General features: G+C 42.2%; 3 protein-coding genes across 13 annotated transcripts; 1 reads left to right on the top strand and 2 right to left on the bottom strand.

Annotated features, from left to right (window-relative positions):
* Window positions 1–10,141: 10,141 nt before the first annotated feature.
* Window positions 10,142–84,773, top strand: LOC118221741 (trinucleotide repeat-containing gene 18 protein-like). 10 transcript variants are annotated; one of them, XM_035407087.1, is made up of 31 exons: window positions 10,142–10,209; window positions 12,037–12,366; window positions 33,513–33,686; window positions 39,079–39,114; window positions 42,245–42,373; window positions 43,357–45,243; window positions 47,439–47,541; window positions 50,008–50,213; window positions 51,067–51,213; window positions 51,310–51,497; window positions 52,223–52,649; window positions 53,227–54,192; window positions 54,487–54,638; window positions 55,574–55,710; window positions 56,268–56,390; window positions 56,498–56,675; window positions 56,882–57,260; window positions 57,894–58,166; window positions 62,365–62,598; window positions 64,811–65,238; window positions 65,761–65,910; window positions 66,686–66,830; window positions 67,490–67,607; window positions 72,804–72,879; window positions 73,227–73,335; window positions 76,378–76,494; window positions 77,269–77,427; window positions 77,710–79,004; window positions 79,196–79,432; window positions 79,696–79,770; window positions 79,877–84,773. In XM_035407087.1, the coding sequence occupies exons 2-31, from the start codon at window positions 12,156–12,158 to the stop codon at window positions 80,081–80,083; spliced, it is 9,066 nt and encodes a 3,021-aa protein (XP_035262978.1). In that variant the 5' UTR covers window positions 10,142–10,209; window positions 12,037–12,155; the 3' UTR covers window positions 80,084–84,773. The 10 variants fall into 10 exon arrangements, with proteins under 10 accessions (XP_035262978.1, XP_035262981.1, XP_035262976.1 ...); XM_035407090.1 differs by having other exon boundaries at window positions 10,152–10,509; window positions 51,313–51,497; XM_035407085.1 differs by having other exon boundaries at window positions 10,152–10,509.
* A 9,975-nt stretch (window positions 84,774–94,748) lies between these two features.
* Window positions 94,749–111,891, bottom strand: fbxl18 (F-box and leucine-rich repeat protein 18). 2 transcript variants are annotated; one of them, XM_035406403.1, is made up of 5 exons: window positions 111,713–111,891; window positions 109,761–109,958; window positions 107,450–108,957; window positions 105,591–105,809; window positions 94,749–95,673 (listed from the first exon to the last, which is right to left on the bottom strand). In XM_035406403.1, exons 1-5 carry the CDS (start codon window positions 111,731–111,733, stop codon window positions 95,517–95,519), a joined length of 2,103 nt encoding a protein of 700 aa, XP_035262294.1. In that variant the 5' UTR covers window positions 111,734–111,891; the 3' UTR covers window positions 94,749–95,516. The 2 variants fall into 2 exon arrangements, with proteins under 2 accessions (XP_035262294.1, XP_035262295.1); XM_035406404.1 differs by lacking the exon at window positions 94,749–95,673 and having other exon boundaries at window positions 105,769–105,872.
* A 3,003-nt stretch (window positions 111,892–114,894) lies between these two features.
* Window positions 114,895–118,905, bottom strand: LOC118220678 (actin, cytoplasmic 1). Its single transcript, XM_035404741.1, has 6 exons — window positions 118,771–118,905; window positions 117,227–117,356; window positions 116,883–117,122; window positions 116,076–116,514; window positions 115,697–115,878; window positions 114,895–115,614 (listed from the first exon to the last, which is right to left on the bottom strand). Exons 2-6 carry the CDS (start codon window positions 117,347–117,349, stop codon window positions 115,471–115,473), a joined length of 1,128 nt encoding a protein of 375 aa, XP_035260632.1. The 5' UTR covers window positions 117,350–117,356; window positions 118,771–118,905; the 3' UTR covers window positions 114,895–115,470.
* Window positions 118,906–123,382: the final 4,477 nt, after the last annotated feature.

Here is a 123,382-nt window from a genome sequence, read left to right as displayed (position 1 = left end):
ACGATGGATGTGGATATCATAAGGCACCTTTGTATGAATGTATATTTTTGCTTTACCAGACAAACCACTTAATAGCCTCGCTGAAAGAAAAACAAACTTACATGGATCTTGAAAACAAAATTACTAACAGGGCTTTCAAAACACACTTGTGTTGTACCATTCACATACCATCTCTAACATGTATACCAACCCGTTACACAAAAGCTCAAATGAAAGATGGCTACTAGATAGATGAGGTTGCTAAGTTCAGTATTCATGTATAGGAAAGTGTTTAGGCTTGGTACCCATTCACCAGTTTAGACTGTAGGTGCATGGTTTTCCCCCATTGACATAGCAATCAGAAGAGGGGGTGCAGATTTGCTGTTGCTTGATATTGGAGCATTTTGCCATGTCAACATGAAAATTGTATTTTTTAAAAGGAGCTTAATAACATATTTACTCCGGTGTGTTTTCTCATTTCTGATGGAATACTGCAGTGTAAGACGAGGGGCACTCTGTATTCATTGTGGAATGTGTTCTGCTTGCTTCATCAATGCAAATGTATTGTTGCCGCAAAAAAAGACAAGGAAATGTTCAAGATTGTTAATTTAGTATGACTTTCCATATGAGATATTTAGATTGCAAATATAAACAGTGATATGCTTTATGAATCCATAACTCCGAAGAAACTGAAAAATTACAGATCTCCTGCATTTCTGTAAGGCATCTTTCATTTGGCTGTGTAGAGTGGAGGCCAAAACACAATCTATCATTGTCCTTATCTGAATTACACAGCAATTACATGCTCTAAGGTCACATTCACAATTGATTGGGAAAAATCCCCAAAACAGAAGATCCTTTCCAAGGTGAGCTCAAAGGGATCCAAACCTTTTAGAACGACAAGTTGGAGCAGATCCTCCATCAACTGGCAGCAAAACACAGAGAAGTCAAGTTACTTTACTACATGAAACAACTGAGTCAGGAAATCATGGAAACCATTGTGATTGTCATCCAGCTCAAGATAACTTTGCCATGTGTATTATCCCACATGGCATTTTAATAAATACTTGCATTTGATCATATTCACTTATCTAATCCCTTGCAGCATTGTGGAGAAAATAAAAATTTAAATGAATGGCAAGAACTCCTTTATTTGCTTTGAAAATTATCTTAACCAGTCTGTCTAATTTAGCATAGATGTTTACACATTATTCATTCACACAGCTGGAGATTCGCAAAACCTATTCAGGTTAAGCACTTTGCTCAAGGGTACAACCGCTTTGTCAGAAGTCCAGCCACCCAACACTCCATACAGCTCAATACATATTATGTTATTGTAAAATTTACAAATTATATTATTTCTGACCATTACCTATTTTTTAACCTATTAAAAGCCAGGCCTGTGTGGTTCAATTTTCCTCTCTCATTTCTTACTTTATGGTCTCTCTTTAGTGTGGTCCATGTTTGCTTCCATGTGTTAAAAAGCAGCCCTGAGAAAATTTGCGATAATTTAAAGTTCTAAATTATGGAATTGTATTCACATTGCCATTCTTAAGGGGATAGTCCAACTTTTTTGGGAAACTAGGTTTTTGGCTGACTTACCACTAAGCAATAAGTTTGATATCAATTTCATCCCTGTGGGTCCAGTACAAAAATGTTAGACAATATCTACGGGCTGCATGCTAACTGCGCTACCTCTACGAATGGCTGCAAACGAAAACACCGTTAGATTTGCTAACTAGTGATGGATATACATCTTCCAACTGCTCCAAAAGCTCAGTTATTGCACCTTGCATGTTTAAAACAAGCAAAAATAAAAACTGAAAAACAAGACCTTAGTTGTTTTGGAGGCAGCTAAATTCAGAACTATAATTGTAAAATAACCATGTATCCATCCATTGGGTGCAGTAGTTGTGCAGTTATGCTCAAAGTGTTAGTGTGGTGTTGCCAGGTATGCAGTACCATGGGCTGCAGTGGGAGCGGCAGTGGGAGCACATGTTTACAGTCAGTGACATGTCTATTTGGCAACCCCCAACTCACACTTGTATTTCCATCTCTTCACTTAGCAAGCTAACATTGCTTTCATCTGCAGCCATTCATGGAAGTTACACAGTTAGCATGCAGCATGTAGATATTGTCTAATACTTTTGTACTGGATGCACAGGGATGGAAATGGTATTGATCGTATCATCTAATGATGGGTAAGCTAGCCAAAAAGAGAATCTCCTGAAACTATCCCAAATGGGATAGTTGGACTATCCCAAATGAAAGCTTTTACTTTATACTGAGCTTCATCTGCAGCAGCTATGACTCCCAAGCAGGAATGTAGTGAGTGTGACACTAAGCTTGACTGTGGCTCACATTTGAGTGAATGTGTCTTGAAAATAGATAGAAATTGATAAACACACTGGTGATGTTGTTCACAGGTTACATCAAAATGACTACAGTCCTACACACGGTGCATGGAAAAAAAGGAAAGATGCGAACTACCCACAGCATAAAGTATCACAGCCCTCAAGTAAACGTACGTGTCAAGCAGTGGATATCAGTAACACTGAATACGTTACTGATTTATCATTGATACAGCATTTTGGTAAACAAGCTCCTTCAGCAGACATAGCTGTGGCTTGAGTGATGCCGATTGCGTTCCCCAATCCAAAATCTCTTTTTACCCCCTCCAGCCTGAATTTTACACCGCGTGTCTGGGTCTATCAATAGAAACTTGATTCTCCCCCTCTGCCCCCAAGGGGAAGGGTGCACTGCTCTCCGTTCTTTCTCCTGCAACAAGCTGTCTGTTAATTGACAAGGCACTTTGTGGCCAGAGGAGATGGGTTTTCAACTGTGGTGATGTCAGGCCTTGGTGTCAGCTTCCCATGAGAAGCTTATTAAATTGGGGTTGTAATGAAGTCCGCAAAATTTGGAAAGGTGCTCTAACTTTTCTCTTACTCTTCTGGGTGGAATTATTTTTGCATATTTTGGTTATCAGTGGCATTTCCATTTGTGTAATTGAATTACTCAAATTTTTAATGAACATGTTGAAGACAATCTTTTAGTCCTGGACATTTTCCCATTGGATAAATTACCATTGAATAAATACACAGTAAACACAGGGAGACATACAATTACAAAACAACAAAGGTGAGGAATTCCGCCAAAACTTAAAAGAGATGGATAATAATAATAATAATAATAGTAATAATAATAATAATAATAATAACTCTTCCCTTTCTGTAACACTATAGCAATTAAATGCCCTATGACATAAATGTGCATGAGACATTTATATGGAAGTGAATCATTTTTCCAGTGTATTTATCTACAGCATCACATGCTTAGTGATGTTAGTGAAGCAATTAAAGGCGACTTTAATAAAAAGAAACAGTACATTAAATAAGCATGCTTCCATTTTGTTATATGACTATGGTGTAAGCGTTTTATATCAGGATTTTGTGTAGATCAACTAAATTCTCAACTTCGAGACTTTAAAGCTAAATTTGACATGACCACATTCGGTATTAACACTACGCGCTCCTATGGATCGTTATAACGTGGCATACGCAGAACGTTGCTCAATGAACGTTAAATATCTTTGAAAATCTCTAAAAAAGGGTCGCTTATATTTGGTGCAGATAAATTAATTGCACTGAAGAGCAAACAACGTGGGGATTCATTCGTTCTATTCGGTCTACTGCTTTGTTCTGCATCTATCTGAGATTTGTGTCTTCTTCGTTTTCCAGGTTTCCCCAGTAGCCTACATGTTGTAACTACCCAACATAAATGACAAAGCTACTGGCATCTTGGCTTGTAGGAATGAGCACGGTGTGTTAATTTGGGTTTGAGATTCTGCGTTCCTGTTTGCCAGACGCTTTTCGCATCCGTTTAAACGTGATCCGATCCCGAAGTAGCCTGTTTTCAGTGCAACAACATAGATCGCCCAAAATCGATCTGTCTGGATAACACAAAAGAGTTTTTACCCGTGGTGCTGTAGTCCAATAATATCGCAATTAAAATATAACGCGTCGCGTACGGGACAAAATAATTAGAGCCCCCAAATATTTAATATTTTGGCGTAAAATCTTCCAGAACGCCTTATTTCCTAGAAAAAAATAATATTAACCGTGGACATTCTAACTGTTGATTTCCCGTGTTTGTGCTTTAAAAAAATAAATAAATAAAAATAAAATTTATATTTGAGACACACACTTCGTTGGGATTTGCGATCCCTCTCGACAAAGAAATCGATAAATATTACACAGGTTACCGGTTCTAACAAAAATGCGTTATATTTTTGGCTTTGATTAGACAGTACTAAAAGAAAATAAAAGGTTGATGAGACCTGGAAAGACGTGTGATGATAACTGATAGATTTTTGTGTGTAATATGGGGCTTAACTTTTATTTCAGGAAGCATCTCTCTGGTAGAACAATTGCAAGTAACCTCATATGCAGTAATACATCTACAATTTTGTCATCAAGAAACCATGAATTCACACAGCACTGACTAAATTATGTGGTGTAGACTATATAAACAAAATACAAGAACGTTCTGACCAGTATATGTAGACCTAATCTAAGGAGAACGTGACATTGAAAATTGTAGCCTATTATTTAAAATGCCAGTAAGAGAATGCGTTGTATTATTTTTATTATAGGCTAATATGCTGAATACTTAGAATAACAAAAACAGGCTTTTGAAATTGGACTGTGCGTTAGGGAAATGGATATGAGATGATCATTGCCGGTTTTGATTTTACTCATATTCTGTGTAGCCTAAATCTTGGGGCTTTTTATTCTTTTGATCACTGTAGACATACAGTTGTCACTTATCTTTTTGGAAGATGCTTTTCTACATCTAAAACCATAAAATAAAATGCAGTTCTCGAACTGATCATCAAATACAAACAATGAAGCAAAACCTTCGCGGGACTCATCATATGACAGTGTACAAGAACTTTCTCCTGGAGATCATAAAATCGTGCATTTATTCTCGCATAAGTCAGGTGATGTCTTAAGGCCTGCAGGGTAAATTAACAGATCGACCATGCACGAGGTAAATAGATCAATTTGAATTAGTAAATATAGGCTATTCCACACCATCAGTACATTCATGTGGACATGACAGGCTTTTGAAGTTCACTGCGTGGTCATAACTCATGTCATTGTTTCTTTCGAAATGCAATATATAGGCCGTATACCGAACATACATATATTATTCGCATAGACTAATCTATTCCGTTAAACCTAACATAGCATGAAAGTTACTAGTATTACCTGTATATTATAAAACTTATTTTCTACTGAATTAAACAGCATTGCATCCAAGCAGAAAGAATTTTAGCGTCAAAAAAATAGAACAGACATGCCTCATTCTGCGATAATAATCACAACCTGTCGGCTGCAAATTCATGATTCTAAGGCTGTGACTTTTTAGTCGCAGACATTTTTTTTTATCTTGTATGTAACTTGGATGCTTAGGATCGCCTACTAAATAAGCGATTTCGGGGAGACTGACGCGACATGGACGACTACTTGTAGTGAGAGAGAGTTTTGAGTTCATTTTATTTGTCGGATGGACGCAAGTGGGTGGTTTCCACCATCTGAAGAGACATTTAAACATTTTCACGGGTGCGTGTATATCAAGCGCCAAAAAATGAAGACTATTCTCAGTTGATTTGTACCCACACAGAACATATAGGCATACATGTAGGCTAGTTTAAAAAAATTCTCCTCACACTTTCACTGAATGTTTTACGCAAATCGGAATAAGATTAGATTATGTCAGTTCAGCGAAAATTGAGTAAAAAGTTTCATCAATTGAGTGTTAAACTAAAACAATAATGCCATTCAGTTCTGTGCAGCCTATTTAATTTGTTAGACGAATTAGGCTCAGTAGGCTAGTTACGATGTATCTAACCTATTAGCCCATTGAACTAGGAAATAGTTTGTTAGGTTATTTAAACCTTGTGAAACACGTGTGTTTATATGTTTTGAGATCATGTGTATCGCTATATCGTATTTGTTGCTGAAGAGGTTATTTTCACCAGTATTTGCAAAAAAAAAATTAAAAAAAATAGGGGAATAGGGACGCTCAATTGGAGCAGAATTTCATAAATTAGCCATATAATTATCTGAAGATTACCCTGTATTTTATGGATAGAAACTGATAATCCTGTGTGAAATTGTGTCGTGCTAGTCGTGGGTCAGGGTGATGATTGGAAAATGCGTCAGGATGCCTTATAGATCTGACGTCGACATTTCCATGGCAGGCACTGATGGGGGACTTTTAGCACTGTAAATACATTTCAGTGGTTTGCCTTTTGAAACTCAAACTCTAGCTCTTGTGTTTTCCTTTGTGTTCTACAAGTTTATTAGAAACGGGTTCAACTTATTTTGGAGACCCGGGATGCGTACGCATTTTGGACCACGACAGACTAACCTATATAATATTACTTTTTCAAAGTTTTTGATCAGTTGTAACCTTTTACATTGCAGTCACACGTGTATCGCCCAGGAAGACTTGACTAAAACAAGTGACATGGTGATAATTGCATATGACATATCACAAGTTCTACGCATATCGTATAGACTGGAAGTAGTCGGCAAATAGCCTATGCACACGCCAATATTCCATTACACCAGAAATATCCAACTCTTCTGAGTGCTATAAATGGACTGAAATATCACTGTGAAAAGGCGAAAACAGACATTTTATTCATTTGGAGGAAATCGATGGGGAACAAGTGAAATCAGGAAATGAACAAGCCACACAAAAATTTTAGACCAAACAAGTAATTCCCAGTTTTGATGACACAGGCTATTGATTTTGCCTATATTATCATATTCAACCTAGTTGGATTTTTCTGATATAATCCAACATTGCGCAGGGACATTTCGAAGACTCTTATACTCTACACAATATACTACCTGAGAAAATGCATGGTAAATTTTTGGGCACTCCAAAATGCATGTTACCTTGTTATTTAGCATTTTACGGTGATCACAACAGCAGTTTACATACCCTTTTGCACGTGTTGTATTTTAAAATAGCTTACATGCATCACGATGTGTTAATTATTATCATCGGCCGAATTCGTAATTATACCTCTATTAAAACAAATTGTGAATATTTAGCAATATTCTGACACCAAATCGTGGACGGTTCTCCGCCTTTGAACGAGTAGCCTATGCGCATTCGGACATGTCAGCTTTTTTCGAGTTAGGCTTTGCAACATATTTTTCCCTAATCACTTGATGTAGGATATGTCCGCGTTTATTTGCGTAATATTCCCTTAGGAAGCAATACTGTTAGTAGCCATATTCTTGGATACAGTTTACAAAGTACGCTACAAACCAAGCAGACTAGCCTATAGATTAAATTGAGACAGGTTAAACAACTGTATAAATATTAATGTTCCGACTTGTCCTCATACTCTGTGCTTTGCTTTACACCACACCCCAAAATGGCCCCAGGTCAATTTTGTGTAATTGTTTAATTTCATACATAGGTACTATAATTTTAATCGTGTATTGGCTACAGCCTACTTATTGACTGCCGGTAGCAAACCCGTTATAAAACAGTTTTTGAGAAACGACGGTGGTTTCATATTGGTACCGTAGCCTGACAAGCGGTTTTTAAAAATTGCAAGTATAATATATATTTGAATAGTCTATGTTACGAGCGATAAGAATACACACACTCTAGAATTGCGCTCCAAGAAAAAATGTAATCGTCAAAAAGTTCCTCGACCAAACTGGCAAATAATTGCAATGGGTTTACGCCATTAAACTACCGTTATACAGGAAAAGCACCTAGCCTACTCGTCGTCGACAAAGCGTGAACAAATCAGTGTAAGCATAGCCTACTATAAGTACATGATTTGGTGAATATCTCCAGTAGATTTCAACAAAGAAAAAGTAGGCCTTGTTTGATGTTTGGTAATTTATTAGTAGCGAAATCGGTATTGCATTCAATACATACCCATCTTAATGTTCGGGTTCTCGAGTCATCCAGAAATAACAATTGCATGTGGCAAAAGACGATTGTATGTGGCAATTATGTTTTCTGAAATACAAGAAAAATCTGAATCCCTCTCTGACATCTCATTAGGTTCAGGCGGCTGTAGGAAAGGGAACGCGTCGAATCACAGCCGATTGTGTTTACAATAAAGTGCATTTCATTGCGTTCGCTTAGAGACGAAACAGACTACAGAAGAAAATACACTTAAAGGGCGGTTGTCATTCACTGCTACTCCATTGATAATTCAGAATCTCTCGGCATTCTGTCCGGGCAGCCATAAGCTTCGCTGTTGCATTAATTTTCCTCGCCATAACAACCCTCCCCCATTCTCAAATTTTCCCCTTTCTTCCTGCTGGTCCTTTGGCCAATTTGGGAGCAATCCAGTGTTGAGTCCTCCAAAAGTTGCTTTCCTTTCATTGGGGTTGAAATGGTGCCGGGGTGATATTTAAATGAGATCTCCCTTTGCTATAACGTTCAGACATTGCTTTTCCCCTTGACTCATTACTATTTTAGTGTTTTCCCCCCTCTGCTTTCCAAAATGGGGGATCCTTGAAACCGCAACATCAGGGCTTGGCAAAGGGGGTATTTTGAAACCGTCCATAGACTCTTTTATTAACTGTTTTGTGCAACATCCAAAATGTAATACTATGACGCTAACGTTCCTATATCCACTTTCACGTCCACGCGCGCACGCAAGCATATAGCTATGAACCGAGCTGGTGGATCTTTGTCAAATTTAAGGGGAAAGCATCGCTGCATTGACGGGGCACAAAAATATTCATTCCATTTGACCCATGCACGACAGAGAGGATATCTATAGCTACCCTTAAAATGCTTTGCGCTTATAATATAACTGGACTAGATCTATATACTATAGACCAAATATAAATCAAAATAATTAAAGCTAATAGAAAAGTGTAAGACTTTAGTCCTTTAAAAAACGTTTATTTTGCCAATTGACACCAGGTCGTTAGCAGGCTACATCTCAAAACAAGTCTACTAACAACTATTTAAAGCGAAATTTCGCGTGAATGTGTTTTCAAATTTCATGTTTTACTAGGCCACAATAAAAATGTGCCAATTTTTACTCAAATCTAATGTTGGATTATTATCTTGATCCATATCTCCCGGACAGAAACACAAGAATATTTAGTTGAAATGAATGTCAAGAGACTGTAGCCTAATTGTTGGCAGAGCAATTGTAATTAAGTTAAATGATCATTCATGTCATCTAGATCTGGCGACATATCCACATATTAAGAGTTATGAAAACAGATTTGTAGGCTTTATTGTGTGTGAACAACTAGAACTCAATTTCTTGTCTATTTCTACCTTATACAATAGCCTATAGTGTGTTGTCTGGGCGCATAGAGTAGCCTGCAGGCACATCGCTTGAAACATGATCATTTTGAACAATGCTTCATTTAAAACAAGAAGATAAAATTATAGGCTAATTCATATAATTTAAAGGACGCTACACTATGGTCCGTGCAGCTGCGGGTAACGAAGTGGCTAAAAGAGACGACGTTATAATTTCTTCTTGTTTATTAACCAAAGTAGGTTTGTCGACTTCACGCCTATGTAGCCACATACGCCTATATACATACACATCACTATAATTTGATTTTCCCCAATGCAAAAATGTTTAGATTGTAGAATTTGTGGATTAAACGCTTGACTTTTTTTGTGTCGCATGATGTTAGAATACGGGCTACCCTGCAAATAAAAGACCAAAGCAGGACAGACGGAAATATGTTATTATAGACCTAAAATCTAATTTATGCTAGTGGATATAAACGCACAATCTGAAGTATATTTCAGAAAAAAATCTTGAGATAAGAATGAACTGAACCTCGTCCACTAGCCTACCAGGTCCGTATTCCACTATTTAGATTACTGAAGCCAGAGTGGAAGAGCTGCCTTGAAACGGCTCTCCTAAAAATTCACACTGCTTGTTTTGATCACTCAGTCTTGAAGTAAGGGGGCCTAGAAACCGCACAACCTCCTTGGTTCATAATTGGTTTTATAGGACTGGCGAAGAGCCAAAGTGTTTACACTGAAGTGATCGACATTGGAATCAACCAATTGTAGACATAGCTGTAGAATTCTGCTGGATGAGTTGAAGGGGGCGGGGTTTGTAAAACAATGCTTGTTTCATTGCTAGAGTTTTCTGAGATCTACAGAGAAGGACTTACTAGGGACTTCCCCCCCAAGGTTAGTTTACAGTGTATCTACGGATGGACTGTATATTATGGAGCATTTGAAATGTTTCTACAAACTTCTGGATTAATGGATTTTTTTAGTGGGACTCCATCGCCAGTAAGGACTGTTTTTTAGTAGGGGAGTTCATTTGTGAAGGATTATATGAACAATTGAACAGCAAACCTATATTTATAAACCTACTTCAGAAAGTTTCTCAGATAGAAGTCATGCTGTGTAAAACGGAATTTCTGAAGCGGGTTTCCTAAACCCTAAATCCAGCATTCTTTCGATCCGAAGATTGTTAAAAGCATTGTAAGTTTTTTAAGTGTTGTAAGAAAAGTTTGAAACCAGTCGTGCCAGGTGACGCATTTTAAGGAACGATAGTCTGTCTAATCTAAACTCTTTTATTCATTTTGTTTTCGTTCCCTTGCTGTAGGCTGTATTGAGTTTAAACTGGCCCATCTCACTTTCTCTATATGCTGCAGTGTTATAAGAATAACGAAGTAAAATCAGTCTGTGGAACAGCCTTGAGGCTCTTTATAATTAGATACAATTTACGACTATTTCTGTCTAAAATAATTTAGCAGCAATGGTCTTTGTGATTGTGTGGTTATCGATACCGTTTTAATAGAATATAATGGTATAGGAATTTGTGGAAAATCCCAAAGCAGTGCGGAAAGATCAAACATAACAAACCACATCCAAACGTGTCCTGTTCTCTAACGAGGAACCGTAAAAGCAGTAAGAACTGAGGACTAATCATATTGAAACTGTTAACGAGTGATTCGCTCTTTCAACTATTTTACCGAAACGACTTTTATCGACGCTATAATGTTTAGCCTATATGAACAAACATTTCTGAAACGTGGCTGCATTTCTGTTACAAGTAGGCTAGGCTACCGAAAGAATGAGCTTTTATCCGAGTGCAGCACATTTAATCGGCACTTCCACAATGCGAGTCCGTACAGTGAGTCTGCGGGGCGGCATTAAAGTGAGTTGAATACATTTTGTATATATTATTTAAGAAGCTGTGTGTGTCGTACACTACGCCTCTTGCTAGGTACAATCAGTATTCCTTTCGCGTTTTCTTTACTAACACGGAATTTCAGTACTGAGATTTGAGTGAAGGACTGAACTGCTTTCTTTCAAGATGATTAAAGCAGAAAAATCTGTTTTTAGATAGTAAGCCAGGTGTAGCATGACCCATAAGTCATTATTGCAGGCTATGTATTTAAGATAACATACCATTTTTAATGATAGCCTGTTTTGGTCAAAGATATAGTTGTATGATAATAAATTTAATTGCTAAAAGAATCACCAAATCAAATTTAATTTCCATGTGAATAATTCGTAATATGAAATGTTTATAGCCTACATTTGTAAACGGGGACTCAAAGCAAGTATTTTTGTATAAACTCATCTCAGACCATGCCGTGACCGACAAGAAAATGTGCACGTTATGCGTAAAGCTAAAAGACACAGGTTTAACTAAAATGTGCTCAAAACTGATATAACTGTTTGGTATTGAATATTGACATTTAATTACCATTTAAACACCTAGTTTTAACGCATATATTTCACTACTACGAACGTAGCTATGAAAAAACCCTTGCACTGCTTTCCCCGAGTGCAAGACATGAGCATAGGCTACACACACTAAAAGGCCGAATTGCAAAAAGAAAAGCAACGTCTAAGAAAATGTTGTTTTTTACCAATACCAGTGTGTTTGGTGAATACATCGTTAAGTCTATTGATATATATTTGAATTTATAAACCGAACATTAGTTTTGTTGACGTGATAAAACTGAGCACTCAAAAGTTTTTCTTTTCCATTTATAGGTCAGCAGAATGACTGATAAGGATGCAGATTTCCACGGAAAAATAAGGACTGTTTAATAGACTGGCTATCTTGGAATTTCTGGTCGGACAGTTTCTTATATCAATTTTATCCGTTTTGGATGATGGATGGCCGAGATTTCGGCCCCCCCAGATCCGTTCATGTACCCTCGCCTTTGCTGTCGGGGCTGGCTATGGAGCCACACCGACTCGGAGCAGCCGCTGCTGCCGGGAGAATACCTCCATCCCCAGGCCATGTGGGTACGGGGCACCCGGCACCGCTCCATACTGGAAAATATTTGTCATCGGCCATGAATCTCCACTCTCATCACGGTGAGTGATTTATTTTTATTTATTTTTACAAATATCTTTTCCATGTGCACCAGAGTGACTGATAATATAAGGGCAATGCCTGGTTACACCGATTTGAAAAGTTCCAAAATATTCGATTACTACGGTAGTAGTGGCCACGCTGAATTACTGGGCTAGATACCAGATTTTTTTATTCAGCTATTTCAGATGGTTTAGTTAGTAGCTTATTTTGTAGCCTTGTATGCTGCATGAACATCGGTGTCGTAGCGAATTTAATTTGGCCGTGGAGCCACCCAAAATAAACTCTGGAGGAATAGTTTACTCAAGACCTTTTCCGGCAGCATAATGTCACGCAAACCGCGGAACTGCTGCATAAAGCGCGACACACAAGCACGTGCATATAGGCCTGTATTAATATGACTGAATCCGAACAAGTTAAATAATAATAAATAAGCACTCAAAACACGTTTGCATTATCATACACAGACGTGTGTGGGGAGATTTCTGAATTATCTTTATCTTTAATTTCGAACATCGTCAATAGCCCAAATTAGATTTAGGCTGTAGGAATTCAGTTCATACTGCCAAGCTAATTAAAATGTATGCTACAACGTTGAGTCTTCAACTCAAGTGGAACAATAATCACAGTTCTCCAGCCTGGTAATGTGCTTTTTATTTCGGAACAAGCTTATGGTTTGGAATAATCTGAAAATTTTAGTTCGAGGCATCATGAACCGCACATGTATGTCAATATATGACTCCTAGTTATTTTGTTGATTCTTGAGTAGGGTATTTCTTCGCTGGCGAAACAGGACGAGTAAGGATTTAGACATAATTGAATCCAATTTCTGGGAATCTGTCAAACTGAGTGTAAAAACGCTTTTGGTATAGAACATTGAAAAACTAATTAACTTTAAAATTTGTATGCAAACGGTTATTTCAAAACGAAATTTTAAAATAGCAACAAAAAAAATCGTTTTTCTGATACACGTTAGGCTGTAAGCAGCCTTAAGACAACGAAATGAAACTGAGTGCGAATATCAATTGTAATGGAAGGGTAAGACTTCGTTGAGTTAAAGTAAATAACTAACTTGGTCGGCAATAACAAAATGCCCTTTGCAAACAGCAATCAATTTAAAACAAAATAACCCCCCCCCCCCCTTTTCAAATGAATGCAATAATACAATTCAGAGTATATATGTAAATTTGAAAGTATTCACATTATGCCTTCAGATTTTTTCAAATTACTTTTCACTTTTACGTCTATGAAGAGAGATCCTACCTACGTGAACAACTGATGGAATTTACACTACCTTCACATTTGAGGAAGTTGTGCCTTCACATTTTTTCCTCATAAATTTTGAGTGGATGAACAAGTATTCATTCTCAAAGTATTTTGGTGTGGGTGCTGTACAGTGTGCACAGTCTGATGTAGTAGGGTTGGAACTTGGACTGCAGATTTATTCAGTGGCATTGTTTGTCCAGGGTGCTGGTAATGTGAACTTGTGCTTATGCACTGTTGGCACTATATCTGTCTTTGACTGGTATGTTTGTATGTTGATGTCTTCAATATGAATCAGATTTATTTTAGAGAAAACATTTTATTGGTTATTTTTGCTCTACGCACATACACACACACACACACCAGTAATCATCATGATATTTCAACAAAGTTATTACTATCTCTGTTTCACTGGTGCTAGTTCAAAGAAGATTTATTAAAATGGCTGTTTCAACACTGCAAGATGGAAACATTTGGATTAAAACATTTTTATTTGATCATTCAATCAATATTGATGTTTCACAGCCCAATGCTGCTTGTCATGTCATAGCCAAATTGTTATTCTTGCAGTGTTGTGGTTATGTATTTTAAAAAATATTCAGCGGGAATATGTGGATTTACCCATTCCACAGAAGCTGGAACAGAGTGGAAAAAATATATTACCTGGGAATGTACATCATTTTAGAATGCACGAAGTATTAACATGTATTGTCAGTGGCTTACTCGAAAGAAAATAAGTCCTTAATCTGCCCTCATGGGACATACACATTTCCACTGAGGAAAAAGCTTTCAAAAAAGGGAATGTTTTAATTGGCATTGAATGATTTGGATGTTGCTTTGTTCTGTTATGTTTTGTTAGGCTGTGAAATAATTTTTATGCTTTGATACATTGGAGAGAATCCACCTCAGTTTGGAAAACAAAGTTGCGATGATGGAGTTCTTTTCCCAAAAATAGGTTTTGTCCAGTGTTTGTAAATGGTTTCTGAATGTGAGCAGATATAGATTTTAATTATTGAGGATTTGTTGCAACATGTTGCATATCAACAGAAATGTTGTGCTTTTGTACATCTTTTCTTTGTTTATAGCTTAAATGAAGCACTCCTTAAAACATCTTTTCTCAGTAATAAGCCTCTGTTGTCTTTGGTAGATCAAGTATTGCCTGTGTATTGCTAAGTTCATTTGTATCACTGAAGACATACAATGTCATACTGTCATAAAGGTGAATCCATTCATAAAATTCCCAGTAACCCAAGATCTTTTTTTCTCTTTCAGTAAAACTTCAAAAATATACTTCTGAAGTCAAAAAGTTTTCCACAGCTTATGAAAAGGACTTAAATATCTAGGTTTTGCAAGCCTAAATTTGAGAGCGGGGCTCCTACAGTTATAGAAGACTAGTGTCTTCAATAGCTCTGCAAAGGTATTGCAGTATAGAAAAGTACTGTACCTTATATCTCTGTTTGGTGTGATCTCGGTGGGTTGTGAATTTTAGATGCCTCTGCAGGCTTGTGTGAGTCCAGAAAACTATTTATAGCCCAAGAGGAGCAGTATTCAATAGAGCTCAATAGAGCTTCTGCTTAGTTGGATGTATTGCTGAACCATGCCATTCCTGCTCTGTGCTATTCATATATATTTCTGAAGAAAGTTTTTCAACTGAAGGGGTTTTGTGTCTTGTACAGGAGATATTTTTCAATTGATGTTCTTCAAGGCTAGATTTCAGTCAGGAAGGCAGAACTCATTGCAAAATCTGCTCAGTATGGTTGGCAATATGGAAAATATTATCTTGTCTCATAGACTAGAAACTGTCAAAGGTTTTCCATTTTGTCATAGTCTTCCACATCTGTAATAAAATAACTGTGCAGTATATGCTTGAAATGTACTGTTTGATTGTAATTGCTTTTAATGGTCTGTCGCATAGAGCACCCAAATCAACTTAAAAACCATGTGTGATAAATAATAAATTAAATTTTAGCAGATTTTAAAAAATCTAATCTATTAACTATGTATGATCACTTGCTCTAAGAACAGTAATATCTTAAAATAAATTTGCCTTTTGTTGTATGTTTCAGAGGGAATTGTAAGCCAGACTCTTTTGGATGTCACAAAATGTAATTTAACATAGAAACCTAAGTGTCATGAGTTCCTTCATAAGTCAGAGGACTCTGGAATTCAGATTTAGCTGTATATTAACTGGCGGAACAGATCCCAGGGCTCTTGTCCAGCCTGTCATTAAAATATGGAATTGGGTACCTTGGCACAGTGGCACTGCCTTGTTCCAGTGCTCTGCTTGTTCCTCCAGGTGATGAAAGAAGGGTGACTGGTGTTTACCTTTCAGAGAAATCCTTTTTTGTGACCACCTGCTTGAGAAAAATGCCGCAGAGTGCGTTGAGAGGTGGAACCACTCGGTGTCCTCTAGGGCCTGCAAAGGATGGTAGAGAATGAGGAAACCGTGTTCTTTCCTTTGCAGCTTGTGGTCAATTTGGCAAAGTAGAATGGAGAGAGGAGGCTTGGGATGCACAAGTGCCCTTTAATGGTCCTAGCATTTGTCTCTTTTGAGAAAAGCTTGCCTGTCAATTGATGTAGAGAAAGGTTTCCAACCTACAGGAAAACTGGAAACAATGATAAAAGGACCTTGCGTAACGTTAAAGGCTTGTTTCGTTTAAAAAAATAAAATAAATAATCCAAATGACCTTTTCCCACCAAAAGCAAATTTAAAAGGAAGAAAAGTTGGATAGCTTCACGGCTGTCATCTCGGAGTGTTCCGACTTTAACAGAAGTGTTGTAAACATACAGTATATATGTACTTTATCTCTGAGTGTCTTATTTCATAACCATTCTGCCCTGTAGCCACATTTTTTCACTATCCACTTTAGCCACCTGCGTGATATTTATGGTAATAAAGACAACTTCCCTGTGTAGTCTTCACATCCATGAATGACAAGGTTCTTAGATTGTTAATGTTTGACCTGGAAAATTTAGTTTAGTTTCTGAAACAGCCTAAGATGGTTAAAATGCTAATATTGCCATTGTGCAGTTGCAGCCCTCAAGTAGGTCTGTTGCCAATAATGGTTATCTGAGTGAACATGATTTATCGTAAGATTTTTTCTTGTTAAGCAGGGAAGGTCTAATGCATATTTACATAATTTAGATGAGTGCATTCTATATTTGCATTTATTTTGTGCCTCTGCTTGCAGACATTACTGGCTGTGCTTCAGGTGAATCCACTATAAGCATGTTTCTGTATTTAAAAGTATTCATTGCTAAAATTATATGAGCTTCATCATCCTAAGGAAATAACATTTTATTTTGCTCCATGTAAAGACTCCTACCTGGTATTGGACATTTTAACAATTTAAATGTGTAAATCATTATTTTCCTTTGAGCTTTTGAATTGAGATGCCAGACCACATTGAATACTTTATAGTTCTGGCTGAATTTCTTCAATAACATTCCATATGTACTGTGAAATCAGAGTACAGCCACTCATTTAAGTAAGTCCCAACAGTACAGAACATACTCCAGCCACAGTCGGTAAGGGGGTTGTGCATGAAATCGAGGTGATGTCATCACAATGGGTTATTAAAGAATGAATTAATATGTAATTGTTTTATTTTATATACTTGCATTGTTGGCTGAGGCTCTATAGACTAAAAGAACATTTCACAATTCTAAACGGTTTGTGTTCGAACGATATGGTTTGGGGCAATGCCTTTGTTTAGTTTCTGCAGTCAATGTAGGGTAATTGTCTTTGGCAAATGACATTTGCTTAACTATGGAAGATCATATGAGAGGAAGCTTATTTGATTTTGAGCAATCTGTTCACTTCTGTTTTGAATGAACAAGTGCATTTTCATGACTGGTCTACTGCACTCGAATCTGCCTGCAACATGTGGACCAAACATGCTGAAGAGGTGATTTCTTAGTTGGAAGAGTGTCAAACTGTTGCATCCAGAAAGTTGCTGTTAGTCAGAACTTACTGAAGGGGACCTATGCTGACAAAACCAGATTTTTATACAAGGTGTATTTCAGAAAACTTTTTTTAGCACCACCACTTCATCACCTTTAATACATCTGCCCCTCTTTTTTAAGTGAAGATGATACTCATTTGTTCCCATCAGCATGATCAACATTCTGTCTTTAGAGCGTACATTTAAATATGCACATTCTGAAAATCAGAAATTGTGTTGCTCGCCTAAAATCCAGGTGGATGTTGTCATGTCCTCATATTTGCATTTTCTCAGTAAGTTTCTAATTTTGTGTTAGTTTTAGGCTGGATAAATCTCCAGAGCTGGCTTTGACAAAATATGTATTTGTGGAATATAAGTCAATAATTAAATTAAATGAACTTTGCCACCTAGGTTGGTTTTCTTCCTTGTTGGGACGGAAAGTTGGTGTCAGCTGCAGTGGTCAATGCCTCAGTGTTGCATGGCTCTCGTTCTCAGAGCCAAGTGGAGCGAAGTGGCAGATGACCTGATTAAAGCACAACTCTCGGAGCTTACCAAATCCAGAGCCTTGTTCCCTCTTCATCAGAATCATTTTTTTTCTGGTTAACTCAGGCACATTTTTTGAAGGAATTTATAAAAGTAATCTTTTTAAGTAATGGCCCCCTGACTATGGTTGTGTAGTGGCCTTGATATTGTTGACTGGTGCAGATTTTCTCAATCTCTATTCTCAGCCGAATAGCTCTAACTATTGGTCTCCCAGTGGTTTCATTCACCTGTTTTCAGCTTGTTCTGTTGCCGGTTGCTGATTTTTAAGGGATGGCCTTTTCTTTGTTGGGTATTACATTGCAGGTTCTTCTTCATTATCGAGCCAAAAGTAGTGCTGGGATATACAAGCCTTTAGATTTTTTTGTTGCTCTTTCCTAATATGTGCAGAGGGGCAGGGTTTGATAGAGCCTGCTAGTGGTCAGGTGGACTAAACTACGATAACGGCCCCTCTGTGGTGGGTGACCCGTGCTGGACTTGAACCCTGGCACACGTGGTAAGGTCTGAAATGCATGCGGGCGAAGCACATGGACCAGGTTTTTCAGGCCCAGAGATGAAAGGCTGTGCAGCTGCTCGTCAGTATTTGGCCTTCTGGCATTTAGCTTGTGCCTGTCTTTTTATTGAGTGCAAAATTGTACTCGGGCTCCGACGATGAGCGTTCCTTCTGTTAATACCAGGAGCAGGGAAGCAGAGTGGGAAAAGCACTTCCAAGCAACATGGTCCCTCTGTTTCCTATTGTTTATTTTTATTTGTAGTTTTTTTTTTTTTTTTTTGCAGTTTACATTTTTCCCTGATTTTTCTCAGCAAAAACATTTTTCTTTCACATATGGTAGGTTTTGATGTTTAAGTTCTGCATGAATAATATTTGAGAATTGTAAATGTAAACTTAAAAATAGGCCCATAAAGAAGGCAAATTGATTTTGGATGTTACTCTCGGACAACGAAGTGCCACACCCTTTCTGCTTTTTTCCACCTTGTCCAAACCAAAGTTCACTTGCAACAAATTATTTTTGACTGCCGCATTATGCACTAGAACTGAAAGTTCATTGTATTTTCAGATAGGTCCATGGGTAAGTCTGTGTGGCAACTGAAGATATACGCATCCTTGGGTAATGATAGAAAAGCTGTGCAACAAAACACTAGTTTCAGTGGTGTAGAAGATATTAACAACAAAGCAATTAAATTTTTAATATAGGTTTTTTTTTTTAATTCACTGTATGTGGAAGCAGCATTAATGACTGATCCAGTGCCTTTTTTAGGCAGATCTTTGCGTCATATTTTCCAAGTGATGCATTTGTTAAACTGTGGCCTCATGACTGCTTGGAAATAGAATACATTACCTTGACTTGTTTAAAGGAAAACTGGGAGTGTTCAGTAAAGAAAGCAGACCTTCCTGTCACAAGGGGATATTCCCTCTTTCAAAAAGGAATAAATCGATGACAGGCATAGAGATTGTAAACTGACAATGGGTTTATTAGGGTCTGGGAGTTTCTTTGCCTAAATCCCCTTTTTGATATTGCTTTAAGCCCCACTAATTTCTTTCCTTATTCTGACCAACAGCGACACGCTCACATTAATAATGCATGAGAGCCTTATTTAAATATTGAGCAGATTAATATGTTTTTCTCATGTGTGCGTGTGTGTGAGAGAAATATCGGGGGAGGGTACGGGGATATTTGTCTACTGCTTAACCTTTTTGATGGAAATGAATAGTGAACATACGCCTGGTTTGACAGGAGTCTTGGATGAAAGGGCCTTTACTGATTGACCTCCAAGCCAAACCAACGGTTACCATTTGAAATGATTACTTACTCGCTCTGCACTGAGATGAATGTATCACAACAAGAAGCCCTGTGCTCAACCCTTCGCTCTCCCTTAAAAATGATCCCACTTTCAGGGTAATGTGTGCAGAGGTCTCAGGCGGACACAAAGATCTGTTTCATTCTCCGAAAGCCTTTGTGTCATTGACAGTGGCAATGTTTGAAAAGTAACATTGCGACTAAACAAATTATGTTAGAATTTTTTTTGAAAACTATTTCTTTGATGTATCTGTTTTGGGGGTAAGAGAAAATCAGAGAGATCTTCTGCTGTCCATGGGAAGAAATAATCATGCTGAAATAGAACTATTAAGAGGAGAGGTATTTATAACAAGAGCTTCGTGTTTTTCCATTGTGATGCTGTAAGAGGGACCACTCTTATACACATACTATTTAATAGATGCCTACTCACCCTTGTACTTTTTAGTGTCTAAACTAAGGGTGAATATTTGCTTTTTTTCTCTGTTGGCCAGTGCAACAGTGTTTTTCAGAGTATTCCATTTCCGGGGATAAGTATTATACAGCTTATACATATGTGGCAACATCTCTTTAACATTATAATTATCACGAATACAGAAGTTATGGTTAGTGTTATGTTTAATTCTGTGAAGTAATGCCTGCTGGTGAATTGTGCTGCTATTTTGTAAATTTTAGTTTTTTTAGTTGTATTAAAATGTATTTTCTTATCATTTACAACCTCCATTTCATCTGATTTTAATTGAAAAGAATGGCATATTGCATTGTTATTTTAAATAATATTGTCCGTTATAAGGGTGTTCAGTACGGACAGGGGCAATATTGATCTTGTTGCAGTCTTTGTTAATACACTGTGGACATGGATATTTATCACTCCAGCTATTGCAGCAGCAGTTGCCAGCACATTTCACTATTTTCTTGTGTCAAAGGAATGAAGTAGATGTGTTCCACTTCAGATGTGTTACTGTTACTTTAACCCAAAGTGGTGTAACTGATGCTGGAATAAAGCATAGAACTGCAGGATGCATTTATAGATGTATCCAAAACAGTCATTTTCACCCACAGTTATTCTTTTTTGATGTGTGATTAACTTAGTTTAAGGTCTGTAAACCTTACTAATGTCCAACGGAGCATAATAATTGGCTTTCGACTGTGTGTGTGTGTGTGTGTGCGTGTGCGTCCCGATGGCATCAGTTTTTCTGTAAAACTGATTTTTTATGTGAAATACAAGACAGGAATGTACATGAATGAGAGCAGCAACAAAAATGCTCTTATTGTTATTAATTAATGTTTTTTTTCTTGGTTGAGTAGTTTTTCTTTTAAGCTTCTAATTTCAGAGTAATAATGAAAAGTTTTATAAAGGCTGCCTATTCCTCCCCAACTGTATTCCAGATCACAGTTCAAGTTTGCTCATTGACCGCAAGGTTTGTGACATGAACTCCAATGGCCTTTTCTTTCCTTTGGTGATCTTCTTCTACTTTTCTCATCGAGGGTGTTTGGTTAGAGCTACAGCTAGTCAACAGGCAGGACATTGGGTCATGTATGAGGAGAAGGATGCACCATTCTCAAGCACTTTAGAAATTTTTCTCAAAAACGCTTTTTTTTTTTTTTTTTAATAAATTGGCCATCAGCAGTGTTGAATTTCTAGTCACGGGGGTGTAAGCAGAAAAGAAAAGTGAGGCTTTGCAGCATTTAGAATTCTCCAGCATTTAGCACAGTGGCTTACACTTTCAATTTCTGGTGAAGTCTATTAATCTGCTGGGGGATCATATGGCTTTCTTCCCTGAGAAAATTATTCCGTAGCGCAGTTAGCCTGAACTTGCTGGCCAATGCTCTTTTCAGTCTTCAGCCATCAGCCAGGGTTGAGTAGGTTTGCACAATCCCTGCTTACCTTGTAAGGCTTGTTTCTATTGTTTGCTAAATGAATGGCACCTTAATTGCAATGCTTGTTTATTAAGTGCATTGGTTCAGTCAGCCTCTTTTTAGCAGCATTCCTGAAGGAGCAGCAAGGGATGATGAAAACAGAATTCGGTCCTCTTCTGAATACAGGTGGGAAGGAAGCCATACACTTTCAATCGCATTCTAAATCAAGTGGAGAAATGAAGTGATATCGGGAAATGTTAATCCAGGCTTGGGTTATCTATTTGAAGCAGAGTCCCTGTGGGTGGGACCAATTGATCAGTTTTTATCAGGAGAGGCAAAGGTCTCTGGAACCTCGGCCCTGTCAGAGGTATATTAGCTGTTTTTAATGCAATGACCCTGGTGTTTGGCCTGCAGGAGAGGCGTGTCTGCAGAGAGCCCACTCTCTGCTATTTCATGAAGACACTACTATTGATTCTGTAGTTCTCTTCTTTTTTTTTTTGCTGCTGAACGGGTTATTTGTTCATTAACCACAGCTGAATCCATTTTGCTATTACTCCAAATCGCTGTTCTAATTTTATTGCTGCGTGACCTTTGTGACTCGCGGTGTTTGAAAAGATTTTTGCCTTCATGGTTTTCTGTGCAGTTTTTTCAGTCCCGTTCAAAGGAATAGCTTGTTGCGTGTCAGAGGCGGGTGGGTCCCAGCGCAGAGCAAAGCTAGTGCTGAGTCTCAGTGCTAAAATGGAAGCGTCCTCTCCCTCTGAAAGGGCTCACTGATACGTGGCCGGTGGAGGACAGCCCTGCCTGCTAGTCACAGTGCGGTGCAGTTCCTCCCCAGGTCCCCACAAAGACCCCCGGACAGTAAGGGTCTCTAGCCTGGGCAGTGAAGAACCAACCTTAAAGAAGTCCAAATTACCAGTGACTCCAAATAAGCGGTCTGTGACACCCGGACAGTGCTGTTCTGAGCTGCTTCAATAACACACCATTTCTGCTGAGGCGCCTCGAAGCAGGACTTGTCTGCTCCTCTGTGCATATTAGCATAGATTATGAGCTGCAGATATTCCTCTGGCCGCCGTTACAATGAATACTAATGAGCTCAGCCGCTTGTAGTGGAGCCATAGCGTTGATAAAAGGTTCACGGGCTTGATAAGGTGGATTGCTGATGTTTGAGGTTTTCCTTTCTTATTTGGTTTTATTATGCCAGCCTTTGATGGCAGCCACAAGAAAGACCGCTTGCCTGGATCGGGTATACTTTGGAAAATGAAGAAAGGCATGAAATGCACACAAAAAGGCTTGAGGGATTGGTAACTGCGTCAGCTGTCCAAGCGTAGCTATTTTGTGACTGTATTGAAGATCTTAATTTTTTCCTCAGGTCTGCAGTGATCTACTGATACTGGTTCTACAGTGCAAACAGTAGAGCGCTATGCTTCTCGAGGCGCAGAGGCGATTAGAAATCTTTCAAAAGGAAGATAATTAAGGCCCCAGCAATTGTTGGGGCTCTAATCTAAAGTGGAGGGTGTGACAAGGCTGCAGTAGATACCAGTGGAGACTAGTCCTTTGAGCCAGGATCTGGCTCTCGCTGCAGTTTTGGGCCCTGTGGACCCCAGGCCTGCCCTGCTGGCTGGACAAGCTGCAGAGCGTGAGAGCTGTCTGTCACAGTGATCCGCCCTGACTGGGTGAGAAGACGGGGATAAAAGAGGGATGCAAAGAGGCAGATGTCTCGGAGAGAGCCCCCATTGTATCTGTGAGCCGCGAACCACTGGTACACAACACAGGGCCCGCTTTGATGGAGCATCCAAAGCTAGCGGGAGGGCAGGCTGTATACATACCCAAATTGTCTTTGACTTCTCCCTTGAATATACATAAAGCATCACACAAATCACATTCTTACATCTTTTAGACTGCTTGCTGGTTTTTTGTTCTTTTTATTTTGTGATAAATGAAATGTATGGATAGCCAGTCATTTGCCATGCATGCAAATGTATTGTAAGCCCAAACGCAATGCCAGTGGAAGAGCCATCTGCTATAATGTAGTATTAACTATGTAGTCATGTTTACTTCAGTGTTCCTGTTTATCCCTCACAAACAGCAATAAATGAAGAGAGCAGAAAACTTTCAACAATTTTTTTATACCTGTAAGAATAGCCTATGTAAAAAGATTTTATACGTTGTTTTTATTAACTATTTTTACTCTGGGTTATTAAACAATCACAGTTAAAACAAAAGATCTATATATCCTTGCTCTTACAGTGTTTAAGATGCCCATCACTAAAATGGAGCATACTATCTGGTGAATGAGTTTCAATTGCTGTTTTTACTTCCTAATCCCTGTCAATTATATGCAAATTTTCTACTTTTATATGTCATATGGTATCGCAGAATTATGCTCAATGCATTGGAAAAGGCTTATCCAGAATGGCGAGGAGATTCAAAAAGCAAGGGATAAATCCTTCATTTAACATCTGTTTAGAAGTGGCAGTAGGAGAGGCTTATTAAATTGTAATTTGGTGATAAGTGATTTGAAAGCAGATGAGATCGAGTTTCTCAGTTGTAGAGCTCAGTGGCCTTGAGAACCTGAACCAAGCTGCTGCTTAATTTCATCTGGCAGTTTGGATCTATAAACAGAGAAATTTAATCTGCATCTTCGTAATACTGTTTGATTTTTTCTTAATTTTTTGTTCTGGTTACGGTTATATTTTTGCTGTTAAATGTTGGTGGGCTCCATGTAATTATTTGGCCACTCACCGTAGCCGTGGTGGAGTGGTAATAGAATGTTTATTTTGTTTTTCATGATCAGAATTTATTTCATAATTAGTGATGACTAAAATACTGTCAGGGTAAACCAAGTCAGACTTGTAAACTGCATGCTGTGCTACTATGTCTTTTTAGATTTTGAATTGTGTTTGAAGGGCACCTTGGGCTATTTTTATGGTAATATAATTATTTTGCCTTGCAATTATATTTTAATATTGATGTCTTACTGGAGCTTGAAATTACAGTGTCTACTATAAATGGTTGGAAATTAATCCTAGTGGGAGTGTTTAGTTGGACATACTCAGCACACACAAAGTGGGCATATCTATAATGTTTGTCCTGCACATCCAAACACATCCATGGGTTGTATTTTGTCACATAACAGCCCCAGTTTGTTTATTAGAGGAATTGGATTATCATAACAGTTAATCTGTTCATCTGGATGCAGGGCATTTGTGTCCTGCAACTTGCATCTCCTCCTCCTACCCAACCCCCCCCTCCCCCCTTCCCCCCCACTGCCACCTCCACCCCGCAACGCACGCACACGCACGCACACACACACACACGCACACACACACACCCACCACTGCTCCTATCCAGCCAGCACAGGGAAGGTGTGAGACAGTCCTGTCAACAAACACTCTGGGCTCTCCAGACCAAGAGAGGAACCAAAGCTGCCTGCTTTCATTGCATGGGGACAGAGATGGGAGGATATGGAAGCGATCAGATAATAAGGCTCCTATTTTTATCTTTTTTTTGTAGATATAGATTGGCGGTTTGGATAAAGCCTGACTGCTAAAACACCTGAAAATAATATCTGCGGTGGAAGAAGAAAAATGTTGGGGCCTTGGCCACATACTTACTCTAGCTTCTTTTTCACTTGTTCAAAAACTGGGATGAAATGCTGCCGTCATTCACATTTGAGTATTTTTTTTGCTGTTCAAACCATTTTTTGTGTTTTCAACTGTTGTGTTATCTTTTACATTGTTATAGACAGTTTATACCAGGAACTATTTCAGTGATGGAGGGAACAAATGTTGATTATCCAAAATTTAACGAGTATTAGCATGTTCAGATAGGCATATGGATCGCAGTCAGATAGTCAGATGAGGGTTTTTTCAAGTTGGTTTTGGTTTGTATAGGCTTGAACATAGTCATTTACTGATCTCTTTACTAATTATCTGTTACCCATAGCTGTGTTTTTTTCTATTCTGACCTCATCCCTGGAGGTTGAACATGAAAATAGTCATTTTATGTAAAACTATGCTGTGAGGGCAGCAGTTAAAATAATTTCAAGAAGCACCTCTTGGAAAAAAAAATCCCACTGAGTATTAAACCATTTATAATAATGTATTGTGAGAATCTCTGTGTAATTTTAAATGGCTATTTATTAGTCGTCAGGGAACATAACTTGTGACCTTAAGCAGTATAGAAAATTATTTTAACATTTCCGTAGTTCTGATTCCCTAAATTGTGGTTTTGATGATGACCATGAGTTTCACTTAGTAGAAAATGGTGTGTACTTTTCTTAGCCAATTCCCTGGGTTTTTTTTTCAGTTTCTAAAGAATTGCCCTTGTCCTCCACCAATGAATATATAGCTTTATGTGAGTGTTTTTTTTTTCTTTGGGTGGGGGTGGGGGGTGATTTTGAAACCTGGGATTAGATTTAGTAAACATCTGCCACTTTGAGTCTCTCACTGCCCTCCCTGATGTAAACGTCTGTATATAAATAATGGAAGGCTTGCCCAAGGAAATGGCACAGAACTGCCTGAAACATTACTGGACAAATCGGTGTGCCTGGCGGGGAACATGTGTGTGTGCAAAATGGTACCAACTGGAGTCCTCCACAGTAAACAATGGTGAATCCGCTCTGGCGGCCAAGTCTGGCTGTATTGTTAGAAATGTACACACTGAGCTGTGCAGAGCCTTGCAGTTGCACAGTGTTGCCTAAGAGTGGAAAAGTGGGAATAGTTTGTCTGGGATTAGAGATCATGTGCTCTCTGTATGCCCATTTCAGCCTCTCTGTGTTGTGAGCTCCCGCCAGTTCTCGCACTTTGACAGACCTATGAAATAAAACCATGTTGCTACATTATTGTATCGCTGGTGATCCCCTTGCACCTTATCAAGGGGCAGGTCCTATTTTGCGGCCAGCAGCTTTGTTTTGTTTCCCCTTTAGAAAGGAGAACCATATGATGGGAGGCAAAACATTACTCAATTGCCCTGGCCTTCAAATGTAAATTACTGCAGGCTCACAATCCATATTCATAATTCTGTATATGCATATGGAAATTCCTTAACTATATGCTGAAGCAAAATTTAGCCACAATCAGTCGCATGAAAAATACATGAGGAAAAAAAAAGAATGATTGCATCTTGGCTGCAATACATATTTAAATGGCAGTGGAAAGAAACAAGGTGAACCTATAAGAATCACACTCATGGCTGTTATTGGCCCAGTCCTGCCTGGTGCCTGGTGGTCATGTGATTAATTGATTCTGTTCTCGTGGTGCATAAAACCAAGAAGGAATCATTGTTTACACTCATGTGCAGTTTCATTCAGTGTCTGAATTGAAGTTCTTGGTTTGCCATAAGCACTCATGAAAGATTCATATTTTTGCTAAGCTTCCATGAAACGTCATTATGAGTAAACATGGTGTAGGCCTTGTTTAACCATGAGTCACCTGATATGTACATGTTGGAGATGGAGGGGGGGGGGGCATTTTCTTCTTATGTACCTTTGAATTGGCTCTTGCTGCATTTACTTACTAGAATGGAAATTTGTTTGGAATGCAGAATGTTAATGTTAAAGTGTCCTTCGGCACCAGTGTACAGGCCAACACAAGCTGTTGCATGCACGCCTATTTATTATCAGGCATTGAAGAGCATTTTCAGCAGCACATGGACTCTGAGGCTACAGAAGGCCCAGATGTCTGGTGTATCACTGTTAGGCTGTGATAATGGTGACGTGTGGCTGGTGCTGTAGAGAGAGGCTGAACTCAGGCATGTGTCTGGTTCATGAGTGCCTGTGCTAACGGCAGCGCTGGCCATGCGCTGTGCCCTGCCGCTCTTGCTAGAAATGTTTGTCTACACGATTGAAATGAATTAATTAATAATGAAACTGTTGTGCCATATAAATCTAGTCAGCTCCATTCCCGCTCTCTACAATCCTTTCTCCTTGCACTGTGTGTGTGTGTGTGTTTCTGTGTGCGCGCCTGTGTGTCTGTGTTTGTGTGCCTGTGTGTTTGCGTGTGCGTGTGCGTGTGCGTGTGCGTGTGCGTGTGTGTGTGTGTGTGTGTGTGTGTGTCTGTGTCTGTGCGTGTGCGTGTGTCTGTGCGTGTGCGCGTCTGTGTGTGCGTGTGTGTGTGTATGTGTGCCTGTGTGTGTGTGTGTGTGTGTATATGTGTGTCTGTGCCTGTGTGTGTGTGTCTGTGCTTGTGTGTGTGTGCGTGCGTGTATATGTGTGCCTGTGCCTGTGTGTGTATATGTGTGTCTGTGTCTGTGTGCGTGCGTGCGTGTATATGTGTGTCTGTGTCTGTGCCTGTGTGTGTGTATATGTGTGTCTGTGTCTGTGTGTGTGCGTGCGTGTGTGTGTGTGTGTGTGTATGTGTGTGTGTGCGTACGTGTATGTCTCTCTGGAGCCCTGTGCTGCACATCATTAGGCTTGGTCACGTAATTGCAATCCAGTTCAGAAAATTGCAGTGGTGCCCCGTCTGCACTCTGTGGGTCACTCGCATTATTTAAACAGAGCCTGGCGGCCCGTAAAACACCAGCCCAACATAAATACATCAGCCGGGATTTGGAAAGGCAAAGGCATGTAACAAATGTTACTTGTTTAATGTACACCGAGACATTGTGCCTTCGCAAGAGAGGTTTATGCTGATGTCTGCAGATGTGTTTGACCTTTTAAGTGAGCTCTCTCTCTCTCGCATTCTCTGTAGTCTTGTTCTCTCCAACCTCCTTTTACTCCCCCCACGCTTTCTCCCACTCACCTTTGTTCCCTATGCAACAAACTAGCTGCTGGGTGGAGCTAAAAATATGAAATCCAAGAATAAAACAATGAAGTCCTTACTAAGAAAAGGCTGAGTTGAAAACTGGGTGGAGAAAAGAGATGTGTGAACAAATTTCTCCTTTCTGCTTGTGCTCTCACCCCTTTTGGTACATCGTTTTTTGTTGTTGTGAACAATGCAAGTGTGTATTTCTCCTGAGTGCAAAATTAGAATATAATTATAACACAAAGGGTGGCCCAGTCGCTTTGAGGTCAGATACTGGAGATGATGAATCAACCTTAGCTTTTCAAATCATTTATGGCTTGCCTCAGAAACATCTACATAGACTGGTTTTTCACTACATAGTCCCACCGCACAGTGAAGGTCAAATTTGGTTCTCAGCAGTGGGAAGATGCTTGGCAGGGAGAGAATGCACACGGCCTGGAGCTGAACAGTAAATGATGTGTGTAGATGCACATCTCTGAAGGAGAGGTCACGCCCACACACAGGACTTTACTCTGCAATTACTGTGCAACTCCCACCTGTGGAAACGACTGAAGGACAAACAGGATTTGTGAGCTTCATGCCTCCCTGGTTTGAGCCCTGCAGTGCTGGCAGTATGCGGGAATTCTGCTTTCTTAGCCACGTCCTAGTCAACTTGTCAGTGCAAGCTGCTTGGCTATTGTATATGCCTCCTATTGTAGTAAAGGTATTGTCCTCAAATGTCAAACAGCCTGTTTTTTATTAATATTTTTAAATATGAGCCTTGAGAGATCTCTTCCCTTTAATTGGACACAATTTTACGCTGATATTGAACAAATGCTTTAGGGTAGAGTGAAATGATTACTACAGATACTAAACTAGACTTACTTTCTGTTATACTTGTGCAATTTCCTCATCCTCTGAAATAGTGTCCTATTTCAAATAGCAGATTTGCTGGTCAGCAGTGCTGGTGAAGAAATTATACTTCAGGAACATCTGGTGTTGATTTTTTTTTTTTTTTTTTTTTTTACACAACCTTACTTGCACAAACAAGCTTCTTACCCACAGTCCTTTCCTGCCATTGTCATGTGGACATGGGAAGGATCCTCCTTCAGCAAATTGTAATCTTCAAGTAATAAAAACATAAACCAGCCACAACAGCTGAGGAGCGCAGTTAAAATAACTCCCAGAGTAAGCAAATGGAAACTCCTACTTCCTACATAATAGACATCTGACATAAACAGACACTTACTGGGCTGCAGAAAATGGCTGCATCATTTTGTACCGCTGTTTGTGTTGAAAGAGGATCTTGGAGACCTCGTATGGGAAGGTTATAACATATTGATAACCATGTAAGATTTCCTTCATGCAATGGAAATCTCATTAACCACATGGAATTATGAATGTTCCATTCCTAATATATATATATATATATGATGTCTACAGCAACCTGTAAGTGGACTTGTATTCATTTCTCTTTGAACATGTATTTGTATTTCACACACATTGGCTCTTACACATTAGGTCTAATCAAATTTCTGATTTAATTTGCTGTTTTAATATTTTGCAGTTTATGCAGCTCATGTCTATGAAAAGAAACACGATCTAGCCTGGCCTAGTAGCAAAATTTAACTGAAGCAATATCTACTGAGAGACCTGCATATATTGCATAAATTGGCAAATGAGTTTGTTTCCCACAGTGCACAAATTTTGTATTTAGGCCTACTTTTCACATAACAGTTTTTGTGGTCCTTATTCTATCCATATTCAGCATGTGTAAATGGCTCTTGTTATGTATTATCCAGAGTCTTTTTAAGCTCACAAAATGTGCGTAGTTAATGGATTTGAGTGAAACTGGACTATGTTATGCGTGCTTAAATAAAGATTACATACTGTATTGTCAAAGGTCTTTTTCAGAGTAAGATGTAAGAGGATCTTTATATTTAGGCTGGCAGAAGGGGAGCTTTTGTGGGATAGGTGCAGACAGGGTGCTTGAGTGTTTTAATGGCCTCATTTTTCTTTGGTTTGTTGAAGGCCTTGAATTCTAATTTGCACCCCCCCCCCCCAGCCCAATTTACAACTGCTCTTTCTGAAGTGTGTTCTGTAGTGGTCTGTGTTTAATTATGGGGGTGTTGGGAAAGCTCAGTTCTGGGCCTCCGGATTGCCATTGAGCTGAGCGGTGTTAACAATTAGGAAATTCTTTACTTTTTTGCCATCCAGTTTGTCTGTGATTGTGACCTGTGGTCAGACTGGGGGAGGAACCTCAAGAAAGAGCACGTTCCGCACTAAACTGTACCTGACCTGCTGAACTCCACAATTTCCACACTGGCTTTAGAAAAATCTGTGCGTGTTCAATTAGAATGATTGAAAACATTTGCATTTCGCTAGAACTGGCCATTCTCCATTGCTTTTCATTTATAAGTGTTAGCCAGTTGCATGGCTAATGGGATATTTGTATTAAAGAGAATTGTATTGTATTGATAGTTTCAGTTTAGAAGATTCAGAGATGTTTCTTTTTCAGAATGTATGCCACATTTCTGGTGAAACACATTTGCTATCCGATAACCCAATTCAAAAGTTCTTTTTCTCAGTACCACTAGGCCTACATTTCTCACCTAGAAATGTGCCATCAGATGTGCTGTACGGCAATGTCTGTTTTATGGTTCTTTGTGGTTAAGTCAGTAGACTTCTGATTTGAGGGTTTAGGTTTAAAATATCACTGTGGAACACTGATGTTACCTCAGCATCAGGTCAGTTAACTTACTTCAGTAAAGAAGTATGTTAAAACATAGTAATTAAATAGACAATTTTAGTAAGGCCGGGAGGTTCAGACTACATGTTTGAAAACTGAGCATTTTTCAGGAAGCAATCTTTCATTTACCTGCCCATATGGCTTATAATTTTGGCTGCTAGACATTGACACATGTAAATACTGCTAATTTCAACATGTTATTTTGTCTCTTAGTGAGTATTGGCCCATGCCATTCTGTTAAAATAACTTTTTTTCTGTTTGATTGCATAACAAAGGGTTTTCACAGTCATGGCTGCCAATTCCTCTTTCTTATCATTCAGAGCTTTGTGCTTTTTTCAGCTAAGGATATGGTGCAGTGAATGTGTAACTTGTCATTGTGGAAGTTTGAATGGTAACCCCCCCACCACTAATACTCATTATTTGTTCCCCAAATGTCCCTCACATTCCCATTGGCTGACGTATGCTTAACAAGTGTTTAGTTCACTTTAACCTAGACTATTACATTAACCGGCCCCATTGCTTTAGATTGTCATGTCCCAGGGACACACGCGAGGCTAGCCTACTCAATGTAATATGGTTTTAGGACGAAGGCATGCTCTCGCTTTTCCACACAGGAGAGGGGTTTGAGAGAGAGTGGTGTGTTTGGGCAAACTTGTGTAAATCGCTGTGGATGAGAGTCTCTGCTAAATGCCAGTGAGGTATGCCCTGAGCAGGTGGGTTAGGCTGTGCTTGTTTCAGCCATGAGCTGAGTCAGCCTGTTTGTGTAAACATTGGCTTTTGTCCCTGCATTGAAGGTGTTATTTCTAGCCTCACATAAACATGCGGCCTGAGAAATGCCAGCCGCCTTGCGTAATGCTTTAGATCATCTGCTCCTACAAGGGAATGTATGTGGGCCGTTCCCTATAATCTACAGAAAATGGTGACGACATGCTGTGAATGCTATGAAATCGCAAGCCTCGCATATCGTGGCGGTATAATTATCTGCTCTTTCCGGCCCCAGGCTGTTGTTGTTGTTTTCAGCATATTACATAATGTTAATTTTAGAATTTTGGCATTGTAGTTCTTTTTAGCACCTGACAGAATTTGCTCTTGTGTAAATGTTTAGATTCAGCCGGAATCCTTGAATGTTTGACATTCATAACTTAAGTCTTAATGATCCCCCCTCTGTTGTTCCTCACATGGGCACGCCCCACTAGGTCTAACTATATGTTAACCTCCTACACAAAGGCTCAGTTGTCTGTGGATGGCTTGTTGTTTCTCCGATTGTTGTGTTAATTCTGTGTTTGCATATGCAAAGACGGCTCTATTGATTAAGAGAGCGCCTGAGAACGCTCAGGAAATATGGCCGAGAAGTGCGAAAGGCTAAATAATTAGGACTGCTCCCCCACCCCCCTTCACGGGAGGAGACGCAAGATGGCAGGCAAGATAACATGGGGAGAAATGCATTTATCTGGGAAAGTACTCATGCATACAGGATGTTGGAAGTGGTCAAAGGGGTAGCCTGATTGATGGGTTGTTGCCCTTGGGTTTGCATTGTAAATCGCTCGGGGTTATGAGCGTCTGCTAAATGGCAGTGAAGTACAGTAAAATATGATTGCCTTATTAAATGAAAGTATTTAGTTGTCCCTCACAGAGTCCATGCACAGGTTGTTTTGGGGATTTAATATATGTGCATGTTTCGTGTGCCAAAGGAATCAGGAAATGTTTGTCAAAGGGTTCCCTCCCAACCCTGTGCCATTCATGTAGCTATGTCTCAACGGTATGCCCTGTGTGTAGCATAGCACTGCTGCCACAATCACTGCTGCTTTTACAAGGGCGATCTGGAAACCGTAGAGAGGAATTCCATGCCATGCCTTCCCTTGCTTCTTTCCATGGATGTCAAGGTTGGTATGTGAGGGGACTGTTTTGTTTATAGACATTTCTGCTCTTGAACTCTGCACATCTGCTGGCTGTTTTAACAATGGTTAACAATGTTTAGGCTGAGAAATAATGATTCATGACATTTGTTTACAAGCATGAGTGCTGTCCATGTGAATGCGCTGCCTTTTTGCCCTTTTGGTAAATGTTCTACTTGGAAGAAAATAGGGGGGTGTTTTGTCATTGAAACAGGTCAGAGGTTGTGGGTAAAATCCTAAAACAAATAGTTTGGGTGTGTTGAGTAAGCAATTTATTGTGATCGGTCTATATTCTAAAAGAAATGTCCGCTTTACGGATGCCCTCATGTTTGTACAAGGGTTGTGTAAATGCCTTTTATTTCTCTCCTGTCCTCTGCAGGTGATGCCTTCCCAGGTGGCTCCAGTCCATTTCTCAGCAGTTATGTGAGCGGTGGGCTTGCCAGCTCCGCCCCTCACGGCAGCCCCGCCCCCATGGCCTCCGACCCCTCCTTCAGAACCCCCACCCCCTCAAACCTGCAGATGGCGCAGCTCTGGGCATCCCATCCACATGAGGGTAATGACCTGCTCCAGCTTATCTCTTTCCACATGCCGTGCATATCGAGCCGCAGTGAGGTGTCCGTTCAGAACAATGTAGAGCGCTCCCAGATGCTTGAACCTATTGAATTTAATGGTCAGGTTTATTGTTTGCAGAATGGCCGGCCAAAACAAAGGAAGGATGTGGTGGCTTGTGAAACACAAGCCTGGTTTAGATTTGAGCAGTGAAATTAATACCAGCTTTTTGTCATTAAAATGGGGTATTGAGGTTTCCTGACAAAGATTTTATATTAGATTAAGGACCCAGGAGAAAAATGTATTTTGTTTTTTTATGTTGTCAATTGAGGCTGGAAAATTGGTGCAATCAAAATGCTTTCATGGAGGAAAAAGTCTCACTATTTTAAGTAGTGGGTTTATGTATTTTCTCAAAATCAACAACTGAAAAAAATGTTTGGGTAGATCTCCAGAAAGCACAATTGTTTTCATATTTCAAACTTTTAAATTTGGAGGGGTTATCTAATTTTTACTGTCTTGTCTAACAAAAATGGCCACTTATTTGAGCCTTTCAAGAAATCGTGAGGATTGAGTGCAGATTGAGAGGGCAAAGCACCGACTGATTTTGATTCCTAGTGATTTGTCACTAGACATGCTATCAAGCCCAACCTACAGGTGGTAAACATAGAGGTCTAGTAAGTAGGCTAACCACTGATTTACCATGATGCTTGACCCATAAACAATTACATGGAGAGTTTAGAGTTGACATAATGAAGTGTACAAGTGCAATGTGGCATATGACTTGCTGTTGTGGTGTGTATTCAGCTACTGCATTATAAACCATTTGAAATTGAATAATGTATATTACTTGCTCATCTCGATCGTGCTATTAGATAATACTGGCTTTTCAACTTTTCCTTGGTGCATGAGCTGATGGAGGTAAATATAGGACAATAAATATTGCATTAATAAAAAAAATGCTACCTTTACGTACATATCACAACTGTAGTTGCAGGCTTCTGTAGTTCAGACTTTTAAATGTCTTTCTACTTTAGAAATGGCCAGTTGTATTGCTGGGGCCACAGAACAGGGTGCAACACAAATTTAATCTCCTTCAAAGTTTGTGGAAAAGGGCGTCAGTTAACAGTTTCTCCCAGAAAATATATCAGCCAGTCAAGCTTGCCTGCATGAAAGAGAAACATAATCGAGTAGGTACAGCCTCAGCAGTATACACATCACATGGCTAAATAATATGGTGGCGCAACCATGTTGGTTTTATGGTCATCCTTCATTTTGGTGCTGTGAAAATCAGTGGTCAGCGACACCAATTGGGCTAATAGCTCCTGGGGCCTATGTATCGCCCGCCATCTCCCAGCCCTGTAACTCAGCAGTGCTGTAATTATAGAGCGGCCGGTCTCTTGGCGTCTGCTTGTGAAGGGGCTTGCGCTGCTGCTGACGGATGATCTGGGGGGGGGGGGGGGGAGGAGTGCGAGGGCCGCAGCTTTCTCTGGGCGTGGCACTATCCACATACAGCCTTTTTCTCTGCCTTCTAACTCTCTGTCTTAAAGAAACTGCTTAACAAACCAGAAGTATGGGCAATTTTTTCAGTCCGGTATAAATTGGAGGCTGCAGAATTGCTTGAGTATAAAACCAAATGAAGCCCTTGTATCAGACTGAACATTGGATGTATTATTCATCTCATTTGCTTGTTGGGGGCCTGGTACACACAGGGCCTTTGTTGCTGTTGCTAAAGTGAGTGATTGGGGTGAATTCCTGACAGATTTCCCTGTCATAGTTTTCAAAGCTGTTTTTCAGCTCTAGCAGTACAGAAATGTGATGGATCCCTGCCATTGAGGTGTACTCTGTCTCCGTTGCCTGTGAAAATATTTGAACACGTATGTTTTTTCTCAAGGACGCATCTGGTTCTGATAAAATTTAAAAAAAGATTATGATAAATATATATAACGGGAAGAACACAGTGTGGGGTTTTGCTATTTTTAACAGAAGTGTAAAACAATTGAATCCATAGTTTATAGAATTTCATTTGAGCATCTGGCGTCTTGTTATTAGGAAGAATACAGGGTGCTGACATTATTCAAGTATTCCTTTGTTTTTGTGTTAATCCTGCATTCTAGTTGGAAATTACTTGAGTGAATGTCAAAACGCTGTTTTTCATGCTTTTGTGTGACTGTAACACTCCAGGAATACTTGGGTTTGAAATAACTGTTCTGTGTGCATGTTAATGAACACGGTTTTTTTTTTCTCCAAGCACAACAGACCGCATCACTATTTATTTTTTCCTGGCCTGTCAGTCTAGAAAGATTTCTGTTGGAATATAAAGAACTGTCACAAGAGTTCACGTTCCCTATATCTTTACTTGTATAGAGCCACTGAATAGAGTGAAAAGCAGCCATTGGTGGGTTGAAAGTCCTTTATTCAGATCTATTAATGGTCTGTGACACTCACCTTCGGCCCCTGCAGTTTGGCAGTGAGCGTAATATGCTCCCACCGCCTGCACACCCCCAGGCGTGTGATTGATGTGGAGTTGCACGTTACCATCCACACTTCTGCACGCTCCTCTGCCAACTGCTCTTGTTGCACATATGTTTCCAATCAGAGGGGAAAGTTCAGCCTAACATTTTAAAGGCTTTGTTGATAGGTTGGAAGGCATGCAGCTGGGGGTGTTGTTAAAAGTGGGGAGTGGGGTAAAAATATAGGACTGCATTCATTGCCTTGGTGTAACTGTAGAAATGACAGTAAAAATAGAAGTGCAGGCCTTTAATGAATCCTATATTTCTCGATTTTGAGGACCAGTAGAGGAGAGTTGATTGATGTGAGGCGTTCCTCTCTGTGGTCTGCCAGCTGGGCACTGACTCCCTGGGTCCTGTGTTTAGAGGGGTACGGTGAAGGAAAGGAGACAAGATGGGTCTCTGCCAATCTCCGGGGGGTTGCGGCCATCTTCCCTCCCGTGATTATTTGACAAGGCACGGCGAGGGCAAGAGCTAATGATCTGTGACATGTCAAGCTCCCAGCCCTGCCCTCTTACCAGGGCTCACCCCTAGATCCCTCCCCCCACGCGTGACCTTTCCCAACAAAGACGGCAAAGAATTCCCCTCTGCCTGTGTCAAAGTTCTGAAGCCTCCAACCTTGGAGAAGGAGATTGTTAAGTCCCGTTGGTGGAGGGGTCATGGGGGAAGTTTTGTACGTTAGTCATGGTTCACTATCATTTCCAGTGCACACAGTGATGTTATGTAAAATATATTCCAAACGTCCTGCTCTTTGAATGTTAATTGCCCCATTCAGATAGTTCCACTCTGAAAAGTTAACTGTGAAATTACCCTTTTCAAAGCACAGATTTCTATACTATCTGCATCGCTTTACTGTAACCTTATCCCGTCCTCAGTAATGGCTCCCTGGAGAATTGGTAGGTTAAATCATTCTTGTGTGCTCAGTGAGGCAGGCCTGTATATCTTCTCAATTCACAGTCACACTGGCTTAAACCCTTAATCTGTTTGGTGGATTATATTCTTTCTTTTTTGCCCTCCTCTTTTTCCACTCATCATAGCCTTGCGATGGTTTTTATCAGGTATCGTGAATGGGCCTCAACATTTCTTCACATAGAGGCTATCTCAAAAGGCTGGTGAGGTCAGTGGGCAGCTAAAACTAATTACCCTCTGGAAATAGCTGAAGTTGGCATTTACTTACTTAATTGCATAAGAGAAACTGAGATTAGCTGTGATTAGATGTTCTTCTCATTTAGAAAGCAGCTTCTGCCTGCAAACAAATATTCTTCTCCAAGCTCATCCTGAAGGCAGGTTTCCACCTCCATGAATCAGTGGCTACAGTGCAGCGTTAAAACACATTTCTACATTTAGTTTGAATTATATAAGCTTCTCTCTTTAATGTTGCAATGGCATTCACATAAAAGTTAACATACTTTTATGTCGGCTGCTAATGCCAACTGCCAGCAAAGACAAAATGGTTGCATTGATAATCTGCTGTTGGATGTTATTTGTGCATGCCATAAAAACTTGATAAGACGTCCTTGTGTAATAGTCAATCAACCTTATGATTTGGGAATAGTCAAGTTTTCAGTAAGTAAAATTCACATGCTATCATCTCAATATATGCGTTTGTTGTTTGGATTTCTGTGTTTCAAGCAGTGTGTACACAATAGATCTTTATGACAATATGAGTGTCTTTTTCAAAACCTAACTCTGTTTTGCTGCTGCATACGTACATCCTGTCAATACACACCAACAACCAATTACCAATATCCACAGCCAAATATTTTGGTGATCTGCAGTGCCATTTATTGGAAGTAATTGAATCAAGGTGTGCAACAAATAGTGCCAAATGTGCTTCAGTCTTTGGAGGTGTTGCCATTGTTGTGCATGTTTAAAGGTACAACTGAACTAAAGAAAGGTTGCAGATTTGAATATGTGTTTCACTTGGAAGAAAAGTAACTATATTATATTAAATGTTTTAAAGTAAATTTTTCCTTTAATTGCTGTGATATTTTCCTGCCTAAAATGGTTTAAATATTTTCAATCAATACCTATTGGAAATGTGAAAATGCACTGTGAGCTCTTTTAGAATTCTAGCTCCTCAGATAAAAACTGTTTTTTTAAAAAAAATTAAATGTTTCCTCCAAGCATTTTGTTTCTCTGGGCGGCCTCAGACTTTTACACCACTGCATCTGTTCCTTTCCATCCCCTCAAAAAACTTTATAGTTGAAGCTGCTGAACAACTTTATCGCCAAATAAATACCTCTAGATGTGGTGAATGTTGTGGAGAGTCCTCTTGTTCCTGAGAGATTAGCCCTGAGGGATTCCTGACACTTACGGAGAGTTCCATGGAATCATATGTCATAGTGCAGTCAATAGTGCAGTGCTCACGTCTCGTGTATCTATACAGAGCAACATAAGGATTTCATAGGTGAGCCATTAATGACTTGCTGTCTAAAAATTCTTATGCTACATCTGTATCTATCCTCAGACCAAAACAAGGACCTCCACTGGCTATAAAGTGTTTTCTAAAATTATTGTCATTGAGCCAATGTTTTCTGAGTAGATTCGTTCTCCTGTATCCATTTTTTTAAAATTAAGCCAATAACAGAAATGGCCCCATGTATTATGGTAACTTGATGAGACAAAGATTGGGACATAGAAAATACATTGAACCGGGCTGCATATACTGGCCAATGTGAGGAATAAAGATAATTTTCCAGGATCATGTAAATGGCTGTCCTGGGACTCAAAGGGTTAAAGAATTTTTCCATTTGCTCCCTTTTAAGCACTGTGTGTTTGTATTGTGCATGGTTTTATATTGGTTATATGCATAAGCCTCTATGAATGGTTTGTCCTGGAGATATTGTAGCAACTGAAAATAACTGCTGTTTTTTTTTAATGTTTCAGACCTCCTTCAGCAAAGCATTTACAAATCATCTCAATGTGAGTTTACTTTGTGATTGTATTTTAATTTTCTTTTTTCTTTATTTGTTTTCTTGAGCAATGGTAAGCTATCCCTTTGACCTCTGGTAACACTCATTAAGATGCTCTGACCTATAGCCTTTTGCCCTCCTAGGTCCTTCCTTAACACTGTGTAAAGATCTCTCTTGTCACTGGCCCTTCACATGCCTTCCATTCCCACAAATACATTTCTGTTTAATTTGTGGGGAGCACTATTAGCATTCCCCCATCGGGCCTTATGCACAGTTTCAGCCCTGGCAGAATGCGGTTACTATCGTATCTATTCAAATCCTCATGTTGTGTCATTGGTAGACATGTCCTTTTAGAAGCAACACAGTGGCTGTTTTAGACATGAATATTTGTATTCTTTTGCCACTTTGAAACAATCTGTTGCTGCTCAGGCAACATCATTTGACAAAATACATATAAAATAATGTTTGAATTGATAAATGTGAATTTGAAGCATTATTGTAACATGTTAAGGAGGACTGGAGACACGGGCTATTTTTTTTTAATGACAGAAGCTTGAGTGCTCGCTCATGTTTACCACAACGGCAGTGCGCTCAAGGAAAAACCAATTGAAACAAATGGAAATGATGTGATTTATATAATGAAATTGCACTATGATATGTTGTGACTGAATTGCATATCCACCCTGTACCATGGGTCCACATTTATCACGACTATAAAACTGTTAAATTACAGCTCATGATTACTGCAACTGTGAGGTGATATGCTCATGCTAGCTTCTCCATGTGCAGCTTCAACTTGGCAAGTCAGAGGGTTAGAGTGCATGCAAATAAAGAAAAGTGATAGCTTTCTCATGTATAAAAATATGAAGGTATTAAACAAGAGCAGCATTTTTGCCGGACCCTGAGGGCCAGCCAAGAACAGTGAATGTCTTTTACTGAGGGGCTGGCTGACTTGCTGACTCACTGAGTCGTGGACTCCCCATTATTGAAACGTGCACGATAGGTGGTGTGCAGTAGGTGGTGCTATTCTTTTTTAAAACGTGTGCAAATGGAGGTGGTGTGCAGTCTGTGACAGTATTAATGTTAACTAGTGTGTCCAGGTCATTGCAATAATTTAACAAAAAACCCGAGCTACTCTGGACATGAAATGGTTTCGTGTTGCAAGTAGGTAGCTAGCAAGTATGTTAATAGCCGATAGCACATTGTATATTTGTTGGCTGAGTTCAAAGCACCCAAAAACGTTAACTAGTTTGCTGGCTAACTGTCTAGTTTCAGTATTATAGCTCAAGGGCTGGTTACAAGTAGTTAATATTTAATGGTGTGCTAAAAAGCTTACCCCGATGGCTTACTAGCTACTTAGCTAATATACATTTAATAGTGAAGTTAGCTTAGTTAGATATGGCAAAGTATGGCGCTCACCATACCTTGGATTCATAGATTACTGATTAATAGGAATAAAAAGTGATATAATTCAGACTTTATATAAAGAGGAAGTATCTTCTGGAACCTATGTGAAAAGAGGCTGTAGTACCATTTATGGACAAAAAGTCACGGGTCGAAGGTTCCAGTTTCTGACAGACAGCGTTCTCCACATGCTGTATCCAGGGTCCGGCTGAACTAGGCTTGCCTGGTCTTGTTGATTTTGTGTGTTTTCACTGTTCTGAAAGCTAATGTCAGACCTTGTTTTTTGTTTGGCCTTTTTCTTTTTACTCTAAAGGCATGGAATTTCTTTGACTGGTATGTTTACGGGGAATCAGATGTGATGAGCGCTTGACCTTTTCTTGTTAAGTCCTGCCTTTGATTTGGCTGTTCATAGTTCCTGGACTAAGATACCCAATAACATTGAGATCTCAGTGCCAGTGGTGTTCAGTGTCTGTTGGTCACTCATCTTTTAATGTGGTTGTTTTAGTAGCCATCATGACAGCTCAGTGACCTTCTCAAACCTGCTGAGCCTGTCTGATTTACGCACATGTGATGTGTTATTACACGTACAGAGTATGGTGGCTTTGAGAACACATATTCCGTGTGTCAGTCTTCACATTGCTGTAATGGGAGGCTCAATCTTGATCCTTGTGTCTGTGTGACTGATGGATGGTGCTGCCCTTTTGTGAGGTTGCAGTTAAATTGCATCAGGTCATCTCATCCCCTGTCTGTGCCTCACAATGCCCTCTACCAGTTTTTAGCTTGCTCTTCTTTTGGAAACAGTCTGCAGTCTCACCTCACTAGTGTAAATCCTACACTCTTCGCAATATCAATAATAAATATCCATTCCACTCTTTCAAAAAAGTGAATGAAGCAGCATCTCTATTTCAAAAGCCTGAAACAGCATTTCCTTTATTTAAAGATGTCGTGTCTAAATTATCTGTGCACTTAGCTTCATTCAGAAGAGCAATGGATTTTTCTTTTCAATTTGTGTCATATTTCTACCTTAGTGAAATCAAGATAGGAAGCAAAAGTTCTGCCCAGAGATTGGTCTTCAGTCGTTGGCATGTTTAAGAAGTAAACATTTCCCTTCAGTTCTGTGTGTCCATAATTCAGGGCGTGAATATAAATGATTTATTTTTAATGGTAAATAACTGAAGTTATTGCAAGTTATTACAAGGTATCTAAAAAGCACAAACCCCAAAAAGCAAACTGTTAATGAATATTGTATATCAGTTGAAAAGAGAAAGAAATGGCATTAAGATTAACATACTTCCACTGTCCTGGTGGCAGTACGCTCAAAGCACAATATCAAACCTGGTCTAACACTGTGAACGAAAATGGTAAACCAGATTAAATCATACATCTGAAACCAGGAAATAAGTTAAAGATTATTTTATCCCTGTTGCTTTTAGCTAAATTTCTGGAAAGCTGCTTCATATAATGATAATAATAATAATACAATGTTTCTGAGAAAATAGTTCAATGAAAAAACACCGTCTTTTCTATTAGCAAGCTGCTGGAACATATGTTTGGCACTAGGCCAGGGCTTCAGAACGATAGAGGATACACCAGTAATGATTTTCCTGACTAGCACTATACTCTTTTCTGCTGACTTCAAATTGGCGGTAGTATGGTATTTGTTTATGATAGTGTCCATTTGGGCAGCTGGGTGGCTGTTCTTTTATGAATCTGACACGGGTTCTTGGTTTTTCTAGGTTACCCCCACCTGCCCAGCAGTTTGTACCCCAGTCCTTACATTCCATTGGCGCACATGGAGCACCCGAGCAGTGGCAGCCCCCTTCTCGCCCAGCTGAGCCAGCATGCGCTGTTTGAATCACAGAAAGGTCAGTACCCGCCTTTCACACATGCTACTGCATGCCACATCTTCCCTGCTTTTCATTTACACAGGCATCTCAAGCCATAAAGCAGTTCCACACGCACCTCTGGGAAAGAGCTATGAAGCTACCGCTAAGTGAGTGAGGAAATGTGCTAGGTTTATGCATTAACTCACCTAGAGATGTGAAATTCACCATGCTGGTTTATACACGACTGCATTTTCAGGAATCCAGCCAATCATCTAACATTTATAGGTTCCCAGCGGTCTGCTATTTCTGTTTGATTCTGCATTGACAAATGACTTTTTAATGGTCAAATTGTTAAGTGGTCAAATTGACTGCCAATGAGAGCAGCCCATAGGGAGTGACATGGTTGATCCTCTGGCTTTGAGTGAAGAATGAATTGCAGTGCATGTGGTGTGGACACTGCTCAGCTAGTCATGAGGGGAGAACGACTGAGGAGGAGTACTCAATGAAAATAACTGGAGCATATGATGCTGCTCAAATATATGCTCCTTATTCGGTCAACAAAACAGCTTGCAGTCCGCAGCTATCTTTTTGATAATCATCATTGCATTGATTTTTCTGTCCACCCTCTCGGCGTTTATTTACTTTGCCTTTTTATTAGGCCTATACCTTATGACCAGACAATTGCAATTTTTTCACTGCATGTTTTTTCAATAGCTCCTTGCCCAGTGCCACTTTTTGCAAAAGTACGGTGAATTGTTGCCGCAAGGTATTAAAGTAGATACAACTTTAGTTCACCCAAATGAAAAAGGAAACTGTGTGCAGTGTGTCAATGCTCATGGGTATTAGCTGTTATCAGATGGACCTGCTGTACTAATGCCTTTGAGAGTAGATGCTTAAGAATGAGGCTAAAGAGATGAATGTGAGATGCATGCAGCCTTCTTCTTCTATGTCTTATCCACAGAGCCTGGTAGCAATAACCCAATTTGTTCGTCATGAACTGTCTCTGTGGTTGTGTCTTTCAGAAGGTTTTTACCTCTCGGGCCATGCTGGCCAGTCGGCCATGCACTCCCAGCCATCCATCCCCAGGATCCCCACCGCCCATGTGCCCAGCGTCCTCTCAAGGGAAAAGGAGGCCCCGCCCCATTCCAGGGCCCCCAAAGATTCCGCCAGGGAAACCAGCAGGGAAAAAACGTACAAGAGTGAACATGCCCACCCCGTCTCTCGCAGGGACAGGGACAGGGACAGGGAAAGAGACAGGGACCGCTACGCAGACAGAGACAGAGACCGGGACAGAGACAGGTCTAAAGAAGAACCTAGGCCCCACAGCGTGGTGGACCTCACGCACGACGTGAAGGTGGAGGGAGAGCGGAAACAGGGCAGCTCAGATAGGCTTTTCAAGAGCAGGGAGCACACGCCACCATTCCTCCGCGAGCATTCGCCCAGTCTGGCTGCCGCGGAACCAAAGTCGAAGAACCCTCTGCAGACCTCCTCGCTCAGCAACTGCATCAGCAGCTGTGGCCCCTCACTGAGGTATGAGGGCACAGACCAGGAGAGGTGTGCCAAAGACTTTGGTCAGCACGACGAAAACATACGGCCAGGGACCCACATACACACAGACAAGTTGAAAAAATGTGACTCGGTTGTGACGTCAGTCGGCACTTTACACGTTTCCTGTAGTTGTACATCCCCTCACAGTAGCACCTCGCAGCTCCCTCCCAGACTGGTGTCCTCTGGCACGTGCAGTTCTTCTCACCACGTGCCGTCCAGCATGTACCCCGTCTACTCTGTGGCGAAGGAGCCTGGGAAGGAACACAAAGTGATCGCGCCCACATTTGTGCCTTCTGTTGAAATTTATGACGAGAGAAACGGGCCAATACAAATAGCTTCACAGGCTCGAGATAACAAAAACGACAAAAACAGGGAAAAAGACTGTAACCGATCAGGGGGGCTGCAGGTTGGGGGTGAAAGGACTTTTTTGGATCCTGCATGGCCACCTCACATGCATGAATCTCCAACTCATGGTGACGTGAAGAGAGCAGACATGTTCAGGGAAGAGGGCTCTGTTATCAGGTCAAACTCTTCGGCCATTAAGCGGGCTCCGCCCTCCGAAATGTACGTGAGCAAATCAGGCCACAGCCCAGACTCCAGAGACTTTCTCTTAACCAGCAACACGTCCAAAGAAATGATAAAAATGGGTTTGGAGGCTGAATCTCGTGGCCAGGAACAAGACAGGGTTCCAAGAGCTTCTGTGTGGAATGCTGGCAGAATGTACAATGGCGTGGACCCTGCCAGGATCCACATGGAGCAGCACCCACTGAAGAGCTCTACCCCTGCGGAGCCCAAATGGAAGCCTTTCCAAATGGGTAACTACGCCACCAGCCACATGGCAGCGTTGGTGGCCCAGCATGGGCCCGGAAGCCGGGCTGAGGAAGAAGGGAAGGGCCTGTACCTGGACTCCTCCAGCCTCCACAGGCCAGCAGGCGGGGGCCCCTCGAGGGGCAGCGGCGAGGGCCTTCACTCGGGGGCCCACGGGGAGGTCTCAGCCATGCAGAGCCTCATAAAGTACAGCGGAAACTTCACTAAGGAGTCTAACTCCAAGCACAGCTCAGGTGTCAGGAGCCCCTTCGGCGGCCTGGGTAACATGAAGCCTGATGCTGGTCAGCCCGGGGCACCCAAAGTCCAGCACCTTCCACCCCAGCAGCCTGGAAAACAACTGAAGAGGGACCCCGAGCGCCCCGAGAGCGCCAAGTCCTTTGGCCGGGAGAGCATCGGCCCCCAGGGGGAGGTGGAGGTTCGGCATCCGCCAGTAGGGATCGCAGTTGCCGTGGCGCGTCAGCGGGACAGTGGCAGTAAGCCCAGTTCCAGCCTCAGCGACAGGGAGAGAGCCCTCCCCCTGGGAAGCATCAAAGGTGAGCTGACTCTATTTCTCGCCACACTAGGCCACAAGGTTATTTTAAATAAATACACTTTTGGAATGACATGTATTTTCATCTTAGAAAGTTTGAAGCTACTTTATGGAAGGTTGTGGGACACCAGTGGGACTTTCTATTCTCACCGTATGTTGCCGAACCACACTAGTCCATTGAGGGCATGACAATACGTGGCCCCCTTTTTGCCCAGTGCAGTTTTTTTAGATCACACTGGCCAAGTCATGTGATTGCTCTAGTTTCCCACTAGGCGTGCCCTCGGCTTTGACAAAAAAGTTGATTGGCAACACCATGAGAGTGGAAAATGGAAACGCATTCCTTTTCTTCCCTCAAGCAGCTGTGCCGTCATTCACCAGCCCAGTCTTCATGTGCTACACACAGTCCGAAACCTTTGTTCATGAAAGTTAGCTGTTGCTAAGGCCTCTCCCTGGTCCACCGTTGTCCCTTGCCAGTGTAGAGGAACAGTTTGTTAAGCCTTTCACTGACTAAGACACTGCCTGCCTGCATTAAATGTAATTTACTGAGCAGAACTAAAAGCTGCAAAACAAGGACAGAATTCTAATAGGCCTTTGGGTTTGTTGCTAAGCAATAGAATCAGCCTAGGGTGAGAGTGAGAAAAGTATTCATTTATTTGCTCCTGTGTGCCAGGGGATTGTAGTAATAACATTAGCCCGCCTGCACAGAGAGGGGAATGTTTACATTTACAGAGTATTTAAAAAATAGAAAGCAAGCTTTAGATGACTAATCTGTTGTGTTTGTGGAGTAAAAGGCTTGTATTTAGCAGTGGGTTTTGGTAACCTAGGAAACAGGACTGAAACCTTCCCTCTTAGCATTGATGATTGAGATCTGTATATTCTCTTCTCCTACTAGGGTAAAAAGAAACTAAATCTCTTCACCAAGAAAACACAAATTGCCATGCTTGCCAATGTTGAAATGTTTAATATACTTGTAAAAAACGGCTCTCCATCCCCCTATTTCCTGTAACTACTGTCAGTTTTGGGATCTTGAAGGTGTGGTTCATACGTTGTGAATAAGTGCAATGTGCTTTGGAGCATGTCGGCCATTTTACTTCTTTCATGTTCCCTTCCCACCCCTGCACAAATGAACAATCTATTGTACAGGGATCCTGGGCCATGACTTACAAAGGATTGAATCATCTCATCAAAGAACACCATTATTAATGTCAGCGGTGACACTGCCTTGATTTTCAAATCCCGATAACCAAATTTTCTCCTAGCCGAATTGAATGATTACGATCATGACTGATGCCAGGGCATTTTGGGTTAACTGTCTGCATGCCTGCCAGTAGTCCCATTGTACTGCAGTGATCTGCACCTTGATTTACCACATCTCACTTGACTTGCATGGAGCCCGGTAATGGACAAGCAGAACAGTTGTGGACACGACGTGGACAGGCTGTTTTTACACCTGATTTTTATGTGGTTTTCACAGACAGACTCTCTTGAGTGTTTGGCAATATTGTTTAAACACGTAATTTAAAAAAATTAATTTGAGCGATTGATTCCGACAAATTGATGGAGCGATGATTTCCATTGGCATTTACATTTCATGTCGGCATTTAGCATAAGATCTTATCTGGAGTGGCTAACTAAAGTGCATACATAAAGGTTTGAGTAACTAAAGTGCATACATAAAGGTTTGAGTAATAAGAAAGAGTGGATGCCCAGTCGTCAGCATGATGACCAGTAGTAGTAGTCTGTATTTAAACAAACGTTCATCTGGAACAACGTTCATCTGGAAGGTAGTAACCATGGGTTTACAGGGGTTATGGTCAGAGAGGGAGTCAGTCCAATGAGTCCCCATGTAGCATGAGTCCTGTCCCCATGGACTATGACAGCTGGATGGGGCTGAGATGGCAAAAATCAATGGGATTGGTTGTCCAGACTTTCCCGGGCCTTTTGGATCTAATGGATCATATTCCAGAGGCAACATTCTTGTCAGAATAGTACATGCATCATGCAGTCTGTTCCTCCATAATGTAGCCATTATGATAGCAGTACTAATGAGAGGGCGAACTGTGTCAGCCATTGCATTCAGAGGTAGTGGATTGGTGGAACGGTGTAGTCATATTGAAACTAAACCGTTTTTTCACACTTAGATGACCACCAGTGAATACCAGCCGTCAACCATCCACTCATCTTTGTTTTTCTCTCCAGGTCCAGGCCGCTCTGAGGAGGACCGTAGGGACGACCCCAGCCATCATCGAGAGGACCGTCTCTTGACGGGCCGTCTGGAGCGCGAGCAGGAGAAGCTTCTGCGGTAAGGGAGGCAGGGAGGCATTACCCGCTGTTAATTACCGCTGTTCTGCCCACACTGAGATGAGTCTACTGCATAATGACGCGCTCACACGCTGGCCAGCGAACACCAGCAACTCTCACCAGCAGAATATGTGTGTGAGACGAGTTGGACCGTTTGTCCTTTTCGTGCCCTAAATGCGCGTGGTTCTTTTTCATTCCACACCCTAACATCATGCAAGTGTCTCATGATAGAGGCTCTGGAAAATGTGACTACCCCAAGGGAATGTTGGTGCTAAATCTGACCACCCTAAGGGACTGCCGTATTCATTTTATATATTTTGTATAGCTGATCAGAGACAAGACCACTATTTATTTCTGTGAAATGTCAGCCTACAATTTTGTTTCATAAACCCTCGATTGAATAATCTGTGCGAATACATCCTGTTTTTCTCGTAGTACTGTGGGTTTTGAAATCACATTGGCCTTGATAATGGAATCATATGCATCAATAATGTGTACCAGACACAAGTAAAAGCACACATGGCAGACCTACAAGACAAACATGAAGGAACAAAGGATAAGCTATTGTGAATTATTCTCCATCTCCCTTTTTATTTCCATAATATTATATATGTTAATAGTCTGTTCCCTTTGATGTGTGGAATCTTCCATAAAGGAAGAAGAGATGTCTGGTCTGAGGGCTAGTAAAAGTTATTTTGGTGTTATGTTGCTCAGTTGCTCCTGTGTTTGTGCATTTTCATATTTTGAGGATTAAAGGACTGCCTTTGTGTGTGTAAACAGCGATGCCTGTAGGGTTTGATTTTGTGGCCTTTGGCCCAGGAGACTGTGTTCCAGCTCACATGAGGTAGAAGAACAATGAATCCAGAACAAAAATTCTATTCCCGATTTTCTCTGAAAGGTGTAGGACTGTGACTCCATTGAGAGATTTATTTTTCCTTCTGTTGTGTGGAGACTGGAGATAAGGGCTGATAAAGGGTAGGAATGTTTGTCCTTTGAAGGTTACTCCTTAGAAGATCTCACAGTTCCCATAAGTAACGCAGGCTTGCTTCAGTGTAGGCGGGCCTTCACAGAGTATAAACAAATCCCCAAATGCCTGTGGTGAGACGTGCCTCAGAAATGACTGGCTATTGTGAGATGCTTGGAAGGGAATATCGAGGCCTGCCAGAAAGAAACAGGCCTTGAATCTCAAATGAGGGAGGAAAAAAGTGACTGGAATTGCAATGGGAAGACCGGTTAATGAATTGGATCCCATTATGAAAGCGGTCCGGTTCACTGGAAACACCTTCGAGGAAATGTCTGTCGTAAACAAAGTCCTCACCGTGCCGTGCATTTCATTATTTGTCTTCGTATATGTGTCTCTTAAGTGCAGATGGATTTATAAGCATTTCCCAAGTTATTATGAAGCCCTTTTCCAAAGCATTGAAAGAGGCAGCAAACCCCAAACTCCCCTACTGTGGAAATTGGCATCTAATAAAAGGGCTGGTTCTCTCTCAGCAGGGACCTGCTTTTAACGTTGCTTCCCAAGTATACTGCAAGGGAAATTCAGAAAGAAGCAAACACGTGTTGTTGGTTCCCAGATAATTAGGATGACACTTTGTCAATGCACTGCATTTTTTGTATGTGTATGTGTGTGAATAGGCGGCCCATTCACTACAGTCCAGCTCTTGTCTGCTCAGAGGACACAGATTTCACGCTAAAAATGAGTAAACGCCTAGCTGTCTTTTGTGAGGGTACTGGAGGGGAAGGGCCTACGTATTGCATGAGTGTGAGAGTTAAGACACTAATATGAAGACACATTGCTTCTCTGTTTTATTTTTTGTATTATTTTTAAAGATAAATAACTTTTACAGCTCCCAAAGAATCAATATTGCCAACAAATGTATCAACGTAATCATGGGGCCTCTGGAGTTGTTCCTGCATGATTTATTTTATGCTCAAGTGAGCAATTTGTTCATTTCTGCCTGAGACTTCTTCCAGTGTGCAATTCAGGCAACTTGGTACAAATACTAGTCAGGAATGGTTTAGTTTTACCAAATCCATTTACATTTATTAACAGGCAGTTCATTGGTGAGGGACTTTTGTCAAGTTCCCTACTTTATATTTTTACGGACAGCTGAGGCCAAATGGTGTTTATTCAACAGTCTGTTTTCTATTAAGTACAGCATACTGTGTCTTTTTCAGCACACCCCATTCAGACAGACGACCTTGATTTAATAAGTACATTTTTGCTGAAATAAATTCTGATTTCCTTCATTTTTGCTATTGTCATTTTCAGCTCGTATACAGTACATTTTTGTTAAAAGCTATATGTCATGATAAACATGTTGATTATGAATAGGATATCTGTCTTGTTTACAGTTAATTTGGTCCGTTAATTTGTTCCTGGGTGACCTGTTTATGCAGTGTTTTCTGAGTGTATTAGCCTGCTGTGGCTGTTGCTAGCTCTTCAATCCCATTGTACTTGCAGAGAGAATAAGGAGCTGGCAGAGCTGACTCAGATGCACCCACCCATGGGGCCCTCCAGCGCTTTGAATCCTAATCTGATGGTGACTGGTGGACCGGTCCTCACGGCCCCTGGACGATGGCCTGCCGACCACCCATCCCAGCTGCCCCCCAGCCCCTGGATGCACCGCACAGGCAGCCCGTCCATGTGGCTCCCCGGTTCCCCCTATGGTAAGCCTCAGAATACCGCAACACGACCACTGCACTGCAGCCCAGTCATTACCCAGATGAACGCATGTTCAGGATACTTTTTTCTGCCCGAAAGTGGCCATGTATGGTCATGGAATGCTTTAGACGGGTGCTTGCATCAGTGATTCAGTTTTTGCCTGTTCACTTGCATGAAAGCATAGCCATCTCAAGGGGAGGTCCACTGTAACCATTAGGATATTGAATCTGGGCATCACAGAGGAAATGCAATCTTTCTGGTCCTGGAAGGTTTACAGTTACCAATTAAATAGAATTAGTCTAAGGCAATATTTTTTGGAAGTTTATCTATAAATGATAAGATTTATTTCCTGAATGGCCGCCCCTACTTCAATACAGATGATGCAATAAGGCTTCTTGCAGTGACAGACTGCATTAATAGCCAGATACACCTGATTGATTTCTTTAGTCGCGGTTTTCACTTGGCCTGCTGTTTGCCTGTGCTCATCTGTCTGGGAAGGCAGAAGAGACATATTAGGAAACATTCACGATTTGTTGTTCCACAGCATGTGCATATTCCCTCAGCAAACATAACGGCAAACCAAACATAATTCCTGCATGTTCTGACTTCTGTCTAGACAGAAAACAAAACAGCACAGAAATACTTGAAAAGAATGCACACATTCCTGACTCGTATTATATTGGAACTGAAGATCGAGGGTAAATGGACACGGTGTTGAACCTTAGAATCATGGCTGTCAGCAGATTGTGTCTACTGTGAGTGAGAAACCACCGGAATGGCGAGGGAAACGCGTGGTTCGGTTGAGGGCAGCTTGGTTGGAGATGCTCTGAATGTACGCGTACCTCTGCTTTTTGACAGGGCTCGGCCACTCGTCCCTCCATCAAGGCCTGCCCCCAGGGTACCCCCCTCCCCTGCCCGGCTCCATCCCGACACCGTACCACTTCGCCCGGGACCCCCAGTCAGGACAGCTGCTGGTCATTCCCACAGAGCACCTCCCACATTTTGGTAGCTAATCCTTTGCATCCGTTCCATTAAAGCTGTGTTGTGGCCTGGTCAGTTGTGCACGCGATGCTGATGTCTTCGGGTCTCCCCTTCACGCAGCAGCCGATCTGATGGATCGCGGGCCCCCGATGTGGCCGGGGATGTACCCTCCAGCAGGCAGCTCCCTGCAGCACGCCCATCAGCTGCAGTTCCTCTCCCACCAGCAGCTGCTGCGCCAACAGGAGCTCTACATGATCCAGCAGCAGGCTGCCCAGGTCATGGAGCTGCAGAGGAGTGCCCAGCTGGTGGTGAGCCTCTGCACTCCGCGTCCCTCCCTGAGGCTCGTGGAGATGTTTTTATGGGAGGGAGCTGATGATTTGTTGATTTGATGTGGCTGGCACTCGCCGCTTGATTGATGAAAAGCTTGTGCCCGTCTTACTCCTTTTAGCTGGCAGCTGCCCATAGGAAACCATTCACAGATGGGAACATCTAAAGATTCTGCGTCCTAGAATTCTTATCAGTTGAATGTTGCCATTGACGTAAACAACGGTGCAACATATGTTCTGTGTTGTGTATATATTATTATAGGCACACTGTCACAGTTTAAAATAATATTCACCTTTTGAGTGGCTACCTAATGATAAGAAACCTAGATAGATATTCTCCATCTGTGTTGCTTAAGTAAGGTGCTGAAGTATTTCAGGTTTATGCAAGTGTTAATACACTGCAGATTAAGTAATGAGACTTAAAATATTTATTTCTCTCAAATAGAAAATATTAGCTTGTTTTAAGTTATCTTTTGCTTGAAAAGTGAAAAATCTTGATTGTCCAAAAGGTAATAGAAATAAGATTTTAAGTCTAAATCCAAGACTGAAGTGCTTGTTGAGTTTGACTGAAAGATTTAGGCAGACCACCATGCTGAGCTGCCAGAGTAGAGCTTACTGGGCTCCTTTGTGCATTTAAAGATCTGTTTCCATGTTGAGTGCTCACAGAGGTAAGTGCCCTGATTATGTGCCCTGCCCTTCGCCCACAGGAGCGGTTAAAGGTGAATGAACAGAGGGCCGAGCTAGAAGACAAACCTGCCAAGAGAAGCAGTGAAAGTGCCAAACAGGGTCTCCTGGCCCCCCCTCCTGCAGCTCTGCATTCCCAAAAACCGCCGTCCCGATCCCCTACGCCCTCCACCTCCTACGCCAAGGCCCTGACGCCTCTGCCCATCACGCCGCTGCCCTCCCCGGGCACCACCCTCAAGTTGGAGAGCCAGCAGAAAGCGGAGTCTCCGCTGCCCCGGCCGTCCTACTCCCGCTCCTCCACCCCTCCTCCACATACCCCCAGCCCCGCCTCTGCCTTGCCCCCACCGCCCCCACCCATCCCTCCCAAAGAGGAATCCCTTGAAGACATGGAGAAGAAGAAGCTGGATGTGCAGAACCAGGCTCCCACACCCTTCCGAGGTTTATATCCTGGTATGAGGAAGACCATTCCCTGGTGTCTGTCACGTTTTATCCTTTGCTCTGCTTCTAGAGTAAACGGTGACGCATTTAGAGTGGGAACTGAAGAATTCCTACAGGGCATTTATTGAGGGATAAACAGCATGTGTAATGTCCAGATTTACCACAGAAGGGAGTCTTAATGAATAGTTTTTGAATAATCCTACAGAAAGGCCTTTCATTTAGTGCCAACTGCCCCACCAGGGCAATATGTGCTGTGCTTTGCATGGATCTTCTGACATTTCTGATGAATTCAGAAAGAAGATCTGAGGGGGGGGGGGGAAGCACATTTTGATATGTTGGATGTTTAATATAAACATAATTTCATGCTTGCTGTAATGTGCTTGTGTGTGCATACGTGGGAGTATTTTCCAGCTCAGCTCCAGAGCTGTTTGGCTCATGAAAGTTTCATAGAGCCGTGTTTCTGAAGTGTAAGCCCGTGATTAATCGTTTTGTCACTCTGTCACTGGGAGATTTAGCCTACTGAAACCCCTCTGCTTTATGCATAAACGCTCCAAGCCACTCAACTGCTTTTCTTCTCTTTTTTTGGCAGAAATTCCTCCCGGTTACCCCTACCAATCGATAACCGCTCCGTTCGGCAGTCACTACCCCTACCTCCTCCAGCCGGCTGCGGCGGCGGATGCCGACGGGCTGGCGCCGGATGTGCCGCTGCCGACGGAGGCCCCCGAGCTCTCGGACCCCTCAGCGGGAGTCAAAGCGGAGCGCCTGCTCTCCCCCGCTGTGGCCGAGCTCCCCCGGACCTCCGGGGAGGAGGAGCCGGGGGAGGACAGGGGGGCGGTGCTCAAGGAGGAACCAGGCCTGGAGGACAGCAAGGAGCTCCTGAACCAGGCCAGTCTGGGGCCTCTGCACACTGGCATGGCTCTGCTACCAGTCACCAGCCAGGGCCACCATGTGGTACCTGAGCAAGAGAGCCACTCCACAGCCAGGATTCTGCAAGCAGAAGCACAGGAGGAGGAAGAGCACCAAGAGGAAGATGGAGGGAAGGTGAAACTAGAAGTATTATCCATCCAAACCTGCCAAGCTTCTCAGCAAGTGACTGAATCGGTCTCAGAGATGTTGCCTGAAGCCAAGGCCAGGAATGGGACGTTCTGCACCATTGACGCCCCAACACAACCCAGCGAGCCCCAAGCTGAAATGCAGCAGCCGGAGGAGACACTCTCCCCACCTGGTGAGGCAGATCTGGAGAGCGAGGCGACAGACCTGGCGATGGAGCGCTCGAACGAGACCGAGCTCCTCCCTGAGACCAGGCCCTTCGCACCCTTCACTCAGGGCCCCCTGGACATCCGGCCTGAGGATCCCATGGCGGGCATGATGGCTTTGGTGACGGCCAGCGAGCTGCCTCAGGCCTGCTCCCTGCTGGCCCTGCCAGGAACCCTCAGCCCGGCCCCGCTCTGCCCCGCCAGCTTCTTTCCCCTGGAGACCAGCGCTCTGGAGGGCATCGCCCTGCTGAGTGAAATCGCTGAGCTGGAACTGCAGAGGCGCCATCATGAGATGCAGTGTATGTTCCCCTGAGAAGGCTAAAATCCCTGGCAGTCCCGCTGTCCTAAACATTTTGCAGTAATTTCAAGGTTCATGAGAGTAGCCCGGTTTAATTTGACATGGACTAATTTACAGTTAATGATGTGAATGAAAGGGTATGAATGCTTGTAGTCTTTGACTTTGCTTTTGCTGTACAATGCAGTGGATGACGGGAGGCCATAGAAGATGCGAGAGAGAGCTCAGGTTTTTCGCGCTGGTTTCCGGTGCGCGTGCGTGCTGCAGACTCGTGATTGGTGCCCTTTTGATTGCGCAGGTGCGGCGCTCTGCGGGCTGGAGAGCCTCCTGCTGGCTGGCAGGCAGGTGCTGCTGGAGGCGACGGACAGCGAGCCGGCCGTCACCATCCGTCTCCCGCGAGAGCTCAACCCCAACAAGAGGTACAGCTGGATGCAGAAGAAGGACGAGTCGGTAAGCAGAGCGAGGATGGGCCTCTTACCGGGCAGTCCGTTCCTTCATATTTATTCATCTGGCCTGTTCTGATATGCATGGGCCGGAGCTGCTGGAACAGGCGGTTGCCTCTGGTGGGTTTGCAGACAAGGTTCCTACCGAAGGAGTGCATAGGGACTTTTAGCTATTGTCAAAATACCCCCTCTCCTTCAGTACTCCCCCCACCCACATACAGCCCCTTGACAGAATGTGTTGTGTATTTTGTTATTGTAATGCCATTGTTTTTTCCATTTAATTGGCTCAATAAAAAAGCCCATGTCCTCCAGAGAGTTAGCCACAGTGCACTAGAACTGAAATGTTACTCCTCTGACTTCTAATTAGAGAGATAAAATGCCCATGGAGATGTTAATTACCAGGTGATGAATAACATGTTTCTATTGGTTGACCACTGTAAAAATTGCAAGTGGAACGTTATAGGTGGCTGAATTTCTCCTGACACCAGTGTTTGCATTATTGTGGGTCTACTGAATCCTCATTCTTTGGCTGGTTTGCAGAATGTGTTTGATGTTCTGATTACTTATTTTAGCATGTCCCTGAAACCCATAGAGTTTTGTAAGGATTTTCCTTCTAACTTTTACAAAACAAGAAAGTAAAAATAAAGGCACAATTTTTTTCGTATTTCAGACTGCAGAAAAATCCATAAATATGGACACATGAGTACAGGAAGAGTCCACAGTTCTTAATCTTTTTACTTTATGTCCTTTTTTAACATTTTTCTTGATGGGAACATATCAAGTTCTCATTAATCTCTCAGCAGGTAAAGGTCATGTTTTTAAGGTTTTTTGAAATTACCAGAAAAGGCAGAGAATTGTGTTAGACGGATAACGGCCGTGTTTGGGCTGCGTTCAGTTGGGACTGCCCTCGTTACAGCTCCTCTCCCACTCTCTTATCTGCAGCTGTTCTCCATGAAGTCGTCTATGGACAGGATGAACACCATGGAGGTGGACTACCGCATGAGGCTGGCCGAGCTGCAGAGGAGGTACAAGGACAAGCAGAGGGAGCTGGTGAAGCTTCAGAGACACCGGGAGTCTGAGTGAGTCTGCCTGCCTCGCCCACCCGCCCCCCCCCCCCCCCCCCCCGTGCTGATTTGAGCTTCACCACCAATCTACCACACCTCACCTGTATTTCACACCCAGGGTCACCTCATCTGAGCTATACCACTTCTCTACCACACCTCACCTGTATTTCACACCCAGGGTCACCTCAGCCTTCATTTAAGATTTATGTTTTTATATGTATGTTTGTGTCACAGTTCTTTAAATTCTAAATGTGGCTTTTCGTATTTGCAACGGTTTGGTTTACATGACAAACAAACAAACAAATTCCTTGCTGGGAACTATTATTCTCCATAATATACCGTCGTCTTTACCAGAGGATTTCAGCGCAGACCTCACACAGAGATAGTCATTCACAGTGTGTAAAAGGAAGAAAGGTTTTCTTCTGAGAATACAAACTTGAGCATGAAAAACCCGATTGAACTAAACGCAACTGTGGTGACATTACATACACGGAAAATAGTAATTCCCCGGGCAAGCATTAATGGTCTCCATCCGCTGGTGTTCTAAGGCCCTGGTCTGGTGTGTTGTGCAGGGAGAAGCAGGAAGAGAAGAACAGGAGTTTGTCTCGCAGAGGTCCAGGAAGGCCCAGGAAGAGGAAGCACAGCATTTGCATTTTTTCGCCACCTGTCGGAAAACCGGACCCCAAGTTTGGAAAGTGAGTGTGCTGTTAAAGCTGTCCGTCACACAAAAATCCAATAGAACGTACTGTGTACTGTGTAACTGAATGCCTAAATGACTGAATGTGACTGCCCATACTCTTAGGTTTGGCCGGAGTGTGTTCCTGTCTGAAGACTCTGAGACTGGTGAAGGGGCGAGGAAGCGGTTTCGGGGACCCAATCCTGATGATGATGATGAGATGGACAGGGATGGAGCTGTGAAAATGAAGAGAAAAAGCAAGGGCTGGAATGAAAACGAGGCATCCTCAAGTTATCCTCCACAGGTTAGTGTGCTCTGCCAACGCACACCTTGCATTTCACCTTATATTAGCTATTATACGGGTGATCTTCAATGGAATAATATAGAATATTCTGTGGCACGAGTTAAAGTTTTTAGCAATCTGCATTGAATATCCCATTTTCTGCTGTTGTGGGATTCTGTCTTTTGAAAGATCTTTGTGTAATTGTTCCTCTGCATCTGTTCTGACAGATGCTGATGAAAACCATCAAAAGGAAGAAAGTGAGTGAACAAGAGCAGTTGGCAAGCAAGCTGGACAAGGCCTTGTCTCTCACCAAACTGGGTAAACCCCACAAGTCCCCTTTTAAGTTTGCAGATGAACCCTCAGGGAAATCCAAAGCCAGCTCAGGGAGCTGCAGCAAGCTGCTCATGCTCCACGAAGTGGGGATGAAAGGCAAGGAAGGCACAAAGAGCCACACCAAAGGCCTCAGCCTCTTCCAGAAGCCTTCCAAAGGAGGTAAAAACAAAATGGCAGCTAAAACAAAGAACCTGGAGCCCTGCCTAAAGGTGAAAGGTCAGCTGAAGCCATCATATTCTCCTGCACGGTCTGAATTGAGCAGCTACTCATACAGTAAGTATAAGCCTTCCCTACTCCTGCTGGCTTGAAAGTTTAAGCGGTCAGGGTTTTCTTCTGAGCCTGTTGCTTGTTCAGTTGATCAAGAATACAGTCACATTTTTTATGATTAATTAACATCAAATTTTAATAACAATTAATTATGAATGAAGGAAGAAAATTGCTTTCCGTATTCAAACATCCTCGCTTCAGTCAGTCAGGCTTCAGTTACAAACAAAGATTAGAACGAGTTCTGAACGTGCGTTGTGTTTGCTGAATGAGTGAAAAGGCCGGGGAGTTAATGTGGCAAATCCAATGTTTGTGCTGTGAGGCGTTGCTTATTCCTGCTGATCCTGCATACACTGACACTTTGTGGAGTGCCCTATATATTGCTGGGTGTTTTAATCTGATAGGTTTGTTGCTTTCACTTATTACAAACCGCTTTCTGTTTTGTAGCACGCTATAGACAAATTAATTAATGTCATCCATTGTTGTAATTCATCGGCAGATGAAATGAAGGGAGACATTGGTGGGGAGGGCTGTTGTATGGGGCTGGTTCTCTCCTGAGCCACACTCATATTGGTCCAGAGGGATTATATGAAATGATGTGGAACTCTAACATACCGGTATGGCCCCCTGATTTGAAAACAGATACGGACTCGGAGGAGGACGATGGATCGCTGAAAGACGGTTGGCCGCCTCGCTCTATGCTGGGCAGACCGGGATCGCGGGTGCGAGGGTCCGGCCTGTGCAGCGAGGCATCGAAGAAGAGCCGCCCATCGTCGAAGAGGGGCGGGGCGTCGGGAACACTTGTGTCCACGCAGGCGCTCGTCAAGACAAAACACAAGCACTTTGCCTTACTGCTGCAGGAGGCAGAGGCCCGCTCGTCCTTCACTGACTCCTCAGAGGACTCGTTCGATCAAGGTTACTAGACCAAAACCTCGTTATGTACAGAGTTAATTAAAGATTCATGAAAGATGGTAGCGCGCCCCTCATCCCTCAGACCCCCCTCCAAAAATAAAGATGATGGTCACCATCACTGATGGTGCGCTCACTCTGAAGCAGCCATCTTTGATTCTGGCAGCGTAGCCTGCCACCTCTTTCCTTTTGTCTGATTGTGTGCTATATTATTGGCTCTTTTCAGAGTCTCCTTTTAATTTGTTACCTTTTATTATTTTTTTGCCTTTGTTTAGAGGCGTCAGTGGAATTGTAAATGAGAAAACATATGGGTGTTTGGAACGCTTGTTATTTGTATTGCAGTTTGGTACCCAAGCTTTATTAAACGTGTTGATTTCATTTTTCACTAAAAACAACAGTGTGCTTTGTCTCTCTTGCTGTGTCTCCTGTTATGTTTTAAGGTTGCTTCACTTCATTCCCAGATGCAGTCCACTGCTCTGTTATTCAAATATCCCTTTTGTCATCACTCCCATTAAGCTGAGAAATGAAGGATAACATCTGTAATTGAGTTTCATTCTATTGGGCAAGCCAAAAATTACCAAGTTGGTATTTTGTTGTTCATTCTGAATACCTGCTAGGAAGTAGGTTTTAAGGCAAATTTTAACTGGAAGTTCATGGCAATGATGAGTGTCAGGTAAGGTAATTTGTCAAAAGGATATGGCTGGAAGTTCTAAAAGATTTTTTTTTAACCTGAAACCCTATTGGCAATAGGCTGTGCATACATGATAATGTATTACTGATTTTTTTGTATATATGGAGAAAGTGTAGGAGACCTTTAAAAACACCTACTGCTGTTCTAAGCAAAAAAAAAAAAAAAAAATCTGGATTTTTGGTTGGACTTGGTACACTATATATAGTTAAGCACTTTCTCTGGGGGTTCTTTTTCAAATACATGCAGGCTCTAGCTGTTACTAGAAATACATGTTAAGGCCCAGTGAGGTATAAATGTTAAATGATAATTGTGAGGTAAACCACTGATGTCCTTTAATTGGTGCATAACTAAATAGAACATAATGGATAAAAAAATTACTGAACATTAACATTGGAACCTTTTGAAACAAGATCTTGTAATGTCAGTCAATTTTAAGGGGATATTATCATGTCATGGCAACCCAGCAAGAAGTGAGGTCCATGAAATGAGCAAGATAAATAATGCAGATGGATTTAGAGCCAGGTGCAACAGAGAGTGCTCTTACAATGGGAGGGAGATTTCTTCTGCTGCTGACACAAAAAACTTTTCATGCCATGATGGGTTTGACATTTCACAAACGTGATCTTTGCCATGAAACTTGTTCTCCAGGTGAACTTTTACTTGATACTTTATGTACTTTTTGTTTTTTTTAATTCGACGTGCCACTGTGTGGTTATCCTTAAGGGATATTTGGACAATAGGGCACTCAATGGCTTTCCCTTTTTACTAAACAATGAATAACCTGCTTTTCTAGATTGCTCGCTTTCTCCCTGCAGCTGCTTGGCCACCCTTCCACCTCTGACCCCCTTCTCCTACCCATGATGCTTTTGAATGTCTGTATCGGTCTATGCATTCGCTCATCCTGCTGCAAAAAAAGAAGCAAAGTGATTGGCTGGAAGTAGGGCAGACAGCTGCGCAGCACACGGTCACTTTCCATGTCACCTGAACCATGAACATTGTTCTGTAGGTAGGACTATCGCCCTTTCTTGATGTGACATTTCTTAACATCTCTACCAATGTCAGTTGTCCCTATAGAACGTACCAAAAAAGGGATTACCAACACACACAGACTTGAATGTTTTGTGTTTTTATAAATTTTACAAATATATGTGCCTAAAGCCATGGTTACTTCTTTAAATCTATTGATGCATTGGCCCATAATATGCTTTAATCTGTAGCAGAAGCCAAGCATCTTGTTACAAGGTTCTTTATATATTTTAGGCAGTGTGTATGTCATGACTGAATTTCACTTCTGCCATCATATGTTTTATAGCTGCTTACATTGTTTTTAGCCAGTGTAGTCTCTGCTATTTCAAATCTTTCTGTTGTAGCCAGAGTATTCTAATTCAACAACTTGTCTTTCTGGCAGTATGTCCTGCTGATTGACTTATTCCAGTGCGAGAATGTTGTTCTTTTCTTTGAGGGGATGTGAAAACACTGCAAGGAAATGAAACTTGCATTTCGTTTGAATAAATGTTGAAAGTCTGCCACATTTCAGTGCAACATCAGGGGCAAATGTCATGATGCAAGCATTATGTTGAGTAATGTCATTTATGGTCTGAAAGAACTAGGTTGCCTCATACATTTGATCCGTTTATGCCCATGAAACAAGCTTATATTTAGAAAAAAACATTTTTACTTCTGCCTACACAAAAGTCTGCAGACAGGCCATTTATATGAAAAACTTTATAAAACATAAATTATAGGTGTACTAAAATAGGGATATTTTTTTGCATTGAGCACTATATTCGGCTGTGAATTGCCTGTCAAAATGGCATAATGTGACGCAAATGGTTCAAATAAACTGCTTGTCACATGCTGGAAATTTATGGAAAATAAGCAGTGTATTCTGTGCTGAAGGTTGATTTTAGAAACGTATGACATCTTTTCCTGTATTCTAGCTGAAAATCTAATCTTTGCCACATTAGGATTCAGAGTCATGTTGCTTAGAGGGAGAGAGTAAGAGAGTTTGAAATAAGGTGCAGGATTAGATTAAAGAGTGAACCATGGCTGAAGAGGCTAAATCCTTCAAAAGCCCATCCAGACCGTGTGCTTCTGGGACAGAGCACCTGAGACCCTCCCAGGCTCCACAGATATACTCTTTGTTGCATCTGGCCATGCTCGTTTCCCCCTCTGCATCTCCTCCTTTCGATTGCTTTCGTTGGGTGTCGCAGATTAACACGCTCTGTGGTCGAACCTGTGCTGTCTCTACTCGACTGTGTGCACAGAACGTCCTTGTCCACTAATCAGCCTTGCACCCTGCTCACACATTAACCAGCGCACTCCCTGCTTCTACATGTTTAACTGCACTGGGCTGTGGTATCTTCTCTGTGTCATTTCCTTGAAAATGTTCCTCTGTCTTTGTCTGTTAATGTGTCCCTCATCTTCTAATGAAGGTAAATGAGGGGTTGAGGGAGAGTTGGGTACCTGCTGTTTTTTTTCTTTGTTTTTTTTTTTTAACAGTCAGTCCTGGTAGGTGCTTGACAGTTCCCCTACCCCCAACCCCCCTTTCTCCATTTTGACAAGCTCCTCTCAGAATTAACTGTTAATAATTTATGTCTTCTTTAGTCAGGATTTCTGCTTGCAGCAGATGTTTTTTTTCCCGTCCTCTTTTTTTCCATTATTGTGCTCATTCAGCTGTATCGGTGAGGGAAGGCTGCCAGCCTTTCTTGTTAGGCCTGGCTGTATCTGCGGCCTTGCATCCCTGGCCCCATACTTTGAGGAGGATTGTCAAATAACATGCGGCATACAGTCCGGCTTTTAATTCTCCGTAATTATCTTGTATCTTTGAGATGCTGCCCACCTTGCTTGTCCCTCCCTTCCCAGATTAAATCAAGCATAGTTCTTGTTTCTTTCATCATTTTCTTTATTGGCAAGCAGCCTCCTGTGTAAACTCAGGAGCATTTTATCCCAGCTAAATTAAAGTTATACAAGCACCACTTTGACACATGCATATTGTTCCATTAAAAAATGTAAATGTAGTATGATAGATAATGCATGTCTGGGTTGATTGTAGGCGACAGTGTTTTGGTGTACATCTGTTATGCATGACTATGCAGACTTGCATGTTTATTTTTTTCCCTAAAGGTTACACTTAATATAAATGCAGCAAAGCCTCCCAGCAAATTGTATTCACATCAGCCAAACCCATTTATAAACTGGCTGGAGTAAAGCACCAAAAGTAATTCCAACTGACTTAGTAGTAAACATTTATCGATTTGAATTTATTGGTTTGTGATTAAAGTGAATGGCAAGCCATGCATGTATTGCAACCAATGAAATTTGCTGAAAGGTCCAGCATTTACATGAGGATTTGAGAAGAAATAGGCAAGATTTGTCTTAACTGAGTGCCACAGATTACATAAATTGAAAGCTTTGTTTGCTTGGGATGACTCAGCTTCTCATTTTCTATGGGGACAGCTAATGCCTTTTTGAATGCCTTCTGTTAACACCTTTCTCCTTCCCATTCTATAGACTTCTCAACGGAAAAAGATGATGATGATGATGATGATGATGATGACGATGACTATGAGGACGAGGAGTATGACTGTGAGCTGTATGCGAGCGATGGACCTTGTCTGGAAGAGAGTGGCTTGGGGCTCCTGGCCCGGTTTGCGGCCAGTGCAATGCCCAGCCCCATCGTCTCCACCCCTCTCTCCATCAGCCAACAGAAAGCCAAGAAAAAGGACGAGAGGCAAAGCTTTCTGGGTAGGGTTATGCTTCTGTGCCAAAATGTTCTGTTGCCTTCTGTGTGAGACGCTTATGTCATTACAAATCCCCATGGCATAACCCATTGCCCCTTTTTATTCCATTTGAACCCGTATTCCAACTGGAATAGGCCATTTCTGTTCACCACCACGTTTTCACATCTAATGAATCATTTAATGTATGCAACGGCATCACTCGCTACATTGAGATGGTGTCTCTTATGAATATCAGCAACATCTATGCCCTCCCAGTGTTTGTAATCACAGTGGGTTGAGTCTGTGCAGCAGACTAAACAAGTGTGGTGCACATAAAGTGATAGCTCTGCTACTGCTGTGCCAAATGTTTTTTTTTTCCTTTTTTTTTTTTTTTTTTTTTTGATTGGACGTGTCAATTCCCTGCTTCCTGGAGACTCCCGCTTAATTTTCTTCACGGTACATCTGCGCCACGCACGCCCCTCGAGTGGTTACAGTGCACGGTGTAGAAGCGTGCCGCTTTGACGAGGTTCCGCAAGCCACGTCTGATCCTGACAAACAACAGATCAAGCCTGAGAGACGTGAAACGCAGGCTGCCTAATTAATACCCCAGACAGTGTTTATAAGTGCACACACTCAGCCCGTTCCCCCTCACATCTGGTTTTGGTGGTGAGGTCTTATTCCATACAGGCAGTATCGCTGTTGTTGTTTGAATACGCGAGGCAGGGGGATAGCCTGTGCCATAGCGCACATCTGGCTGAGGAAAAGGGGGAAAACTGAAGAGTTGACAGGCTGCAGAGAGAAGGAGAGGCTGGGGGAGAGATGGAGGGAGAGAGTGGGTGGTTATGTCCTTGGCCTCGGAACAGAATGTTGGGGCCACTAAAAAGCATCCTTTACGCAGATGGGCCATCAGTGAAGTGTTTGTAAAACAGATTTACTCTAGCAGACTGATTAGTCTGCAGAATATGGGGATGGAAATGCCAAGCATGGCAGGCTGTTGCCATGCCTGTTCTGTCTTCAGTCGTGTAGTTGCAATGAAAATTGTAGATTGCTAATCAGTTTTGGGATGTACATGTCATTGTCACAAAGTTCGCTGGTCAACTTCCTTTTGAGGTCAGCATGAGGAGTAGTGAGTCGTAGGCAAGAAACTTGAAGTAAAATGAGGAACAGATCGTGTTGGAGAGAACTATGGCTACAATTATGCCTCTAAGTGAATCCACTGTGGTGCTATTCAGTGTTATTTTATATTCAGTGAAATTATTATTGCTGTGACCATTTCACTGAAATATAATTTGTGCTTTCGGTTGTGACCCATGATGATGTGATATGCAATTTATCTGCTCCTCTTTGGTGCCTGTTTCAATGTCAGTTACTGTTCAAATAATGAAACTTGATTCTGCTGGGAGAGAGGGGGATTTCTGAAATGTACGTTAAGTCATTACGTGTGCCACTTTTGTCTCACTAGGAGTGTGCGTGCGTGTGTGTGTGTGTGTGCTTGTATGTGTGTGTGTGTGTGTGTGCTTGTATGTGTGCGAGTATGTGGGTGTGTGTGTGTGTGTGCTTGTCCGTGAGGGTGTGTGTGTGTGTGTGTGTGCGCTTGCCCGTGAGTGTGTGGGTGTATGTGCTTGTGTGTGTGTGTGCGTGTGCATGCGTGTGTGTGTGTGCTTGTATGTGTGTGTGTATGTGTGTGTGCTTGTATGTGTGTGAGTGTGTGGGTGTGTGTGTGTGTGTGTGTGTGTGCGCTTGCCTGTGAGTGTGTGGGTGTATGTGCTTGTGTGTGTGTGTGTGCGTGTGCGTGCGTGTGTGTGTGTGTGCTTGTATGTGTGTGTGTGCTTGTATGTGTGTGTGTGTGTGCTTGTGTGTGTGTGTGTGTGTGTGTGTGGTTGTATGTGTGTGTATGTGTGTGTGTGTGCTTGTATGTGTGTGTGTGTGTGTGTGTGTGTGCTTGTATGTGTGTGTGTGCTTGTATGTGTGTGTGTGTGTGCTTGTGTGTGTGTGTGTGTGTGTGTGGTTGTATGTGTGTGTATGTGTGTGTGTGTGCTTGTATGTGTGTGTGTGTGTGTGTGTGTGTGCTTGTGCTCACACTCATTACTGCGGGGGGTTTCCTGTCCTTGTCCATTCTGAATTTGCAGTTGGCTGTTCTGTCGAAGTGTTTTGTCAGTTGCTGGGCTACACAGCCGTATATAACTGGCTCTTCTCTGGCGCACCTGACTGTCTGTACCTATGCCTTCTCCTTTCAGGTGCGGAGTTTGAGTTCACCGATTCAGAGAGCGACGTCAAGTTCAGGAAGAAGTTCCCGTCCCTGCTGCACGGTAAGAGGGCTGCTCCGGAGCTCCCCCTGCTGCCCCCGGTGAGCGCGCTGCAGGAGGACTCCAGCCCCGGCCGGCCCAGGATGAGCGAGCGGGGCCGGAAGCCCAGGAAGGCGTGCTCGCCCCGGGAGTTCAGCTTCGACTTCGGGCCGGAGCCCAGCGACGAGGACCGCTGGACGCGCCGGAGGAGTGAGCGCATCTTCCTTCACGACGCCGCCGCCGCCACCTCCACGCCGGCCTCCCCACCGCCCAAGAGCCCCCCCGGCCTCGCGCCCAAACCCGTCCGCTGCCCCAAGACCCCGCTGCATAGCCCCAAGAAGGAGGTTGCCAAAGCCAAGGAGGTGAAAGACATTGGCAAGGTGTGTTTTTCTTATTTGTGATAACAAAAGCCCTGTTTTCTGCGCAGTGCACACCTCGCATGCCTCCTCTGCTCCCCCACCTCCTCCTCCATGCAAGCGCTCAGCATCAGCTTAGCAGCGCACATTTCGCAGCAGGTGTCCGGGAACATTTGTAGTACAAGCAAGCCTCCTGCTGAGTGTGCCATGTCGCCAGACACTAATGGATGGCTAGCGCTGCCCTGCCTGCAGTTGCCAGTGATCTGTGTTTATTCTTTCTGCAGCCTGTGTGACAGAATTAGAGAGATCCCCCTCCGTGTGTCACACTGCAACAGCGAGCATCCTATTCCACCTCGCATGAACACCTGGCTGTTGTCGATGTGAAATTGAACCAAATGAAAACAGCGTTCTTGTTTATTTTCAGTTTGAACTGTGGCTGGTAATATGCGAGATTCCACTCCGCGGAGGATCCTGCTTTATCTCCTGACTGCTCTTTGGTAGCATGTGTATTGACTCGGTGGCATCTGGTCTGCTGGTGTTTTTCAGAAGAAGAAGGGTAAAGAGACCCCCGTGTGCCTGCCTTCCCCCCTGCCCTCCAGCCCCTCCTCGGAAAGCTGTTTGGCGCTGAACTGTTCCCCACTCAGCCCTGCGCGTAGAATCAAGGCCAAACCCAAACCCAGAGAAGTCAAGAAAGAGGTATACAAGCACACACACTCTCTCTCTCTCTCTTTCACACAAGCTAATGACCACTTTTCAAGATTTCTTGTGGAGTTGCCATTTTGGAAGCCAGTGAGCAGTCTGGAGATACTCACAGCGCAAGTGTCAGATTGAGAGGGATTTTGTGAGAGAGTAGCTGGGGGTTCACGCTGGTTTCACCTGGTAGTCCAGAAGCCCTTCCCATCCCCCATTGGGAAAAGCAATGCATTTAAATGACCTGTCCATCAAGAGTCTCCCTCCCGAGCAGTGCAGCCCTGGTGCTGAATACCAGCAGCTCTTTAACTGGAGGCAGGAGCTGCATGAGAATGCTAATTAGTCCGGGCACTACTTTGGAATGTGCTTGATTAAAAGAAAATGGTAAAAAGCAATTTTGTGCATCCATGCAGTCCATTTTCAATGAAGCTTTTGTAAACATACAGTACATCCTATTTGAATGCATCAATTACATGTACTGCATGCTCACAGGTTTTTATGAAGAATAAAGAAGAGAATAAATGTGGTGTATTAACCTTTGCAATTCATTGTTGAAATGGGGATGTGGGGAGGAGGCAGAACTTGTTCAGACATGTTTGTCTGAAATCATTCCTCATTGTGTGCGTGTGTGTGCGTGCATGCGTGTGCATGTGTGTGTGGGTTCGGGTGTATGTGCGTGTGTGTGCGTGTGTGTGTGTGTGTGTGCGTGTGTGTGGGTGTGTGCATGCGTGTGTGTGTGCGTGGGTGTGTGCGCGCGTGTGTGTGTGCGTGCATTACCCACCAGGTTCGTGGGAAGGGAGGGGCGGTCAGTAAACTTATGGAGAGCATGGCTGCTGATGAGGACTTTGAGCACAGTCAGGACAGCAGCTTCTCCGAAGATGAGAGCATCCCACTGAGTACCCCGTCTGACCGGCCCAGCACGCCCGGTGAGCTCAGACTCGCTCAGTGCCATCCTTATCCCTCGCGCTAGCTCATGCTCTCAACAAAAGCACTGTTTGCGGCGCAGACAGATTAGCCTTTCTCTCATCTGTACTTTCTGCAAATTCCTTACCATATCGTTCCAAAGCTATAAGGCGCTAATGTAAATAAGAGCACACAAACCCTGAACATTCATTAGCTGCCTTTTGGCTGAGAAGGCTTGTCATGCATACCGTATGCCTAATCAGCCAGCATTGTCTCATGCAGCATTCTGAAACAAATCATTGTCGAACAACACAAAAGCAATTTTGAGGCAATTTTATACTGTGCTATACCCGGATTAACTCCATTGTTCATGTTGAGTTTATGTTAATGCAGGGGTAGATATGCAATTGCAAGAATGGCCGTTAAGAATTGGTACAATTTTGTATGCATAACAACGATGTGTAAAAACACCCCACAAACGTGTTGAAGAAAAAGTGCTTGAGCAGAAACCTTGCGCTGTAGCTCCTTTGTCAATAGGTCTCCTCCAGGGGATGTAAATTACTCAAATTGAAATGTACATTCGTGCAGTAGCCTATAATTTAGCGGTGCAGTCAGCCTAACAGGCTTGAAGAACTCTTCCTGTACCTTTCCCTGCTTTTATGAGCGTGTTTTTCTGTCACAGCCCCCCGGAATTGCGTGATTGACAAGGATGAGCTGAAGGACGGTCTGCGGGTCCTCATTCCCATGGATGACAAACTGCTGTACGCTGGCCATGTCAACACCGTTCACTCCCCAGACATGTAAGAATCTCCCAAACCGCTTCAAAGATGCCGCCGCCTCATTGTCTGATAGGGTGTCCATTACCCCTTGGGTGCTTCGCTCTGTAAAGGCAACACTGAAATGGTGCTCACTTCAGGTGTGAAAGACTGAAAAATGTCTGCTCTCTGATGCATTTCCATGGAAGTCTGAAGAGACGCTTTGTTAATTTACCGTTATGGCAGGGAAATAGTGGAATCTGTTTGCTACAAAGGATCATTGTTATGAACAGAAATCCACAGACTACCCACGGGGACACGGATAGTCTGTGTATTTTTTGTTTTCCTCCAACGTCCGCAAGCTGCTGCTTTGTCGTCATAGTTTCGTTCACCTGCACGCATCTATTTTTTTTTTTTAAAAGAGGCTACATCAGTTTTCTCGAGAAAAGGCTATGGAATGCATCTGCTGAGAACATCTCATCCCCATTCCCCTTGGATACAGCTCCTGCCCTCTGTAAAACACCACGTCCTCCTTATGAACCGTGGAATAGTTTCCACTGTCCTCCAGGCTGCTCCATTTAAAACGCATCTCCGGTGGCTTCCTGCCTGCTTTTCTGCTATCCCCTTGGCTTGTGTTGGAGAAGCTGTTGTTATAATGAACATGTGGAGAGGCTGCCTTGGCTTTGGCTGAAGCCCCTATTAAATGGAAACATGTGAGCGGTCTTAAAACGTGTCCAAGTGAGTTTGGGATGACTTTAACATCCTTGAAGGCAAGAAAAATACAATGCTGTGTGGTCAGTATATTCTGTTGAACTGTTAACACGAAGTGAAACCCATGCTTACGTATTTATTTATTTTTACGTTTTTGGAGAATTGTTGGCATAAACCACTCTGTTAGCTTATGGCAGCATTTGGACATTAAAAGCACAGAAACAAAATCGCTTACAGTTCCAACTGCAAAAATAAGGGAATTATTTTTAAAGGCCAATGCTAAGAAGAGGTCATGAAATGATTTTTATATGACTTTTTACAGTACCGTGAAGTATTTGTCTCCTTTCTGATTTCCTCTATTATTGCATATTTGTCACACTGAATGGTTTCAGATCTTTACACGAAATGTAATATTACTCAAAGGGAATCACGCCACTGTAGAAAGTTAATGTAAATCAAACATACATACATACATACACACATACATAAATACATGCATACATATAGTTCTGCTGTTTAGAAAATAATCTTTTTATTAATTGTGGTTGTTATCTGGACATATGAACCCTTCTCCTTTCTCTTTCAGAGAGTTAACACATGCTCTGTTCTTGGTCTTTTCCTGGCTTGATCGCCCCTTCTTCTCAATCTTTATTACAGTATAAATACCCTCATTGTGTGAGGTAACTCGACTCTCAGTTTCTGACCCCAGCGTTTGAGGTTAGAAGGTTTACTGTGACAGTTAAAACTGGTTCTGAAGAGATGAAATATCCCTCCTGAGGACAGAAATGAGTGCTAGTCTGCTCTAATGAAAGTAGAAAAGAGAGGGTCAACCATTTGTCTCCAGTGCATACTCAGCCTCAGATTCTGGCTGAGCAGCACCCTAGTCTCCACCAGTCACACCCTCGTGTTTTCTGAATATTATGATAATGATGCATATGTGTGTGCTGGTCTCCATTAGCGAGTGCTGTCCTCTGTGGATGTATGAATTATCCACCCTTCTCAGAAGGAACATCAATAAGCCTGCAAGCATCAAAAAGTAAATATCTACAAACTGCCGTTCCCTTTTGGAGTTAGTAATGAACCAGCATTAAAAATATCGAAATTAAAACTCCAGGGGGCTAGTGCACTTTCTTATTTTTTTTCAGTCTCTCCATAAATGCTGTATTTCAGGTTCATGAGTATGCCCTTGTCATGCTACATGAAGGGTGTGCAAACTGTACTGGGCCATTATCTATGGTTAATGGGGAGTTAAAGACTTTCATTGGGCTCTTATCGTTTATTTCTCTCCATAGCATTTGCTGAATTAATGAATCTCGCCCTTTAAAAGTATATATTTGTTGATGTTATCGGTGTTTTATCTAGAATATACATTTTATCTCACATTTAAAGATGTCAAACCTTTTACCCAATAGTGTATGCAATTATTATTTTGTTTAAATAAATTATATGATATGTCATGCATGTATACTATACTTGCAGGTATTTTGACAGTTTGTAATTCTAAGTGGTTTTATTTTAGTCTTTTAAATAGCAGCAGTCTTTTAAATCTGAGTTGTGTAAGATGTAAGGTGCTGGCTAATCCCTGTTGGGTTGCTGGTACAGCATCTCTCTGATCATCTGGTGGACCTCCTTTTGCTGCGATTATGCATCATTTTGTGCCACAGAATCTTGTATGACGTGACTGAAGGTCGCAGTGGCCTACTTCCACACAGCATGGAAGACCTGTGTGCATTCATAACCATCTCAGTTGTGCCTTTCTGTGGCTCTCTGATTCCGTTTCATCTGAAGTCTTCCCTGCTGCTATTTAAATTTCCAAAGATATGCCAGTCTGTGGAGAATTTATTTTTAAATGTTTTTTCCCTTTCATTCTTTGCTGTTGCCCTTGAGCTAGCATGCCTACGGTAACTGCTCCTGAATATTCTTTGCGCCTTCTGTATTGTTTTCTCGATTTTCAGTAAGGTCAGTGGTCTGGATTGTGGTAATCAACAATGAACTGACCTTGACGGTTTTCAGTTCCAGTAAAGTTGTATGTGCATTTAGTTGAAAACTACTGTTGAAATTGATATTTGTGGGAATATTTATCTGTGAGCTGCCTAACGGAACTCCTCCTGTCCCCCCTCTGGTCCCAAATTGACGGATGGCTATCTCATTGGCCACGTCTAGTGCTGTGGACATAATCAGTCAAAGGAACCCATGGGAGGGAAATGATATGCTCCGTTTAAACTGCGCTTTGCAAAAAGAAATCCCCGAGCCTGTCTTCATAGAGCTGTTCTCTGTCTCATTTAAAGCATGATAAAATTCTACAAATGAAGTTTCCATGTGAGTACCGAGCTGAATGAGACAAGACATAAAAGTGTAGCCCACGCACTGACACATTGTGGATAAGCAAGGCATCCAGCATACTGATGCAATAGTTTGTTTTTCTCTCAAGAAATAAAACATCTGCTTTAAAAGGCAGCTTAAAATGAACCTCCCAGGCCTCATCAGTCTCTCTAAGGAATGAATGGATAGGCTGCTTTATCAAATGTCTAGTAGTAAAACTCTGGAGACCTGATGTGGATTGAGGGAGGTGCATTGCCGTCTCCAAGAAGCTGTGTTACAGTGCTGGTGCCTATGGTGCAGGGGGGCCTGTGGAAACACGACTCTGGAGAGTGTTCCTCTGCCCTGATTAGCTGCAGAGCAGACTGACCCCGCCTCTCCTCACTCAGAGGCCACACCCCCAGAGATTGACAGAGCAGAAGGTAGCCTGGTCTGACAGTGGCTGAGGACTCTGAAATGATCCAGAGCCTGCAGACATGTACAACACTCCATCCCCAGCAGACCCCTCAGGCCTCCACAGCAGTTGTCTGGAGAGTCAGCGGACTGAGGAGAGCTGCCGCTTCGGGGGGTTTTGGGAGGGAAGAGTACAACACAGAGAAGCAGCTCGGCTATGAGTGACATATGGCCTCTGTGACGAGTTCTCAGCAGCTGGTACTGTCTCATATCCCTGCTATAACCTGCTATGAAAGTTGACACACAATCAACAGTGTGAATATTCCAGAAAAGGGGGCTACAGTTCAGAAACTGTACAGTCTATTTCTCAAAACAATACAATATCAATTATTTTCCCTCTTGGCATAAAATGTAAATTGTCTTTGGCAAGGTTTGTTATTTTAAGAAAAATTCACCCAAACAAATTCAAAGTTTACTATCTGCGGTATACGGACACAAATACCTAGAGCGTGATGCCTGCAATGCCCTCCTTTGTGAGATAGCCCTTGTGATTATATAGTTACTCTACTAAATTGTATTTTTTTAAAATATGTATACACTGGCATTCATGCTCTCAGCAGCCTGTTATTATTGCAATTTTTAAATCGTATATGCATGTGTGGATCCTCACCTGCTGTTAATTGAGCAGCTCAACATGTATGTATGTACAGTATGATGTTCTTCTCTTTTGAAATTTATGAGTGTATGCAGCCACTATTCTGTTTCCCTTGCTTCAAGCCCCCATAGTTAATTTCAGCTTCTTTGCCTATGGTGCTAAGATACTTGATGGGGCTATGTTAGGTTACAATGCAAAATCAGAAGACTGGTTTAGCTAAACATGAAAGAATTCTAAAATGTTGTACTTAAAGCTTCTGAAAATGAAACAAGTTATATTTGGTAATTGATATCCATAACTGATCAAGTTGCATTTGTTATATATTAAGACCACAGCAAACATAAGTAACAGCATATGCATTAAACCAAATGGGATGACCAGAGATACTAAAAGGTTTATTAGAGAGTGCAAGTGATGCAAATGCATTTCAGCATCAAACCATCGATAGTGAATTTAAAAACCGTTAACTGAGAATTCTCTTGGGGTCTGTGATCTCTCACCTCGATGATTCCAACTTCATTTAAGTCTCTAGGTAAAGCTGTTTTGCCGTGAAAAATATTCATTGTTTTGTTACCAGAGCTCTTTAGCTTTAATTTATGGAATATCTGACACCCACAGAAATATTTTTGGCCACGAGAAGATGATGTAAAGAAAACAAAAAAAAATGTATGCAAAGGGATAAACCTATCAGGCAAACCAGTTTTTTTGTGAATCACCCTAAAGCTCCCTCGTCTTACCCTTGTAAGTCCCAGTTCTCCAAGGAGAGTTGCAACGCATAAGCAAGGCTACCAGCAGAAGTCAGATGCTTGTGGGTTTTCTGTTTCAAAGACTCTGCTCAAAGAAATGTTTGTTCCTCAGAGGAGTCCTGACTTAACATAAAATCTGCTTGAGCTCATAGCTTATTTAAATTCTCCCAGGTCTACCCTTTCCATCAATAAAATCAAATAAAATGAAAGTGTACCTCCTACGAAAAAAAATGTTCAATTATGACCTTTTTCTGCCACTGCTTCTCGACTCACAGCCGAGCGTTTGCATGCTGAAGCCCACACTTGAGCAGAACTGTGCAGTTACGTGCGGAAGGGGAGCTGGTCCACATGGAACTGTGCCCCCTGCCTCGTAGCGTGGGGTGGTGTGCCCTGACAACTGTGGGTCGTGCCTTGCAGATACAGAGTGGTGGTGGAGGGGGAGCGAGGAAACAGGCCTCACATCTACTGCCTGGAGCAGCTGCTGCAGGAAGCTGTGAGTACCCAGTTCTGCTGAGGTGATCAGGGAGGGCAGGGAGAAGGGAAAGGGGGGTTCTTTCCGCTGCCAGAACCTACCAAGGCTACACTGGGCACTCCGGGACAGATTTATGAAGTTGTTTTCCTCTAAGCCAACACACAGCAAGCTCCCACTGAGCTCACCGTGTATGTTTTATAAAGATAAAGCCAACCTCCACTAATCTTTTGTCTTTTTTCAAAGCTTTTCCTGGGCAGTGTACATTTGTTGTTCTGCGTCCTTTACAAGTGATTTACTTCTACATCTCTTTAATTCCCTTGGCCTGTGCACCTGTGGTTATTTCATGCTGACAATGCTATTTCCCCCAGATTATCGACGTGAAGCCTCCTTCCGTCAGGTACCTCCCAGAAGGCACAAGGATCGCAGCCTACTGGAGCCAGCAGTACCGCTGCCTGTACCCAGGGACAGTGGTCAGAGGTAAAGTCCTCCCTTTTTCCCAGTTACCTTGTCACATGTAGTAATATGCCTTCATCAGCTCACCGCATTACCTCACATTATTTGTGTACATGCTGCAGGATATAATAGCTGAAATTCAGATGCCCTATCTTCAGGATTATAGTCCTGTGCTTCAAGGACAATAACAACCCTTTCCTTTTCACAATACAAAATAACACATCTACAGCATATCTTCTTTCAATATAAAGCTAAGGCTTGTTCATTGTTCATATCAATAAAATTAAATGTTACTTCGAACTCAATTTTAGATGCAGTATTAGAGGGGGTATAATGAGAAATGAAAACGAAGATTTCAGATTCCATCTAGTTCACTTTCGTATTGCCGCACATTCATAAGAGTGTGTGATTATGGGCTCTATTTTCCTGAATAAATGTCTCAGGGTGCATGAGTGCAGGCAATGGCACAGCGCTTGGGCACTCTGGGCATGGTATTTTTGTGACCAGAGGCAAGGAGCGCACAGCTCAAAGCATGTGGCTCAGGTGCAAAAATGTGCTGGATTATGCTCAATAGGTTATCAGTGGGTGTGTTGCAGCAGCATTCATTCGTAGCCAATCAAATGACCTCTGTTCATTCCCTTTACAAGTCATGTGCTTTTTGCAGCTTGTACTGCCAACTGCCATAGTCGGATAAGGATATATTAGAGAGTTGGGCTATCACTTTTTCTTTTTTTTTTGAAAAATTGAGTTCAAACAGATTTCATTAATAAGAGACATTTGTTTGAATTTCTTCCATAAGAGTTTCAATAAAATATTGCCTAAACGTTTATTATGGGCCAGTTTTAATTTCCCATTAAACCTATAGCTAAAATAGCTTAAATGTGCTATGCTATAACTAAGAAATAATGACAACAATATCTTAAAGTTTTATTAAACAAACTAAAACCAGGGAAGATGGTAAGAATGCCAGTGATCCTGTTCACAGCAGTAAAATGACACAGTATGAACAGTTGTTCAAACAAAATAATAGAATTGTAACGCACAATTCCAACATTAATTCACCACAGTGGCATGGTTTACGTAAACTGAAGTGAACTGAGCGATTTCCTTTAGAGGGGAAAAGATATATGCCTTTGGAGGGGGCAACTGTCGCTCTTGCACATTGCAGGCGACTTTCTCCTTGGTTATTATTTTGTCTCCCCAGATTGCATGACCCACATATGAACTTTATATTTTGGCTACGAAATGATATACCCTCCAGACAAAACAATAACATGACTTGTTGTTTATCAGTCTCTTTGATATTCAGTGTTACAAGATGATGTTATATTAGCTTGGGAGGAGACAATTAAAATGCACTTAAATGCATATAGCTTGCATATACAGTGCTGTCACAAATTATGGAAACACTGCAGTTTAGTTCTTAAAAACTTTATCTGTTTTTCATTGTTTCTCTGAGCCATTTTTATCTGGAAAATGTATTCAAAACAGTTATCTTTTTGACCATGAGTGGTAATGACATTCTGAGATCATCAGTCATTTGAAATGCAGTATACAAACCAAAAAACTGTTTTATTTTTTTGCACGAATATTGCCATTTTATGTCGAAAAAACTGAACTAAGAAATACATGTTCAAGTTGATTATAAAATTTTCAACTGTAAAATACATGAAATATACATTAGACTGAAATAAATACAGGAATTAAAGTTATAAAAAAAAGAAAAAAGAGAAGAAGAAGAAAGGAAAGTATGCATTTTGTCTTGCTTGTGGGATTTATATCAAAGTGAAATTGGACACCGTATGATCCATGAAAACCGTTGATTAGCTTTTGAATAGGCTATGATCATGCACACATCAGAATGCCCCAAAATTAGCAGTCAATTGTGACTTATGCTGTTGTCTGAGCAGGCGGGTGGCGAGGGTGCAAATTGGAGGCTAGTCTTACATCAAAATTACAATGAGCTGCACCAGAATTGCAGTGCGCTGCTCGCGCAGCACAGCTCTCCTCCCACTGTGGCGCACAGCGAATCACAAAATTACCAAATGGCTCAGCCCTGACAGAAATACCACTTTGCCAGTGCGAAGGCTTCCAGCACACCAAGTGCTGTCCGGAAAATAGAGCCCCTTGTGTGCAGAATGGGTCATTGCATTATACACAGTAGCACAAATGCAAACCTTTCTTAACCAGAAGCATCTCAACCAGATTTGGGTAGACAAGCCCAGTGAGCCTGGGGTGTAGTGACACGGGGGTGAAGGACGATGTGGTTAGCTCAGTGTGTGCCTCTCCCTGTGGAGATGTTATTCCACGCAAGGAGATAGCTATTTGGAAAACGGTCAAAAAACCTCTTAGACTGGGGGCCATGGATGGTGATATGTCAGGATGCAGAGAAAAATAAGACTCATTTAGCTCCTCTCTTAACACAGTGGCTGCTGTATTTCACTTTGTGGTTGTATGTGTTCAGTACCTGTGGGAGAGAGAGGGAGGCAGAGATTGTGGCACACAGAGAGAATCCATTCATTGCAGTGTGTACCCAGGGCAGGGGTACAGAGCCTGCACTAAGGGTCTGATTGCATGCAAATACACATGCACGCATACCTAGGGAAAGCGGGAGCTGGGAGGCAGAAAAGCCCTTCATATTTGAATGAAGTGTGGTAATTTGTCCTCTGAGGTGTAGCGGTAGGCACAGTATTGGCTTTGTGGAGATCACCTTTGCTCCATGCCTCCACATGTACTTGTATGATCTGGGGCACACTGGGTACTCAAACCACTTGCATTCACATTTGTCCTCTTTCTTCTTTCCTGTTCACTCTTCAAGATCACAGCTTTTCATCACCCCAAAGACCCCACAGACACACAGGCTCATTTTATCTGGGGTGTTTGTTGACACAGCGTTCACGCATCATGCTGCATTTAATCATGGGCATTCAAGTTGCGGTTTTAGGGGAATGTTGCTGGAAACCACACACTGCAGGGGAAGTTAAAATACCCAATGAGCCATTCAAGGAAAGTGTAATAAAGTGTAATTTCCACCTTCCGAATGCTTCCCCCTCCCTGTGATTACAGGAAATTCTGATGTAGACATGGACGATGACTTAATAGCGGTGGAGTTTGACGATGGAGACACGGGCAGAATTCCCCTATCACACATTCGGCTGCTCCCTCCCGACTACAAGATCCAGTGTGGGTATTTCATAACATCGACTCGGGCAAATATTTGAGAGAAAAACATGCAAACTGAAAGCAATTCCCTCTAAAAGAAATTCATTTAACTTTATTGAAATATCCAAATAATGTTTTAGTAATGTAAACGCAGCATACACATACGTGTTTGATTTGGATTTAGTTCAACTACTGGTCTGTTTGGTTTAGCTTTTGAAGCTTGATGATGAATAGTGCAAACAAAATATGTTTTTCTAAATCTGGCAGTGAAGTACCTTTGATGGCATTTACTATAATTTATCAGCCTTTCACGTCTAAATACGATAAAAAAATTCTCCCCTGTATAGTGGCTTTTTGCAACTAATGACTGATTAGAGAAAACATTAGCATCAGTGGACCTGCTGTGAGCATAGTCATGCATTGCACATGTTAATGTCTAATTGTTCTGGTGGAGAAATCTGTTTAAATCCTCAAAGAAAAACATTAGCTGCATACTTTGTAGTCCCTTTGCATAATATTTGATAAGAAAATTATTTATGTATTTTTAATGCTGACTGAATGGAATTGTTGTTGTAAAAAACATTTTAATTCTTGAATCCTGGACGTTTAAGTGTCTGTCAGAAAATGAACATTCGTAACCTTAATTTAAGTGGATGAATGAACAATGCATTCATTTATTTAAGAGCACTGCAAACTCTCAAGCAAAAAAGTGATTTTTAAATTATGAATGAGTGTACATACGCTCTATATTGTCTGGAGAGATCTTGAACCCCCTGGGTGGGTGCATTTGTGCAGGTGCTGAACCCTCTCCAGCTCTCCTTGTACCCAGCACAAAGAGACGTGGCAGGAAGTCCAGTAAGGATGTGGCTGATAACAAGGAGGTGTGCACCCAGACCCCGAAAGAACCTGTTCAAAAGAGCAAGGGGCGAGGAAGAAAACCCAAACCTAAACCAGGTAAGATAGCCCTGTGGCAATACAACAGGATTCCAGACTCAGTTACTATACTGTGGACTGCAAACATGCTGTGGCCTGGGTCCAGGAGCTTAAGGATTAACTTTAAATGATCTGCTCATCTTGAACAGTTTATGAATAAGGCAGCTTTACTGACATCTTTCATTTATAAGAAATTACTTATGAGAATAGAGGCCATTTTACCGGAATGAGAAATGTGATTTAGCACAACAAGAGTTAATGGCAGTTTGCATTCCATACTAATGGCCTCTTGCCCTGTCACAGCGCCTGAATCTCTCCCAGAAGATCACAAGCAGGTGGAAGCGTCCATCTTTCCCGAGACTCCAGAGAGGCCTCTGTCCACCAGGGGACCAGGACCCAGGCCAAGCAGAAAATGCCAGCAGGCTAACACTGCTGGCTCTTCTGTCCCAGTGCCTAATGAACAGCAGAAGAAAGTTGCCAAGGCTCCAGCCAAAGTCAGCTCCCAGATGCAAGCATCCTATACACCCCCCCTTTATGGCAAGGTCCTGTCAGTGGATCTCTACAAGGACCTGTCATGTCCACTGGGTTCGTTTCTGCACGGTGACAGCAGCAGCCAAGGAAAAGTCAAGTTGGTCAAGAAAGGAAGGAAGAGCGAGGAGCACCAGGAGACAATGGGGTCCATCATGAAGATGCAGAGGAAGCAGCCTGAGTCTGAGATACTTATCAAGCTGGATCATGAGGGTGTGATGTCCCCTAAAACCAAGAAGACAAAAGCCCTCATGATGATGGAGGACCATAGCCTTTCCAAACGGGAAAACAAGCCAGTGCTGGGCATAACATACACCCCTGTACTGTCAGCCGAAGCTAAGCAGAAGGTACCCAAGACCAAAGCCCCAGAGAAGAAGGAGGAAAGTCCTAAGGCTGGTGCAGTATCCACCTACAGCATTGGGATACTGGGTGGCAGTGGAGATGGTCTAGTGAAGGTTAAGGAGCCCAAGGCAAATGAGGAAGAGGAGTCCAATTGCAGCAGCAGCAGCACCTGCAGCTCAGAGTCTGAAAGAGAGGAAGAAGAGCAGGTGCAAGAGAAGGAGAAAAAAGAGGGAGATCCATCCACCAGCTCCAGGACCTCTAGTCCGGTCTCTTCCAACTCCTCCAGCTCCTCAACCAGCAGTTCTTCGTCATCCTCATCTTCCTCATCCTCTGGTTCCAGCTCTTCCTCTTCATCCTCATCTTCCTCCTCCACCACATCAGATGAAGACTCATCATGCAGCTCGGACGAGGAGGCCTCTGCTGCACCCCAGTCCTCTCCCACAGCCCAGCAGACTCCGCCACAGGCAGAGGAGCAGCAGTCCAGCCAATCTGAAGCCCAGGACCCTCCTCTGTCCCCAGCCAAGAGCCAGAAGCTTCCACAGAAACAGCAGAAACAACAAAAACAGCAGCAAGGCAAGAGCCAGCCCAAGAAACGAGAGGGCATCCACCTACCCACCACCAAGGAGCTGGCCAAGCGCCAGAGGCTACCCTCAGTGGAGAACAGGCCCAAGATCGCTGCCTTTCTCCCAGCAAGGCAGCTTTGGAAATGGTTTGGAAAACCCACACAGGTGAACACTTCAATTATTTAACTTGAATTGTAGGTAGACAATTCATTTTTATTAAAAATAAATGATCATATTGAAAATGATTACACTGATAAATAGTGAAGTATGTTCCATTGGCGTCCAACATGTGAAATGATCAGTGCCATGCTGCACATTTAAGATATTTAATGGAGAGCCTGGCTTTCATATTGCAGAGGCGGGGAATGAAAGGAAAGGCTAAGAAGCTTTTCTACAAGGCTATCATGCGTGGGAAGGAGATGATCCGCATTGGAGACTGTGCCGTGTTCCTCTCTGCCGGGCGACCCAACCTGCCATACATTGGCCGCATCCAGAGCATGTGGGAGTCATGGGGAAACAACATGGTGGTCAGGGTGAAGTGGTTTTACCACCCTGAGGAAACCAACCCGGGGAAGAAGCTTCATGATGGAAAGGTTTGCCTATGCCTCTTATGGATTTGGATTTTAACATAAGATATTAACATAAGAATGTTTGATGAGAAAAGGCCATTTATCACATCCAAGACATCAAATGAGTAATAAGAGGTATACATTGCATGTGTGTGCTGTCTCTTGTGGGTACTTGATCATATATGCTTTCAGTATAGTCATTATGAGCTTTTATCATTTTATTGTTCTATTATTTTCACCACCTCTGCACAATTAAAATGAGTCTTATGCCAATTTGCATGGGACAGGTCTGGGACCAGAAATCTACACGGGGGCTCCCAGCAGCACTACAGCTCTCAAACCAGAGGAAGGACTTTATGGAGGTGAAAATTCCAACAGCCTCCTCTTCCTCTCTATGGTGTAATACAGATAGACATCTATGAAATATGCTTGAACCTGGTTGTTTTTTTGTTTTTTTGCTCCTTGCAGCGTGCCCTGTACCAGTCCTCCCACATCGATGAAAATGACGTGCAGACAGTCTCTCACAAGTGTCTGGTGGTCAGTCTGGAACAGTATGAACAAATGATTAAAACCAAGAAGTACCAGGACAGCGAGGATCTGTACTACCTGGCCGGGACCTATGAGCCAACTACTGGGATGATTTTCAACACAGATGGAGTTCCCATCATCTGCTGAATATGCCCCCAGCCTCCCTGAATGACCCAGCACCAATTGTCCACCAAAGCTGATGAGTCTTCAGGAGTAGAACAATGTAGTGACGGCTGCAGGGAAGAGACCAGCTTTGAGTAATAATGGGATTTCTGCTCAAGGACACAACTGACTTTGAAGCCTTCCTAAGGTTTATGGGTCAGTGGTGAAAGGGAATATCATTATGGATGTGGAGTGTAAGTACTGCATAAGGCCCCTTCACAGAAGGTGAACCCTTGGCTACTTTGAACTAGGTGACATTCAAAGGTGTCTCTGGAACATAGTCTCTATTGCTCAGGGACCCATCACCTGGATACTGGGAATTTATGTGACAGAGTGAAAATTAAATCAATAGCAGCTCACAGTATGCTTGTATGTGTGCACATGTGTCTATATATAAATATATATATAGAATGATGAGTCCTTGGAGGCATGACAACATTCAGATGGCAAATGGCAGCCTTTGGAAAGGTAATTCAGTAGACTTGTCAAGCAGGACATTTTAACCAGTTCATGGAGTGAAGAAGACTTGGATCATTTGTATCCAGCTGTAAGGAAGCATGGGAGGAGAGATGCCATCCTCATTCCTCCATTCCCTTTGCATGCTGGGATTGTGGCAGTGGTGCGTAAAAGTTGAAGCGGTGGGGAAAAGGTGTCACAAACGTCTGTGAGGCAAAGCACATCTATGCAGCTCAGGCCCTGAGATGTAGAGCACCCCAGACCACCACCACCAGCAGTACCTGCAGAACCTAAATCAGAGATGACACCTCTTAGGAGAACTTGAACATCTTGGAGGCCAGAGGTTACCTCATAATGATCCTCGGGCTTTTTGGAGCCTAGCATCCGACCTATAGAATGATTAACCAGACATGACAATGCATGGTAAACTGAGAAAATAAACCCACCAGGAATGATGACATCATCATCATCATCCTCACTGTCATCTTTTAACCTTCTGGAAAAAATCATGGCATTTTAAAGAAGAAAGACTTTTAACAAGCATTGACAGATGTGTCACAATCATAACTCACTGATTTTCTGCCACTGACCAGACAATAGCCTCCGTAATGCCTATCAACAACACTAATCTTGAGATTTGAGGACAGCAGAGACTCAATTCAAGCACTTTGAAAGGAACCACTCCCATCACGCATGAACACTGGAGCAGGCCAAAATCTTTTGGACTGTGCGAGAGATCGGTCTGCTCGTTGTTACTTTAGTTTGTTTCATTGCAAAGGTTAGCACATGCTTTCCATTGTGCAAAACCCAGAAAGAGGAAGAAAAGAAATTTGCCAGCATATTCATTATGATTTATATTCCTTAAGACATGAGTCAGGATGAACTGAAGTTGAAGGGATCCTAATATTTTGTATATACTACATATAAAGATATACATTGTATTGTTTTCATGTACTATATAGTTAAAAAAATCTTTTTAAAAGAAAAGCTTTATAAAACTGTGAATAATATCTGAAGAAAAAAAATCAGGAAACCTAAAGATGAGGATGTTGCTTAATCTTGTTGCTGGATCTTAACTTGGACAGCACACAATGTTTAACTAATTGTATTACAGGACAGAATACAGGGGAAATGTGTTCTAGTACACTTAACAGTATTCAGCAGCTACTTTGAGAGACAAGAATGTACAACAGAAAGCACTTATCCACTGCCCAAGGCCTTGTGTAGAAGACAATTCTTAAAACTCTTAAGACAATCTAGAGCGTAGGATGTGATTTGCAGGTATTTTACCTTTTACTTTGTCGAAGCATGTTTGAGTAGGATGGGATTCGCATTTAAAGTGCCGTCTTTCCTGTCTTCACTACCGTGTATGGTTCATGCCACTGCAGGACGAGAGGGACAGGACACTTTTGTGAATTTAAACTTCGCAGCACCTAGTTTTGCTTCAGTCATACGCAGCTTGTTTCCTTCCCCATTGGTAAACCCCAGACATGCCGCCAAACACTATTCTCTTGAGGGAAAAAAGCACTTTCATAAATAACAGCCCAAGAACAAAATAAATTACCAGTATGAATAGTTGGAAACTTTGATGCATGAAATTGAGAGGGACTCTGAAACGTCCCATCATATTACAATGTAATATTTAGCTGCCTTTCTACCTGCGCATATTGTATAGCACTTAAAAGATTTTCCTAGATTTTCCACATTACTTATGGTAATTATAAAATATGCCTATGTTAAAGCCTTTATTTCATGCTTAGAAAGTATTTCCTAATTTGAAACTGATCTTTTGTCTTTCTGTGAAAGTCCACTTTGATGTAGTTCATTGTATATATGGCCCTTTACCTAATGTATTGTAATCCAAAGAGAGCATCGTTCATCCCCAGAGCGTCTTGTCTTTTGTATACTACTGCTGGGAACCAGTTTCTTTAATTGCTGCACTTCCAATCAAGACCAATCAAATACATTTAACTCCGAACTATTTTTGTTGTTTTTCTTTGTCACCCTGATGTATAGTTTTGATTAAATGTATGTGCTTTGCTATATATGTGCCTGATATTACCTAATGCATGTGTGTTGATTTCATTATATTGTTGTAATAACAGACAATAGATTTATTTTTTATAAACAATTTTAAATTACTTTTATTGGGACTATTGAGTTAGTTTTAAAAAGAAAAGCAGGCATAGAAATATGAAATGTGAATTCCAAAAAGGTTTAAATGTGCAGAAAAAATTATAATTGCCATCCCACTCATCAAGAATTTAAACTGACAGGTCAATTTTGCAAACTGAATATGTGGGATGATTAAAGTGACAGGACAAATTAGGACAATACGTGTATCACCCTGAGTAAATGTCATTTACATCAAGTTAAACATGTCATAAACTCAGATTTTTAAAATGAATTTCTAAAATGCCACATATTCTTATTTAGTGCATTTTCTCCAGAAAGAACATTTCACGTTTTGATTAATGCTATTTATAAATTTACCTTTCTCTCCTATTTGAAACTCATCAGACTGTCAGCCATGGTATTAAGTCCTAATGCCGTTTACATCATTTTATTTAAATGTTTATTTTTAAAAACAGTCATGTTTTATACATCTGATTCTGGCCCTTTTGTGATTCATCTTGCCTTTGTTTTTTGATTCATGAGGCTATTTTATAAGAATATGTGCTTTCAGGCACATTATTTTTCATTTTAGCTGATGTGTCTCTAACATATGTATAAAATACAGTTTGATATAGATATTATTTAAGTGTTAGTGTCCTACTCTAAATATTTCAGTAGGTATATTTGTCCAGCTTATATTTTTCTTTTAACATTGTCAGAGTACGAAGCCTTATATTTTAATTGCTATAAGTGCCCCTAAAAGGATATTTATTCACAATTTGAGGAAAAATGTAACTCCCTTATATTTGGTGTGATTTATTTGAACATAAAATTATGCTACATAGTAACGATATGACCACAGAGTGAGCTCCACATTTCATGCGCTTGAAGAATGCGCTTTAAAACCTAGTTAGCTAATGTCCTGTTGTGAGTAATGTTTTGCCATCACCTTGTCTCATCGAGCTTGGTTGTACAATTAGATGCATGTCAGAATGTGGATGTATCCGAAGCTTCTCTCACTTAATGCTAGCCTCAGAGTTTCCCTGCGGCCCGTCGCCATATGGAGTCCTGCTGTACGTTCACTACAGTTTCCTCTGTAAATCTGTGGAGGGCCTTCAGGATGGGTGAACAGGGCCCTATTAGTCATTCTTGCTTCCTCTCAAATGACCAGTTTGAGAGGGCTGGATCATTGAAATGGTATTATCTTCTCACAAGGGTGGAAGAGAGCAGGAGAGACCAGGGACACCATGTTGGCCATACAAGCATCTTCAGGTTGATAAACTCACAAAAAAGAATGTATTTTTCATATGTGAGTCTTTGAAAAATACTTGAAATGCAGATATATAAGACAGTGTCTGTGTGGCTGACATACTACCAGTATAGCACTGACTCCAAATATTTTATTTGTGATGTACTGTGGAGGTTTATTCACTACTTATCAAGTCCGCACTACCATACAGTATCACAGAAAGATTGAAATGTGTATTTTGTGCATACTGTATGCATTATTGGATGTATTTGGATTTTTGGAAGTGTATTTTAAATTAGTAGGATGCTGTCTTATATTCATTTTAATTTTAGCACCCATTTTCCTCCTATAACTGTAACGTAACAGTCCCGCTCTGATTAATGTGCAATACTGCTGATGGGGGTCCTCTGAGGTAGCTGCTAGTGGGGATGCAATCCATGGAGATAGAGGAGAAAGAAGAATGTGTAAATGAGTGTAGACTGGAGGCTGGTCCCTCGCTGGTCTTTGCTCCATTGTTCCTTCACCATCGATAAGGTCCTGTGTTACGAGCTGTTACAAATGATTAGAAAAGAAGCTTATTTTGGAATTTTAAGAGCATCAGTGTTTTGTAAATGATCTTATTTTGGGGAGGGCGATATCTTTGTATAAACACTTAATCATGTAAAAAAAAAAAAAAAAAAAAAACCTGAAAGAAAAAAAAACAAGCCTGTGTGGCTCACGTGTACAATTCATGTAAGTGGAACTTTTTTTTAATGGATACTACAGTTTTACAATGTGTTCCTTTTAAAGCATTTTAGTAACTCAAGATTTTATAGTTTACCCATCAATAAACTGAAAGAAAATCCTCGCTGTGAAGTGTTTTGTCCTGCTGCTGATTTATCATGTGTTAAGTTCATTTTAAAGGTTTGAAACATTAGTTTGGGTTTGTTGGGTATTATGTTAGTTATGATGCAATTGTGAACATCAGTGTTCTTAAGAATACTTTACGATAATTCCTGCTGAGTAGATTATGCTCAGAGCACACTAACAGTGCCCTCTGTGCCAGACAAGCTGCATCTCCTAACAAAGGGCTGTTTAGGCGTAATAGTAAGTTCAGTCACAAGGTTCAGTACAGACATGCCACATCAAAAGCTTTTTACTACCCATTTTCTATACTGTCATACCCACAATGGTTGTCATAATATATAAAAGAGCTTCAATGAGGGGTGAAGAAAGGCCCAAGCGCAATGCCACTGACGAGGTACAAAAGTTCATCTCATCTCTCTACACTCTTAAAGTTGTGACTAACCTTGTTTCAGTTAAACCAGGCTGCTGCTATCGCGTCTGAATCCTAGGTCCATTACTACAACAGTAAATTAATCTTGTAGTGAGGCTATAATGCACTTTTCCATTGTTTTTGTTTTCTACCTTATATATTCCTCAGGGTTGGTGTTGGTTTATTTGTGTTGTAGTTTATTGCTGATGTGACACAAAATAAATTGCACACAAACCACACACACAGGAACATAATAGCTTTTGCTACTGCAAATTAGCTTGATACAAAATTCAATTTATATTTAGTTGTGTTCATTTTCACCATGTTATAATACACTTGTGATAGCAAATTAATCAATGGGCCATGAACAGTGAAATTACAGTGGAGATGGTATCAGTTCAGTTGCACACTGATAATGTATAATAGAGTTGTGTTTTGGTGGCACTGCTGGAATGACAAGTAATGTCGTGATGTTCCCCTTTCTTTTAGAGAATTAATTTTCCTTTTATGCACATATTGTGCAAGGATGTGTGCTTGTTTTGCCAGGGGTCGCAGTATGTACAATTCTTTCCTCCTGTGTGATGGGTAACCACACCTGGATAACCACAACCACATAAGGTGTTGATAAGACCATGGGGAATTTGGTTGTCTCTTGAAGTCATCTGCAGTCTGCCCATTTCCTAATAATATGCCTCCTCTTGTCACTTGAGCATAATTGCTTGCAGCTAGCAATGGAGAATGAACACATACACCACTGCCTTTGTAGTCAAAGTTCTTAAATTTCACCTCATGCGTAATGATCTCATCATCATCAATGCACTAATAACTATGATTCATGATCCCTATCTGGCAGAATGTATTCATAGTTTGCGCACATTGAAAAATGAATATAACTTAAACTAATGGAGAGACATCAATTTGTCCTGCTCTATGCAGACTTGAGCCCTGGTGAACATGAGCAGTATGAGAAGACATGCAGCATAGAACTTAGGGACCAGTAAAGTCATACTGTATGCCTGTTCCGGTTGTATAAGAGACAGCATCTGAAACCTTGTGAAAAGCTTGTGTAGAATTACTGCAGCCTGTATTGTTTCCAAAGTTGACGACGCAAAATATTAGCCAGTGACTTTCACTGTTGACCCTGTTGTTGAGCTATTCACTGGTTTTTGAGAGTTTCATGCTACACATTCTCCCAGATCATCTTAGATTAGCCTATCCCTGATGGACTCTGTCTGTAATGTTTTACCAGCCTGTGAACATTCCAGACAGTGAATGACAGGAGAAGGACCTAATTTAGCCCCCAAAATGCAAATGGAATGAAGGTGCTTTCCTCCTAATGAGCCAGGCATATTAGTGGCCTTTTGTATATTTCCCTTGATTTTCATCAGATTTGACAATGAACAGATTAAATTCCCTCATCACCTATTGTATGGGTTATCACCTGTCCGAGGAATGGGGTGATGTAGCGTTTATATAACAGCAAAGTTGCTTGAGTGCATCATTGTCAGTCATGAATGATGAATTCAAATTCAGTATACAACATATTTCTATCTTAAAGACATGCATAAAAGAATTTAGGAATGCGTATTTCTCTATTTACATTTAAGATTTATAGTCATTTCAATTAGTGCAAAAACATTTGTTTGTAATGTTAATGCACAACTTCATCAGAGCTAATGGAGCAAGATATACATAAGTTTTGGTCCACATGATGGGGGGAATATGAATACCCAAATCCCAACAGCCACAGTAGCTCACATGACTTTCAGAGGAATTAACTTCTACTGGCACTGGATACGCACCCAGAGCTTTCATATGAATGAGGTTGCTATTAACCGGGGAAATGTCTCTCAGATTAAGTTCACCACAGGAATTGTGTTTGCAGTGGTTTCCATGCATAAATTACCCCTGAACCATAAATCAATGACCTCCCTGTAAAAGTAGGAAAACAAGTTTGTTTTGCAGTATGAATGCGCACACAACTTAATTCACCCAACAGCGCTCCTCCACTCAGCCCTGGAACACTTCTCTTAGAAAAGATCTCCCGTTATACCATTGCTCAAACTGCTATATGACTGCTGCTTAAATGTGTTCAAATAAGTCTGCAAATGTTGCACACTACTACTCTAAATTAGAACCAGTAGGGCCTCTCACATATTATGAAGTAGCTACTTAAGAAAACAAATGCTCCTGTTGACAGGTTAGTACCAGCTGTCACTTTTAAAACCAATGACTCATAAACTCTGTCATCTCCAGCAACAAAACTGAAGCCATTAAATAAGATTTTAATTTGAGTTATAACAGTATATTTTACTTTCAATACAGTATGCCACAAGGCAGCATCATTTTTAATAAATTAGGCTTTACATAATGTCACCATTTCACATGACTTCCTTTCAATATAAAAACACCATAAATTTAAATATGGCAGGTGGTCTGTGAGATATCAAATCAAATCAAATTTATTCATATAGCAAAGTGAATTTATTTATCACAACAAGCATTACAATGGACCCTGGCCTAAACCCCCCACAAGGGAAAATTGGTAGGGCAATGGTGGCAAGGAAAAACTCCCTGGGTGGGACAGATAGGAAAAAACCTTGGGTGGAACCAGACTCAAGGGGGAACCCATCCTCCTCTGGTCAGCTCAGAGTGTGGGTTTTAATAGATAAAACACATACTCCTGTGTGTAGGGTTACATGACGCACATGTTCAGGAAGGCTGAGTAATGTTTGTAATACCCCATCAAACTCTGCAGATACATAATCAGTCCTGTGTCAAAATATACGTTGCTCGGGGAGAATGGGAGATCATGTTTTGTGAGATTATCTACATAAAAAATCGGTACAGTTACATATGTGGTTTGTGGTTTTGTACTGTATGGTAAAATGAAAAGTAATGCTGTGCATTCAATTCTCGTGGCTACAACCTCATTTGATTTCCTTTGCACATTTTCCTCCTTCCCCTTTCCCCTTTTAGGGATCACTAATCATTCCTTTCAAGTCTCCCCAGTACCACCTGTACCCATACAAGAAGCACATGCTACAGGCCATACATTACAACAGAACAGCTAGCTCTGACGGAGAATAGGTGCACTCCTACTGACTCACAGCTTGTTAGCACCTGGCACATTGTTGGCAGGAGCTAATGCAGCAGTAATCTGAAGAACCATATCGGACTTAAGTACACACTACCCCTGATGGCAAGTGCTTTAAAGGATTCAAGCCAGCTGGGAATACACCAGCCTGTTTAACGTTAATTATTAGAAGTGTATAAATAACCTACATTTTTTCATTCTACATATATATATATATATATATGCACAATTTTACTTTTAAAATCAAACAATGCACATGTGTTTCAAGTGCACATTCTCAGCTTTTATTTAAGAGTATTTTCTATATGCTTTGGTTTCACCATGTAGAAATTTGAGCACTTTTTGTACATTTTGGTATAGGTCTTTCTTGGCCTACCAGGCGATTACTGTGCTCACCAGTGCTCTCTTCTTAATGATGTTCCAAACAGTTGATTTTGGTAAGCTTAAAGCTTGGCATATGACTGTTTTTTTCTTATCTCTTAGCCTCATAATGGCTTCCTTGGCTTTTATTGGCACAACTCTGGTCCTCAGGTTGACAAATGCCAACAACAGAGTCCAAAGGCAATAAAAAGGCTAGAATCAAAACTGAACACACCTGACTAATCAGAAAGAACTGCGAAGCCATTTGTCCCAAACGTTACGGTGCCCAGAGGTGGGGGGAATATGTATAAAAAGTACTGTAATTTCTACATGGTGAAACCAAAACATATGAAAATACAATTTAATAAAAGTTGAAAACCTGCACTTTAACCATATTTGAATTATTACAAATCTAAAATTGCAGAGTACAGAGCCAAATCAAGGAAAAATATGTCTTTGTGTCAAACATTATAGAGGGCACTGTATATTTTTCATTTAAATACCCAAAATAATACATTCTTTCTTTTTAATACTATCCCTGTAGGCAATATGTTCTCTTGTCCTTGCCTCATTGCTCCTTTTCCCTGCTGTGATCATATAATTTGCATTTCTTCACTTTAATAAAGTTTGTACATCTTCTTTGTTTATTAGGACAGCATGTTAAGACAGTTTTCACTGATTTATCGATTTACTCTTGGGCCCACTTTGTGCTTCTGTATCAATGTGAATCTGTAGTAGCAAGACGGTGCAATTATAAAATGTCTGAGGAGCTGTTTACTGTGTCTGCTCCCTGCTTGAGCCCAAAACCACACTTGATAATGCAAATGAAAGCTGCCCTTGTTGTGCTGTTGGGTTTTCAGCATGGCACTGTAGCATAATGAGACGCACAGATTCTGAGACAGACAAAGTCATTGGCTCTGAGCGTAAATGCACGGCCTTCATCGCGGCAGCCGCCCTGTGAAAGCGCTTTTTTCTAATATCCACTGACGTTCGGTCCAGCATTTTTGCGTGAGCAGAACTTCAAACAGCACACCATCTTGAAAGAAAAGGGAATCCTTTCAATTTGAATGCTTTGCATTGAGTGCTATGGTACAGAACATTACAGCAGAAGCAGTGTTTTGTTATACAAAAGATATAGTAGCCTATAATAGCCTAATCTGTAAGTTACACAAATTGTCCTTGTTTCATCAGGACGATTATGAAAAATGAAAGAGGAATTAGAAAAGAAAGTGTCACCTAAAAATTTACTAGAATGCTCTGGTTTCTTGTCACTAATTGATCTGTTTTTTTTTTTCATTCATTCATGTTGGGGAATCTGATTTAGCCCAGAGCTCCCAAATCTCTTTAAGAGCCTGCAAGCCACAGAGATACAGTATGTCTCACTGGTCATCATGAGCAACCCACTCAGTTAAATAAATAAAAATTAAAAAATGACACCAGCCAGAAGGACATGTAGGCGCAACGGACAGACATTAATATAGATTAAAAGATGAAAAAAAACATGTTTGGGCATAGCAGCAGGGGGCTGAGAGAAAGGCAGGCCAAACCAGTCGAGGCTCATCTTTAAAGCAATTAATCCCTCCAGAAAATTCACTTACCACCATACTCGGCCACTAGCCTCCTCCAATGAGGGATGTGTATGCACTGTTTGTACAAGATGCCACACTGAGAATCAAATCTAGGGAAAAAAGGAGGAAGAAAGACACCTAAATGTATCGGTATCTTCTGTCATAGTAAAACTCCTTCCAGTCATTTAGAGAAAGATATTAGTCGAAATATACTGAGCACAGTAATTCAGCTCTGCTCTGTATACCAGTACACCAGTATACCTTCTTTCCACTGCAAAGCTGGAGCCAGAGTAATACAAGCTGGAGCCAAAGCAGGCTGAATCAGTGCAGCAAGAAGCTCAGCACATCCATTCCTACAACCACATCACATGACGTTGTACGGAACACTAGCATCCGCCCAGCTTGAGACGGCTGCCTATAGACTTCTGTCTGGGATACAAAGCTGTGGTTTTCTCATAAAGAAAACAGCACATTACTTTTGTCTACATCACATTATCAGGTTGATCAGTGAGGGTGGCCTTTTTCTTTCTCATTCATAAATTTCTGATTGCCTGTCATTTTATGTCCCCCCTTGAGCCCTTACTGTTGATCCTCTAATGCTGGTTTACCAAATGTGCCCAAGGAAACATAAAGGAAAAGCAAGGATGCTATTCTTTAATATGCCCCCAAACTATGGAAAGCTATTATATAAAATATGAGGCAGACTGTGGGAATTAAAATATGGCTAAAACCTCCCTTTTTACTTCAGCTTTCAGTTAATAATCATTAATTTATCTCTGATTTAGTATTTCGCCGTTTTATTACTCCTGTGTAATTATCGTTTGTGTACTGTTATTTGATCCTGTTGTAATTTACTTTAGGCGTGTCTTCTTTAGCAGTTTTACCACTTTTTAAAATAATATGTTCTTGTTTTCCAGCTTTTTTATCTTTTTGTTACACTTTGTGTAAAAAAGACAGTCTCTGCTTTTTCACTCGCCCTGTCTCCTCATATTAAGAAGCAACGTAGCACAAAACAAGCAGTATAAGTACCAACACGTGGCGTTTTTTAATTATATTTTCCCTTAGTTTAATTTCACTGTCCATAAGCAACACACAGTTATTGTACATGCTTTTAATTTTTAATCTTATGGCGTTAACGATGTGGTTCCTATTTTTATACGTGAATGCTGTGTACTGCATTACCGTTTTGTTTCTGCAAATCACGCAAACTTACTTGCAGCATGGATTTCCAAATTCTGCATTGTGGTCCGAGGCAGGCAGGAGCACGCGCCATTTCGTCTCTGTACTTGGAATGTGGAACGGGAAACAGTAGCCTATTACTGTGGTTGATTGCTGGGAATACGAGCCCACTGATGTGGCAGTTTTTTAATGAGTTGATAACGGGGTATACAGCTATAAATATTTGCTTTTTGTTTGTTCTGAATGTTCGGTAATCACAGAAAAACTATACAGAATAATAATAATAATAATGTATTATTCTCATTATTATTTTTATTTTAAGGGTCTGTTTTCGACTGTCATGTGCATGTTGACCTGCAACTGTGGACCTGTGGACCTGAATCATGCAGTGCAAACTACTGTGAGTTAGTCCATGAGTAGTGATGGAATTCTACTATTGAATAGTGTAATTCGCCAAGCACCATAACTAAAATTGAACCAAGCTTGCAGACAGCATAGTATAACAAATATAATGTGGCAATGGGGGCTGGCATTGCATGGACTGGAAATAAATGGAAATGCACCATATGAAACAATAAAAAACAGCAGAAACGGTATATTGGTTTGGATGCCCTCCTCTGGAGAAACTGACAGATCTGTGCCTCTCTGAAGATGCAGGGTATTGACATTTTGCACCAACATAACTGCAGGTAGTCAAGATCCATTTTGTGTTCTAGGCAACTGAATGTGTTTGCATTCAATTCAGAAATAGGCTTCACTCATAGGCACTTATTCTGAAAGCATAAATACTGGTTACCATAGTGACAAAGCACAACATTGCCTTTGATTTGTACCCTTTTTGTTAACGTGTTATACAGTGTTTGCCAAACAATGCCTTTTCAGAAGGTTCAGAGGCTTTATAAGCCAGTACCAGAACAAAACTGTTTTTATGTTTTTCTACAGTCAGTGTTATTGCAGTCAATGTTCAAGGCAGACAGTATATAAACTGCTCTCAACCAGAAAAGCTTAGGGAAGGAGTTCGCTGGCCTCTCATTACATCATCACCGCTCCACACTCCATTCCACCACCTCAAACAGGGCCACAGCACCCCGATGGATGCCTTCGCTTTGTAAAAAGAGGTTCCAGGCATCCAGGTCATAGCTCCACTAAAACTGCAATCAGTCAACGGGCTTTGTAATGGTTGTTTGCTTCAGTGCACTGTGACAGTAAAGTCAGAGGGAGCGTTGCTTCAGCGGCTTGAGTAGATGAAAATGTTCTTCCAAAGCTAAAGCTTTTCTTCTTCCTCGAAATAAACTGTACACGTGCAGTTGACAGCATTTGCCAGGTGACTGAGGAGCGCACAGCGTTTGAGTGTGACAGACTTAGCGTGTCTGTATGTGAGCCTGAGTGCCTGCGCAAGTGTTCTCCCCCTCGTTGGTTGCCGCACTCCTCCAGGGCACACAGTCTATTCTGGCCTCATCACACATTTCAAACACCGGCTTTGAACGGAAGACACCAAGATATTGACATGGAACAACAGTCAGATCTGCATCCCCCATGATCCCCTGCTTCAGATAAAAGTGAGATTCAAATCAAATCTAATGACAATTTCTGTTACTAGTAGAAGTCAGGAGTATGTGCACTGTTACCTACAGCTCAGATGTGGCAGGTGTATTTAATGGCGTATTTAATTGAACATTACATCTGGTAGCTTTAGTCTATTATCGAAGCTGAAAAGCTTAAGTGTTTCTGAAAACAGTGGAAGCCTTAAATTACAGGTTATATTGAGTATGAACTTTTAAGAGCACAATTATAAATACATATGTAATATGAACAGATCTAATTTCTCAAAAAAAAGGTCACATGATCATTTAACGCTTCCAGCTCTGCTGTTCCTTCTTTTGTCCCATGTAGATGTAAGTGCTTCAAGCATTTGTGATGTGGGGGTAATAGTATCACATTCTCATTTTGCTACATTTCATCTGAAACTACCAAATTGACTACAAAGGCAAGATTATTGCAAAAAATTCTCAAAGGAATACGAAATCATAAAAAATTGCCATTGGAATTGAATGTATGCATTCGAAGGGAAATCAGTTTCCTTAAAATGAAACCACAGAGAGAATTCCTTTGATTTATTCTTTATATTATTTATTTGTAATGAAATGTGTTGATGAAAATAAAACCCATCACAATATCGTCACTGGAAACCATGTAAAAAAAAAAAAAAAGCATTTCTTTCTCAAAGCCCACTCAAAAGACAAAAACCATAAAAATGCAAACATTCAATACATATCATGCTCTCAACCATTCAGCTGGTATTTTAGAAAAACAAGTGCTGCTGGTGCAGTTGTAAGCCACAAAGACACAATACCCTATTTTACTGTTCTCAAAGACATTTCACTTTCTAGCCATTGAGTATTGCCGATTTCAACAGGCACATATACAACGTGAACAACGGTGCGTATGAAATATAATTTTCCACTGAAAAGTACACATTGGAAGGCAAGAGATCCTTTCCATTGGGATGAAATGGTCAGACACGGAGAACCATTAACAGAAGCTTTGTCTACACATCCTCCATTGGCACTCATAGTAGTGGTGTTTTCAGTAAAAACAAACTACGTTTCTGTGACACAAGGCTGAAGAACCTGATTTTATCACTAGAGCACTTAATACAATTTGCTGCTTGGTAGATGCAGTCTTGTGGGATTTAGGCTGGATTTCATTGCAGTTTCCCTTTCTACTCCCACAAGCCGCGGTCTCCAAGAGATAGATAGGTTTACTTTAACAGCATGCCTTTTAGCACGGAGCACAAGACCAAAAACAATCTACGGCTGCCAACTTTCCCATTCCGCCAAACACAGAAAGCAATAAAGTCGGGTAAAGCACCGTCATAAAAACAGCATCTGCTCATCTGCCACGGTCTCAACTGTGAACACCGCTGTCGGCCGCGTCCGCACGCCCTTCCCCTGCCCGATCTCCGCAGCGCGCCGTCTGATGGGTCCGCTCGTTTCGCCGCGCCCGTTAGCCAGCCTGTCGCGCGGGTTTGTTTTGATCGGCGAGCAAAGCAGGCTAACGCGCGGCGGCGGGCCGGGGCAGACGGAGCCGCGCGGCTGAAAGGGGGCCTCGGCACGTCTCCGCACGGGACTCGGGGCCGAGGAGGGGGAAATGACTCCCGCGGAAGGGAACGGCTGAGAGGGGAGACGGGTGATTTCAGAGGCCTGATAGGTGGGCCATTATGTTCTTGAGAAGGAGCGTTTTTGAATGCAACCTCTCTGCCCCGTGATTGCAAGAGTGCCCCAGCTGAGAGAAGGTGGAAAGGGAGAAAATTGAACTATCACCAGGTGTATTGGTTTTTATCTGAACCCCCCCGCCCAACCCCCACCACTCCCACCCCCACCCCCACCACTCCTTCCCAATTAGGTTGCTGTTAACAAATTACTGCCGCTCAATACAAAATTAGCAATCAGTCGCATTCTCAGCGGCCGGCTATTGAGAGGTGACAGACAGCGGGGCTAATGACGGCTCCTCTCGCTCCCCTGCCCCGGTGTTCCCGGTGAGCCGCCGAGGTGCCGGAGCCGGAGGTTGAAAAGTAATCAGGCGGTAATAGCTTACCTCTACAGAGACCCGGACAGCACAGCCAATTCAACATCAGCAGGAGCTCTCTATTTCCACAAGAAGATATACACCGAGGGGAAACACTCCTGGAAGTGGGTCATTTAAGCGCCATTCAGGCTCCTTGGTAGAGTAAACGAAGTGGCGACGGCGGCGACATATCACAAAGGCAGCAAAAAACGCCTCAAAAAGACAGGCCTCGGAGAAGGGGGAGCGGGGGATGGCGGGCGGGAGATGGACATATCTCGCAGTGTTTATATTACCACATCTTAAACATATTCTAGAACTCACTTACACAGATGGGTTATTTAGTGGAGCAATTCAGCAAAAGTGTTCTCGCTGAAGAGCGTATACCACACATAAGCACTGACCCTCCAACAGCCTGAGGTCCTGAACTCCCCCCCCACCCCATCCACCGCTAAGATGGGCTTTCCACCGGGCTGTACGCGCGACGCGCCTCCCTGAACGTCCCCGCCGTATGCAGCGTGCACGTGAGATGACAGGAGCGACCGGCACGTGGCCCCAAGGGCCCGCCGCGTCCATCACCACCACAGCCGGGGCGGGTCCTCGGCCACGCGGCTCTTGAAGAGCGTGATCTCGTCCAGGTGGAGGAGGGGTATGTCCCTGATGAGGAGGGCCAGGTCTTCGTGCAGGAGGGGGTAGATCACCACGTTTAGCGCCGGGCGCTGAGGTGTAAACCTGTGCGGGGAGAGGGGCAGAGAGAGAGAGAGAGAGAGATGACAGGCTGCCAGCCAAAACCTTTCATGCAAACGACCGCAGCGGGCCTGGAAAATACGGCCCACAGATACTGCCTAAATTCAACCTGAGTCACTGACTGACCCTGAACTGCAGGTGATGATACTCAAAAAAAATTTTTTAAATAATAATAAAAAATAAAAAAAATAAAAAAGATTTTTGGGGGAAATATAAAGGTGCCTTACATTCCCGTCTGTGTACTACAGTCTCTACAGCACAAATTTCAAGAGTATGACCATAAAATTCCAATAGAATTATAAATCTCTTTCACATACAGGCACATTACCAGAGCTTCCGATTCTAGCACGATAAAAAAACTATTTAAGACGCGCTTTGCTTCAATTCTAAATTCCCCCGATTATAAAGCGGTCTTGTTTTGTGTTCTTTAAGATTGATATTCCAGCTCCCTCCAGAGATAATACTACAGGGGGGGAAGGGAGGGGGGGAAAGAGATGAAAAGGTTGTCAATTTCAGCGAGTAGCTAATGCGAAACTTTCAGCTTGACTGAGTGAATGAATACATTTGCAAATGAAAGAGCAGACACAGGCATCTGAGACACCCAGCTCCTCCAATCATGAACCAGGAGAGCTCCGCTCCTGAGTAATTACACACGGCCAATACGCTGCCGCTGGTGAGGCCCCTCCTCACGCAGGCGGCCAGGGTTACGGGACGGGTACGAAGGCTTTCCCGCCCCCTGCACGTACCTGGCCAGGTGGGCTTAAACAAAAAAGACCCCACAGACAGGGCAGCGGGAAGCACACTCTCCACCCCGGGAATATGCCGACCCGCAGCTCATTAATAACGCCAGCACCGCCGAAGGGCCCGTCAGCAGCCGTGAGACTCTGCCCTTCAGTGCGCCAAAAGCAGAGCTCGACGCAGTAACCAACCAATACCTGAGAGGAGGAGGCCATGTGACAGGTCAGCTTATTTGCCCTTCATTCCAGAACGTTCTAAATAAACATCCGGTCACCTATTTATTACCGCTCAGCCAGAAACACCTGTAAGTGGACCTTTCCTATGTACGCTTACATGCATTAGGTACACTGACATGCGCGAACAAAGATGAATTCGCAGCCATCTAGCGCTAGGTCACCCTTCTTTACGCATTAGCAATAATGGGCTTCTCACAAGTTGCCGACTGAGAGACCTAACCACTTATTTTGGATTGAAAGTGGATAATACGCATTAAAGTGGAGTTTCCATTCATCATAACTTTGATAATCTCCATAATAGCAGTGATAATGCAGAGGCCCGCGCAGATCAATGCCGCCGTTTCACAGGACAGGAAAGGAATGAGCGGGAGGGGATCACAGCTCTCCTGAGCTCATTAGCTGCAGGACCTCTACACTTCCATTTCCCAGCAGTCTCCCTGGATTGATTCACTGTCTATCCCAGGAAAAACAAATGGCTTGTTTGAAGCGGCAGAGCTGTAGATTCATCTGCGCTCCCCCTGCCTCTCATTAGATAACTACCAACTGCCCGTCCGCGGCTTCGCCTTAATGAAAGTGAAATGAATAACAAAAGACTTTGCCGTGAGGCATCTCGTTCGAGACCAAAATGTCCAAAAACCTTCAGTGGAGGCTGAGTCTTTCAGCGAGAATGAGAACGAGAGCAGGGGAAGCTGAGGCAGCCGTCACTGAGGGCGCTGACCCCACAGCACAGGGACCCGGCAGCAGATGTGCGCAAACAGAGGGGCTCTGCCCGAAGGAGCGGCACCAGTTTGTGAGTATTATTTATTCTTTCAGTTCTCCCTGAGGCTGCACTGCCTCTTGTACTCGATTCCCTGTTGAAAAACTAGGAAAGGCGGCCCAAAAACAAGCGAAGGACAAACAGCCCGGCACGGCTGGCTCTGAAACGGCACGTTAAAAAAAAACACGGCGGAGGCGTGCGCTCCCGCTGTGCCGCTCTGTTCTCCGAAGGCTGGGGCTGTGCATCGGCGGTGAGCGAGGGAAAAGGAAGAGCCCCGGAGCTCACACAACACAAAGGCCAAGCGTTATCACTCGCCTTCCCTCTCCCCATTACGCTCTCTCCCCCAACCAAAGGTGTCCCCCCTCCTCCCTCCTCCCTCCCTCCTTTCCCAGCTGGGGACAGCACACGTGGGACCGCGCGCCGCCGTGTTCCGCTCGGCTACGCCCATCCCCTCGCCGGACCGCTGATGAGTCAGTTAGCTGTGACGCTCGCTGCCCCAACAAAAAGGGGATTACCTGCTTGATGGCTTCTGTCTTGTCGTCCTCTCTACAGCTGTCAAGCAGTGAGCGATGGAGTCAGAATCAGTATTTCACCCCGCCCCACTGGAAAAAGAGGAATTAAAGGCATGCAAATGCGCACGAGTGTCTTAAATCAGGGGGCCATGCCCCGCCCCCTCGCCCCCAGCCTGAAAAATAACGGTCCTCTGCCGTGCTCGCCTTCATTTACGAGTCTGCCTGTAAATCTCCTCTTCTCACACAGGACGCCGGCCGTTCACCCGGCTGCAGTGTTATTTTCTTAGCCTCTAATTAGCTGTGGTAGTAATGGATGATTAGTTATGATTTAGGGTGGTCTTTTTAGGCATCGGGAGTGTGCCTAAAACACCCTTGCGAATCCCGGCGTTCAGCGAGCGTGGAGAGCAGGGGCAGCGTTAGAGGAAACTCCAGCGAGACCCCGGTGTGCGCCTCACACTTCATTTCCCTCCGCATCCCCCCTCTCTCCACAGGCACTGACCCCCCACTGCAGGAGTACAAAGGTATTCGGTGGGAAATAAATAAATATTTGACTGCGGAGAGAAGGGAAGGGGTGGCGGTGTGTGCCTATGGAGCCGGGGCATGGAAAATGGCTCCCCTGACAGACAGAGCAAACACGCGGCGGCGGTGATTCAGTTCATTTGTGTGTACATTACAGGGCGGGCGGAGAGCGTCGTTCCCCGGCAGTTAAACACAGCGCGCGGAGGAAATGGAAATGGACGGGTCATTGGGCCGGGGAGACGCGGCGCAGGGACGCGCGGAGCGGTTAGCATTCCAGCTCGCGCCACAGACGACGCCGACAGCAGTTAGGCCCGCCTAATTAAGCTCAGGTATTGGGTAATGTCGCCATCCACCTCCAAACGGTGAAGCAAAAAGACATTTGCTTGCGCCCCCCATTTCAGTGAGTTAAAACTACAGCAATGAAGAAAGCGAGATGAGCCAACAATGGAGTCTTATCGGCAATTCAAACCAATGATGTATCAAGACCTGCACGAGCACCACTCAAATCCGAGTGAAGAGAACTTCTGAAAATTCACTTTGTGTTTTTTCTTTATTTTAAATTCCCTTTTTTTTTTTTTTACAAGTTTTCTGTGTTCACTGAGATGGCTGCAATAAGCTGTAGAGAAGACTTTTAGAGGCTAATTGTTCACAGTTGATATTTCGGGCTGATACACGACCAAAAAAAAGCACAAATCCAGATGGAGCGTTGGGATGAACAGTTTGAGCGCTCCAGTACAAACAGGCTAGGGGCTGCTCCGCCACGCTACAAGCTGTTCCTGCAAAGCCTGCGACGGCGCATTCGGACGTACAAATGAAAGCCTTGGTCGCAATTACATGCAGCAGGAGAGGTGCCGCCAAAGGTGAAGGGCTGTACCACAGGAATATGCTAGGTGTGTCACGTGCTCCAGTACTGAAATGTATGATCCAGCATGAGCTGTAAGGAGGTAACTGTGACAGACAGAAAACTGTATTCCAGCGTTACACGGAGGCGCTGTCTCACCCCAAACGCACGCAGGCTGAAGGACCACTTAAAACCGCGAATTGCGAGAGCGCGTGTTCGCTGCGGTCTTCTCCTCTGCAGACCAACGAGGGCTCTGGTCTGCTCCCCTTTGCACGGGCCACACAGCGCTGCAGCACCACGGAGCTTCATCTCCCTACAGCCCTGTGTGCCGTACACCGCCCGCGACTCACCTCAGACACAGGCCGAGGAGTGCCGCCAACGTTAAACACCAGCGCTAACACGGAGGCTGCGATTCAAGGTGAAAAGTCACAGAAGCGGGCGGGAACAGATGAGAGGGGCACTCTATTCATTAGCATTGCACATACAAGCATCCATCATTTATCAAACTCTTTGAGACAAACACAAACCAAAAATGGTCTACTTCTGAAAATGAAATTGTTTCAAGGATCCAATAAAAGGGAATAGGACTTTCCTAAGGACAGTGTGCTGTATCAGACAGTGCAAGAGCACCCGGTACATCCGTACCACAGGGTGCCCCTGAGACGTCCACACGCTGTACTGGTATCATGTATTCTGCTTACATGTCTTTGTGTTTCCAGTAAAACATCACTGCATTTAAAATATACTTAATACACTGAACACAGATACATTATGCACATTATAGTGGTCTACAACAATTTTCTGGCATCAATAACTTAATGGAAAATATGTTTGACAACAGCAGTCATTGTACTCCCTTAAATTGCAACAATAGTTTTTTTTTTTTTCCTGCTTTTAAAAAAAATGTTTGGACATTATTAAGTTAAAGTAATGGCTTTGACTGTTCTACATCAATCAAAATTGTGGGATTTGATTGATGTCGAGAGAATGAGAACAAAAAGCAGTCAGCAGTACGGCACCGTATGAACACACTGTGTGGGTGTGTCTCCGGGCCCACAGAACACAGCAGGGAGGGAGAAGCAGGAGTCTGGGGAGAGGAGACGGCTGTCTGTCTGCACAGAGATTTTCAGAGAACTAATGAGCTTCGAACCTCTCCCAAAAACACACTGATACATGTACGGGCAGGCACACGGTCGCAGACGCAGACGCACGCACGCACAGGGGCTTAATAATTCCGAGGGAGAAGTAGAGACAGAATCGGCGTTGTCGCTTGTGTACCAATGAGGCGCAGCGAGCCAGTCTACCAGCTCTGTCTTACATGTCAGAACCTGCTCCTTCTGTCCCGTACAGCCACAGGGAAGCTCTCCCAGGCCACACTCCAAAAGGAGGCATCGCGGCTGTGTGGGTCTGGGAGAGAGGAATTTGTCAACTGTGCGCAGCCTTTTTACAGCAAACTGCAGCAACGTAAGTCAGGCAGAAGCCAGGTCAGACCTGCAATAGTTAATAACACGTCTGCTCAATTTCCTATAAAAACACAGGAAAAAGACAGGAACTGGGAGACCATCGCTGTTACCACACAAAACCTTTCAGTTTCATTCACCGTGCCCCTCTGACGCTTACTCGCATTTAACCATGAGTTGGGAAAATGGGAATATTCTTTCTGTCACTGGATTGGCTAATAATCAGCTTTTGTAAACCCTGCAACGGAGACAATAATTCAGGCCAATAGGTAGGTTTTATGGTGACTGAATACCGTACTCCAATCCACTAGCTTATTAAAAACGACCGGCTCGCAAACAGCAATGGTGAATTCTCTTTAATAGCTGGGGCATTAAGTAATTTGTCATCCTTCACTGAATGCCTGAAATGCTGCTCCCAAGTGAAATGATTTATTCTCAAACCAGGTATAATGCAGGTATTATAATTGAAATTTGAGGGGAATCGACACCAATGGTGTTGCGGAAAGGAACTGAAATATTCCTGGGCCACAGATGGTTCCAGAGCTTTGATCCTGAGACTGGGTGGGACTGTCCTAACAGATGGATGCCTTCCCTCCGTCCACCAGGAGCTGGTTTGCAAAAGCGTTTAAGTTTCGTAGAAACTTGGCCGGGGAACTACCCTAGCCGCAGTGCGTGCGATTAGACCCTGGCGCCCATGCCGGCATCTGGAGATTCTGGTCCTGAAAGGGTTAAGCCTGAGGCCTGGCTGGTGAACCAAGCCAGACACAGAGGGAGAGGACATTTTGCTTTCCTTGTCAAATTGATAGGAGACCATTCAAAATTGTGCAGAGACCTCCAGAACTCATTTCAGCAGGGCCCAGAAGAATTCCTTTGATACAACGGACTTAATGTCACAGCGGCCTAGGCTTGCAGAATAAAATCCATTTGTCCTTTTGATTTAAAAAGAAAACACCCATCCAACTACCCCCTCACCCCCAAACAATCCCTCTTCTTTCTTTAAGGGGATTACCCTCCTGGAGCTCTTCACATAAGCGTTTTGCCGCGTATGGTGATCGCTTCCACGGAAGCTTATAAGGACACAGCAGAAAAACGGAAGGGACAAGAGGAAATGACAGCGGAGAGACTGGCGCGAAAACCCCGCAGATCGCTTTCAAGAGCAAAAGCTATCTGAATCAAAACGATCAAAACTGCAACATCGCCGCCAAAACGCAGCGCGGGTTTGACAGCCCTGTGTGACGGCAAACTCGCTGAACTGACACTGTAAACCTAAAGCACAGAAGCTTTTGAAGTTGACTCCTCAAAAAAAAAAAGAAAAAAAAGGGCCTAATATCATACCGGAGCAAACACTGCGCTTTTATTTTGGTTGTAGTATTTTTCTCTGGTATAATGGCGTGTTAATGACTGTCTGTATTTTCTGCATGGGAGGCTTTGAAATGCAGCGCCGCAGCCAGACAGCCCAAACGTTTGCTTAAGGAGAATTCCCCAGGGGACGGGGGGCCTGAAAGGTTGCCGCGCACTCCACGCATTTTAATGAACAAAAATACATTATGTATTGGACACTTTAACGAACAAGACATTTAAATCCCCTTTGTTTTTCAGGCAGGCTCACTGATGTTCCAGGAAACGGAATGACGACACGTTCATCATTTCAGCGATAACAGGAAACACCCTTTCTTGACTAATTCGGCGATAAACGACCCGTCATATTTGTCTTGCGGTTTTCCCGCTGTTTGAATAAGCGCGACACAGGTAACGCGCTATCAGACTGCAGCACGTGTGTCTGAGTAGTCACCAGTTACAAATCGATAGCGGCTGTTGTCAGAAATTAAAACAACAGCAAAAGCAATAACAACAACAATAATAATTCTAGAGGACAGCAGACGGTTATTTGTTCAACGCCATCCCTTTGAGGGAAGGCGTAATTAAATCCTGACTTTAAAGCTTTCTTCTGACTGAACACAATGCCTGAAGCTGATAAGGAGAAACGCGCGAGGAGGCCCAGCAGTAACTTGATCATATTTCATCAGGCACTGTCAGCTCACACTGAGGTGTGCACTAAATCATATGCAACTGGGGCAGCCATCTCTCCGGCAGCATCAGGAGCCAAGAGATGCCCCGTTCAGAGAGAGGTCCACAGAAAGTCCAAAGGAAAAAGCTTATTTGAGCTACAGGGGGCCATTTTGATTTCTGCTGTTTTGGGAGTGCCAGCTACATATGCCTTTTAATTTTACCGCTGGGGTTAAAATAGAATCACTTTATAATTTTGGCTTTGGACAAGAACTTTGGTGTGATCCAGAACTAAATAGATAGTTACTGGAAGCAATGCTGACAGTTCCAACTTCCAATTTTTCCATGCAGTCCCCGTCTGTAATGGCCATGAAACAGAAAAAACCAAGTAATGAACACTGGTGCCATCTGCTGCTTTTTATGATTAACTTCAGCGAAAGGCAAGGTAGCAGACTGCCACGATCCTCCATCACAGTGTTCTCCGTATTTTTAGCCTCAATACCAAAATTACTTCACATCAGTGATATATTAAGCCATCTTACCTGGAGACAGACGTCGCTCATCTCCATGCAAGAAAATAGTTTCTAAATTATTATTATACCACTTCAAAAGACAAGTGTTCTCTTTCCATCAAAATACAATGGGTGGGACCTGTTAAACTAGTGAGTAGATGACAACATGGCATTTTAATATTTCAAATATCCATATATTTTCACTTCAAATGGGGTATTTTCATCCTAGGATTGTATTTATACTGACCTTTTAAATGATGGACACTGATAACAGAAAACCACCCTTTGGTTGGAAGGTTGGAATGGTGGAGACGTGACAAGCAGATTTAAAAACATCAATTTAAGAGTGAAATACGCTGGCAGAACAACTATATATTTATTCTAAACATCAACTAGTTACGCGTTAGAACATGTTCCACTTAATAAAACTGAACAAAAGACTGAATTGCTATTCCGCTGCAGTGTTTACTCCGTGTTCAAACCCTAAAAATGCTTTTTTAGATGGACAACTGAAGTGTGCAGCTGGATTGGCCTCTTTCCTGTCACACATGGACAAAACAGATGTTGCCCTAACAAGAAAAATGCAAACAATACATTCATACGCTGGGAGGAACTATTTATAGACTGTTGTGGGTTCACATTTATAACAAGCGGTCTTTGTAGCTTTAGCGTGACTTTGCCTTGCCACTGACAAATGGCGGACATATGGAAGATGAGCTGATGGCCATTTTGTAGCCTCTGCGGAGGGCAACAGAGGAGGATGGGTAATATTTCGTCCACCTGCACAATAGATCTCCTGAGAGCGCCTTGTTCAAAAACACAGCCCAGAGGTGGGGCTGGGTGTGTGCCCCACAAACTAATGAACACCCTTTAAATGTACTCTGAAGCAGAGGCTAAGCAGGAACTGCTAATTTAGATGAAGGAATCATCTAGAACAAAACAAGAAATAAATATTGCAGGGTATTGCTCATGATTTCCTCGGTTGTTCAACAATAACGGCACGAGCCCGGACTTCAGCCCTGCAGCTTCATCTTCATAAAAGGCTGACAAAGAGAATGAGGCAATGTGGATCTGATCTGAATTTGAATCCCGGGTTTAAAAATCAAAAGAGGCTCTCCATCCAATATGGGGCCATGCTATTCTGTCTGGGCTGATCAATAGCCATCTGCACAAAGGATAAACACTGCCTTCTGGAACAAATATCCAATGTGGTGTTGAAATAAAACCACTGAAAAATATGATGACAGGCTGACTGATGTTTGCTCTTCTGTGATGAAAGTTGATAAATCAGAGCTCAGCCTTCAAACCGCACGGGAACCCTGCTTGTCCTTGGTAACGCGGGCGGCGCAATAACAGAGGCTTTCGCGTTCCCCGTCTAATGGCATTATGGCTCCTCCCCCTCAACCGGAGGGCGGCTTTATATCTATGAATGTGGACGGAGCACTGGGAACTGGCCGTGAGTCACTCGCTTCCCGCTACAAATTGGGTCATTGGCCGTGTCTCTGGAGTAAAGCGACGGCCGTAAACGGGCGGCGGCGACCGCGGACGCTTCCACCGTGATGAAGCTGCGCTTCAACGCCGCTGCGTTGCAGCCTTACGACAAAATGAATAATCAAGCTGTAGATCTTTGAAGATGCGCTACCCTGGAGGACTAATAACATTTTATACGCTGCGGTGCACCTCGAGCAGCTGGGGGGTTGAACCTTTGTGCACAGGACACACCCACCTGTCCGTCACCATTTAATCAGCTGATTACCCCTTTACACAAAATCTCAGATACTCAACCTAGGTTCACGATGGAACTTTAAAACAGTTTGCATTACCTACCATTTTGCACCAACAGACACCTTTAAAAATGACATGTGGCAAATCTGAACTGCATATAAGCACAATAGCACACACAAGCTGGAACTTTATCTGTGGTTTTTTCCCTCATTGCTATTACCCAATATTTTACTGACTTTTCATGACTCAGAGCCTTCACTTGTCTTTAAAGCAATTCAATAATTAGTAAACCATTTAATAGGTGCTAATGGCTTCAGATAAATTCAGTTCAATCAAACTCTTGCTCATTTACATACATATAACCTAGTTTGATAGCTGGAGTTAATTTATGGCCATGTCTGATATGCAATCCACAATTCAAGGTTTATTGCTACAGCAGTTCATTTTTATAAAACAATTCTTCCTCCCGGTCATTCCAGCACAGACAGTTCCTTGTGGCAAGACAGTTTGAATTCATTTTAAATCCCCCTTAAAGTTCCAGAATGAGCCACCCATACTGAATTTGATCACTGGTCAGCAAAGAGAAGAGGCTCACCTGTCCTGCAAGGCCTTCTGAAGGGTCCTACACACCACCAGGGTCCCACCCATGAACATGTGGCACATGACCACATCCAGACAGCTGTCCATGAATGACATCACCGCGTCGGACTGGAAGGTCCCGTTGCGGGAGACGATGCAGACGCGCCGCAGGGCGTGGCATTGGCTCAGGGCCTGGAAGAAGCGCGTGTTGGCATTGAGGTACGGCTGCTCCAGTCTGCGGGGTGAGGCAGAGACAGAGCTAATGAGTTAAATAAACTCTTCTGCCCTGTTCCAAGACCTGAAAAGACAAGGATGTGTCAAAAACTGAAACAAGATATACAGACTTTCATTAACTGAGAAATGTCTTGATTGTCTTCTGATTTTTTAAATTTGACATAGGTCATAAGTATAGTACATTTCAACAATATTATTACTAACTTCACAATGAACAATAAAAAAGAATGGTCATCTTTTTTTTTTTTAAATACAAAACATAAAAACAGTACTCCCCATATTCATTTTGTTTCGTAATTTCGTGCCACTTTCTGATTTCATCCCTTAATAGGTCTCCATTCTGTTGGTTTGTTTGGAAATCTATGCTATAAATGAGTAAGCCTACCTATGAATTATGTATGAACTTCCAAATTACCTCATGGCCCAGTACATCTTAGTAAGAGTCTGCTGATCAGTCTAACAGTGGAAACACTATGCCCCCTGGTGGAAAACCATATGAATTGTATGTGAAAGGGAGATCATATATATGCATGCAGGGGCGCCACCTGAGATTTTGGGCCCCAAGAAAAGATTTCACATAGGATTTTATGAGGTGGTGGGGCCCTATGTTCTTATATGTCCTGAGGGCTCCTGTCAGTCAGGGCCCTTGGATCGTCCTAACTAAAATAGTCCCCACCCCCCTTACCGCGCCCCTATGCATGTATGTACATTATGTGTGTATACGAACCAGAATACCCAACTACACAATGAATAAACAATGTGATGTATGCAGATATTTTGTAATCCCAAAGTTGACCAATGATACTCAGAAGTAGTTCTCATTTTAATTCATCGGTAGCCCAAGTCGTATGAATCACGTTGCTACAGAAAAGAACTTGTGTGAAGAGCATTAAATCAAAACAAGTGGCACGTTCCAATGGGGGAAAAAAACGTAAATATACATCACAGATTATAACCATGCATTGGGTCCATCTAAAGTCAGCTAGTGAGGAAAATGCATATAACAAGCAGGTTTTTTTTAGACCAAAAACAAAGGATTCTTTGATGAGTGAGTTGTCGATGTTCTACTGAAAGGTACTGCTCGTTATTCATGACCTGGCCCAGCCATTCAGCATTAGAGCGCCTTTTGCCCTCAAAAATCTTGAAACGGAGACATTATCACTTTTTCTACACCAGCAAACAATGAAATTAGGTTATCTGCCAAATATTTACAGGACAGTGGCTTTTAAGATTGATATTATAGTGATTTCAGACTCTCATCCCATTGGCTTCCATTCATTTTTGGGTCCTATTGACTCTGGGCCTGTCTGTTGCCCTCTAGGGACAGCTATAACGTATTGCAAATAGGAATTAATAGTGTGGGACCGCTAGCCCTTAAAAAATCACATCGGCTGGGCTTTCACAAAGTCAGTAGTGTTTCACTGTCCACTTTGGGAGAGAACAGGTGAGGGAAACACAGCTTCCAGTGTAAGTCATGCCCACTTAGGGCTTTCTATCATACAATACAATATACTGAATTTGTTCAACAGTTGCATATAGTGCTTAGCTTGCCTTTTCAATAAAGCCAGTATTAAGGGCCCTGTTTTACTGAACTTGAATGCTGAAAGAGAAGGGTATGATAAAGCAGTGCTATGAGCTTACCTGAGGTCTTTAAGCTGCTTACAGTGAGGAAGAGCATCAATAAGGGCTGGCATGTAGGTCATATTTTTCAGTGTCCCCAGGTTAGCCAGAGAGAGCACCTGCAGATCTCTGCACCTCATGGCCACTTGCAGCAGTCCCGTTCCCTTGAGGACGCCAGGCAGCTGCGCTAAGGTCAGCCTGCGCAGGAAGGCCAGGCCGCCCAGCTCCGCCACCTCCGAGTCCCCGATCTGCCCCGCCCAGCCGCAGGCCGCCTGCTCCTTGCGGTTGGCGAGCTCGTTGCGGGGCATGGCAGAGGAGAAGTTAGACCCCATCAGCTCCAGCTCCTCCAGGAAGGGGTTCCCCTCGAGCAGCGCCCTGAAGCTGTGGCTGGATTCGCTGTCCCTCTGCTCCGGGTCCGCCCTGTAGGTCTGCACACCAACGCGGGCGCTCCTCTTCAGGCCCAGCAGGAGAGAGCTGGAGAGCGCCGGCTCATCCCTCGGCGCCTGGTCCGCGTTTTTCATCCCGTCCGAAGCGGCACACACGGGCAGCGCCAGGGACCGCAGGCTCTTGAGTTTGCCCAGGACGGCGCAGAGGTGCTCGTCTGAGCCCGGGGTGCCGTGGTAGTGCGCTGCAGAGAGGTTCAAGCGTTTGAGGTTAGGACAGGCACTCACTAAGGCCTCCATCACGTGGCAGTCTATGTCCTCCTGAAAGCTGCCGCTCAGATTCAAGTTGACTAAGTGCCTGGGGTCCTTCACACTGTCCAGCACGCTGTGGATCACCTGGTTACCAAAACTCGGGCAACGGCTGAAGTTGAGGTGGACTGGCACTCTGTGTTTGAGAATGTGCTGGAGGGCTGACCTGTCCACCCACGTCCTCGGCAGCTGCAGGGCCTCCAGAGCCCCGTTTATCGCCATGCCCTCCAGGAAGCTCTTTGCCGCGTGCCAGCTGCTGTTTCCGGGGACCGATATAACAAAAACGCGCAAGTGCTCTGGAACCCGTACGCTGAAGACGGCCAGGTACAGGTTCATGAGTGTCTGATTGACATCGCCAGGGGCCAGCCTGGCATAAAACACCTGTAGTCTCTGATAATGCAGGATACTGCTCTGTCCCACCATAAGCTGGCAGCAAACAGTGGCCCCTTCCCTGGTGACATTATAGATTTCAAAATACAGCAACAGTCTCTCCAGGCTGGTGCAACAGGGGACCACCCCATACGATGGAGTATAAAGGGTTTGTTTGAGCTCACTGACCTGGCTCAGGGTAGCTTTGCTCTCAGTACTTAGCTGGTTGGAGTCAAAACCAGGGTTAATGTCGATGGCCAAAGAGCGCAGGGCCCGGAGGGAGGACAGTATCTTGGATAGGCGCACTGACGTCAGTCGACAGCCTGTGAGGTCCAGCTTGACCAGGCCCTTGCACCTGATCAATTGGTCAATGGTATTGCCAGAAAGCCAGTAGCAGCCACTCATGCTGAGGGACTGAATTTCACTCGCCAACTCTTTCACCACTTGCTTAACTGCATCATCACTTGCCTGAGAAAGATTTTTTTAATCACCAATTCACATCACACAGTAATGAAGACTAATGTATTTCATAGTGCACACCGACTTAAAGGGGAAATAGACTTTATGTAGTGTTTAAATATTATTTCAGCTTTAGTGTATGTTTTTGATTGGCTCAGGAAAAAAAAACTCAGAATCAGAATTATCCCTTTAAGGATGAAGCTACACTAACTAAACTGTTTTTCATTTCTATTCTTTTTCATTGAGTAACTTAACATCTGTCACTGTCTTTATTGACTCACTCCATTAACTGAGCTACTATTAGTACAATGATCTTAGGCTACTTAGCTCATAAATAATAAAATTGTAAATTTAGCTCATAAATATCATATGAGCATGATACGTGTACATGGTAGCATTTGCTAGTAGTTTCTGTTTACCCAGCCCAGGGACTGTGGATGAAAATTGGCTCATACTGCTTATACTGGCACATTTACATTTATTTTCATGGTGCAAAGCAACCTATTTATCACCACAATTTACAAAAATACATTGTCATTTTTGTATTATATTAAATTCCCAAATCTAATGCATAATCTAAGATGAATCTTCATCTAATGCTTAATCTAATGATTTCTAAAACATTCAAATGTTGAATACTAGACAGAAAATAAGTTAAATATTACCACAGGAAAAACCTTAACACCCTGAATCTCTACTGAAACCAACTATTTCAGAGGGCATTCAGACGACAGCATTTATTAATTACCCCAATAACAACTATTACCTCCGCTACCCAAATGAGCATCAAAAAAAATGTTCTTCTTACTTACCAGATATTCCTTGGAGAGTGTGACATGGTTGGTGAGGCTCTTATCCAGGCTTAAAGTCTTCAGTTTTCTGCAGACCCGCCCCACGCTGAGCACCAGGTCATGACTGGGAACATGCTTCAGAATGTTCAACAAGATCTCATCTGAGAACCCCGAAATACTGACGCCACTTTGTTCCATGCAGTCCAGGCTGAATCTTTCCTAATTAGGGAAAACACAGAAGTAAAATAACATGAACAGTGCAGTCTATGACTACAATAACTCTCCTAAGAAAGCAATGACTGTCTCATTTAATGTCACTATCACAACCCTTTTAATATTGATATACATCTATTCTTTTTCAGCCTTTATTCATTTATTCATATCACAAAAGTATGTTGTCATATACTGGTCCTCCAGATCACTATCAAGGCAAGACTGACAATCCAAACTATTCTACTAATTGACAGGTCTTGTTCTTTTAGTTTGTGTGTTCAATTTGGCATCACGTCTGGAACAATATTATAAAGCTTTCTTTAGCCCTATTCTGACGGGATTCGTTTTACCCAAGGATGACCTGCAAACTGAATTACTAGCTATTAGCATACTCCTGTGATTTAATTCCATCAAAATCTGCCATATCGGCCATTTTTACTTGGCTGCACAGTAAATTTCCCGGACTGAATAACCTATTGTTTTTTTTTTTTTTTTTGGTAACCGAGGTCCTCTGGTAATACTAGTCCCGTGCGAACAGACACCTCAGTAATTTTCCGCGAAATGTGCCCCTTTGTGTGTGTGTCCGGGACACGGTGAGTGTGAGGGCTGAGGTTACTGTGGATTTTGTAAAATGCACGACACAAACCACGGGTTACATGTCCATTTTGTGACTGCAAGTCGCGTTGGAAACTAGGCAGTAATAATATAACTCTTAACAGAATGATTCAACAGATTCTAGGTGTGCCTAGAACTTAAAATCTTGTAACAGATTTAGTTTTTATTATCCAGACTCCTTTATGTCTTACAAATCACATACAGCCAAGTAGATTATCTACTTCTCATGTAAGAATACCCTGCGCACGTATCAATCGTGTGCATAGAAATGATCTAGCCAATGTTAGCGATCTGACATTCTTTGGATACTGCACCTACTAGCTATCATATCTAAAAATAACTTCACTGTTGATTTTTGATAAGCAATATGATAATCCCCTAATAAAGTATGAAGCGGTAACCAGAAGTGGTAACAAACTAGCACAGCAATGGCAACATTATGCTGCACGCACATACCTAACGTAAACTGATGTTAGCTAACATTTTGTCCATATTTAATTTCACTGTTAATATCAGGCTAACGTTAACTCAGATAGCGAATTGAATTAATTTACCATGTTACACACGCTTGGTAAAATTGCAATTTCTACGTTAGCTAGCTACCCAACCTTAGCTGCCCAGATTGCATTATAGCTAGTAGGCAAGTGATATTGCTAGATATTATTTCTCGTTAGTAAACTAGCTACACAACTGCTGACCAAGTAAGTCATTGGCCGTGTCCGAAAAGGCTTGCCAAACTCTGGAGCATACAGGTTGTATACAACAAGTGCCACTAACTATTACACATTATCGATAAGTACTAATAGCGAACACAATACTAAGATGGTTAGCAAGCTAAGTCAATCATCTAGTGTGCCGCAAAGTAATTGACTAGACTGTTGATTATGCATAGCTAACTAGATCACTTAACTTAAACAGCGAGCGAAGGTTAGCAGGTGTATAGTCTAGCGATCTAACTTAGATAAGTAGTTATACAGCAAGACTGGTTAAAATGGAGTTAATAATTAAACATATTAGGAAATAGTTCAGCCAGAAGTTACGACGGTTAATACTGATATTACGCTATAGCTAGCCGCTATAATTTTAATTGCAGATTATTACTGTTAATTTGCACTTATTTTCTGAGGCTTTTCTGTCCACCTTACCTCAGTGTTTTGATTATCCATGTTCACTTCTGATGCTCTCCTTTTGCAAGTATGTAGCTATCTGTTTCCTTTGCACTACTGTGCCATTTTCGAACCAAATAATGAAAATTTGTGTCTGTACTCCATTTCCATCAGCTGCTGTAATGCACCGGAACCGAATTGTGAACGCACTTCCGGGTTACGGCCGTACACATGCTGCAGCACTTTGCCCGTTGTTTTTAAATTTATTATTTTTATTTGGCGGGGTCGGGGGTTATTTTTAAATGAACAAAAAATGTAGCTTTACATACAGAATAGGTATAGCACTTCAATATTGACAGAAGACAAAAACCGTAAATAAATACATAGATAATACAAATCAGAAGATAAATATGGATTAAATTAAACTATGTAGTTCGCACAAAAGAACAATCTATGGGCTTGTTTAAATGTAACACATTTTGGGGCATACCTCGTTTGTGAATGAAGCATTTGGCATTAAGAATAAAAAGTGAACACATACTTAACACCTTTATTATTGTTGATATAGAATGTATTATTATTATCCTTGAGTTAAAAATTATAAACCTTTTCAGGGGCCCAAAAATATATGAACTGAAATCTTTTCAAAAACAATTGGTCTTCTTACATTCAATGGGTTTCACAGATGGGTTTCCACTTCCAACTCACAAGATACATTTTTTACTTACCTCAAAATACTTTGAAATAATATAATTACAAGGGTAAACATTATGTAACTATTTAAGTGCACTTCCTTGTTGGGGATTATTTATAGGGCAACAACCAAGCATATTTCCCATTAATATTATCAAAGGAATTCCAAATGAATTAATCCCTTGGAGTGAGTCTGAGTCTAGATGGAAATATTTGTCTTTAAAATTTATTATTGCAAAATATATCAAAGAAACTCCTACCAGTAGAAGTTCTGCGCATGTTCTGTCCTCTTACCCAGAGTTTAAATGAGCTCTAACTGATTCAGACCACTAAGTATTCCCTTAATTTGGAAGAGAAAAAAAAAGTATTTCTTGTAAAGGAAAATCATACAAAGTCAGAAATTGTTTATCAGACAACACATTCCCCTCCCTGTCAAAGACATCATTAACCAAATGTATGTTCCTATCAAACCATTTAGGAGAGAAAACAGATTTATTTTTAATAGTAATGAGAATATTATTCCATAGTATAGTTTTATGAAAAGTTGTGGAGAAAACAAATCTTCCAAGATAGTAGTGCTTTCTGATGGAATCAGGATAACTAGAATGGTAATCTTCTAGTAAATAATTACATTTCAATAAAAAACTAGGACCACAAAATGTATTTAAATTTTAATTGGAATGAAGTACGACATTGAATCAATATTAGTTAGACACCTCTTTAGCCAGTTTACCCTAAAGGTGTTGTTGTCAATAATGTTCAAAACCTCAAAACCACCCTTAGTTTTAATTTAATTTAATTTAAAAGAACATTCTTTTTTAAGTCATGTGGTTTGTTCCTTCATATAAAGCAAAGGAAACATGTATTACTTTCTCTGGATGTAAATCATGAACAGAGAGAGTGCCTTCAATAAGCCTTCAGCCTTGGATGAAAGAACTCTCCCAACAGTTGGTAAATTTATCTGAAGCCAATGGTTGAAAGTTGCACTTAATTTAAGGTAAAGATCCAAGATAAAAGTGTATATGTTATCTCACTGTGTAATACTTAGATATAAAATAAACACCTAAGCCTAAATATTTTACAGAATCCTTGTTAGGAATACTTTCTATATCCTTGTTGGCAGTCTCATAAAGGCATATCTCACATTTTGCAATATTCAATCGTGAATTAGAGGCTAAAGAGAAGGCAGCATACTAAGAGCACCAAGTAGCTCATTATTTTTCAAAAATAATGTGTCATCTGCCAGCTGTGACACTAATTTCTTAACAAAAATATAGGTAAGCCCTGAACCTGAGAATTCTTTTGGATGTCGATGGCCAATAATTCAACAACTAAAAGATACAGAAAGGGGGAACTTGGGCAAACTCCTCTCTTGATCTTAAATCTTCTGCTCTTGTTTAAGGGTCAAAATAACAGAACTGTTAACATGTTTGTAAAACATACTGACCTCATTAATGAATTTTTCTCCAGAGCCAAAAGTTGTAAATAAACTACTATAAGTAAAAATGTTAGTTTGGTTGTGTCAGACTTTACAGAAATCGAGGAATAAAGTGACAGCAACTAAGTCAATTTAATCGGAACAGTCCAAAAGATCTGCAGCTTTGTCATCCCTTAACAACGCCAGTCTGTGATTCAGTTCTGGGAATCAAGGAAATGAAATCTTGCTTCATAGATGGCACCATACATGCCTGAACCATGTTGAATGAAGGTTTTTCTAAAATAGTCCAAAATTGTAAAATGAACTCAGCTGATATGCCATCAGGTACAAGAGATTTCCATTTCATCATTAACTTCAGGCCCTCCTGCAATTCAGTAATTGTAAATCTGAATCACAAGGGAATTCATATTCATCATCAATTACTGGGACTTAACATGGTGGATATAGTTATCACACCCGTGTCAAATTTGGACTTACAAAGATTTTCAAAAAATGAACCAAGAACATCGGAGATCATTTTATCCTTACAAAAAAACATTAATCATCAAGACCAAGCTTGACTTTCTTTTATAGTTCTTTATTCCAGGGCAAAAAATGATTCATTACCCCTCTATCCACTTTGCCCTGGATCATTGCCAATTCCATATATAGTTCTTGCAATTCAATCTGTAAATGGTTTATTCTTCAGTATTACAACGTGATGCTTAAGTTGGCATTTGTCAGTTGTAAGGTTCTCAATGTACACATTTTGGAAATCAAACTATATTAAAATGAAGTTGTTACATCTTAAAACAAACAGTGCCAAAATGGATTCAGTAGTCTCAAAGCAGGTACCAGTTTGCACTGAAATTAGGGTGCAGTAATTGCATTAGGTCATCTTGAAATGATAATCATAATTAGATACATGAGCATCAAGCAAGCAAAGGACAATTCTTTGAAATTTATTTTGTCCCAGCCAAGTTTCATTACTTTAAATCTGGACCCACTTCACTTCCATTTATAGGCACCACCATGTACTTAGCTCAGTTATATTGTTCCAGAAGTGACTTAGCACACTACAGTGGAAGAGTGAATCAGGAGAAACACAGGATTAGAACATTTTAAACATGTGCACTTTATTGATTTGTATTAGTCAGTGTACAGGTAGGCCCCACCATACGTCTGGCACTGCCACTTTCCATACGGCTTATTATATGCCTAGGGGGATGTAAACCTTTATGGTTTGTATAAAGGTAAAGCTTTTGCATAACAAAAAAAAAAAAAAAAAAAAAAAAAAAACCGACCAAGAATTTAAGGCTGAAAGTACAAAACCAGACATTGTTTTCGGTTACATAACTTACATAAGTAATACTACAAGGTTTTTAAGTATGCGCTCCCACGTACTGGGCAGCCTTCATAGAGGCAAATAAGTTGTGAACAATGCATTTAACATTAAACATTTGGAATGACTAGAAAAAAAATAAAGGAAAAACAAAGTACATTTTAAGTCCAGATGCATTGTAGACCTTCGGGGATGCTTATTTGCCAAAAACATTGCCGTCACCTTCATGTTCCAGTTTTTAAATCCTGAGTCAAGCATCAAAAAAAAATAACAAAAGCCATGCCAATTTGTTGTTTTGGGTATTCTCTGCGCAGTAAGTCGGCGTGTGAAGTGGTAACAGTCTGTTTAGAAGCATTTGCGGTGGACAATGGAGGGTCCAGACTCATCGTACTCCTGCTTGCTGATCCACATCTGCTGGAAGGTGGACAGGGAAGCCAGGATAGAGCCACCGATCCAGACGGAGTATTTGCGCTCGGGTGGGGCAATAATCTGAAATCAATAAGAAAAATTTAATACACAATACCAAGACACAAAAGTTAAGCTGTGTTGTTTGAGAAAGAACATTACCCACCTTAATTTTCATTGTGCTAGGGGCCAGGGATGTGATCTCTTTCTGCATTCTGTCGGCAATGCCAGGGTACATGGTGGTGCCACCAGACAGCACAGTGTTGGCATACAGGTCCTTACGGATGTCGACGTCACACTTCATGATGGAGTTGAAGGTGGTCTCATGGATACCGCAGGATTCCATTCCTAATGAACAAGGAAGTGGGTCAGTTTGATAAACTAACAATTTTCCATTCAGCTATTTCTGTGCAGTGCAAAACTACCAATTACATTTGGATGCAACATCTCATGGTTGCTTTAGACAAGTGAGTCATGCATCCAACTAAATGTGCACAAATCAATGCATGAAACAGTTCCAAATTGAGAATAAGGCAGATGCTCACCCAGGAAAGAGGGCTGGAACAGGGACTCGGGGCATCTGAACCTCTCGTTGCCAATGGTGATGACCTGCCCGTCAGGCAGCTCGTAGCTCTTCTCCAGAGAAGAGGAGGAAGCGGCGGTGCCCATTTCCTGCTCAAAGTCAAGGGCGACGTAGCACAGCTTCTCCTTGATGTCACGGACAATTTCCCTTTCGGCTGTGGTGGTGAAGCTGTAGCCTCTCTCGGTCAGGATCTTCATGAGGTAGTCTGTCAGGTCACGGCCAGCCAAGTCCAGACGGAGGATGGCGTGGGGCAGGGCATATCCTTCATAGATGGGCACAGTGTGGGTCACACCGTCGCCAGAGTCCATCACAATACCAGTGGTACGACCAGAGGCATACAGCGACAGCACAGCCTGAATGGCAACATACATGGCTGGGGTGTTGAAGGTCTCAAACATGATCTGCAAAAAAAGGGGGAAAATTATGAGAAGTGTACATCAGGGCAAAGAATCAATTTGTTCATGCAATTGAATGCACCCATTTGTTATACTGGCATTTCAGACTGTGCAACAGAAATGCCAAAACATTCCTTAGTCCAATAACACAGTGCAGAAAGAAACCGCAAACAGAAAGCGCAAGGCAGAAAACCTGTAGCTTCCAGTAAAGGGGGGGAATTCAGGTCTGAAGAGAATCCTGAAAGGTTTGGAAGAAAATGAACAAAGAAATGAACAGAAAATAGTGAGACCCTAGGAGTTGACAGTTCCTTAATGAATCTGGGATGAAGGGGTACAGACTCAGCATCCCAATTTTACAGCTTCACTGAACTGACCTGCGTCATCTTTTCTCTGTTAGCTTTGGGGTTCAAGGGAGCCTCGGTGAGCAGGACAGGGTGCTCCTCTGGGGCAACACGCAGCTCATTGTAGAAGGTGTGATGCCAGATCTTCTCCATGTCATCCCAGTTGGTAACAATACCATGCTCAATTGGGTACTTCAGGGTCAGAATACCCCTCTTGCTCTGAGCTTCATCACCAACGTAGCTGTCCTTCTGACCCATACCAACCATCACGCCCTGTCAAGAGAGGCAGCCTTTGAAATGATGGTCTTCACTAAACACAAAAGCAGAATTTGCCTATACAGCATTATAGGTCTTAAGCACAGACATTACTTATTTACCTGATGTCTTGGGCGCCCCACAATGGATGGGAAGACTGCACGGGGAGCATCATCTCCGGCAAATCCAGCTTTGCACATACCAGAGCCGTTATCAACAACCAGTGCGGCAATTTCCTCTTCCATGGCTGAACTGCAAAGGAGAGGGGAGGGAGGGGAAGAAAAAAAAATTAAGATTAAACGCTTAAATACAACCCAGCCTCACTGCTGCAGACCCACGCGAACAACAATCATTTCCTGTTCAGAAAGCAAATCAGACTTGCGGCCACTAGGTGGAGCGCTAGCGCTGGACTCAAATCGAGAGATTTCAGACAAAGGAAGTCCCGCTTCATTCCCATTATTACCATAAAAGGCAATGGTTTGAATGGCTTTGCGGCTGCCGGTGGCGTGGCCTTCTGCCAGACAATAAATGCAAAAGGTTCGTCCAAAAAGGGACCAATTCGACAAAGGATAGCCACTCCCTAAATTACTCCAGGTTCACTTTTCACGTTCACAACTGCATAATACCACTAAAAGATGCTGAACTCCAGACCAAGGAATAAGTCTACCTCATATTGATTTTGCAAGCATACTACCGTTAGCAGTTGGACCAGGCAATCCACTTCCAGTTGTCAGAACTCACAGCAATTGGGGGAGGGGGGGTGCTGCTGAAAATCTAGCAAGCCAGCTAGATCGCACAATATTCAAGCTTAAAGCTTGCAAGTACACCCCAGAAAAACGCCCCGCACTGCTACTTTACCGAGGCAGACGCTGCCTCAAGGACAAGGAGTTCAACAGAACGTTAGTTCGAACTGCAGGAACAGCTAGCCAAGTTACGTCATCGAGACACCGAAGATGAAATGGTCTAATCAGCAGCCGCACCCCGTCCCCCAATTCTTTAACCTTTACGAACGACTGAGGGAACTGAACTAGCTTACCATTAACATCAGTAATCGTCAATCAAACCACGCCTAGAAGTTTAATAACAGGACAGGCAATTAAGAGCCAGTCCCAGACAGATCAAAGCCACTCGCGAGTCATTCATAACTAGGTCACGCCCCGCCACCAGCAAAGATGGAATCCCGCCATTAATTTTTGACCGTTAGCCAACTTGTATAGTCAGCTAGAATACAAATGTTAACGCTCCATCCTACAGCTAGCTACCATCTGGTTCGCTTTCTTAAAAAAAAAAAAAATAACCCAACTTCCCTGAATTGTCATACATGCACATCACAAGGAAGACTACACAGCACGCAATGACTAGCTAGTGATTGCATGCAGGTTCCCCATCTCCACTAGAACACCCATTTGACATTAATTGCAAATTACGTAGCTAGCTTCCCACCAAAGTTTCGACGGAAACATCGATAAGGTCAATTAACAGTTACTGGTTAGCCAACAACCTTGCTAGTTAACGTAAAAAATGACGTCCATTCACAGCGACAAGCAGTAATAATTAATGTTAATACAAAATATGATTAATAAAAAAACTATATAAAGCTAAAAATACGGCTCAATGGCACATTTGTTATCAACAGCTGCTTATAGGAAAAAGTTTCTACCCTTACCTTGGGTGTGGGGGTTTAGCGGCTTAAGAGAAAATAACACGATATCCCGCACTAGCTGCGTTTGGAGGAACTCAGAGTGAGACGATTGGACCTGGGTGCGCTGTTTTATCCTCAGTCAGATGCCCGGCTCTAGCCATAAAAGGTAAACTTTCGGATCTAGACAATCTGATTGGTCTGCAGTCACGCACTCGGTGTGTCGCGTACACGTTGCTGCACTTAGTTAGGGCTGGTGGAAACTAGAGAGAGAGAGCACAAAAAAGGGAAATATAGATAATAAAATGAGCGATGCACGGATTAATGTTGTGCACCGAGGGATACAGAACTTTATTATTTTTGGTTAATCTTTGGAAGTTTTCTTTTAAATGTCATAGTAGCGCTTAGGGTTTTGAAAGCATCTGACAGACCATCCAGTCAGCCAGTAGCTACTGCTAACTAGTACATATTCTAGCATTAATTTGTGATAGTTAACGCTACTTTGTATTTAATTTAGCCTAATATTATACTGGATACAGATATCAAGATTGCTGCGTACAGTGCGGAATATTGTTCCCATGTCGTAATATAGTATAGTTCGTAATAGAACTTGCTAGCTAGCCACACAACTGTACTGTTAATTGATGTCACTTTCAATAGGGTGGATTATTCAGGAAAATCTGAGAAATTACTTCAAAGACGTGCCTGGGAAACGAAATTGATAGGCAGTTATTAGCTGTCTTATTGCTGACCAACCTAGTTAGGTAAAGCCTGATGCATGCAACTCAATTAGCTAGACATGTCGTCAATATGTGTAACATTTTCCGGAGATAGCTATATATCCTTTTGTATTTTAACGTAATTCAAGATCTCCATCTCCTCTAAGACTAGAGTTAGTGATTTATTTAGAAACTGTGTAAGACCTGAAACGTCTCAGGGGGCCTACCTGCGGCCATTATTCCCTTGACCAGGGGTGCACAACAGGGGTCGATACGTTTCTGGATTTTGTGACAACTTCTACTCTTAATCATTTAATTAGCTCAATCATATCTTGATGTAGCCTAACATTTGTTTAAGCACGAGCTACTACAGCCGAAGACTGCAAGTGTAACTTATTTTCCTGTGCTCAAGTACAGAGTGAACCAGCGTAGTCTATAGAGCTGTCAGAAAACTAAAACTAAGGTAACTGGCTGGAACAAAAACCAGCATGCATACCACCCCTCCAGGACCGGAGCTGTGCACCGCTGTCTTAGCGTTGTGGCCATGCAGACAGGAGAAACTAGGGCAATAAGGCGATCCCGCCCCATTTCGCATGTTTTTCTCTCACAGAAATAGCATCTAACGTTAGGTAACTACATTCCGGTGCAGTTGACTGTTTATTCAATATTTTGGTTAACATTACGTTGTCGAATGCAGGAACACTGGCAGGCATATGCAGTTAGCTAGCGCCTGTCGCTAAATGTAGTAACTTCTTGTAGTTAGCTGACGTTAACAGCAGCCAATAAGAGACGATTGTTTGCCTCTCTGGTACGACGAATCGATTGAAAGCTAACGATAGTTTGAAACCCTTCTAAGACCGTGCTAATGTTGACGATAATACATTTAAGAATAGGCTTCTGCTGTTAAAACAGTCGCATTACATGTGTTTGCATTTAATTTTACTTCACAATACTTCTCGATGTTGTCAGCAGCAAATTTACACGCCTGAGGGTAACAGAATTGAATTGAGTAGGCGTGGCACCTGTATTACCAGTGCTTTCTGCCAAAACAGGCGTGTTAACACGACCGAACTAAGGACACCCTGCAGTTTTTTAACGTCAAGTGTGCATATCGGACTGTATTACTCAATTTAAGGAAGACATTTGAGCAGGACAGTGCAGCACAGTACTCATTAACTCGAGCCAGCTACCAATATGACTGCTATGTTGTCAGAAATTTCGAATAGTAGGCTGATACCGGGGCCCCACAAGACTGAAGGGTAATTTCAACTCTGGTCACATTTGTTCACAGCTGATTTCAAGACATGAAGCAGAGACTTCAATTTAAAATTATTGTGCACACCTAAATCATAAACCGCCAGGATCAAAAGAGCTACATTCTTATTTAGTATACTTTATGTTTCATAGTACATTTTTGTTTGCTTAATTGGTGTATGCATGGGATGTCGTCTGCAAGGTTCAAGGTATTGATCACTAATGCTGCTGAGATTTGTCTTTTTTGTGTTGAATTGTTAGGGACACCCATTGCAAATTTTACACAACATTCAGATATTCATTACGTGTATTAACAAATGTGCAGTAGGAAACAACATGCAGTACACTTTCACAAGTATGTGGACACCCCTTCTAATTAGTGGTAGGAGCTATTTCAGCCACACCAATTGCTAACCGGTACATACAATCAAGCATACAACCATGCAATCTCCCATTGACAAACATTGACAGTAGAATGGGTCATACCGAAGAGTTCAGTGGCACTGTCTTAGGATGCTGCACATTTCCAACAAGTCCGTTTACCAAATTTCTGCCCTTCTAGAGCTGACCCAGTCAACTGTAAGTGCTGTTATTGTGAAGTGGAAACATATAGGAGTAACAACATCTCAGCTGTGAAGCACACACAACGAGACTGGCGTGTGTAGTGCGTAAAAATCACCTGTCCTCGGTTGGAACACTCACCACTGCGTTCCAAACTACCTCTGGAAACAACTTCAGCACAAGAACTGTTCATCAAGAGCCTCATGAAATGGGTTTCCATGGCTGAGCAGCCATACATAAGCCTAAATTCACCATGCGCAATGCCATGTGTCGGCTGGAGTGGTGTAAAGCGCACCGCCATGGACTCTGGAGCAGTAGAAAAGTGTTCTCTTGAGTGATGAATTGTGCTTCACTACCTTGCAGTCTGATGGACGAATCTGGGTTTGATGGAATGCATAGTGCCAACTCTACTGGCCTGAATAGTGCCAACTGTGGCTGAGGAATAATGGTCTGGGGCTGTTTTTTATGTTTTGGGCTAGGCCCCTTAGTTACAGTAATGGGAAATCTTAATGCTACAGCATACAATGACATTCTAGAGAATTGTGTACTTTGGGGCGACATAGCTCAGGAGGTAAGACCGATTGTCTGGCAGTCGGAGGGTTGCCGGTTCAAACCCCGCCCTGGGCATGTCGAAGTGTCCTTGAGCAAGACACCTAACCCCTAACTGCGCTGGCGAATGAGAGGCATCAATTGTAAAGCGCTTTGGATAAAAGCGCTATATAAATGCAGTCCATTTACCATTCAGTCACTTTCTATAATTATGACAATGGATAAATGTATAAGACATGTTACAAGACATGTTTTTGACCTGAGCTGAAGGCCTCTTTGTAGGCTTTGAAGTTATTTTTCAGCTTTGTAGGACTTTGGCTTGTACAAATTAGCAACCGTTGATTGAGAGGGTTCCCCTTCCTCTTAATTCTTTCAGCTTGTGCACAGTACTGTATAAGAAAACAAATATGGCAAATGGCTGTGCCCATATTTAGGGAGGAAGACATCTGTGCTATTAGTCACAGTGGAGAGAATGAAAATGTAAGTGGAGTCTGTTTCACCAAGGACAGAGGGAGGCTTGAAACTTTCAAAAAGCAAACTGCATTCGGGACTGGAGGAGCAAGTCATCTTGTTCAAATAAGGACATGCATGGGTTATTACAAACTGCACAATCCCCTCCCCTCCTTCTTCCTGGTTTTTTAAGGCCGTCCCTCTCGCACTGCCTGACCACCTTAATGAAAAAAAAGAAGAATTTCAAACAGTATATCAACATGCAAATTCAATTGAGATTGACCATGCATAACAACAACAAAAATTATTACATAGAAATTGTACATGTGGACAATCATCATTATTATTATTATTATTATTATTATTATTATTATTATTATTTGGTGGGTGGTACGGCCATACTGCTGGCTTAAACTTCATTAAAAACAAGAGTTTTGACAACCCAAATTTATGGAGTGGATTCAATTAACAAAAATTCAAACCACAACTTTTTTTTTTTTTAAATGACTATGATTCTTTATTTAAATTACATTACGAAGACAATCAAAACATTTTACACACTGTACGTGAGTTCTTGAATATGGAACGTTTCTTTGAATCAATGTTGTTACCTCAGGTATTAAGTTGTTCAAGTCTTCCAAGCTAATTATTGGTGTCTATAGGAAGCAGGGAATTTGTCCGCTTTTTTGGAATAGTTCAAATTCCTGTCTAAAGTAGGCTTGGCCTCAAATGTTCAGGGGCAGATCAAAGCTGTATTTCTGCAGTCCATTAATATATTAGTGCTGATCTGTCTGTCTGGCAGACTTTTCCTGAATCGGTTTTGTGGGTTTAAATCATTCAGAGAGATTTCAGCACATGTCCAATCTCCAATTAGCTGAAGGAAAAGCTGTGGCAGCTTATATGTCCTGGGTGTAGTATACACTGTAGCAGCTTAATTGTCCTGGGTGTGTGCACTGTGGAGTGTACATACGTTTTTATCATATATGCAACTAAGGGTGATTCGCATTGTAGTGCTCCCAGAAGGGTACCCACAAGAAGGGTGATACAGTCAGGGCAGCGGCAACTGGCCAGCTTGTTGCAACCAATCCGTGTCCTGCTTAGCCTTC

Source organism: Anguilla anguilla, chromosome 2, assembly GCF_013347855.1.
Source record: "Anguilla anguilla isolate fAngAng1 chromosome 2, fAngAng1.pri, whole genome shotgun sequence".
Taxonomy (NCBI): Eukaryota; Metazoa; Chordata; class Actinopteri; order Anguilliformes; family Anguillidae; genus Anguilla; species Anguilla anguilla.
Note: the sequence above shows the minus strand (reverse complement) of the source record. Positions and strands in the feature narration are given on the sequence as shown.

Bases quoted from the DNA above. Each gene is read 5' to 3' on its own strand.
- LOC118221741 (XM_035407087.1), top strand. From the start codon at position 12,156: ATGATGGATGGCCGAGATTTCGGCCCCCCCAGATCCGTTCATGTACCC. The intron at 58,167-62,364 runs GTTACTAGACCA...CCCATTCTATAG, and splicing joins AGAGGACTCGTTCGATCAAG to ACTTCTCAACGGAAAAAGAT. The intron at 77,428-77,709 runs GTAAGATAGCCC...GCCCTGTCACAG, and splicing joins AAAACCCAAACCTAAACCAG to CGCCTGAATCTCTCCCAGAA.
- fbxl18 (XM_035406403.1), bottom strand. From the start codon at position 111,733: ATGGATAATCAAAACACTGAG. The intron at 105,810-107,449 runs GTAAGCTCATAG...CTCACCCCGCAG, and splicing joins AAGCAGCTTAAAGACCTCAG to ACTGGAGCAGCCGTACCTCA. The intron at 95,674-105,590 runs GTGAGCCTCTTC...CTCCCCGCACAG, and splicing joins CAGAAGGCCTTGCAGGACAG to GTTTACACCTCAGCGCCCGG.
- LOC118220678 (XM_035404741.1), bottom strand. From the start codon at position 117,349: ATGGAAGAGGAAATTGCCGCACTGGTTGTTGATAACGGCTCTGGTATG. The intron at 117,123-117,226 runs GTAAATAAGTAA...CTCTCTTGACAG, and splicing joins TGGGGCGCCCAAGACATCAG to GGCGTGATGGTTGGTATGGG. The intron at 116,515-116,882 runs GTCAGTTCAGTG...CTTTTTTTGCAG, and splicing joins ACAGAGAAAAGATGACGCAG to ATCATGTTTGAGACCTTCAA.